Source organism: Emys orbicularis, chromosome 6 (assembly GCF_028017835.1).
Source record: "Emys orbicularis isolate rEmyOrb1 chromosome 6, rEmyOrb1.hap1, whole genome shotgun sequence".
In the NCBI taxonomy this organism is placed as follows: Eukaryota; Metazoa; Chordata; order Testudines; family Emydidae; genus Emys; species Emys orbicularis.
Window position 1 is genome coordinate 46,997,506 of NC_088688.1, and position 124,711 is coordinate 47,122,216.

General features: G+C 42.6%; 2 protein-coding genes across 2 annotated transcripts; one reads left to right on the plus strand and one right to left on the minus strand.

The window, feature by feature from the left end:
• Positions 1 to 37,635: 37,635 nt before the first annotated feature.
• Positions 37,636 to 78,176, plus strand: POC5 (POC5 centriolar protein). Its single transcript, XM_065406391.1, has 11 exons — positions 37,636 to 37,720; positions 45,207 to 45,357; positions 61,128 to 61,324; positions 62,292 to 62,468; positions 66,782 to 66,886; positions 68,221 to 68,400; positions 69,779 to 69,941; positions 73,368 to 73,486; positions 74,666 to 74,779; positions 75,819 to 75,995; positions 78,027 to 78,176. The coding sequence occupies exons 1-11, from the start codon at positions 37,637 to 37,639 to the stop codon at positions 78,174 to 78,176; spliced, it is 1,617 nt and encodes a 538-aa protein (XP_065262463.1). The 5' UTR covers position 37,636.
• A 3,798-nt stretch (positions 78,177 to 81,974) lies between these two features.
• On the minus strand, positions 81,975 to 121,154 carry ANKDD1B (ankyrin repeat and death domain containing 1B). Its single transcript, XM_065405885.1, has 15 exons — positions 121,061 to 121,154; positions 112,336 to 112,439; positions 110,531 to 110,629; positions 103,006 to 103,104; positions 102,808 to 102,912; positions 101,643 to 101,741; positions 100,133 to 100,231; positions 96,935 to 97,033; positions 94,115 to 94,117; positions 93,327 to 93,422; positions 88,851 to 88,949; positions 86,082 to 86,177; positions 83,110 to 83,308; positions 82,336 to 82,467; positions 81,975 to 82,033 (listed from the first exon to the last, which is right to left on the minus strand). Exons 1-15 carry the CDS (start codon positions 121,152 to 121,154, stop codon positions 81,975 to 81,977), a joined length of 1,482 nt encoding a protein of 493 aa, XP_065261957.1.
• Between the last annotated feature and the right edge of the window lie 3,557 nt (positions 121,155 to 124,711).

The following is a 124,711-nucleotide window of genomic DNA, read 5'->3' on the forward strand; positions in this document are numbered from 1 at the left end:
ACTATACATCACAGATACACTCTTTCCCCTGAGGAGACCTGTGCTGATCTTCCTCTTAAGTCTGTTAATGTCACTAATTTCTTTATTTCTACACAGAGGAATACTATTTGACTCAATAACTCATCAGTCTGAGGATGGCTTTAAGCTAGGTTTCCTACTACAATCAGCATTACTAGCCTTTAGCCTTTTGACATTAACTGTTACGTACAGTGTGACAAAGACTGGAGAAATCAGATATTGAGAGGTTTATAATGATTACAGGCATGTAATCAGGCACTCACCTCTGACACGTCTCTGAGTGGCAAGGTACAGTATCGCAGTCTTTTTCTTGCATGTGGTGCCTTCTGTAGGCTTCCGGCCAACTTTGGTGGGTCTTCAGTGGCTTGGGCCTCCGGCCAACTCACGAAGTCCAAATGAACCCATTCTGGGGTATTAGACTGTTTATTTACTAGATTCTTTATCTGCCCTCCCAAGGGTCTTCAGCCTCAGTCCTGGGTCCTTTAAATTCAGCCCTTTGTTCAAGCTCCCAGGTAAGCTTTTGGGGTTGTGAGAGCGCAAAAGGAGTGAAAGAGCTGCCTGTAGGAGACTTGATGCCTGGAGCAAGCTTGCTAAATGACCTAACCAGAGACACCTGGTGTGGGAAGGGAACCGCAAGCAGCTGGTTCCTTATAAGAAAGCTGAAGCAGTTGTTTGAGGAAGCTGACTCTGGAAAGTCTCCAGGGGAGTCAGCTGTGAGCATGACAGATGCAAGCTGAACCCTGAGGCAAGTTACCCCCTAAGAACTCATAAATAGGGAAAATGACTTGATGAAGGAACCTTTTTGCTTACCCTGGCTCTGAGGTAAGAGCCGTGCCTTAGGACAGATTTGGGGACTCTGAATTTTGCTTTTATATTATTGTCTGAGTAAACCTATATCCCTATAAGGGTGGCAATTGGACAAGCGTGTGGAGTCTCTGTAAAAGAGCCCGGAACAGGGAGAATAAGGGACAGGGCAGAGGCACTTTGGCCCTAAGAGGATACATGGGCACTTTGGCCCTAAGAGGATACATGGGTGCAGCCCACTCAGCCACAGGATTTATGCAACTTTATCTGTGGCTAGTAAACAAACCTAGGGTTACCCAATAGTCTAGCTTCCAATGCAGGGGCTCTATAAAACAGCACTTCTCAATTTGGTTAGTTGCTGCTTCTTCCCTGGGCCTCTTCCTATATTGTCCCTTCATCTTCACCCTTATTTCAGAGTTAAGGTTCTTAGGTCATCTCTTTTCCCCGAAAATCCTGCTATGCAAAATGCAGGCAGAAACCAAACTCCAGCTATCCCTCAAGCTCCTTTGGCCAGAGAGGCACACTTTTTTTTTTTTTTTTAAATATGTCCTAAACTTGAGGATAAAGGTATATTTAATAGTAATGATAGAAGAAGTGAAGTAACTATAGTTACAGTGATAACCAGTCATTATGGCCTGAATTTTAATTTATATTTACTAAACAAGCACAAAAGTGGGTTGTGCAACACATGTAAAGTCCAAGAAACAGTTGAGTATTTGCTATAGCAATGCAGGGAGAATTACACAGATAGAAAGATTCTTTATGAAGAAATGAGATGCCTCAAAGTGAAAGAATAGTCTGAAAGGACTGGTGAGAGTTCTGGGAAAGTGAGGTAGCATTAAAAAAGCATTTCTTCACTCTTTTAAGGATATTTGACTGAGTGAGAGGATATAGATTTTTACTAATGCAAAAACTGCTGTAAATGGCAGTCACAGCTTCACATGCTGTGTTACTAAAGAAATTCTCCAGCCTCCATTTTTGTCTGCCTGATCTCTTTTCTGAACAAGGAGGAACTACTCCATCCTAAGATGGGAGCTGCTGATCTTAAGCATGCTCAGTCCTGAGATAGGGTGAAAAGTTTAGTCAATTGGTAGAAAACCCAGAATTTCCAAGATGGTGACTTGGCAAAAGGCCAACTGTGTGTGTAGGAGTCAGCAGAATCACTCTGAGGTAAACAACAGCAGTGAGCATGTGAAAAGTTAATAGCTACTGAGCATGTGCAGTACAGGGTAAGAGAGAGGTTAGCTGGCTGATTAGTCACAGTGCACTCATGGGGGACATGGATCAGCGTTCATGTCACACTCCCCATCAGTTCCTGGGCCGGGGAAGCTCACGATCCAACCAGCAAACCAAATTCAGTGATGAATCATGGTCACGTTGCGTATATGCTAAGAAGAACCACACTCATACCTGTTACAACTTGTTCTAAAGATCAGATCTGTCAGTCATAGCTCTGAGGTAAAGGTTGATATTGAACATGTGCAAATGAAGTAATTGCTTACATGAATGGGAAGGTACATTAGGAGAGAGATAGAGTGCAGCATAAAAGGCCAGCTGTCAGCAGGCTGAATTGGATTTGGAGAGAGAGAGCCATATGGAAAGGATGGATGAAGCGGAGCTGCTGCAGAGAGAAACAAAGAAGACGACCAGAGCGGAGCAAGGCTGACTGATCAGAGCAAAGCTGAGTGATCAGAGCTGAGAAGCGGTGGCAGGCAGCAATTATAATGTAAAGGAATACCAACAGATATATAAAATAAGCCTACTATTTTTAATTCTAGTATAGCGTAAGTACATTGTAGAATAGTACACCTCTACCTCGATATAACGCTGTCCTCGGGAGCCAAAAAATCTTACCGTGTTATAGGTGAAACTGCATTATATCGAACTTGCTTTGATCCGCTGGAGTGCGCAGCCCCGCCCCCCCGGAGCACTGCTTTACCGCGTTATATCCGAATTCATGTTATATCGGGTCGCGTTATATCGGGTAGAGGTGTATATAGGATTAGCCTGTGTGTGCTTATAAAACTGCATAAAATCCTGTTAATTGCAATTTACCTATGTAAACTTCAAAGCACTTAAAGAACTGCTGTCAGCGATTTGTTGCAAACTGGCCAGTTGTAACAAAGCACTTCACTTAGAACCATTTAGCATATATGCTATTGTAGCTTGAATGCTCTTTAAACTTGCAATAAGGGATTTGTGTAAGGGATTTTGTGCCTTATTTAGGATTTTTAGAATATACTGTACTAGGGATCATTAGTTACATTAATAAAAAGATACTTTGTTTTAGTATAAAAAGAATACTGCCTGTGTCAATTACTTTCAGAAGGTTATATCTATATCCTTTGTTTTCCTTAACAACCGGAAACTTATACCTCAGTAAGGACAGATTAAGGAAGCAACAGGCAGGTCATTTTAGGGGCACCCAAAAATCCATTTTTAGGGTAACAGCTGAGGCTGCTGTGCCACAAAACAACAGGAAAGAAAGATCTCTTTAGCTTCCAAGATTGCTGCTCCAGTGAGGCTTCTCTAGGCTGGTCTGGAGAACCACCTTTGCTGCTCTTTTCCTCCCACCTCGCTGCTTCCTGGGGCAGCAACACCTCCAGCAGGAGCCATGAAGACCTGGTACTGTTGGGATGGATATATATATACAACAGTGATTCATATATTCATGTAAAAAGCAACAGAGGGTCCTGTGGCACCTTTAAGACTAACAGAAGTATTGGGAGCATAAGCTTTCGTGGGTAAGAACCTCACTTCTTCAGATGCAAGTATATCATATATTCATGTAATATGTTATAGGTTATTGAGGCCTAGTATGAATGACACGTGCTTGACATGAATACGTGCGTTGCATGTTGGCAACCGAAGCAAGAATTTAAGATTAAGAACTATTAGAACTATTTGTGCAAAAACAATTCTATGTTTTGGGAAAAATATGGAAAATTAGCAGAAAAGGAAACAACACCAGCTGGACTGATATAAAATTGTATAAGAATTGGGGGAAATGGCACTCCTTGAATTATGGCAGCCCGCCCAGGATTATTTCTTTGGAATTGTGTGGGTAGAAAGCTTAGTAAACAAAGGCAAAGAACCGATGACGCGACAGAATGGACTATAAATGGTTGCCTATGATTTTTGCAAATTGGAGTTGTTTATTGATTTAGAGCCACCCCGTGTGGCTTTAGATATGGTTTTTGCCAGCTCCCTGTATCTTATGATTTTATGATCAGAAGAAATCTTGAGTGGCCATCGGGACCAGTCTGACCTTTGGACCTTGATATAGTATGTTTGGGGTGTTAATGCGGAGTGAGTAAAGTTTGTTTCGTAATCAATAAAAAGCATTTAAAGTATTGTATACCAATACTGTGTTCGGTATCTGCCTGCTCCCCATCCCGTAGGAAAACCTCTATTGCAGATCTAACAGTACGTCCGTCACAAGGTGGTGTCACAGAATTACACTCTTTTTGTTCTCTCAGAAAATAATTCCCAGTTTTGCCTAATACTTGCACAATTCATTTGTAAATGCAGATGCTAAACAATTGTTCAATATCAAGTTCTTCTTTTTCAAACACCTTTATCCGTTTGTTAATGTTTTGAAGAGGTAGACTCTTTTTATTTTGAATAAAGTCACACATTTTTAAAGCGTAATGATCTCTGTCTAAAATCTCAAATTGCTTTTTAAAATAATGTAGAACTTTCATTGCTTATGTAACTTCATTGCAAACACAAGCTCCATACTTATTAAAAATGGACAATTTCACTCTGCATTTTCTGCTAGCACACTGGAGATGTCATTAGCACACAGTTGCATCTTTCAGTGGATAGACTATCAATAAGTAATCTAGGCAGTAAATAAAAATCCACAGAGAAAATCTAGTTGCTAGTTAATTTAGAGGCTTGAACTGAAAACAGAATAGAAACACGAGAGCGAGTTTTTAGCCATAAATAACCATGTAATTTTCAGGTTTCTTAAGACTAGATGTTAAAGCTCTATAATCAATGAGGGGTGAGAGAGGAAAAGGTTCCAGAGAGTGAGGGCCACAGTTCTGCAGTCCAAAAACAAAATGCCATTTAGGAAGCGATTGTAATTACAGCTGCTACTGAGAACTGATAATACTTACTAAGGAAGCTGTTTCCACAAGTGAAAAAGCCATCCTAAAGTGACAAGTGAAAGGAGCTCCCTTTATGGAGGAAAAACTGTGCATAGTTCTAGGGCAGAAGCTTTTCCACGAATGACTGTGAAGACCTACTTAGCACTGGAATTCCATAACAGCAGGCTCTGGAAGGGATATCAAAAGAACTCATCCCTTTAAACTGTATTTTATCAATTTATTCTTGCCAGAGAAATCATGATCAAGACAGAACTGAGAAATGCTACTCTTGGATCAGGTAGGATTGTTGTGACATGGGGGAAAAATATATCTACATTTAACTTTCTGGGACTTTTATTTCATTACAAACACCCCTAGGGGAAATCCTTACATTTGAACAAGGCTCTGCATTCATAGTCTAAAAGAAATGTTTTTATAACTTTGCCTGGGGAAAAAATATTTGTTTTGACTTAATTGCGAACAATCATTAATTATGTAAGAGGTAAAGGGAGCTGGGGGAGAACATTCATGCCTATCTCCAGATGGACGATATGTTTATGCATGCTTCAAAGGGAATTCTCACATGTTAACGTTGCACTGGGCTTTTGTGAATATGTGCTGAGAGAGGAGAATTTAAGACTATCATAGGAGTTTAAAATTGTAATCTTTATAGTTAATTAATAGAACAGATAGAAATAGTTCACCTTCAACTGAATGCTAGCTTTCATATTTTATTTCCTTCTTCCTGTATCTTAGCAGACACTTACTTTAGAATTAGAAATATTCACTACATTTATTTTCACAGCTTTTAAGAGTCCATTCAAAGTAAAAGCACATGGAATGCTTACAGTTCTCCTCCCTGCCTCTTTCCTTTGCCACTATCATAGCAAACAGATGCACTTTTCCTTATTCCTCCTTTTCCTGGGCCATACTAGGTTGTTGTTGCCGTGGCAGTTAGCAGTATGGCTGGTCCTGCTACTCAACCCAGCATATAAAAATAAGCAAGCATAAATGTATAGCTGGTCTCTTCTGTGTTAAATAAATCTGGTGTGAAACATACTAGTAGTTATGAAATTGTTCAGAGTCCTGAAAAATGGAAGCAGAGAACTAAATGTAAGTTGTTGCAGTGCTGGTGTTGGTGCCATTGACTGAGGATGCGCTCCAATTAATAAAAGGGAAACTGCTAAAAAATGAATGACGGCAAGTAAATGTTTTTGTGTTTGGTATAACTCTATTTAGTGCTTGCTAGAAGCTGAACATGGTGAAGAAACTGGACCAGGGAGTGAAATATTTGTATGAATAAGGAATACAGGTAACTCCTGCAGAGTTGAAGGGGACATGTCCCTCCAATATTTTACTATTTTGTTCATGTTCTTCTCAGTATGACTGTAGGACTGACACATTCTAACTGCTCTACTATCTTTTAAAATATGATTGCATTACTACAGTAAGGCCAGTTCTTAAGTGTCATAACAAGAGATTGAGCTGATGCATATTAAAAAAATCAAAATACATGTGCTGATAATAGGTGTGTTTTCAAATTGTGTTGCTAATCGGCTAGTGTCACATCCTGAGAGAAGAAAACTTTGCCAAGACTCTTCAACTAGTAGCTTGCACGATCAAGAAATAATCAAAGCCAGTTCTTTTCCTAGGAATTCTCACAACAGCAGCTTCCAAGTGTGTTGGTTAATCCAGAAATTGTTTAAAACAACCCAATACAAATATGCCTCCCACTCCATTATTAGTGATTCTATTAATTTTATTCCAATCAATGTCAAGACAATTGAAATTCTGCCATAATCAATGTTGTTGTGCTCTATACATCTTATCTACATAAACACACCTTTATCTTCCTCTTTCCTCTCCTGTCTTGTAGGTCTATAACAATTTCCTATAATCACTTTATTCTATTTTATTTTAAATAAAACTCTTCCCTTCCCCCCCCCCCCCTCCCCGGTCATCAGATTACATATATTATTCCTCTTTTCAGCTATGTCTCATAATAATGTCCTTCCTAAATTTGGCTCATTTACCAGTTAGTTTGTTTGTTTTTTTTGACTTTTTAAATAGTTCAAAAGCTTTCTATTTAAACACCTACAATTCCATTTTTGTTTTTTATATTCATTGCATGTACAGCACAGTACAAGTTATTTACATTCTTTAATAAAAGATCTTCCCTCTCAGCTTTACATTTCTCTGTGCTTTTCTGTTAGGTCCATAACACATTGGATCCTGCTCAGCCTGGCATAAGCAGACACAGCCCCCATTTAATTTAATTGGAATTGTGCCGGCTTAGTCCAGAAATAAATTTGGCCTATTCATATCAATGTTTTCACAAGTGGCTGTTGATTTGGGGCACCCAGACTGAGAAAGATTGGGCTTGATTAACCAGAAGCCCTGAGGACCCCTAACTCCAGTTGAAGTCAAGAGAAGTTAAGCTCAAAATGGCTCCAGCTTCACCTGCCAAAACAGAATGAGCTGAAGAAGAGCTCTGTGTAAGCTTGAAAGCTTGCCTCTCTCATCAACAGCAATTGGCCCAGTAAGAGATATTACCTCACCTATCTTGTCACCCCAAAACAGAGGCATACAAAATCAATGGCTGCTTTTGAAAATTTGCCTGCAGGTCATTTTTATATAAACTCCAGCAACTCTTTTATTCACAGCCAGAAATCTGGTCATTAGTCTTACAGAGAAAAGGAGCTTCTCTGTATAAATGGGTAGAATTCTTCCATTAATTAGGTGGCAGCAAGTTTTTAAGAAAAGAATTACAATACTTTATAAAAGTAATATTTTTTGTTTAATATTTTAGATGTTATAAATGTTCACTATTATAACACAGAAGGTCATCTCATTAAATGATTTTTTTACTTTGAGATAATCTTAAAAGAGGGCAGGATTTAATCAGTCTTAACCCATATTTCCACCATATCAGTTCCTAGGGACCACTTGACTTCATTTGAAGAGCTTTGGAAAGAAAGAAAGGATGTCAAAGCTGAGAATCTAACATGTTCATCACCATACCAGTAATAAAGAAGACTTTCCCCCCTATCAGTAGCTGATAAAATTGTAAGAAATCTTGGGGAAAACCAAATAAATTTAGTATTGGTAAAACACACTAGTTTCACCCCCCCCCCCTTTTTTTTTTGACACAGGTGAAAAAAGTTCTCTCTAACCCAAATTCTAGAAATGTCTACAGATCCAAAATACATCATAAACACTGTGCTTCGAGAATTTGCAGCCCAGGAGAGAGGGCACTAAGTTAGCTGTAAAGCATCCTCTTGATCCTGGGGTGTTCCCATCCTCTCCCCAAAGGGAGAAGCACATGCAGTGGCGTGCCTTGTTTTGGCAGGGTGTGTCTTTTTCTTTTCAACATCATTATACCTGTTGCAATGTGTTTTACCACACGTATTAGAGAAGGCAAGGCCAAAGAAATGCACCTTGCACTTGGACCAGAAAGTGGTGAGGTTTATGATGGTCCTTAGTTCTACAGTCTTGGACCGTCTCTGGAGAAAATTCTGTCTCCTGCACAGATGAGATTTATTTTTATTGTTGAGAGTTCCATTTTGCCAGAGGAGCAGAGTTGTTGACCATGGTCTTTGTCCTAGAGTTTTAAATGGTCTTTAAAGTCTCCTGGGCCCAGGCCAGTGAGCATTTTGAAGATAAGGACTGAGACCTGGAACTTGATTAGAGGGGACTGGGCTAGATGACCTCTTGAGGTCCCTTCCAGTTCTATGATTCTATGGGAAGCCAGTGTAGAGAGTGGAAGACAGGTTTGATATGTTCCCAGTAGCCTGCATTCCTGAGGAGATGTGCTGCAGCATTCTGTACTAGATGGAGTTTTCTAACTGCTGAAGGCTTCATGCCCAAGTATATTTCATTGCTGTAATCCAGTGAAGAGGTGACAAAGGCAAGTATAACTGAGACCAGGTCTTCATCCACCAGCAAGGGACAGAGATTCCTAGCTAACTGGAGATAGTAGAAAGAGTTACTTGTGGATGCTGCTATATAAGAGCTCAGTGTCAGCAGGGAATTATAGAATCATAGGGTTAGACGGGCCCGCAAGGGCCTGAACTGACCAATTGTGGGTTTGTATCTTCAACCAATGGGGAGACACTGGCTGCAAGCTCTTCAAAATACTTCCCTCTGCCCACAAGCATCACCTCTGTCTTGCTTGGGTTCAGCTTCAGCCAGCTGTTCTTCATCCAAACACTGGGCCACCTTGGTGGTAGTAGTGGGGTCATATATGGCGTGGTCATATGTGGTGAAGGATAGGTAAAACTGTGTTTTATCTGCATATTGCTGGCACTTGAGTCTGTGTTGTCTGACCAGTTCACCTAGTCATAGAATCATAGAATATCAGGGTTGGAAGGGACCTCAGAAGGTCATCTAGTCCAACCCCCTGCTCAAAGCAGGACCAATCCCCAACTAAATCATCCCAGCCAGGGCTTTGTCAAGCCTGACCTGAGTGGTTGCATGTAGATGTTGAAAAGGACCAGAGAGGAACTGATCCTTGTGGGACTTTACAAGTGAGAGTTATAGAGGTGGAGGTTCAGTTTCCCATCACTACTTATTGGGAATGTCCATCTAAGAAGGACTCAGCCATTTTATTGGATTGCCCTGGACTCCTGCCACCTCTTTCAGGCAAAACAGCAGAATCTCATGGTCAACAGTGCTGAATGCTACAGAGAGGTCTGGCAGCGTAAGAACGGATGTCTGTCCTTTATCCACTGACATGAAAAGATAATCCATCAGTGCCATTAAAGTGGAATTGAAAAATTCCATGTCCTGGGCTGAATTCAGATTGTGTTGTCTAGAATGTTGTATCTTCAGTTAGATGATCTTGTTATTGGCCTTTTCTTAGCTTTTCTATGAACTGGGCAGTGATTGGCTAGGACTGAAGTATCCAGGGTGGGTTTCTTCAGTGTTGGTCAGTCTTTTGCATGGTTGGAGGGGGAAGGGAAAAGTTCCTCTCTGAATGAGATGTTGGCTATTTTGGTTAGGAGTGGCACTAGTTGTTCATGACTCTCTTTCACAAGCATGGGTCAGATTCAGTAGTCTTGGGTGTACTGCAGCCTCAAACCCAGTCCCTAAACTGGGGCTTGTGAAGGTATCCTGGAAAAGTAGTCTTACAGCTGTATGCCACAGTGCCTGAGCTGCGGAAATCATTCCCTGTCTAGATACAAAGCTTTTAGGGCCCTTTTAAACCACTGCAGCCCTTTTATGAAGAGCAAAGAAGCCAGAGAGGTGCATGTGGGGGAAAGGACAGGCAGCAAAGAATGTATCCACAGAGGTGTGTGGAATGCCCCTGCTTATCCTACATAGTTTTGCTCTGCAGTGGTCATCAGCTTCTCATTGTAAAGAGTACAGCGGGTAGGTCAAGGGTTATGGTGGGTCAGTCCATACACAGTGTATTTCCACTAGGCCAAAACCCAAGAGGGATGGGAGCAGTTGCAAGAACTGTTCCTCCTGCATATACATCTATTAGGAGGCCATGACCCATCTGTAATAATACCATGGTTAGTTGGGTCTGGGGGTTTCATCCCTGAACTCGGCAACATTTTCTGTGTAGAGCAAAATTGTTGTAACTGGGGTTTGCTAACATTACCAGGATTTGCCCCCAATTACTTATTCCTGGAAATTGAAAAGACAGAGAGCATTCTTTGCCTGTTTGACCCTAGTGCAGACTTCAGCAAGAAATGTCTTTTGCCACTACCATCAATAAAACCCAGACTAAAACTGTCTCTCCTCCTATGCTGTGTAGATTACAGTAACTCCTATGTACTGGAAGAATTTGTTTTCAAATGCAGCTTCATGACCGAGCAGCATGTTGTGTTGCCACCTGGTGTAGATGTGGTGTAAAAAAACCTCTTTCACTTCTATGTGAGCAAAGCCTGCATAATTGCAAAGACAAATCTCTCAGAAAAAGAAAAATATCTCAGCAATGTGACCAGCCTGCTGACTCATGCAGTGGACTGAAGTTAGTTTTGGTGGAAAAGACTGTACTCCAACTTGTGATCTAATCCCCACAGCTAGAGGATTTGACAAGGGGAAAAGTTAGGGTGGCAGGCAAGGGAATTACAGCACTCAAACTAAAATGAAAAATGTACAGATCTACAGTTGTCAATCACTAACACTATGATCCTGCCACAAACATTGAGTGTCACACAATTGCTCATATAAATGGGATACAGTTAGAGGAAGGATGAGACTGTTTGTTTTAAATTAATCATTTCTGTTTTTCTTTTCTTACACATCAGTTTCCAAACAGATCTACACTTTATAATGGAGATTCTATTCAAAGGTTCTACCTAGTATTCCTTTGCACAAAGAAACTCTTAAAAGCAATAATATAAGTAGTATGAATATAATTAAAGCAGATGAATAATGACAGAAACTATTGTTATTTCTAAAGGGTTTTTTATTGGTGAACAGAAAGTTAATATAATTGAAGTTTAACAGTTTAATTGTTGCCAACAGTTCTTTGTAGAGTCCAGCAAGTAAGACTTTTCTGCCTTTAAGACTACTGCAAACAAGAATTACAAAATAAAAATGGTCTGGTTTTGAATAACAGATTTCAGAAGAAACTGCAGTCTTTTCTGAAAGATGTTGATATTGTGCATTTTATGGTCATTCAATACTATATAGTTATAGTAGAATTCTTTAACTCCTGAAAGAAAATGTCACCATAAATATGTTGCACATATGCATATTACCACCGAGGTCTCAGGAAATGTTGATCTTTTTGATCTCATATCAGAAGTGATTTAATTGATCGTCTGTTCTTTATAGTTTTTTAAACTATAAAGAATCTTTACCACAGAAATACTCAAGTGGTTGTTTAGCAAAATTCTTGATGGATGATGTTTTGACTACACTGAAGACTATTTCCTGCAGTAGGAATATGTCAGTGAATTGGGATTGTGTGACATGGCACTATTTGTAGCACCCTAGTTACTGAAGTTGCTGCAGCATGAAGAAAGCTGCAGGCTTGGCTATGAGCAATTATATGCTTTCTGCAGTGGGGGGACCGAGCACCTGCATGGTAATCACTGGGCTAAAATTGTATTTGTGAGGATACAAGTGGAAGGAACAGAAAGTAAGGGGGAGCTCAGAGGATGAAACTGGGCTGAGGAGTGAAAGGCTATAGGGACACCATCGCTTGCTGTAAACCTGCAGTACACTGTGTTACATTGCAAGGAAGGAATAAATACACACATGGTGAAAAGGTGGTGTGTGTCTATGACTGAGAGTCCACACAAACTGGCCAGGCAGTGCAGTTCACCAGGTAGTGACAGAGACACCCTATGACACATGGGGGCTTGTCCAGGAGCATTAACCTTCTCTGCTGAGAGGAGACTCTAAGGGGACCTGCGTAAGGGCAAGAGATGCAGGCACAATGAACGAGATGCTGCACTGGGTAGTGGAACAACAAAAGGAGATGAAGACCCAGCAGGTGGAGAGGCAAGCATTTCTGGGTTAGCAGGCAGCGCAGCAACGAACGTTACAGGAGTTCATCAAGGAACAGGCCCAGATGCAGCAATGTCTCCTGCAGAGGCTGGTGAGTTCCAGTGAGAGGACTGGAAATTGAACAGTAAACCTGGGGAAACACAAAATGTCCCTGGGGGGATGACCAATGTCTTTTAACTAACCTTTTAACAGGTGGTTACTAGCACCGGATGGGACAAGGGTGTGTGGGCACTTCAGCTAGCCCCTTATCCGGCTGGTGAGGCTCAGGTGGCCTATATGGCCCTGAGCGAGCACCAGGCCAAAAATTGATACCCTGTCAGAAAAATCCTGCCAAAAATTCAGGGCAGCCAGTTGAAACGGCAGGATATGTCCTAGGGTCTTTGCACAAAAATTGTCAGATTGGACCCCTCAGTGGTTGCGGCTGGATAGACAGGACATTGAGGCTCTAATGGACTCCATTATTCTGGAACAGTTTACACAGGGCCTCCCTGAGACTACAAGGGTCAGGGTTCAGAGGCACCAGCCAGATTTGTTAGAGGCAGTAAAATTAACAGAGGTGTATGTGGAGATGGACTTTCCATGGAAAGAGCTCTGTCCCCCTGTGACCAAGGATGGGGGAAATAAGGTTGAAGAAACTCATGTAGGGAAGCACAGGAAGGCAATGCAAGGGGTAAACAAGGGGCCCCAGCTGCCTGTGCAGTAGTTTGCTACTAGTGCAGGGCAGAGGGCACATAAAGAGAAACTTCACTTTCATGGACTGCAGGATCGCAGAATTCTATGGGTGGACAGGTGTAAAAGGGCAACCTGGGATAAGGATGATTCCTGTCACAGCAGGCTGAAGAAGAGCAGCAGCATGTTCCCTTGTATAGAGCACCCTGGTTAAGTCACAGTGGTGACAGGAGGGGGTGACAATAACTATTTATTGTATGCGGGGAGGGGGGGAGAGAAGAGCACTTATCCAGTGGCAATTATCCACTTGGAAGTAGAAGGGAAGTTTAGATGGCAGCAAGTAGGGACAGTGAAGTCATTGCCTTACTCAGTAATACTAGGAACTGACTGGACTCCATTCCCCTTATGTGTAGACTATGGAGGAAGAGAACCCAACTGGTGGATCCATGTAAAAAGCTCACAAGTGTAGACTCTCCAGTGAGTCCTCCAGGTCTAGTGTGTGATAACCATAGACATACGGTAACAAGCTCACAAAGATGCAACACACGGGAAGACTTGGGGAGGAAGAGGAGGAAAGCATGAGAAGGGGGCAGTGAAGCAGGGAGTGCTAGATCAGGGACACCTAGAGAAGGAGGGCAGAGGCTTCGCCAACTCCCAGGAGGTACAAGCCCTGGACAGGCACGGGATACCGAACACACTGGAGAGGGAAGGGTTCTGACAAAGAAGCCTTGGTGGGCAAACCTACCCTACTAGTCCCCAACTAGGGGCAAGATAAGTCGGGAAGAGAGGGATCCCAAGATTCTAGCTCTAGAGGGACAATTCATGGGGGTTGATATGAGCCTGGAGCCAAGTAAACTAGAGGAAAGATGGTTGGGATGTGATTGGTATGATCAATGGGCAGAGATGGAACTGTGGGGGAAACCTCCACCCTCTAATTGTACTTTTGTGGGTGGAAGGCAGGAGACCTTCACAAGTGTTCCATGGAGGCTAGCTACAAAGGGAACGGGATCCCCCAGTAGAATCCCAACCCTGTAAAGACGGTCGGGCACAGGCAGCAAAGAAGATCTCTTCTGGAGGCAAGGGAAGACCTCGGGTGAAATAAGCACAGGAGGGCTGTGACAGGGCACTGTTAGAAGCACCCTGGTCATTGATGTTCCTGAAGCATGAAGAAGGCTGCAGGCTCAGCTATGAGTAATTAAACTTTTCTGTTGGGGGTATACTTATGGTGAGCTCTTCATAAAACAATTTTAAAGTAATGACTCCTGAGGTATGAAGCACTTTTTCCCTAGGATACAGAGACTCTGTTTACGACCATAGCAATCAATGTGTGTTAATTCACTACAGGAGGGTATCACAGTTACAGGGTTAAATGCACCTCTCTTTCCCCTCTGGTCTCTGAGTTCACCCCCTCAGGCCTTGTCCCCTTACCTCTTCTGGGGTGGAATCATCTGATTCTTCCCCTTTTAGTCCAAGTCCTGGTCTATGGTACCCTGTGTATCTACCATGCTTACCTAACAAGTCTGATTGGGTTCGGAACCTGCAATTCTCCCCTGTGGGAATCTGACTAGTGATGAACCAAGTGACCAGACAGCTGTCTTAAACCCAAGTATTGTTTTATCTTAACAGTAGGAATAAAGCATAACACACGAGAAAAAGGATTTTAAATCAGCGAAAGGTCTACACACATCTCTTACCTAGAGTCCTGCCATCCTTTAGTAGCATCCCTAATGGGCCCTTACTTTCCCAGTCACCCCTATCCTCTGGGGTCAGGGTGTCAGTCTATATCACTGTCTCTCTCTCTGCTTGAAGATGTATGTCACTTTAAATCTAGTTGAGATCTTTCTTCTCTTGTTCTCCTTGGACCTCACCTTGACAGTCTAATCTAGTGAGCTCATCAGGGGGTCAAAGGTAAAACACCAAAGCCAATGGCTATTGTATTGTCTCTAAGAGTTAGTAGTCAGCTATCTCAAGCCATTGTTCTGCTTCCTGATTATTTTTCCAACAGCCTGCTATTAAACCAAAACATTCATATGTAAACATCCCAGTATTTAGCCCAGTATTGTCATACAGTAAAACATTCCAATAACCAGGTCAAATACAGTATTCATAAATTACAGAGCAGCCTCTCTTGCACCACGGAGGACTCACTTATTAGTTCCCAAATTCAAGGGAAACTTATTGAGTATTATAAGAACTAGTGTGTGTAACATAGTTCAGGCCAAGCTTGACAAGCATGAAAATTTCATGCAGATGAGACTAAGTTCACTTTATCTTTTGAATCCTTCAATAAATGTTTTGAAGAACAAGGGTGTTTTTGTTGTAGGTGATATTAAAATGATTAAATCTGTGCAAAAAACACAAACAAAAACACAGAGAGAAAAATAAGAGCTATAGTTAACTTTTCCTACATGGTTCAGTCTGTACAGATGATACTTTTTCTGGCTTCAAACCACTACTGTGACTCTTGTTTGACTAGAAAAGCAAATGAGTATAAGTAGCTGGAAAGGCCTAGAATAATTATCTTTCCTCGGTGGAAATATCTGTACATACTGCACTGCAATAGAAGCTAACAGTGAAGATGATTAGTATTTTTGATGCACAGTAGGAATCAAAAAGTTTCAATAGATTTCATCAGTCGACAAAACCCAAAGTGTGGGAAGAGAATAATTATTGTCATTTCCCCACTCTCTAGGCATCTACAATTATCCTTTTCATTGTAGTAATCAGCTTCATACCCTTTGATCTCCTTTGCCTTTTATCCACCTAATTACAAAGGACTGGTAAACGTTTGCACAATAAAGATTGGTTTGAGTAATCATTGCGAACCCCCCACAATTTTCAAATGCTTGCATCTCCTCAACCAAAGGCAGTATCAGGTTGAAAAACTGACACACATATTTTCTTAAAGGCCAAATATTGCTCTGACTGGTGAGAATCATATTACAATGTATTATTATTATTTATTTATTATGGACCATATGTTTACTAACTGTTCTGTGGGGGCATACACTGTTGCTTTATTAACGAAGGAGCAATGTGCACTCTAAACTAGCTTACAAAAACAACAAGGAGTCTGGTGGCACCTTAAAGACTAACAGATTTATTTGGGCATAAGCTTTTGTGGGTAAAAACCTCACTTCTTCAGATGCATAGAGTGAAAGTTACAGATGCAGGCATTATATACTGACACATGGAGAGCAGGGAGTTACTTCGCAAGTGGAGAACCAGTGTTGACAGGGCCAATTCAATCAGGGGGGATGTAGTCCACTCCCAATAATAGATGAGGAGGTGTCAATTCCAGGAGAGGAAAAGCTGCTTCTGTAATGAGCCAGCCACTCCCAGTCCCTATTCAAGCCCAGATTAATGGTGTTAAATTTGCAAATGAATTTTAGTTCTGCTGTTTCTCTTTGAAGTCTATTTCTGAAGTTTTTTTGTTCAATGATAGTGACTTTTAAATCTGTAATAGAATGACCAGGGAGACTGAAGTGTTCACTTACTGGCTTATGTATGTTACCATTCCTGATGTCCGATTTGTGTCCATTTATTCTTTTGCGGAGGGACTGTCCGGTTTGGCCAATGTACATGGCAGAGGGGCATTGCTGGCACATGATGGCATATATAACATTAGTGGATGTGCAGGTGAATGAGCCCTTGATGGTGTGGCTGATGTGGTTGGGTCCTCTGATGGTGTCGCCAGAGTAGATATGGGGACAGAGTAGGCAACGAGGTTTGCTACAGGGATTGGTTCCTGGGTTGGTGTTTCTGTGGTGTGGTGTGTAGTTGCTGGTGAGTATTTGCTTCAGGTTGGGGGGTTGTCTGTAAGCGAGGACTGGCCTGCCTCCCAAGGTCTGTGAGAGTGAGGGATCATTTTCCAGGATAGGTTGTAGATCGTGGATAATGCGCTGGAGAGGTTTTAGCTGGGGGCTGTATGTGATGGCCAGGGGTGTTCTGTTATTGTCCTTGTTGGGCCTGTCCTGTAGTAGGTGATTTCTGGGTACCCGTCTTGCTCTGTCAATCTGTTTCCTCACTTCCCCAGGTGGGTATTGTAGTTTTACGAATGCTGGATAAAGATCTTGTAGGTGTTTGTCTCTGTCTGAGGGGTTGGAGCAAATTCGGTTGTATCTTAGGGCTTGGCTGTAGACAATGGATCGTGTGATGTGTCTTGGATGGAAGCTACAGGCATGTAGGTACGTATAGCGGTCAGTAGGTTTCCGGTATAGGGTGGTGTTTATGTGACCATCACTAAACTAGCTTGTGCTGCACTACACAGCATATACAATAGCTGTTTGGGAGCTTGACCATGTTTCTAGTCAGAAGTGTGTGCCCCATAGGTATTCTGGCCTGAGGCAAGATAGCTTGACCCCCTCTTAACATTCAAATACTAAACAGGTATCCTACCCTGCAGTGAAGGCACTGTTGAGAGAGTGGATGGTGAAAAGCCTTTTATTTCCTTTGCCCTCAACTGTTCCCATGCAGTACAGGCTGTATTTGCCCCTATATAACATAACTTCACATCTTGGTTACTTTTTAGGAATATCAGAAAACATTTGAAAGATATTTTCTTTTTACTCCTGTTCTTTCTTTTTAGAGTTTCACAATGTACATGTACCTCTTATGTGGAAACACTAATCAATCCTTTAATTGATGCATTCCGCTCAAGTGGAATGCGTGCTGAAGCAGTCTTTTAAATGCCCACATGGCATTGCAACATTTCTTTCACAGAAATTTGCCAATTGGGTAGAACTAGAAGTATATTTTACCCCATATTAGTGGCATGATGAGGTAGAAATGAAGCCATTATAAGGGACCAGGGCATAAGTGGTCTGGCCTAGAGATCACAGCTGGACTGAAGTCCACAAGTGAGGAACAGTAGCCAGTGAGCAGAGGTCAGAGGAATCACTAGAGCCAGTTTCAATAAGAAAAAGAGTTGAATCATAGAACTGTAAGGTTGGGACCACAAGGATGATCTAGTTGAATCTAAACCAGTGGTCACCAACCAGTCAATTGCGATCGACTGGTCCATCCTAGAGGATCTCCCAGTTGATCGTAATCTACAGCGGCGGAGTGTGGCTGCAGCTAGGGCAGACTCCCTGCCTACCCCAGCCCCACACCACTCCCGGAAGCGGCCAGCGCAGCCCCATGGCCCCAGGGGCAGGGGTCTTCCTCCGCGTGCTGCTCCTGCTCCCATTGGCCAGGAGAGCTGCGGAGGCGGTGCTTGCAGAGGGGGCAGCGCGTGGACCCACTTACCCCCTGACCTCCCCCAAGGGGCGCATTGGCTCCTTCTGGGAGCGATGTGGGGCTGGGGTAGGCAGGGAGCCTGCCTTAGCCTCGCTGTGCCTGCCACTGACCAGGAGCCGCCAGAGGTAAGTGCTGCCCAGTGGGAGGCCGCACCCCAACCCTCATCCCTGAGGCCCCTCCCGGAGCCAGCACCCCATACTCCCTCCTACACCCCGAATCCCCTCCTGCACCCCAAGTCCCACCCTGAGCCCCTTCCCAGAGCCAGCACCCCAAACCCCTTCCTGCACCCCAGGCCCAAGTCCCCTCCTGGAGCCAGCAGTCTATATCCCCTCCTCTACCCCAACACTCTGCCCCAGCCCAGCCCAGACCCCCCTCCTGCACCCAAACTCCCTCCTCGAGCTTGCACCTCTCACCCCCTCCTGCACCCCAACCCCCTGCCCTAGGTTCAGCCCAGAGCCCCCCCCCCATCCCATCCCACACTCCGAACCCTTTGGCCCCAGCCCAGAGCCCACACCCCCTTCCGAACCTCAACCCCCTGCCCTAGCCCGGTGAAAGTGAGGATGGGATAGAGCGAGCGACAGAGAATAGGGGGGATGGAGTGAGCAGAGTGGGGCTTTGGGAAGGGGGGAAGGGGCCTTGGGGAAGGGGCAAGGTAGATCCTGGGTTCCCCTTAGTTTCAAAAAGTAATCTTGGATGTAAAAAGGTTAGAGACCACTGATCTAAACCATCCAAGAGAGATGGCTATCCAGCCTCCTTTTGAAAACCTTCAGTGAAGGAGTTTCCACAACATCCCTAGGTAGTCTGTTCCATTGTCCTACTATTCTTACAGTTAGGAAGTTTTTCCTGAGATTTGATCCAAATCTGCTATGCTGTAGTTTCAACCTATTGCCCCTTGTCCTGCCCTCTTTGGCAAAAGAGAACAACTTTTCTCCATCTATTTTATGGCAGTATGTGCTGGGCAGGAACACCTGAGCCAGCCCTCTGTCACACCAGCTCCAATTAAGGGAGGTAAATTGGAACTGCCTGGAAAAACCTGCGCCTGATTGACAAAGGGGAAACAGCTTGATTAGTCTGGGGCTATATGCAGGCCCAGAGGAAGGAAGCATTGGGGAAGCCAGAGAGTGATAGCTCTTCTTTACTGGCTGCAGAGACTGAGAAATCCCTAGGGTTGAAGCCCCCAAGCTGTATGTGGTGAGAAGGTGGTGGGATTGCATGCTGTAAATAAACTGCACTGGTGATTGCTGAGCCAGAAGGTCTCTGAGTGGTTTTTGGAATGCAGTAGAGACAGGACCAAGGGGGGCCTTACTGCACCCTGCTACACAGTAATTGAAGACCACTATCATGTCTCCTTTACTCTCTTTTCCAAACTAAACACACCCAGTTCCTTCAGCCTTTCTTTGCTCATATAGCTTGCATTCCATTCCGTTGATCATCTTTGTCACTTGCCTCTGTATCCTTTCCAGTTTCACTACATCCTTTCTGTACATTGGTGACCAAAATAATTAGACACAGTACTCCAGCTGAGGCCTAACTAGAACTGAGTAGAGTGGTACTATCATCTCCTGTGACTTGCACACTATGCTGTTAATGCAACCTAAAATTTCATTTGTTTTTGTTTGTTTGTTTGTTTGTTTTCTGCAAAAACAGTGCGTTGTTGACTCATGTTGAGGTTGTGATCCACCACAACTCCCCAGATCCTTCTTAGCAGTACTGCTGCCAAGCCAGTTATCCCTCATTCTGTATTTGTGCATTTATTTTTTCTTCCCTAAGTGTATCATCTTATATTTGTCTTTGTTTAATTTCATTGTTGTCTGTAGCCTAGTTCTCCAATTTATCAAGATCCTTTTGAATTTTAGCTTTAGACTAAAAAGTGATAGCAACCTATCTCCCCCAACTCAGCTTTGTGTCATCTGCAAATTTGATCAGTATGCTTTCTATTCCTATATCCTGGCCATTAATAAAGGTGTTAAATAACACTGAACCCAAAGCAGATCCCTGTGAAACCCCACATGAGACCTCCCTCCAATCTGACATCATTCCATTAATAGCTACTTTTTGTTTGTGGTTGTTTAACCAATTACGTATCCATTTAATGGTAGTCCTGCCAAGTCCACATTTCTCCAGTTTAACTGTGTCAAAAGCCTTGCTGAAGTCCAGGTATATTAGGTCCACTGCATTCCCCCATCCACCAAACCAGTTACCCTATCAAAGAAGGAACTCAAGCTTGTTTGGCATGATTTGTTCTTAGTAAATCCATGCTAGTTGCTAGTGATTGCTTGCAAATATCTGGAGGATGAAGGGGTAATGTTTTATATATTGCTCCAGTAGCTTCCCAGGTATCGAGGTCAGGCTGACTAGTCTTTAGTTCCTTGGCTCCTTTTTCCCCTTTTCAAAGATGGGCACTACATTAGCCCCTCTCCAGTCTTCTGGGACCTCATGTCATGCATGAGTTTGCAAATATAATTGCCAGTGGCTCTGAGATTTCTTCAGCTAATTCCTTTAGCACCCTGGGGGGAATAGCATTGGGCTCTGCTGACTTGAATTCATTGAATTTAGTCAGAAGATCTCCAACGTGTTCTTTACTTATCTTGATCTGCATCCCATCCCCTTTATTGTGTATGGTACTTCACTAGTTGTCCGGTCACATATTATTTTTTATGAGAAGACTGATAAGAAGGCAGAGCTGTTCAATGCCTATCATCTTCCATTACCAGCTCATCTTCTCCATTGTGCAGAGCACCATCCCTGAGCTTTCTTTTTTGTCTGACATATTTGTAGAACCTCTTCTTGTTGTTTTGCCAGATGTAACTCATTCTTTGCTTTGGCTTTCCTGTTTTTGTCCCTATATGCTCGTGCTATTCCTATGTATACTTCCTCAGTGACATGCCCCTCCTTCCATTTCCTATATGTATCTCTTTTGGTTTTTAGATAGCTAAAAAGCTCCTTGTACAGCCACATTTGCCTCCTGTGGCTCCTCTTATCTTTCTTTTGCATTGAAATAGCTTGATGTTGAGCCTATAGTATTTCATTTTTTAGGAACTGCCAGCTGCCTTTGACTCCTTTTCTTCCTAATTTGTCTTTCCATGGGCCCTTCCCTACTATTTCTCTGAGTTGGTTGAAATCCACCTTTCTGAAGTGAAGTGTCCTTGTTTTGCTGTTCTTGTGTCCTCCTTTCTTTTGGATCTTGAATTCTATCAGATCATGATCACTTCCTCCCAAGTTCCCGACCACCTTCGCATTCGCAACCAATTCATCCCTGTTGGTCAACACCAGATCCAAAATGGATGACCCCCCTAGTCATTTCCTCAACTTTCTAAATCAGAAAGTTGTCCCCTACACACACTAAGAATTTGCAGGACATATTATGTTGTGCTGTAATAGTCTTCCAACAGATATCAGGGAAATTAAAACCCCCCATTAATACTAGCTCATGTGTGTTAGCTAATCTTGTTACCTGCTTGTAGAATGCCTCATCCACTTCCTCTTCTTGATTTGGTGATCTGTAATAGACTCCCACCATAACATCACTACTATTCTTTTCCCTTTTTATCCTCTCCCAGAAACTCTCCGTTTGTCTTCCGCTCACTTCCTCTTGGACCTCGGAGCAAGTATATACATTCATGACAAACAATTCCACACCTCCTCCTTTTTTCCCATACCTATCCTTCCGGAACAAGCTATATCCCTCATTGCTGGTACTCCAATCATGGGAGTTGTCCCACCAAGTCCCTAATGTATATGAAAAAATGACAATTGGCCATGACTTCCAATTCATCCTGCTTGTTCCCCATACTCATTGCATTGGTATACGGGCATTGAATACATTTTGCAGCCTGCCCTGTTACTTTTCTTCTTGCCTCTTTAATGCCATTGTGGTTTCCAGTCCCTTCTCCAGAATTTAGCCCCTTCCCCTTGTCTTCATGACTTGAGCCTAGATGCACATTTGCTGAATTTTTGTCACCATCCCCAATAAGATCTAGTTTAAACCTTTCTTTAACAGATTAGCCAGATTAGTCCAAAGATGCTCTTCCCAGGATTTGATAGATGGAGCCCATCCCAATACAGTAATCCTCTTTCCCGGAACATCAGCTTGTTGGTGGAGAAGCCAAAGCTCTCTAACCGACACCATCTGTGTAGCCATTTACTTCCACAATTCAATGCCCAGGCCTTTTCCTTCAACAGGGAGGTTTGACTACAACATCATTTGCACCCCAAACTCTTTTACCCTTCTTCCCAGAGCCATGTAGTCTGCAGTGATTCACTCAAGGTCATTTTTGGCAGAATTGTTGGTGCCCATGTGGATAAGTAGGAAGGGGTAGCGGTCCAAGGGTTTGATAAGTCTCAGCAGACTCTTTGTCACATCCTGAATTTTAGCTCCAAGCAAGCAGCACATTTCTTGGGATTCCCAGTCCAGACAGCAGATGGATGACTGCCCCTTAGAAGAGAGGCCCCAACCACCGCTCTTCTCCTCTTGGTCATAGAACCCTCATCCCTAGCGCAATGTATCCCATTGCCTTCCAGTTGACAGGCTCTCCTTCTGATCCTTTCCCTCAGATGATTCTTTCAAGGCATTACAAGCAGTAGTACCAAAAATGTTATACTTATAAGAAGCACACGGGATCTTTATAGGGGAGAAGGCAGCACGCTGCATTTATTGAGAATACAATAGTTAGCATATGCTTTTTAATTACACACACACACACACACACACACACACACACAGTCCCGCCAGTTGATGTTTATAGTTACCAGTCCAGAGTCTGGATTAATCTAGTGGCCAGCCACATTGGTCGCAAAGGGGACATTGCAATTGAGACATTGAAAACCATCTATATCATAGGCTGCAATTCCCACCCTCTCTCAGAAAGGAAAGGATGCCAATTTATATGCCTCATACCCTTGGACATGGATTGGCACCAGGGGCAGCTGTTGAGACCTATCTGGAAAAAGGTCCTCTGTGTTGGCTTCAGGAAGAACAAATCCAGAAGGATCTGAGGAACTGGTGGTCTAGCTTGCAGGATGGCCTGTTTGTACGGAGGTGTTTTGTTGCAAGCCAGACTTTTGACCCACCTAAGGTGCCAAGGGGGTTAGCACAATTGTCTTGGTGCGCACACACAGATCACAAGAGTTAACATAATCCTGGACTTCAGCTTGTATACAGGACCACCAGAAGAAATGGGAAGCATGTTGAAAGTCTTAAGGAGGCCAAAGTGGTCTGCCAGTGGAGTGTCATGGCAGAGATGGAGCTCTTCTAGTTGGGAGTGGAACATATATGCACCCATAGAGGTAGGTGATCGCATCCTGCGTAGACCATTGCATTTTGGTTCTGGCTCTCGTTTGTTCAGGCTGTTCCATCACCTCCTAGGCTAAAGGGTTGCCCTGCAAAGCGGATCGGATTAGATCAAGCAGGTCTTGGAGAACTGTGGCACTAAGGAAGCTGAGTTTCAGGAGACAGAGTGGTTCTTGTTTAAGCTCCTCTCCCTCTTGGTGGTAGTCCCCTTTTCAGGATAGAGTGCTAGCTTTCCCAATCCTGATTCCTGGGTGATAAGTGATAACAAAATCGAACATAGAGAAGAATAATGCCCACCTGAGCTGTCTTTGATTCAAAGCTCGAGCCTTCTGCAGATATTCAAGTTTCTTATAATCAGAAAAGATTTGCACTGGAGGTGATGGTGCCACTCTTCAAAGACTGGTTTAATTCAAGTAGTTCTTTATCTAATATCTCTAATAATTCTGTTCAGCAGGGGTGAGTTTTTGGGAGTAGTAGGTGCAGGGATGCAACATGTGCTGTGGACCATGCCTCAGAGAAAATGGCCCCCGATGGCTACATCGGAGGCATCAGCTTCCATTATGAATGCCTGGGCCAGCTCCAAGTGTGCTAGAATAGGAGCAGTGGTGAAAGCAGTCTTGAGCTGTTTGACAGCTTCACATGTCCAAACAAATTTGACGTCGTTGTGGAGGAGATTGGTCATGGGGGCTATTTACACTGAGAAGCCTGGAAGGAACAGTCAGTAAAAATCCTCTTTTCAGGGAGATGGGGTCTCAGGCTTGAGAGTGACTTCTTCTGGCTAGCCACCGTGATCTGGAGTTCCACAGCAGGTGCTGCTTGGGGATCTATTTTGATGCCCTCTGGGGAAAGGATGTAATCCAAGAATTCTGTGGTGTACTGGTCAAAGGAACATTTTTCCAATTACATTTTTCCAATTTCACAAACAGGCCATGCTTCCATAGTCTTTCCAGGATAGAATGAACATGGTAACAATTCTGCTGAGGATTATCTGAAAAACACAGGTATGTTATTGATATAGATGACTACATACTGTCCAGGATGTCTCTAAATACATTGTTCACAAAACGTTGAAAGACTGCAGGAGCATTGGTCAGCCTGACTGGCATTACAACATTTTCAAAGTGCCGATAGCAGGTTTGAAAGTCTGTCTTCCATTCATCTCCTGCCCTGATGCACACTACGCTGTAAGTGCCCCAGAGATCCAGTTTCATGAAAATTCTGGCAGACTGTACATGATAGAGTACAGGCTTTGGGGTGGGGCCGGGCATGAGGGGCTTGGGGGGTAGGGGGGTTGGGGATCAGGCTTACCTCGGTCGGCTCCCGGTCAGCAGCACAGCGGGGGGGGGGGGGGTGTTAAGGCAGGCTTGCTGCCTGTCCTGACTCTGCGCTGTGCCCCAGCAGCGGCCAGCAGGACAGGTCCGGCTCCTAGGTGGAGGCGCAGCAGGCGGCTCTGCGCACTTCTCTCTCCTGCAGGCACCGTGCCCGCAGCTCCCATTGGTTCCGACCAATGGGAGTGCGGAGCCGCTGCTCGGGGCGGGGGCAGCGCGTGGAGCCCCATGGCCTCCCTAGGAACCGGACCTGCTGGCCACTTCCAGGGCACAGCAGATAGCCAGGACAGCTAGGGACTAGCCCACTTTAACTCCGCAGCACCACCAACCGGACTTTTAACAGCCCGGTCGACAGTGCTGATCGGAGCCGCCAGGGTCCCTATTTGACCTGGTGTTCTGGTCGAAAACCGGATATTTGGTCACCCTAGTTGGGGTTAGAGATCAGAGGTTGTACCAGGCTAGATTCAGGCTGGGATCAGAGGCCAGAGATCAGGAGAGGAGGTGAGGTCTGGAGTCACAGTAGGCCCAGAGTCTGTGGTGTGGCCCAGGAAGTTGTCTGGGCAACCCCACAGAGTTAAACAGGGTGGCTGACCAATCAGAGGGCTGCAGGGTACTGTCACTCTGGCTCCCTGGGGCAGTACTTCCTGCAAAGCCTATTCTCTACAGTGTGCCCTTGGTGTGGCTCTGCATAGCCTCCTGGTGGCACTGTGGGAATGGCAGCTGTCCCAGGCTCTGCAGACCTGCATTCTAGTTCCTTGCATCCTTACAATCATCAAGTTGTTTCATATTAGGCTAAATAATGTATCTGAGAGGGAAATGATTGAGAAATAGTTCATTGTGACATAAGAAAAGGAATATAACTAGTATTTGCAACAAAATTAACTATTGTATAAAATTGTCATTAAATACAATACTAAAATATATAGAATTTTCTCAACCTTATGTAATCTAAAATGGAAATACCTGTGTGAGATTCTCAAGAGTTTAATCAAGCTCTGATTCCTAAAACAGTTTGCAGGACAATAAGAATGTGTAGAAAACAGTAAGATAACAATTGAGCACCCAATAGATCAGAGGTGGGCAAACTACGGCCCGCGGGCCACATACAGCCCGCAGGACCCTCCTGCCCGGCCCCTGAGCTCCCGGCCGGGGAGGCTAGCCCCCGGCCACTCCCCCCACTGTCCCCTCCCTCCCCCACAGCCTCAGCTCTCTCCGCTGCCGGCGCAATGCTCTGGGTGGTAGGGCTGTGAGCTTCTGGGGCAGCGCAGCTGCAGAGCCTGGCCTGACCCGATGCTCTGTGCTGCGCGGTGGCATGGCTGGCTCCAGCCGAGAGGTGCGGCTGTAGCGCTGCCAGCCACCGGTGCTCCAGGCAGCGTGGTAAGGGGTCAGGGAGCAGGGGGGGTTGGATAGAGGGCAGGGGAGTTTGGGGAGGTGGGCAAGGGGCGGGGGTGTGGATAGGGGTTGGGGCGGTCAGAGAGTGGGGAACAGGGGGGTTGAATGGGGGCAGGGGTCCCAGGGGGCCCATCAGAAATGAGAGGAGGGGTTGGATGGGGGAGCGGGGGGCAGTCAGGGGCAGGGGTTCCAGAGGCAGTCAGGGGACAGGGAGAAGGGGTGGTTGGATGGGACAGGGGTCCTCGGGGGGCAGTCAGGAAGGAGTGGGGGGATTGGATGGGGTGGCGGGGGGCAGTCAGGGGCAGGGGTTCCAGGGGCCATCAGGGGACAGGGAGAAGGGATGGTTGGATGAGGCAGGAGTCCCCGGGGGGCAGTCAGGAAGGAGGGGTGGTTGGATGGGGTGGCAGGGGGCAGTCAGGGGACAGGGAGAAGGGATGGTTGGATGGGGCAGAAGTCCTGGAGGGGCAGTCAGGAAGGAGAGGGGGGATTGGATGGGGTGGTGGGGGGCCATCAGGGGACAGGGAGAAGGGATGGTTGGATGGGGCGGCGGGGGGCAGTTAAACAGACCCTTAGCCCGAGGCCTGAGTCAGCTGGCATAGGCCAGCAGTGGGTGTCTAATTGCAGTGTAGACATACCCTATATTATCATGGACTCTTTAGTATTGGGAAGATACTGAACATTCTAAATTACTTACCACTTGGTATGACAATACTAATATTCATTTAAAGAATGAGAGATTATAGAGTAAGTAGAACAAGGATAAGTTAGAATTAAAGGTTTTAGAGGGGAGAAAAGAAAGATACATAAAGAAAAGTGAAAAATTGGGAGATAATCTAAGTATCTAAAAAAATCTCTGTGTTAATAAAACATATTACCTAACATATGTAATCACCACAATAACCACTTTGTTTATATTTATGCCTTTTCCCCCTTATCCCTTAGTCAGCTATTTGTTTCAAATTCTGAAGCCTACGTGGTAAGATCTGTGTCTTTATGTTTGGAAGTCAATGGAACACGTTGTAGGCACTATACATAACAAATTAATACTATAAATATAGATGAAAATAGGAGAGACAAGAGAAAAGGAAGGAAGAAGAAATATATCTAATATTTCATGATGAACAACCTCATTGGAAAATATCTGATAAAATGTGTAACAAAGAAAAAGATAATTGGTGCATCATATAACCTCTCCAGCCCATTAACTTTAGCAAACTATACCGGTGGATATTTTAAAATATTAATTGCAAACTTGCTCTAGCTCCTCATTCTGGTTTTCTAAAGTTTCAGCTCTAGAATCTCATCCATCCCAGAGAGTATATATTTTTTCCATTCATAAATCTTACCTATCACTTGTGCAAACCTCACACAATGAAAATAGTTGTCAGAGAAAATTAGTTTGCGACTACTGTTTATACATTTCTCTGCAAGGAAAAACCCCTTACAGAAAACCTTTTACACTCTTCAGCTGCCCTACCTAACATTTCAGAGCAAAACCAATTAATATTTAAACTAAATTTAACTAATACTACAACAGAGTCCCTGAATCTCTTTAGTCAGCATTCTATTGATGACATGGCAAATGAATGTACATAGTCTCAATAACCTTGAATGTGCCTTGGTAAGAAAAGATCCCATCCCCACTGACAAGCTAAAAGAAGAGTTCCTAGAAAGGAAATTTTCCAAGAGTTAGTTCTCATGAGACACACTAATTCTTTGCTATCTGAGATGTTGGCTAAAATAATGTGCCAGATCAGTGGGTCAGATCAAGCTCTGTGTGGCACAGGACCTGAGGTTGGTGGAAGCAAAGGGGCATGTAACCCCACATTTACACTCTCCAGATCCTGAGCTGACCTTAGGGTTTCTCTTACTTGCACCCAGATGCAATGGCCTCTAAGAAGATACTCTGGCAGCCAAGGAACACTGCAGAAAGGACTTGACGGGGGAAATCTTTATGGGGAGAAGACTTTATTTTGAGGATGAGGCAGAGGTGAAAGTAACCCGGTACGTCCCGGTATGGCGTACCGGCAAGAGCCTGTGCGCCATATCGGCGCGGATCGGCTTCCCCTGGCAGCAATTTAAAGGGCCTGGGGCTCTCGGCAGCGGCTGGAGCCCTGGGCCCTTTAAATTGTTGCCAGAGCCCTGCTGCCGGAGCCCTGGGGAAGTGGCGGGGCTCAGGCGGCGATATAAAGGGCCCGGTGCGCCTGCCGCAGCTACCGCCCCGGGCCCTTTAAATCGTCCCCGGAGCCCTGGGGTAGCAGTGGCAGAGCTCCAGCAGCTATTTAAAGGATTCAGGGCTGCGGCAGCCACTACAGCCCCGGCCCTTAAAATAGCCGCCAGAAACCCGCCGCCGCCTCCCCAGGACTCCGGCAGCAGAGCTCTGGGGCTGATTTAAAGGGACCGGGGCTGATTTAAAGGGTCCGGGGTTCCGGTAGCCGCTACTGCCCCGGGCCCTTTAAAATCAGCCCCAGAGCCTGCCGGAGCCCTGGGGTAGTGGCGGCGGGGCTCCGGCGGCGATTTAAAGGGCCGGGGGCTTGGCCACCACTACAGCCCCGGGCCCTTTAACTTGCCACCGGAGCACCATCGCTGCTACCCCAGGGCTCCAGCAGCAGGGCTCCGAGGACGATTTAAAGGGCCCAGGGTGGTAGCGGCTACTGGAGCCCCGGGCCCTTTAAATCACCGCCCGAGACCCTGGCTGCTGCTGCTACCTCGGGGCTCCGGCAGCGCGGCCCGGGTGGTGATTTAAAGGGCTCAGGGCTCCCACTGCTGCTACCCTCTGGGGCCCTTTAAATCGCCACCCAAGCCCTGCTGCTGGAGCCCTGGGGTAGCGGCAGCAGGGCTCTGGTGGTGATTTAAAGGGCCAGGGGCTCCTGGCTGCCGCTACTGCAGTGGAGCCCCAGGCCCTTTAAAGCTCCACCAGAGGCCGGGGCCCCCTCTGATGGTGATTTAAAGTGCCCGGGGCTCCGCTGTGGTAGTAGCACCTGGAACCCCGGGCCCTTTAAATCATCCCCGGGGCTCCTAGCCGCCTCTGCAGCTGGTAGCTCCGGGGGTGATTTAAAGGGCCTGGGGCTTCCAGCTGCTGCTACCACAGCCCCAGCCTCAGGCCCTTTAAATCCTGATTTAAAGTGCCCGGGTATTTAAAGGCCCCGCCTCTTCTAGTAGAGGCCCCACCCCTCCTAAGGACTCCGGAGTACTGGTAAATCCTTTAAGTTACTTTCACCCCTGGGATGGGGACTGACTATTGCTGGGGATGAAGTTTTGTGGTGGTTTGGCTGCTTTTATTTTGATTAAGTGTATTTTAGTGGGTGTTAAAAGCATCTAGAAGTAACAGAGAGGTTTTAAAATATATTTATAAATATCTAAAATAAAATACAGTATATTATATTTTTGTGAATATTTGCTCTACGTTTATACATTTAGATGCTATGTTTCTTCAGTCATCAGGCTAGTGTCAGGCTAAATGTCATGTCTATTTCATAAGTTATCAGGGCTAGACTGTTGGACATGTGTCTGTTGTACACCAGATGGTGTAGCTGTCACCAGCATAACTGGAGGCTATAATTTAGTGTGGAGCAGTTTTACACCCCACCACCTGTTCTACAAAAAGCATAATTTAAATGGTATCAGGACAAACAAAGAGACTAATGGGCAAAGGGACTCTCTATATTCCCTATTATATGCAAGTACAGCCTTAAAATCTTGACTTTCTATTAATTATAGCCCCAGGACTTACTGCTATTGGCCACTCAATGGTCACAGGCAATGGAGTGTTTTTGCTCCAAATGCCAAAGATGTAGCTTTTGCCCAACATACTGAGCTACACTGACAATGGTAACCTACATAAGCCAGTAAGTGAACACTTCAATCTCCCTGGTCATTCTATTACAGATTTAAAAGTCACTATCATTGAACAAAAAAACTTCAGAAACAGACTTCAAAGAGAAACAGCAGAACTAAAATTCATTTGCAAATTTAACACCATTAATCTGGGTTTGAATAGGGACTGGGAGTGGCTGGCTCATTACAGAAGCAGCTTTTCCTCTCCTGGAATTGACACCTCCTCATCTATTATTGGGAGTGGACTACATCCCCCCTGATTGAATTGGCCCTGTCAACACTGGTTCTCCACTTGCGAAGTAACTCCCTGCTCTCCATGTGTCAGTATATAATGTCTGCATCTGTAACTTTCACTCTATGCATCTGAAGAAGTGAGGTTTTTACCCACGAAAGCTTATGCCCAAATAAATCTGCTAGTCTTTAAGGTGCCACCAGACTCCTTGTTGTTTTTGTAGATACAGACTAACACGGCTACCCCCTGATACTTGACACCATGCAAGGCACTAAATTTAGCCGTATGGAGTGGAAATTCATCAACCTCAACAAAAAACTTGCACAGATACAGACAGACATCATCTTCCTCTCCAAATGCAAACAGATGGGCATCATACCAAATGGACTGAAGGTAAAAAATCCATTGCAATCAACATACTACACTGACTATGGTGAGAGACTGTGCCACACACTCTCAAAGAAACTGAGGAACCACCTGATCAGCATCCTGTACAGCAGACAGGAGAAGATCAGTTCTGAGAGCTCATTCTTGGAGACTCTCATACAATACCAACCTTCCACACAAACTTCCACATGGCTGGACTTTACAAAAATGAGACAAGCCATTTACAATGCACACTTCACTTCTCTACAGAGGAAAAAGGACAGTAAGCTATCTAAATTCCTACCTGCCACAGGGGGCTACAACAGTGGTACCCTCAACTCATCTAACAACACTGTCAATCTTTCCAACCACACACTTAGCCCAGCAGAAGAGTCTGTCCTATCTCGGGGACTCTCTTTCTGTCCCACCATCCTCACGAACACGATACAGTTCTGCAGTGATCTGGAAGCCTACTTTAGTCGTCTCCGACTCAAGGAATATTTTCAACGCACCACTGAACAGTGCACTGACCCACAGGAACCCTCCTACCAACACTACAAGAAGAAGAACTCTGCGTGGACTCCTCCTGATGGTCGAAATGACAGACTGGACCTCTACATAGAGTGCTTCCTCAGACGTGCACCGGCTGAAATTGTGGACAAACAACATCACTTGTCCCATAACCTCAGCCGTACAGAACGCAATGCCATCCACAGCCTCAGAAACAACTCTGACATTATCATCAAAGGGGCTGACAACGGAGGTGCTGTAGTCATAATGAACAGGTCGGATTATGAACAGGAGGCTGCCAGGCAACTCTCCAAGACCACATTCTACAGGCCACTATCCTCTGATCCCACTGAGGAATACCAAAAGAAACTACACCATCTGCTCAAGAAATTCCCAGCTACAGTACGGGAACAAATCTACATGGACACACCCCCAGAGCCCCAACCAGGGGTATTCTATCTGCTACCCAAGAGCCATAAACCCGGAAACCCTGGACGCCCCATCATCTCAGGCATTGGCACTCTTACAGCAGGATTATCTGGCTATTTGGACTCTCTCCTCAAACCCTACGCTACCAGCACTCCCAGCTATCTTCGAGACACCACCGACTTCCTAAGGAAACTACAATGCATTGGTGTTCTTCCTGAAAACACCATCCTGGCCACCATGGATGTAGAAGCACTTTACACCAATATTCCACATGAGGATGGACTACAAGCTGTCAGGAACAGAATCCCTGATGAGGCCACAGCACGCCTGGTGGCTGAGCTTTGTGACTTTGTCCTCACCGACAACCATTTCAGATTTGGGGACAACTTATACCTTCAAGTCAGTGGCACTGCTATGGGTACCCGCATGGCCCCACAGTATGCCAACATTTTTATGGCTGACTTAGAACAACACTTCCTCAGCTCTCGTCCCCTAATGCCCCTCCTCCACTTGCGCTACATTGATGACATCTTCATCATATGGACCCATGGAAAGGAGGCCCTTGAAGAATTCCACCTGGACTTCAACAATTTCCACCCCACCATCAACCTCAGCCTGGACCAGTCCACACAAGAGATCCACTTCCTGGACACTACAAATAAGTGATGGTCACATAAACACCACCCTATACCAGAAACCTACTGACCGCTATACATACCTACATGCCTCCAGCTTCCATCCAAGACACATCACACGATCCATTGTCTACAATCAAGCCCTAAGATACAACTGAATGTGTCTACAGTCAAGCCCTAAGATACAACCGAATGTGCTCCAACCCCTCAGACAGAGACAAACACCTACAAAATCTTTATCAAGCATTTGTAAAACTACAATACCCACCTGGGGAAGTGAGGAAACAGATTGACAGAGCAAGACGGGTACCCAGAAATCACCTACTACAGGACAGGCCCAACAAGGACAATAACAGAACACCACTGGCCATCACATACAGCCCCCAGCTAAAACCTCTCCAGCGCATTATCCACGATCTACAACCTATCCTGTTAAATGATCCCTCACTCTCACAGACCTTGGGAGGCAGGCCAGTCCTCGCTTACAGACAACCCCCCAACCTGAAGCAAATACTCACCAGCAACTACACACCACACCACAGAAACACCAACCCAGGAACCAATCGCTGTAGCAAACCTCGTTGCCTACTCTGTCCCCATATCTACTCTGGCGACACCATCAGAGGACCCAACCACATCAGCCACACCATCAAGGGCTCATTCACCTGCACATCCACTAATGTTATATATGCCATCATGTGCCAGCAATGCCCCTCTGCCATGTACATTGGCCAAACCGGACAGTCCCTCCGCAAAAGAATAAATGGACACAAATCGGACATCAGGAATGGTAACATACATAAGCCAGTAAGTGAATACTTCAATCTCCCTGGTCATTCTATTACAGATTTAAAAGTCACTATCATTGAACAAAAAAACTTCAGAAACAGACTTCAAAGAGAAACAGTTGAACTAAAATTCATTTGCAAATTTAACACCATTAATCTGGGCTTGAATAGGGCCTGGGAGTGGCTGGCTCATTACAGAAGCAGCTTTTCCTCTCCTGGAATTGACACCACCTCATCTATTATTGGGAGTGGACTACATCCCCCTGATTGAACTGGCCCTGTCAACACTGGTTCTCCACGTGCGAAGTAACTCCCTGCTCTCCATGTGTCAGTATATAATGCCTGCATCTGTAACTTTCACTCTATGCATCCGAAGAAGTGAGGTTTTTACCCACGAAAGCTTATGCCCAAATAAATCTGTTAGTCTTTAAGGTGCCACCAGACTCCTTGTTGTTTTTATAGAAACAGACTAACACGGCTACCCCCTGACAGTAAGAACCAGAGGGGCACCAGTCTCTCTACCCCAGCTGTCGTTTCTGAGGGTTTAAAACAACCAAGGGACACTGGGGTGACCTGTATGTGTTTTGCTGGATCAGGCCAGAGCACCAGTGCGGGCAGCCCCCTGACGGGACTGGTGGGTTTATCATGGATTTCCGCAATTGACAGGAGCGTCCCAGGCAGCCAGGGCCGTTAGGCCGGGCCCTAGCGTCAGCCACGCACAATACGTGCCTGAACCCACTGACGGCAACAGAAATCCGGCCCTGCTCACGTGACACCCTCACGCTAACTGCCCGTTCACTACCCGCCTTCCCGGCCCGGGCAGCAACGCTGGCCAATCAGCGGGCGGAAGCAGTCCTACCCACGGGGCACGCGATGCCGAACAGAGACGGGCAGAGCGCTCCACTCCCAGACGTGAGGTGCCCTGGCAGCGGCAGCTCGCCGATGGGGGAGGCAGTTACCTGTGAGCCCCGCCCCGCGTTAATTGCGCACATAGTGATTGGCTGCGCTACGAAACGGCTATCCAATGATAGGATGCTTTACAAAAGTACTCAGAACCAATCTCAGAGGCTTTGGCTTTTACCGACGGCAGTTTGAAACTGTCAAGCTCCCGAGTCTGCCGGGGCCGCACCGGGGGAGGCTGAGCCCGTAGGCGGGGGGCTGCGCAGGTATGGGGAGCTCGCGGGGGTCCTTGCAGGGGAGACTGAGTCCCTGCCAGCTTCCCTGGGGGAGAAGGGGCGGGTGCACATCATACAGTGGAGAGTCTCCATAGTTCTATTCCCGCCCCCCCCCCCCCCCGACTACTGCCCTACAGCCACGGCTCCTAATTCCCAGCCCGTCCTATAGCCACGGCCTCTCCTGTCCTTTGGGCCTCCCGCCCCATAGCCACGGTCCCTTCTGCCTCGCCCCTCCCCCTTAGACACGGCCCCAACTGCTCCTCTGCCTCCTCGAATGGCCTCTGGCCCTGTGTCTCCCTGCCCCATAACCACAGCTGCCACTGCCCCTCTGCCTTCCCCCCCCGCAACCTGGCCCCCACTGACCCATAGCTCCTACTGATCCCCTTCCATCCCCCATAATTGTAGCCCCCACTAACCATCCTGCCTCATAACCCTTGTGGCCCCCCGCTCCAATATCTACAGTCCTTGCTGAACTTCCCCACCTGCCCATTATTCACAACCTCCACTGAACCCAGCCCCATGTATGGTTATACATGAACACAATATTTGTAATTTTATCTGAACTTCTATGTCCATTTGTGACTCGGAGATTTTCATTGAAATCCTAACACTCCCCCCTGCACACCTGTGCATAGATGAGTCTCCCCCTGGATTCCACACTCCTATCACTCCTTCAGTTTTGTCAAATCCCCCACATTATTATCTATGACCTTATACAGTTAGCTTTGTGGGTAGCACTTGCAATTATTAGCAGTACCCTCAACATGACTACTTGTGGAGTTATCCATGGCCCTCACTGAACATGTGACCTTCCACCCCATATTTCAATACAGTAATAATCCCCTTCCCCGGTGGGAGTCATTAACCTGTTTTCTCAGTTTTTTGTTCCCGTCTTCCCCATTCCCCAGAGACTTTTGAAGACTCAATTGCTCCTCCCAATCTGCACATCTCAGCAGTATTATTGTTCAGTCTGACCTTGCTCTCACTAGTGCCCTTTGTAGCAGTTGTTCACCCACCATTGGAGCAACTCTACTGGTGGTACTAATGGTGGAAGCTGTAGAGTGACCGTTACTTGGAAAGTCCAAATACAAAACTTAATAGTATAGATATCACCTGTGTTTGCAAACTCAGGTGAGGTAAGGGGGGCGGGGGGAAGATGAGGTGAACCCTGGCTTATATAGAGAGAGGACAGATTTTCTTTTCTAACCTACAGAAAGATGCCCCTGCTAAGAGCTGTGTCAATACCAGGTTATTTGCAACATACTATGCTTACCAAAGAAAAGTAAACATTGAACTGATCTCAGATCCTCACTTAAAGTCAAGTGCTTTGCCCACTGAAATCAAAACAAATAAGTTACACTCTACCCTAATTGGACCTTGATTTCTGAAAATAGTGATCTCAATGCAGTAAGCCAGTCTTCCTGTTTTGTTTTAGTGTGGGTTTCTGTTGTGAAATCTATTCTTCTGGATATAAACTGAGAGAATTCCAAAATTTAAGACATACTGGATTTTTTTTCCTTTCAAATAAAGACCCAAACCTGAAACCGACAAATCTTGCAATTGTTTTAGTTGCACAACAAAATGCACAGTGAAGAAATATGAAGTGTTTTAGCAAATACTTGAAATTTCACTCTGTGTGGGTGTATATAATATTAACAGCTATTATATAGCTTATGGCACATTAGGCACTAGCATTAATTGGAGACTCAGCAGTCCTGTCTCTTTGAGTTTGGACCAGAAACAATCACAGCCTTTAAATTGCCTTTGAAGCATTTTTAAAATGTCAATTTCTCTGTTCTGAGAGTAACTTTCCCTTCCCCAAGTCATGGATAATTCAAAGGCAGGACATGCTGCATCTCCTGTCTTTGAAATATCTACAACAGTCACCCTGAGCACTGAGAAACCAAAAGTGTGAATTTCAGCAAGGGATTAAGCATCCTAGGGCGTCCAATCTCTCTAACAGATTTTAAATGAGTTAAAACAAATTCAAAAGCATAGTTGGGAAAGTAGCTTAAAGCTTTTCTTTATCTTTTTACATGACTGTATTGATCTTGGAGGCTATTGTAGCTAACTTGTTCTGATGTCTGTGTGTGCTATCCTCCACAAATATGAGTTTGGGCCCTGACAGCATGCCTGCACATCACTGAATTTAGTGGAGCTCTGTGTGAGTGCAAGGGTGTGCCCATCTAGAGTCAGTTGCAGGATTGGGGCCTGGAATTATTAACTAAGTTGTGCTCCCATTTTTAAATCCATTTTATAAAGTGAACTATTGTAGCATTGCTCTCTGCAATGTGTAAAGCCCTGACAACATTTACATCAAATGACTGGATTTATGGGTTTATTGGCTGTGTAAAAGTTCAGTCTGGTGAAATCTTTGCATACATGATTTCTGCCTACATAGTTTTCTTCCGCACACCAGAAAATTAGGAAAGTTACTTAAATTCTGCAAGTATTGAAAGTAAAAAACTATACTAGAGGCAAAAAGTTTATGTAGTGCAAGAACGTCCTCTTTTGTTGTTTTTTTGTTTTTTGTCCCCCCCCTTCCTCCACACACACACACACACAACCCCAAATAAACCCTGAAACTATTTAAGTGATACTGGATGATCAATTAGCCTGAGTAATGGAGTCTTCCCACTCTTAATGTGCAAACACAACTTCCATCCACATTACTACACATAACTAGGGGAATAAGACACTACCTATTGCTTGTCATTTTGAAAACCAGAATGGATATACAGATACTTAAAGATGGTTACTTTCTGCCAATTTAATGATAAAATTTAAAGGAATACTGGCAAATTAAAAATTATACTTCTATCAGAAAATATCTATTTCAGTTTTCTTTTCGTACTTTATTTCACTTGTATAGAAAGCCAGTTTCTTCTGTTGTCTGTGTAAGTCTTTTTATACACAATCCTTTCCCCTGCCTATAAAACAACTTGCATGAATGTACTCTAGACAAAACTTTCCTGTTCTCTTTTGCTCAGACACAGCTAATATCTGTTCCTCACCTTCACACCAGATAACCATACCACCCTGTCATACACTCTCTAATCAGTCCTCCTAGCTCACAAATTCATACTTGACTCAATCATCATTTGTTTATTCACCCATTCTCTTCCGCATACCCTAAAATTAATCAGTTTTCTTCTGTGCCCCACAAAATCTACTGCCTTCCAGCAGGGACGTCAGCACCTTTCTTCCTGTTGGGCCTCAAATCCTTTGACTGCTCCACGTCCCAGGTCCCTATATAGGGTCTATCCTACCCAACTCCCTTGTTTAGGGAAGCGCCACAATCATTTGTTGTAACTAGAAAATGAAGTCCAGCTTCTGCTATTTTATAGAATTGTCTTTGTGCAGAATGTCATCAGATGAGGAGAAAAGCTCAAGTCCAGTTTTGCCAAAAGACTCAGATCGAGGCAGTTCTGTCTCTTCAGATCTTCAGGTAGGACAGAAGCAACTGCATTTGAACCTCTTTTACGGCATTTTATTTGACAAAGTGTAACTGTGAAGAAATGCTGTGGATAACTTTTTTCATCTTTTTTAATTTTTATTTATTTTAGGCATACAAAAGAGAAATAAAAATGTTAATGGAAGGAAGCAAAATAGAGAATACAAGCAAAATTTGAGTTTTTAATAAGCAAATAGCCACATTGCTAATTTTTGCTTAGTAAAGATTCAAACTTGATGTAACTGCACACAAAAAAATTAATATATGGAGCATGTGTCTTGACTAAGCTTAAGAGACAGCACATTAATCCCAAAAGTAGAAAAGTGCTGCTTTCTTACAGCTGTTCTTACAGGTGTGAATTACCAAATTAAAACAATAAAATTGTTAAGGATAGAAAGCCTTTTGACTCTAGTGGCTAACCAATATTCAAGATCTTGAATGTTGTTTACATTAGGAGGAAAAAACGATGCTAGTAGTTTCTTTGGTGCAATCCTGTTTATTTACAAAGATGTACATAGTCCCGTTTCCTTGAACACAATAGGAATCAAACAGAAGGCAGTTTCTTTGCTCGATATTCCAAGCCTCTTTTTCCAGCCAGCGCTCTACCCAGAAAGTTCTCTTTGCTTTTTTTCCCCCCAGTGTCATGATGCAAGTACTTCTCTGGCTGTCCTTACCTTTCTGCTGCCTTATCCTTCTTTGATATTTATCTGTGTCTGCCCAGCTCCCATGCCCCCCAAAATACCCAGTTTTCTGCATTTGCATTCTTCCCCCAGTGAAGCCTCTCTGCCCCCATAGCTTAGTTCGTGACTAGCCTTGCCTCTGGCATGTCTTTTGGATGGTTGTTCTTATTATTTCAGCTATATGCTTTCCTGGGTCTGAGGCGGCTGGAGCACTATTTCCTCCCTTAGCCTCTCTGGCACACTTCCTGTGCACTTTCTGCTACCCCTTCATGGAAATGGAGTCCTGCATCCCACTTGCCTCAGGCCCCAAAGACCAGCACTGACCCATACGATATCCTAGTAACTCAAATATACCCTTTCCCAGAACTCTGCCCAAATCGTTGAGTCTTCCAGTTTCCTTCTTCAACAGGCCAAATGGTAGGTGTGGCATGTAACAGACACTTTGCTCAATATTCTAACACCATTGCACTCTGGTTAACAAATAATGAACAAGAGCACATATCATTTAGAAAACAGCTAACATCCTAAATGAGATGCTGCTCACTAGCTCATCCTTCCCTTGGGAGTCTTTGGGGTCCATCTGTGTTCAGGAAGGCAGGGTTCTCCATACCTTATTAGGCTCCTACATGCAAATCTTTTCAGCCTGAGCTGGTGAAAAATGATTGAAGAGTTACGGGATCAGCTCCTGTCTTTTTATAACCTTCTAGCCCCTCTGTCATGTGACCTCCTGGCCAGTGCCAACTGTTGATCCTGTTGCTAAGAGGATCTCTCCCTTGACAAACTAGTTCTCCAGGTTGAGAGCCTGTCTTTTGGTAGAGCAATTACATTTGAGTGGTCAAATACTTGAGTCAGTGGCCCTATTTTGTTAGCCCTTTGCCACCTACTTTTTGAATTGTAGGCCAACGTGGAGGCAAAAGTGCACAGAGAAGCTGCTATATTCAAAATGTAGTTTGCAGCTTGTTAAAGCTATAGAGAGAGTTAAAAAATCACACAACTAATAAGCTGTGCAAAAAATCTCAAATCATCATAGGTTTTACCCATGGCTGAGGATGGATCAACATTATTTGGAAAGCTTAGAAGAGAATGGTTTGAGCTCTCACCTGGATTTGCAGTATCGCCAGTCTTTTTCATCCACAAGAATTATTTTCATTAAAGAAAATGTATGTTTTGAATGGGTTACGTTTTTTGTTTTTTGTATTCTTAATCTTTCGATCTTTTCAGCACCTATAACATGAGCCCAATACTAACAAAGATTCAACTTTCTCCTTTATTTAGTATAGAGATATTTTCAAAACATGTACCTTCAACCACAAAATAAATTACAATCCCTCTCTTTTTCCTGCTGTACCTTCTGTGGGACAGGAATGCATGAGGATGCATCACAGCTGACCAGGGTGAAATTGTGGCACATTGAAGTCTAGCAGAACTGCCGTTAATGTCTGTTGGGTCAGGATTTCACTCCAGAGGTCTACGGTCTAAAGATGTCAGCCCATTCAGGTGTTACTATACTTCCTCCCCCCACTTTTTTTGTGACTGCTCATTGATATGGTATCTGGGAGGAAGCATGTACACCCTCTCAGAATAGAAAAGGAGGTTGAAAATGACTGGCTTTTGGGAGATTTCAGTACCCACCCAAAACCAGAACTATTTTATGTCTATTCTAATTGGCACATGGTTTCATCCCCTCTAACCTTTCCTTCTTTGTTCACACAAAGATTTTACAATACAAGTGTCCTATCAGAAACCTTAAGTTCCAGAAACCGTATATCCGAACTTGTCTTTAATTGTCCCAAACAATGGATCTTCTATCACATCCCTTGAGAATCTATTCTACAGTCAGCTACATCTCAGTACAGGGGAGTTGAGTCTGATAATGAAAGGACATTTTCTTTTTCTTAATGTAATCCCATTATTTCTAGTTATATATCTGTGTATTGCTCCATCTCCAGAGTTAACATTTTCAAATATTTGTAGACTTAAATTCCTGCTTGGCTGAGTCTGTATTGTTCTGAAACCTTAAAACAGGTCAGCTAGAGAGCTCCCCTGGCTTTACAGTTGATACAGTGTGCTATTGAAGATGTTTGTAAAGCAATTTAAAGGTGAAAGGTGCTGTTTAAGTTTTAAACATTAGTAAATGCAATCTAATGGCACCTCATTCCCCGATCAGAAATCGGACTACAATATAAGCTTGGTCCTTAATGTAGCTCTTGCTTCTTAAAGCCACTAGAAACCACAATTGTTTTATGGAGTTTGAACAGATATTTTCTCTTATAGGAATGTAGCCAAAATAGGCTAATTTTGTCGACAAAATAAAGTTTTGCCAGTTGGTAGAGAGGCATCCTAGCTTTCAGTCACTCAGTGGAACAAGTGTGTAATGTTGAAGCCCCTTTCTCAGGTTGAGCTGATATGGTTTCTACCTGTCGGGCATCTATACATTTGTCCCTTTGAACTATAGATTTAGAAGGGATTCATCTTTGCAAGGCATGTGCTTCTTCCCCAACTATAGTATATATATGGCTATGCCTCTTGTTGAATCCACCATCAGAAAGCCTATCAGCAAGGACAATTCATCCATATTTCCAACACTTAAGTCAGAGGATAAGTCAAAGGCATTGCCATATAACAAGCTCTGAAAATAGACAGGATTGTGTTTGCATTAAATTGTTACTGAATATCAGGCAGGTCCTGAGGTCAACATGCAGATCATAATCATCCTTACGGTTGGTTCAAAGTCTAGTCTAGTGTGACATAGTCACTATGGGTCAGATTTACAGATACACTTAACATCTATATACTGATGCTGCTTTTCTTAGAACTACTAGAGTCTGATTATTTTTTTAATCTTGAAATCCTAGAATCCTAGAAACAGGACTGGAAGGGATCTGGATAGGTCATCTAGTTCAGTCCTCTGCATTGAGGCGGAACTAAGTATTATCTAGCCCATCCCTGACAGGTGTTTGTCTAACCTGCTCTTAAACATCTCCACTGATGGAGATCCACAGTCTCTCTAGGTAATTTGTTCCAGTGCTTAAGTACCCTGACAGGAAGATTTTCCTACTATCTAACCTAAATATCCTTTGCTGCAATTTAAATCCACTACTTCTTGTCCTGTCCTCAATGGATAAGGAGAATAGTTTATCACTCTTCTCTTTATAACAGCTTTTTACATACTTGAAGACTGTTACCATGTACCCCCTCAGTCTTCTCTTTTCCAGATTACACAAACCCATTTTTTTCTATCTTTTAGGTCATGGTTTCTAGACCTATAATCATTTTTGTTGCTCTCCTCTGGTTTTTCTCCAATTTGTCCAAATCTTTCCTGAAGTGTAGTGCCCAGAACTAGACACACTAGTCCAGTTGAAGCCTTATCAGTGCTGAGTAGAATGGAAGAATTAATGTTTGCCTTACAACACTCCTGCTAATACATCCCAGAATGATGTTTGCTTTTTTTTGAAACAGTATTACATTGTTGACTCATATTTAGTTTGTGACACTATAATCCCCAGATCCTTTTCTACAGTACGCCTTCCTAGGCAGTCATTTCTCATTTTGTATTTGTGCAATGGATTATTCCTTCCTGAGTGTAGTACTTTGCATTTGTCCGTATTGAATTTCATCTTATTTATTTCAGACCACTTCTCCAGTTTGTAAAGATCATTTTGAATTCTAATCCTGTCCTCCAAAGTGCTTGCACTCGCTCCCAGCTTGGTTTTGTCTACAAATTTTATAAGTGTACTCTTTACATGCAGATATTTAATAGAACCAAGCCCTGGACAGATCCCTGCAGGACCCCACTTGATATGCCCTTCCAGCTTGTCAGTGAAGCACGGATAACGATTTTGAGTTTGGTTTTCCAACCAGTTATGCACCCACCTTATAGTAGGTTTGTCTAGGCTATATTTCCCTAATTTGCTTATGAGAAGGTCATGTGAAACAGTATCAAAGCCTCACTAAAGTTGAGATATATCACATCTACTGCTTCCCTCCATCCACAGGGCTTCTTACCCTGTCAAATAAGGCTATTAGATTGATTTGACTTGATTTGTTCTTGATGACTCCATGCTGACTGTTACTTATCACCTTATGGCTAGGTGCTTACAAGTTGATTGTTTAATTATTTGCTCAAATTTCTTTCTGGGTACCGAAGTTAAGATGATGGGTTGATAATTCCCTGGGTTGTTTATATTCCCCTTTGTTTAATAGATAGGTACTATATTTGCCCTTTTTCAGTCCTCTAGTATCTCTCCTATCCTCCATGAGTTCTCAAAGATAATCGCTAATGGCTCAGATCTCTTCAGCCAGTTTCTTAAGTATTCTAGGATGTATTCCATGAGGCTCTGTTGACTTGAAAACATCTAGCTTGTCTAAGTAATTCTTAACTTGTTCTTTCCCTATTTTAGCCTTAGATCATAGAATCATAGAATATCAAGGTTGGAAGGGACCCCAGGAGGCCATCCAGTCCAACCCCCTGACCAAAGCAGATTCCCAACTAAATCATCCCAGCCAGGGCTTTGTCAAGCCAGGCCTTAAAAACCTCCAAGGAAGGAGATTCCACCACCTCCCTAGGTAAAGCATTCCAGTGCTTCACCACCCTCCTAGTGAAATAGTGTTTCCTAATATCCAACCTAGACCTCCCCCACTGCAACTTGAGACCATTGCTCCTTGTTCTGTCATCTGCCACCACTGAGAACAGCCGAGCTCCATCCTCTTTGGATCCTACCCATTTACACTGATGTTCACTACATTTGTCATCCGATCACGTTAACCTTTTTGGTAAAAGCTGGGGGGGGGGAGGGGGGAGGGAGTCATTTAATATTCAGCTATTGCTGAGTTTTCTGTTATAGATGGGAAAAACCTCATAGAATAATGGGCCTATTGTGTTCTCAGATATATTAATGTTTTAATATTGCAAACCTAGGCTAAATAATCCCAACCTGTCTGACCTCCAGCTTCCGGCACTTTACCTCTAGAAGCCAATTTTATGCTCCAGTGGGATTTTTTTAGTTGATGTGCAGCACTGAAATAGCTTTGGAGTGATATTTAGCGGAAGGGGGGGATAATGTTTTGTATCCATGTGAACATTAAACCATTTGGGCTTTTTTTTTTTTTTTTAATACTTCACATTTGTTGGCCACCTCTGCACTTCAGTGACAGGGTTGGGGTTTTTTTGTTTTGATTTTTTGAATAGGATAGAGGCTTCTCCTTTTGGTTAATCACTTAAAATGTTCATAGTCCACATTAAATCTCATAGTTTGCTCTTTGCTTGTTTCAATTTAAAAAATAATACAAACTTCCTTTCTGTCAGCATTGCCCTGTAACTTTCTATGGCAAAGTTCCATGCCATAAATTTGGTGACTGTTTTAGATACATGAGCGATACTTCTGTGATATTACATGTTGGATCAGTTTGGATATACTGTCATATGTGTTCTTGCAAGTAATTAATGGGGTCTTACTGAGAGAAATGAGAACTTCAGAGGACTGTCTATATACTCTACTTTTCCCTTGGGTTTGGTATGAATATTTTGAGTGCTTGGGATGTACATATTAAGCAGCATGACAGTGAGGAGAAGAAGAGGGTGGCCAAACCATGTGACTGGAAATGAAAACATCTATGTTGCATCTGTGTGTCTTGCTACCTTCTTGCTGTCTGATTTTGAGCAGATGCATTAACCTTGGTCAAATAATTAATCCTTGCCCAACTCACCATGCAGGGTTGCTATGAAACTTGATTTATCATTTGTATTGTGTAGTGCCTTGATATTCTAAAACAGAAGGGACAGTAGGAGTAAATAGTGATGTTGTTAGTTCACTAACAGCTTTGAGCTGTTGGTTGGGCTTTCATTTCCTTGACATCTTACTGTACTCCAGTCACAGCAAATTTCAAGAGAATCCAATTTAGCGTTTCATTGTTAGAGGACTCAGAAAGCTCAACCTTTAAACAGGAGTTGTGATGCGACCTCAACTACAGTGGTGTTGCAGGGTTGCTATAATACATAGCAGATTTCTGAACACAGTTTCACTAGAGGTGCTTGCATACTATGTAAAGTGATACAACCCATTTCCGGTATGCTACAATAACACACTTTGAAAATTATACAATCCAAGTTCTGGAGTTTATGATGGTGGTGGGAAGCTAGATTGGTCTTTGTTTTTCTAATAAGGTATAAATGTAACATGCAACAAAATTTAAATATTTTAAAGTAGGTGAGAATATTCAAATCAAATTTAGACGGGAAGATATTAAACAACCAAATCTCATATTTGTAATTCCTCCCAAATATATACTCATTGTACAAACATTGAAACCTGATTTACTCCTCATTGGCACCTCTGTGATAGGAATAAAACTATATTTCTTCATATACAATAAGAATGATGCGCAAAAGCAGTAGTAGGCCATCTGATAACTTACTGTAAGTGATTTGAAGAAATATTTGTCCAACTCTTATGCTGTTTTTTAAAGGAATTTAGAGTGCTTCCTATAAGATCTGTAATTTTAGTTCAGCTAGCAAAGAATTATTTAGAATGTGTACTGTGTGGCCGTTATAATGCATTAACTAGAATACAGTATGGGCTTTCTAAAATAGGAAATAAAAGGGAGCTAAATCATTAACTCTGCCTATTAAATTGAAGGGAAACAGCTGAGCCATGAAAACATAAGTAAAATTATTATTCTGCCATGTGATACAAAACTCTCATTTAAAAGCTAACATATCCATTTTCATTCCTTTCTTCCTGTGTTTGCGTTTAAAAACGATGACAGTAGCTGTATAATTATTTATCATCCTGTTGTGACAGGATGAATATGAAGAGCTGCTTCGTTATGCCGTAGTGACTCCAAAGTTTGAACCGTGTGTCCTGAGGCAGTCTGAGCCTGCTGCAGAACTGACAGCACATGACAGATTTTCAAGTTTAATGGATGAAGTCATCAATCACCCTAAGACTCCAGGTAGTGTGTGGGGAGTGGTGGTGGTGTGGGGAAATGTGTTTATATGTTTGAGTATAAAGAGAATTTTCATAACATAAATAGATACTCAGATAAAAGTATCTGGTGATTGCATAATTTGAACTGCACTGTCTGATATAATATGCAAACTTGGTTACTTTAAGAAAGCACACTCTATTAAGATGTGGTCCGCATTAACAACAAGTATTTTCAATTTTTTTTCAAATACATACTATGAGATTATATGTTCCTCTCTTAAGAAGTGAAGATACTAGCAAATGACACCAAAATAAAATAGACTCCTTTACACTTACATCCATGAGAATATATGATTTTCTCTGATGGCCAATGACCAAGTATTGCCACTTGGTAATACCCTTCCACTGATGTCTTTGAACTGACAACTTTAAACCTAAGAAACCAGTGCTATGTGTTACTTCAAAGTACCTTGGATCATTTTCCCTTTCATCTTATTAATAACATATACTGTACTAACTTTTCCTAAGAACATAGCTTTTCATGTTAGAGAGCTGTTGTGAGAGTAGTTTGAGGAAGAATAATAAGCATCATAAGATAAAGCAAAGCATTTTGTGTCTTGTCTAATGTGAAAAGATGCTCCAACATGGAGAGCATTTATTAAGATGCATTTTTTATCAATAGGAATCTGCTGGGTGTACACAATGGTTTAATTTTTAAAATGGCTTTTTTGTTTAATTTTTTTAAATTTTCAAGTAGTAACAATTTAACAGTTCATTGGATGTTCCAGGCCATGTTTTCAGGGCAGCAGTAGCAGCTGTGTCCCTTGTACTTCCCCTTCCACAGAGGTTTGGCCAGTTGATCTGTGTAGTGAAAGCCACATTCATAGAATATTAGGGTTGGAAGGGACCTCAGGAGGTCATCTAGTCCAACCCCCTGCTCAAAGTAGGACCAATCCCCAACTATATTTTTTTGCCCCAGATCCCTAAATGGCCCCCTTAAGGATTGAACTCACAACCCTGGGTTTAGCAGGCCAATGCTCAAACCACTGAGCTATCCCTACCCCCTACATTCATGCACTCTGGCCAGCAATACCCTTGCTCCTACTCTCCCCCTCCCTTCCAAACACACAGATGCCACTTGAAGAAATGCTTGTTCGTTTAGAAGAGGAGCCGAGTCATCTTCTGAGCTGAGCCATTAGTGCATCATCTCCAAAACTTCTCCCCAGTGCAGCACAACCACAGTGGATTCTCTGAACATAAGAACCTCTGTGGGAAGGGGTAGAAGGCAGGTTTTTACCCTGATAAGAGCACAAGAGTGGCAGGTGATACTGAAATGCAGACACACAAGGAATTTGAGAACAATTAATGCTGTCATGGAAAGGTTCAAATGCAGTCTCTGTAGTTCTGTGCTTATGAAGCTTATGTGCATGAGCATGAAGTGACCTCTCTGGGATGAGAAGAGGTGATGAGAATGTTTGTGGTTACATCTACACTACAGCTGGAATCGACGCTCTGAGACCGATCCACCGGCGGTTGATTTAGCGGGTCTACTGAAGACGCGCCAAATTGACAGTAGATCACTCTTCAGTTGACCCCCCCCTTGGTAATTTGACCTAAGGTATGTCGACTCCAGCTACGTTATTCATGTAGCTGGAGTTGCGTAGCATAGGTCGACTTACCACAGTAGTGTAGACATAGCCTGTGTCCTGTATGGGAAGTGTGTCAGTGCTGTGTAATAAACAGTAACATGCCCAGTGCCGACAGTCGGAGCCAAAGAAGTCACAGATCTCTTAAAAATCACAGAATACATGACCTCTGTGACTAATTCGTATCCTTAGTCATAGAGTTCCACGTTGTCCTCCAACTTCTTCTAAAGTGAGAGCAGATACATGTGGGAATAGAATCCACTATGGTACAAATTATTTGAATTCAAAAGAATTTTTCTCTGGGCTTCAAGTCTCCCAGCACAATGAATGCGGATGGTGGGGGAAACATTAATTACAATTGGTTAGTTTTATGTATCTTTCAGTTTCTCCTTCTGTAAAATGGGGGTAATGAGACTCATCCCCATTGGAAAGCATTTTGATATCTATGGATAAAAAGCACTAAGTAAGAGCTAGGTGGTATTAACATGATGTTGTGGGTCAATAGGATTCAAACACAATTGTAAAACTCTAGAATTCTAGGACAGTTCTAGAACAAGTTGCTGGAAACCCCCGAGTTGCTGAGCTTGTGAAGGTAAATGGGAAAAGTCCCAATTTTGTACCAGTTTGGAACAATATTACATAGCAAATCCCAGTCCAAAAAATACTGCTGTTGTTGACTAGAGATTTCAATTCCAACTACATTGAAATCAGTCTCCATGAATACAGTTTTCTGGCTCATCGTATGATTTTCTTCAGAACTGAACAAATGTAGTGCTCGATGCTGACATCCTATTCAAGTTCAGTACCTTGCTCTCAACAGGATTGTTTATGGAGTATGATAATACTTGGTATAAGTAAAGGTAACAGAATCAGGGCCCATAGACAGCAGTTTGTTTGATGATTGCTCCTACTTTCTTGCAGAGTGTACTATAGGAAGATCAACAGGCTATCTGTCTGAAAAGAATACTGAGAATCTTTAAAGCTACCGTATACACCACAAATACGCATTTATTTTCAGTCAGGCAAAACAGACTGGTTACACTGGTATTTCTAGTATAAAACAGCCAAAACCTTGTGAATGACCAGCTTAATAACCAAATAAGAAACTGAGAGATGTTTTCTCCCTGCAAGTTATCCTTGTAAAAATGTTCATTAGTTAAAAATAATCTTACACCCAAGGTCAGTGCTCAGGATTCTGTGCTTCTCTTGTCACGATTTATGACCTGACTAAATTTTTTTTTTTCTACTGTGCTCATCAACTCTGTATCTGAGTGCTTAACAGTGTAGAATTGAATTGGAAGCTCTGCTTTAGTTTGAGTGGGTATTCTTGCTGTCTAAACATAGAACCTGAGCTACTAAATTGTCAGGTAAGAAAGGAAAAACTGACTTTAGACTAAATATTTCCAGATAAACAATGTTTTCTTTCATGGTTCAATTAAAACTGACAAATTGAAAAGGGAACTAAAGAAACTTTAGGTTCTTTAGAGAAAAAAAGATTCACCTTTACTTCTCTTCAGTCCTCATTGGTAGTGAACTAACTTTTTTGTGTGTCATTTTAAAAACTTTGAGTTCATAATTTGATAGTAATTTGTTCTGAACTTAAAATGGAAACATTTTTCTAGGTGAGCTATATGCAAAATGTAGCCTCTCAGTTATGCTCCATTTAATTTATCCTGGATCATTTAATACCTCTAAAGATGTATAGTTTATCTGTTGCAATGATTTAGGCTCATTTGGTGAGTAGCAGTTCACCCATCACCCCCACCCAATTAAAAGATCTTCAATTTCTGTACTTTCTATGGTTAAATGATTCCTTAAGGGGATGATTTATCTTTATGCTTGGGTATGGAATTCCTCCACCTCAGCAGACTTAAGCATAACTCTTACTAGACTCAACTTTCCACTATTAGAGTCTGCTGGGGACTATTCCTTATACCATCTCTAAAGTTTTGTTTGTGGTTATTTCAACTGATAGATTTCACTTATTTTTGGTGCTTGTTGATCCTCCTTTCATAGGTCTTTTAAAAAAAAAAAAAAAAAAACCCACAAGCATAAGCTGACATTACATCCTTCCCCTGGAAAGCCTTCTGATTTATTAACCTGACAATCTTTCTATTCCCATGCAGTTTATGTGGAGAAGCAAGACTATATAGATTCCAAGGCCAGAAGGAACCATTAGGATCATGTAGTCTGACTCCATATAACAGGCCATAGAACTTTCCTAAAACAATTTCTAGAACGACTCTTAGAAAAACATCCAATTTTGATTTAAAAATTCAGTGATGGAGAATCCACCAAGACCCTTGGTAAATTGTTCCAAGTTAATTACTCACACCATCAAAAATGTATGCCTTATTTCCCGTCTGAATTTGTGTAGGTTCAACTTCTAGCCATTGATTGTGTTATAAAATTTCTCAGCTAGCTTGAAGAACTCATTAAATATTTGTTCCCCAGGGAGGTACTTATAGGCTAATCAAGTCACTCCTTAACCATCTCTTTGTTAGACTCAAGGAGCTCAATCTATTTAGCTTATCACTATAAGGCATGTTTTCTAATCCTTTAATCTTTCTCGTGGGTCTTTTCTGAATCCTCTCCAGTTTTTCAACATCCTTCTTGAATTTTTGACACCGGAACTAGAAACAATATTCCAGCAGCAGTCACACCAGTGCCAAATATAGAGGTAAAAATAACCTCATTCCTTCCCGAAATTCCCCTGTTTATGCATCCAAGGATCGCATCAGCCCTTCTGGCCACAGCATCACAGTGAGCACTCATGTTTAGCTGCTTATCCTCCATTACCCCAAATCTTTTTCAGGGTCACTGCTTCCCAAAATAGAGTCCTCCATCCTGTAAGTATGGCCTACGTTCTTTGTTCCTAGATGTACAGGTTTACATTTCACCATGTTATAAAACACATTGTTTGCTTGATAAAAATGTTAAATAGGGTAGAACCAAGAACAGATCTCTGCTGGACCATATTGGAAATAGACCCGCTCAATGATGGTTCCCCATTTACAATTACATTGAGACAAATCACTTAGCCAGTTTTAATCCATTAAAGGTGCCCACACGTTCATTATATATTGTTCTAGTTTTTTTAAATCAAAATGTCATGCAGTACCAAGTCAAATGCCTTACAGAAGTCTAAGTATATTATATGAAAACTATTACTTCTATCAGCCAAACTGGTCATCTCATCCCAAAAAAATCAAGTTAGTTTGACAGGATCGGTTTTCCATGAACCTGTGACAATTTGCATTAATTACATTATCCTCCTTTAGTTCTGTATTAATCGAGTCTGGTATCAGCTGCTCCATTATCTTGTCCAGAATCTATGTCAGACTGACAGGCCTATAATTACCTGGGTCATCCTGTTAACCTTTTAAAAAATTCACACAACATTATCTTTCTTCCAGTCTTCTGGAACTTCCCCAGTGCTCCAAGGCTTTCTGAAAATCAAATTAACAGTCTGAGCTCCTCAGCCAGCTCTCTAAAAACTCTTGAATGCAAGTTATCCAGACCGGCTGATTTTAAAATGTCTAACTCTACTAGCATCTGTTTACCATCCTGCAGATATACTAGTGGAATGGGAAGAGTATTATCATCACCATATGGTGAGAATATATAATCTGTGTTTTCCCCCAAAAATATAGGACATATTTATTAAACCCTTCTGACTTTTCTGCATTATTATTTTTTATAATTCTACCATTTCCATATAGTAATGGACCAATACCATTGTTGGGGTTCTTTTTGTTCCGAATATATTTCAAAAAGTCCTTTTGTCCTTATCTGCTAGGCTTCCTTTTTCAATTTTCTACAATTCCTAACTTCTGATTTATATTCATCACTATCAACTTCCTCTTTCTTTCATGTTTTTTTTATATATATATTATATAATATTTTACAGCTGCCTTCACTTCCCCTCTGAACCAGGTTGGTTTTTTTTAAATGAGTACAGCCTTCTCCCTTTTTGGGGGGGAGGGGGAGGCACACATCTAATAGTGTTAAGTGATTCCCACTTACTCACATTTTTTTCGGATTTAAATTCTTCTTCACAGAGGATTTGGCTCATAATTGTTTTCAGCTTTGTGAAATTGGCTATATTAAAGCAACAAGTGTATATATACTGGTATATTACTGGTCTGGGCTTTATTCTGCTTGCATATTATAAATATGATCAAGTTATGATCACTTGTACCTAAGCTACTATTAATTTTTAGTTCTCGATCAGTTTTTGTTTATCATAAGCTAAGAGACTTAAGACATATTTCAATACCTTGAATAGGGCCAAACACTTCTGGAAATTATCCTACTTGTTCGTAGCCTTTGTCTATATATTAGGGATTTTCAGATGTTCTCCCACTGTTGATTTAGCACCAGTGCAACTCTACCAGTGCTAGGAATGCTAGTGGTGTGTAGCCCAGTCAGAGGGTTTTACTCAGTATCATCTTAATCCAGTTCTGAAAATGCCCGTGCCTGGTTTACCCTAGAGAGCTTATCATTCTGAGCACCAGTGGCGTTTCAGAAGACTAAAGGTGAACTAGCAAGGGGGATCTTCAACAAAAATTCTTGCGCTGCTCTGCTCCCATTTGGTCTTTATCTATTGCTGTGTTATGACAGTAAAATTCTCAAGACAGGGTTCTATAACTTTTTTTTAACTGCCTGCAAAGGGGGGAAGTGTACACCTATGCTGTATATAATATTAAATGGCTGGAGTTCTCAGTATTCTTGTTTACCCAACTTCCCCTCATTTTTGGAGGGTTTTTTTTCCCCCCACTAGATTTTGAACTTGAGGGCAGTTGGAATTGTAGCTCTTACATATCGTACAGAACACAGCCTTGTTTGAGGGGTAAGTGTGCAGGTGGCTCCATTGGTTACTATTTTTTCCAAATAGTTCCAGGACTTTTGGAAGCATGCATTTCAAGTCTATGAGTGTGGCTCTGTAGAGGTGATATACTGTTGATGTAGAATTTCAATTGTAGTAACCTTTGTTTAAAATAGTTTTTACAATAATAATAGTTTCCAGTCAAATAGGAAAACTACTCAGAATAAAACATGCTGTGCTGTTAAATCCAGAGTTCAGAGGCTTTGGAATTGTTTCCTGTTCTGTGTGATCAGTATAGTTAATTGGATCTGAAAACCTGAGAGACTGGAACAAGACATTTCTTGTAGCACAGGTGTACAGGGGTGACTCCTCTCCAAACAGTTGAGATGAGAGTTCTCTTTAGGCTATCAGTCCACAATACTGACCCATTATATTCCACATTTGCAGTTTACTTAAAAAAATTCTCTCCCTGAATGTTATTTTTAAAAGTTGATTAATGTGCTTAGAATGTAAACAGGGCACCCCAGTGGGCCTGAACTCCCAGATCATAAGAGAATTTGATGGACCTATCAAAATCACCCCCCCCTCCCCAAACACACCTTCCTCCTCAAGTATTTTCTCTCCCACTCTTCCCCCCCCCGCCCCAAAATCAATGCATTCTTTCACCAGGAAATGCTTGCAGCATCTCATGATGGTCACCAAAGGAGAGGGGGAAATGTTTATGCTGCCACCTTTTTTTTCCTTCTTCTTTTTCTTTCCCCCCTCCAAGTTTTTCTACCACGTGTCAAGGAAGCCTGAAAGATGTGTGGTACACCTCTTCCTCGATATAACGCGGTCCTCGGGAGCCAAAAAAAAATCTTACCGCGTTATAGGGGAAACCGTGTTTTATTGAACTTGCTTTGATCCACCGGAGTGCACAGCCCTCCCCCCCCCAAGCACTGCTTTACCACGTTATATCCGAATTGGTGTTATAGGGGTCGCGTTATATCGGGGTAGAGGTGTATTTATAAAGGTTTTCTCTTTTTGCTCTTTTATATTTAGATATACCATGTTTATCAAGTCTCATCTTCTCTGTTTCTTGAAGCTCTTTCAACCTTGAGTTAAAGGAATGGAGGTGTTTTGATAATTGAGAGCTTCTCCCCTGTGTTAGTTTTGTTTATTTAATTCAAATATCCAACAGAGTTTTAATCAGGCTGACTAAAAATTGCTCAGGCTTCAGTATCTTGTGGTGATCTCTCTACTTCTCCTGTTTTCCATAGAATTCTCCAGCAAAAATAGGGAAATAGTACCTGATATGTTTGATACAAAACAAAAACTAAAAAAATATTCCTTTCCTCTACACCTCCCCCCCCCCACTAATACTATTATAAGTATACATTAAGAGAGAGATAAAATTGCATTGATAAGTGATTAGAAAACAGTGTTTAAGTTAGTGTTAAAGTCTATGACTCTATGTGGAACGTTAAGGTCAGAAGGGACCATTATGATCATCTAGTCGGACCTCCTGCACAACGCAGGCCACAGAATCTCACCCCCCCACTCCTGTATCAAACCCCTAACCTATGTCTGAGCTATTGAAGTCTTCAAATAATGGTTTAAAGATTTCAAGGTGCAGAGTATCCTCCAGCAAGTGACTCTTGCCCAAGCAATTTTCCCCCTACATTCGTAGGTACATGTGTTATGTATTTTAGCAGTGCATCATATTACTCTGTATTCCAGCCAGAGGAGACACATGGGGGAAAGAGGGGACATGCAGGGTCATGTTCCCCCCGCACTCGGATTTGCTGCTTTGTTTGTGCTGAGCTCACACAGAGTGAGCATGTGCAGTAATACTGCTGAAGCCAGCTGCCCTCACTCTGCGCCCCCCCCCCCCAATCTGCAGGCATGGGTTGTCTCTGATGCTAGATGCTCCATTAAAGTATTTCACATTAAAAATAGATCATGTAAAACAGTCTTGTACTACAGATCAAAGTATAACCACACAGAGTAATAGTGAAAGCACATATATGCCATTTAAATGTATATTTAAGTAAATTTTGTAGTTAATTACCTTTTACTCTGAATGACTGACTGCTGCTTATTGGAAAGAAACTGTATAACACATCTTTGACTAAATTATTAAAAAACATACCATAGAAAACCATTTTTTAAATTATCTACATTGGATTACTCAATGCAGTAGCATATGTGTATGAGAATGGAAAAAATGGGATGAGACTACACCTGTAAATACAGGTCTGGAAAAATCTGTATAATCTGATAAATGAAATCCGTTAACCAAAGACTACCATAATGCTTATACACAAAGGAGGTAGAAATATAGTTGAGACCTGAAAATCAAAGTCCTCTGCTTGTGGCTGTCATTAAAGATCACATAATCTTTTCACAAGAGTTAACCCTGTCGCTGGCCAAATTCCAGACTATGAAACTATATTCCTCTTGCATTTTTACTGGATGATAGTATTTCTCATTTCCTGATGATGTCTGATGATAAACAGTTACCCTGTTTCACCCAAAGGTGGTTGTGTTTCAGTGGTGGATTAGGTGGGCTCTTGTATTTAGCATTGTGTATCAAATTCCAAGCATTTTGGAATCCTTTGGCCTAAAAGCTTCTACATAAATGCAATTATCATTCAACACAAACAGCTTCCAAGATAGGGTTGTGTAAACCTGAAAGGGGGTCAATTTTTATGAATTTGCCAACATGCCAGTTAGATTTTACAGCTGAAATCTAACAAACTAGATTTGCCAATTGGATAAGTGTTGTGACCAATGTAGAATGGAATCTAATATAATAACTCCTTTTTATTGAGCCCAGGGAGCATTACTTAATAATTTCAATGCTGGGTTCTCTTCAAATCAACTTTCAACTTCAACAATATTTCTCAAATCAGGACACTTGATTCATTAAGAATAACCAAACAACATTTTTTTTTAAATTCACCCACTACCACATTAATATACAACCAGCAGTTCACCAATTAAGTGTAGACACAGCCAATGTTCTAGGTACCTACTGAATAAACTGATAGTCTTGCAAGCAATTGTCAATTACTAGGCTTGAGGATCAACAGTTACACCAAGAAACAATATAAATTGCCAAGATTTCTTATTACATTTACTTACGAACATCAGTTCTTTAGTAGCTAAGACATGTATCACCTTTCCAGTATTTCTCCAAGAAGGAAGAAGGTACTTGTCTCTAAGGAACTTTTGAGTGTTTGGTCCCTGCTTTTTGAATGGATTGGTGCAACAGGGACAAGGTTAGAGTATCAAAAGAAATTGCATGAAGATTATGGTGCAGATCTCTTGAGGCCAATTTTCTTGGACTTAAAGGAGTAAAATGGTTACTTAAGATCCCAATAGAGAGTGTAGACTTAAGATAACCTAAAGAACAGAAGAGGAATCTTTGACATGAAATCTCACCACTTTTCCTCTTAACCTGGTCCAGGTGTCTGTTGCAATGGGGATTCTACAGCTTCCTTGTGGGTTCAGTCAACTCTGGAGTCTCACCTGCTGACCTTCTTTTTTATATATACACACACACCCTGATTTCAGAGCTCACTGGAGGTGGCCACCCTTTGATTTCTATTGGTCACATGCCAATTGAGTGCTCAGGTTTCAGCTGTTTCTCTGTTGTTTCCATCAGTATCCAGTAGATGGCATTGATGTATATCAAATTTCTTCAATCATTTTCTTATCAGAGACTGATTCATTTCAAGGACTGTACTTCAGTATTGATCCACATTATTGGATTTCCCCCCTCCCTTTTAGCACTTTTTAATAATCGAAAATTATATCTTGGTTTATATCTTTCAACATTCCTTCTTCCTTGTACCATACAATTCCTATTACTTCTAGAGTGCCCTAATTATTTACAATGAAAACCAACAAAATCCCTTATCTTCCAGATTTGATGGATGTACTTCATACATTCTTTGTACATAAGCACTTCCTGTTGTTTAGGGTTTGCAACAAAACAAGAGACGTTATCCACATATAGAGGGATGTAGATCTGACTCATAAGGCAAGCAAATGTGGAGCTCCTAATTTGGGGTGAAACATTTTGACAAGGCAAAACAGATTTCCATGGTATATTTGATTTACAGTGCAAACAAATTTGGGGTGAAAACTTGTGGTTTGCCTTATTTGACCTTTTCTCTCTCAGCAAGAGATTTGTAGTTTGGTTAACTTGCAGCTTCCACACCCATCTCTCGATCTACTCAGTGTGCAATGGGCCACTTCACACACACAAAAGCAAAAAACTACCGGGCAAGGATAGTTTTCTTGGAGTTTTCTTCTTCGCAACCTAGCTAGAAGAGGTTTTATCCATATGCAAATTGAGAGATTCTTGCCTTGGTTATTAACAATACTCATTTAGCCATTTTAGTTTCTATTATTGAGGAATGGAACTCTCAACCTTGGCTGATCTTTGGTCCGTAGACCAAGTGTCTTACATGATATGAACAGGTTTTTTTTTTGTTTTTGTTTTTTAGTGCCTTTACTTCCTAGGTGGATCCTATTTTGGGATAAACAGAGGTGGACAGATTTCCTAACGTTGAGGGCCAGGAGAAATTAAGTCATTAACTAATCAAGGCATATCTGTTTACTCTACCCCTTACAGTGATGAGGATACTATGTATTCGTATAAAACAGTTGATTTCATTACCTCTGTTTTGATTACAAGGATAGAAGGTATAGTTTTTTTAGGATTGAGCAGGTAGTGGAATTATTCTCAAATAACTTCCCATAGGCATTCTCCTACTGCAAGTATAATATTCTTCCATATGTTTCCTGCATAGGTAACCACTTGTGTATTTGGCATGACTTGCTGTCCCTATTAAATCTCAAGCATTACGGGGAATGTAAATTATTGGTAATGATTAAAAGATTGATTTTATAGGGGTCTGTTACTTTCTATTCCTATTCTGCAATTTAAGTTTCTATCTCTAGTGTTCATAGCATGGCATGGCAAAAGCAAAGGTGTGTGCAGAAGTAGTATTGGGTAATCATTGTCTTGGGAAAGGTGGAATAGGAGGACGACAGCATAGTGAAAAGGAAGGTAAATGGGGACAGGTTGTTTGCAATGACGATTAAATAAAAATCAAAACTAAGAACCTATAATACTACTAAAATGTAGGAATACACCAGTTGTCCATCTAGCCTAATATCCTGTCTCTGACCATTACGTATATGAAATGCTTCAGAGTAATGTGAAAACAGAATAAAAGGCATCTGGCAAGCTATGCAAAAACATATAATGGAATATGTACATCTCCCTAAACCAACTTGGTGATTTAGTTTATGCCTTGGAATGTGAGAGGCTTTTTAATTCTTAATTTCAGATGTTAATCTGAGTTTAAATGTTTTCTTTTATTGATTTTTACTAAATTATTTACCTTTATTGCCAGCAATGAGTTCAAACAAATTCAGTATCAAGGTACTTTTCCCCCCCACACACACACTTTACATTTGTTGCATACTGACTTCTTTAGCTGTTTTTGTTTAAGCAAGAGTGCCAGAGATTGTTCTTTATCCCATTTGTTTTATATATTGAATTTCTGCCAAAACTTTGGCATCTTAAGTTTCAAATATTTTAAATCTCTCCTTGTATGAGGGTGGGAGTCAGTCATACCTCTTTTTATCGTAGGTTTTTTCCAGATTTTACCTATTTGAGTCTGCATAACTGAGAGTAGGTAACCAACACTAATACTAATATTTAGCATGTTAGTTTTTCAGAGTCTTGTACAGAGAAAATAATCCTCAAAAACCAGCCCCATTAGGTAGGTAAGTAATATTATCCCCATTTTAACACATGACAATAGAGTGACTGAGCCAGATCCTGACCTCCATTTACACACACGTAAATTGGGAGTGAGTCTGTGGACTACAACAAGTTAGACTTGCACTTTTGTGTAAGTGAAATTGGAATTTGGTCCAGAGAGACTAACAGCTCGATTTTTTTTTTTTTAGGCTGAAGGTGGTATATAGTGCCATCTCAAGAGGAGCCTGGGAAGGAATTGTGACTGACTCTTGAGTCACAATTCCTTCCTGGCGGCCCTTCTGGCTTGGAGGTTGGGAGGGAGATAATGTCAGCTCTGCCCGCCTGCTTGAAAGGAAATATCAGTCCAGGGAAGGCATTTTTGCTGACCCCACTCACTCTCAGTGCCCCAACTTATTTCCCTGAACGACCATAATGTAGAGTCACAATCTAGTCCCAAAAGACTGCCAGCCAACTTGCCTTGGGTAGGCTGGAACATACATTTTCTGGCTCTGTATGCTCAGTCTATCAGATGCTGCTGCTGTTCAAATGAACACAGAATTCAAGGCTAATATTAATTATATACAGTAGAACTTCAGTTACAAACACCTTGGGAATGGAAGTTGTTCGTAACTCTGAAATGTTCATAACTCTGAACAAAACGTTATGGTTGTTCTTCAAAAGTTTACAACTGAACATTGACTTAATACAGCTTTGAAACATTACTGTGCAGAATTAAAATGCTTGCTTCCCTTTTAGTAGTTTACATTTAACAGTACTGTACTTGTTTTTTGGGGTTTTTTTCTGTCTCTGTTGCTGCCTGATTGCATACTTCTGGTTCCAAATGAGGCATGTGGTTGACTGGTTAGTTTGTAACTCTGGTGTTCGTAACTCTGAGGTTCTTCTGTAATTCTTTTTTCTATTCCCTTAATAGAGCCTGGCTGTCTTATTTGCTTCCCCCCCCACTGCAGTTGCATCTTAAATGGATCATTACATTGATAATAGTGACTGTGTGTTCTCCTCCCCATGAAATATTTCTGCTCAGTGTACGTTACCTTTTACTTGTCCGTGCTGACTTTCTATAGGTCCTTTCAGAGTTAGCAAAAACTCTTCCAGGACACTAAATATTTTGAATCCAAATGATATTCCCCAGCCAGATTGTAATTATAACATCTCAACTTTTAAATTACATGACAACGTCCTTTATATATTAAGTTTCAAAAACCAACATTATCTTGCAATTTTCTCTACACACACACACACACACACACACACACACACACACACACACACACACACACACACATTCTCAGAAAGGTTGAATACTAAAATAAAACACAAATGTGTGAGACTTCTCCTTTCCCTGTGTACAAGAAAAGAGACGTTCTATCCAGGGCTGCTTTTTAATACCTTTTTAAAAATTAGAATTTGTTCTTGTCGGTGCTCCACCGTTGCTACACTGATGCCTCCCCTTGGTCACTCTGGGGATTAGCACTTGAGGTAGACACCCTCTGGTCTGCAGCTCCTCTTTTGTTCCAGGATCCTCAGTGTCTCCTTTGTGACTTAACCCTCCAGCTAGGTACCTCAGCATTCCCCCTTCCAGGGTACAGTCCATCAGCAGTTCTAGGCAGTTTTCCCATTCACTGCCTCAGGTCTATGCTATGCAGTGTCCGGTAGGGAAACCCAGGCCTGCCCTCTTCTCCGGGTTCCAATCCAGGGACCCTCAGCTCAGTGGTTCTGGGCTTCCTCTTTCTGCCCTCCCTGCTCCTTCCCTGGACTGATTCCTACACTCTGGTTCCCCATCTCTTCCCTCCTCCCCTCCCCAGGGAGTGACTGTTGCCTGATTTCCTTAGCAGCCCAGTCTGTAGCCTGCTACCTGTCTTTATAGGCCTTCCCTGTTCCTACACAGGTGAGCATCTCTCTAATTAACTGCCTCCAGTCTAAAGCTCCCCTCTTTGCAGTCAATTAGCTGATTGGGCCCACCTGGCCCTATTCTATTCTTGCAGGGCTAGTGTGGGGATCTCCCCCATCACAGTTCTAAATATAACACTAACAGCAGAAATTTTCCAATGGATATGCTTTCCAATTGCTCTTAAAAATATTGTTCATCTTCATATTGTCAACTTGGGGGACTTGTTGCATATTTTAGTTGTTCTTTGTGTATAAGCATATTTGCCTTTCCTGAATTAAGTAAAGTCCAGTCCTACTTCATCTTCAGTCTGTCTCCAATAGTTTCTTGGCATGTATTTATCTGTATTGCAGTGGCACCTAGTAGCCCCAACTCTCAGTTAGGACCTATTGTGTTAAAGCACGGTACAAACACATAGTAAGATACTGCCTGCCCCAAAGAGTTAAAAATCATAATAGGCGATCAAGTCAAAGGGTGTCGGAAAGGTAGCATTATTTCTTCCATTTACAGCTGGGGAATTGAGGCACAGAGAATCCAGTGTAATGTTTCATTTATTTATGGAGTGCTGTTTATGGTGATACCGGGGTGAGGAGGGCCATATACATACCTGAATGTATAAATAAAGGTACACTGTACATTGCAAACAAACAAGACATGCTCCCCACCCTGAGGAGCTTATGGTCTAATGTAGATACAGTAGAACCCTATTTATTTGACCCTCATTATCCAGCTCTACACGGAAAACCAGTGCACACAGGTCCAGAAGGGGTGTGTGTGTGTGTGGGGGGGGGGGGTGTCTCTCCTATGGCGCTGCAGCTTTGCGCTTTCCCATTCTCTGGTTTATCCCGATTGTATATCCGATCTGGCCCCGGTCCCAATTAGATCGCATAAATGGGGTTCTGCTGTATTATGAAACCTGGGGAAACAATTCAGAAAATGGTGAGGGGGTAACGTTTAAATGGACTCCACTTGACATGATTTCCTGAAAGAAGTCTTTCAAGTAGAGGGATGCTTTCTGCTTCCTTGTAAAGCTAGTTTCTCAACACTAGAAAATTCACTTGGTCCTTAAACAGTGCTATGTTTTGGCACAAATGACCTTGAAAGTTTCTGGTTTTAAAGGGAACAATACTTTGACGTGGGAAGCATAGTTCATTCTTTCTGAGAGTAAAACTTATCAGCCAACTGCTGTTTTACAGATGTTCATCCCTTAGGATATGTCTACACTGCAGCTGGGAGTGTGCTTCCCGGCTCGAGCGGACCTAGCATGCTAAAAGTAGCAGTGTAGCAAGGGGTTAGCTTGGTGTCTGAGCACGTACCTAGGATGTCCGAGCAAGAGTGTGTACTCCGGGGGGGAGAGGGCTTGACCAAAGCTACCACTTTTGCTGCCCCCTGCTACGCTGCTATTTTCGGCGCTGGTCTGAGCAGAGTTAGTATGTCTGTCTGCCTGTGCTGGGAAGCATGCTCCCAGATGCAGTGTGGAAATACCCTTGGAAGCATACTTAGAGGCATACTTTTGGGTTTACGTGCATAGAGAAGGAAGACTTCTGGTGACATAGGCCTTTTGTATACCCAACTTCTGACTTGCCTCCTGAATATACAACAGCTAAACCCTTCAAAGAATCAACTTTTAACCTTTTTGTTTTATTTTTAGTTTTTACACCGGTAAAGGGACCTTCTCAGGCAGACATGGAAGGACTTTGCCCTGTTCGTTCGGGAGAGACTTCTTCACAAGGGTCCTCATCTGGTCCAAGAGAGATTGATGAGACTATAGTGACTGAGTTAAGTGTTTCAGATGAAAAAGTGACCCAGATAGAAAGCATACTTGATCTCTGGAGTGGAAGTCTTAAGGTATTAAATTTGTGCTAAATGTAATATCCTTATATTGAGCAGATGACTATTGTGACATTGTATTTTCTCCTGTGCTTCTACCAATCTAACTACATTGGGAAATTGATGTAACTTATGTTGCTTGATAGCTAAACAGTTGAAAACCTACTGGACTGGCACAGAGATGGACTAATAATCTGCTTGCCTTTGACTAGTGAACACTAAATACTCCAAGAATCAGTTCTGTTCATGCAGTGGCGACTATAAGTGTGTCTGTATCTGTGGTCCCAGAAAGCTCCTTAAATTTCAAGCTCTGTGAATGTGCACAGGCAGGATCAAAACTGCCTATCAAAAACAGATCAGATGGGAATTGGTGGAGCAATAGTTGTATTCTTCCAGCTCCCACCTGCAAGCAAGCTCCTCCCACTTGACACCAGAATGAGACTCCAGTCACAGTAGAATGGGTCATATTTTGAACATCTGCACATTCATGTTCTGTTGGATTTCTCAGGAGCGGCTCCTTTTCAGTGGAATTTGTAACATCAGTGGGCTCTGCTGGACTCCTTTGAGTTTGGCTCTGAGTGGAGCTGGATGCCCTGTAGCAGTGGCTTCCTCTTAGTGGTGCTCAGTTACCCAACCCCCAGGCTTTGCTCCTCTCCTCTCCCTTGTTGGCTCCACTGGCTAGATTAAAATGGTACAGGTACTTTTCCAAGTGTCACTGGTTGTGGCACCAAAATGAAATATTGTTAGTAGATTGATCATGGTTTGATTCTCCTCCTCCTCTCTTACATGCTTTTATTAGCAGTCTAATAATGAAATGTATTTAAGTTATCATAATTAGATGTCTCAGTGTGTCTGGTAACTGGACAAAGTTGGTACATGCAAGGTTCAGTGTAAATTTTGATGTCTGATTAGCTGCCATACATTCTAGGATTAAAAGACTTGGAGAGGATAATTTTCCTAGTTTCATTAGTGCTACCCTTTTCAGACAAATGTTCTGACTGAACTCAGAAAATGGAAAATGACTTTTATTGAACATCACAAGCTGGAAATGAGACAAGAGAAAGAGAAACATGCTGCACATGTGAGACAGCTGAACAATCAGATGGAGAACCTGAGAGAGCTGCTAAATACTTATGAAATCTCCATTGGCAGAAAGGATGAGGTAACAGTTTTCTTATTCTGTTCTGTCTTCTATTTTTAGAACTCTCTGAGATTGAATTTTTTTCTCTCTTAATTGTACTTTCGCAACAGGTAATGTAATGTATACGCTCTAAACTAACTTACTTGCTTAGTCAGAAAAGAAGCATCAGAGTATTTCAAGCCACTCAGGATGAACTTCAGCAATTGTAGAATCAAACTACATTATCAGTAAACCACATAATTACTGTGCATTCTCTAATACTAATAGGGAAATTTTACTGTTTTGTCCCTAATTTATGGTTTCTCTTTCATGAAATTCACACTGTTTTGGATTAGTAATTACAGATCACTTCCACCTACCTCATCCCTTAAAACAAAATTGGTTTAAAGGCTTTAATTAAATTTGTTGTGTAGATTGGATGGGTTTCCACATAATCTTTCAAATGGGAAGAAATCTCTTACATATTTAGGGAGAACTTTTTATTTTAGCATAATCTGATATAAAATGAGCACTATGGTTCTGTGCTCTTAGAGTAATATTTTCCTTGCAGCACCTACACCAATTGTCTTGAATTCAACTAGTATTACACAAATAGGTATAAAAGAGTAGGAATTGTGGGAACCTTGCAATCATAAGCCACTTTAATCCCCTCTTCTACATAATAGCGTTTAAAACCTTCACTTGAGAACTCTTCAGCTGAATTTTGAATTTTAACAGTTTATTTTGAAAATACTGTTCAAGCTATATTCATAAACACCCATTGAAAGACATTACATAGAAAGAGTAAAAGTACACTCCACCTATTCACTGGACATACACAGTCCAGTTATGCAAACCATGTACATTCAATTGCTGCAACTGCATACAAATCCTGTATTTGCCAGTGGAATTCCACTTGCAGTCAGGCCCACAATCCTTCCAATGTATTCCATTTTGATATATTTAGTTCCAGATGGAGTAATTAAGTGCAAAAATTATACTTGTATAGCACTAATATGAATGTATTGTAATTGCTGGTGATGAATTTACAATATTAACACCTCTACCCCCTACAAGACAAAACTCTTCCTCACCAAATCACGTCTATCACTATCCTTTATGGAGCTAATTGTGTAATGACAATGGCATATTTTGATTTAGCTGTAGATGAATGTTCTTCTGCTTCCTCACTTCAGTGCATGATTTGGTGGATTGAATTCTAAAATAGTGGTCCATAGGCCTTTTTAGAGATTGACCTAAATTGTTCACTTGCTTTAACCTTTCTCCTAACAAGATTGACAAAGTCTTAGACTTCAAGTAGTAATCACCTACCAATTTCATAAATAAAAATTGTTCATAATTTAGGTTTTTGCTCTAGTCTTAGAAATCTTACAAAGATCTATCACTGACTTTCTATCTTAATAGCAAGAAGTATTTAATGTTTTTCATTTACATCAGCTACCTTAAACTTGTACAGTTTTAAGAAGTTGGTAGTGGCTATATGTGCCACTGTAAACACAACAGACAAAAATATTGCCAACATGAAAATCAAATAGCCTGTAAACTACTAAATAAAACATATGCAAAAATGGTTTTGTTTTCTAATTGACTTGTAAACACTTCATGAAGATTGCCTTGTAATGTTAATCAGTTCAGCATTTACACTGAAACGGCAAAAAGTTATAAATAGCCATGACACCCAGGCAGAACAAAGCAGTTTAACCAAAGTAGATTTCACAAAATACAACATTAGCAATTCATAATGTTTAAAAACTAAAGAAGGATCAGCCTTACTTAAGATATTTCAAATAGGCTTTTACTATTGCTGCCTTTAGTATTTTTGAGCTAAACTTAACTTGCCTCAAACGGTATAATTTTCTTAAATATTATTTTCTGCAAACTACAACCACTACAGCATGAGTTAAATTCTGCATGGAGGTATAGGAATACTGCACTTGTCTCTAGGTAACTGCTTTGATTACAAAGCAATTCTGGTCCATTACTTCTATGATAAATGTACATTAATGGAATGAATCAGAAATGTAGGACCGGAAGGAACCTTGAGAGGTCATCAAGTCCAGACCATCCCTGACAGGGTTTGTGTATTCTTAAAATCCTCCAGTGATGGGAATTCCTCAGTCTCCCTTGGAAACCTGTCCCAGTACTTGACTAGCCTTACAGATTAGAAAGATTTTCCGTATCTTTCTTAGTATGGCACCCAAAATTGGACACAATACTCCAGGTGAGGCCTTACCATTGTCAGGTGGAGCGGAACAACCACCTCCCATGTCTTACATTTGATGCTCCTGTTAATAAACTCCAGACTATTTTCTTTTTTCACAACTGCATCACATTTTTGGCTCATTTAATTTATGATCCACTAACACCTCAAATCTTTTTCTGCCTAACCAGTTATCCCCCATTTTGTAATTGTGCATTTTATTTTTCCTTCCTAAGTGTAGTACTTTGTATGTCTTTACTGAATTTCATCTTGTTGGTTTCCAACTTATCAAGGTCATTTTGAATTCTAATCCTCTCCTCCAAAGTGGTACTTATGTAGCAAATTATTAATAGCACAGTGTTTCCCAAGTGGTGGGTACCGCTGTATTATTTAGATGAAATAAATGGGCCAAAGGTGTTAACATAACAGTTACTGTCCAGCATTAAATAGTGTTAACAAGGTCTGGGTTTTGGTATATAGAGACCTCTACCTGCTTAGTACCTTTTAATCTTTATTATAGATACAGAAAAGAAGGAAAAACAATTAAAGCTTTTGAAATGTGAAGTATTAAGTGAGGCTTTCAATTAACAGTTGTTGTTCCCTTTCCCTTTAGCTGGAGAGAGTTTTAGAAGGAAAACCCCCTTTGTTTGACTGTTTCTTAAATGGTATCAAAGATGGAAACAATGGTCCTTTTGGGGAAAAGAGAAGAAGTTAGTTGAGATGGGCTGGAGCTGTTGCTGTTAAAGTCTGATCCCATTTCATCTCAGGTGGTGGTTGGGATTAAGATGGAGCTGGTAGAGGTGGCGATGTCATTTGGATCTCTCTCTCTGGCTTGTTCTGGTTAGGACATCCCTCAAGACTAGGATGACTAAGACCCATGGTCTGAGGAGATGGTGCGGGGTAGCAGCCATGATGGTGAAGCTTGCTTAAGTAGCCTCTATCTATCTGTTCTTCCATTTTTCCTCCAACTCTTTCCTTTAAGGATCCAAAAAGAGAGTGAGGGATGGAATAGCCCATTCCCTCATTATTTTGTCCACCACTTAGGCCTAATATTTGACACCCCAATTTTGGTTCATTACTTTCCAGTTCCACATCTTTTGTTTTTAACCAAGCATGATTTCAGCATAGTCCATGAATCATATCAACTTGGCCTTTTTATTTGGACTAACTTGGGGTTTTTTTTGTCTGGTTCTATTGCACCTGTTTATAATATTCATGATAGAAAGTAGGTCAGGGTGCTTTCAATAAACATTTGTTGTTGTAGGCTATTGTAACATCTTATGAACTTTCAGATCTTCTTATAATTAAGCTCACAATTAGGGTAAATTTATCAGCCCAATTATTAAACCGTTCCAAGATGGGTCATGCGGTCTGGTGCGGAGGCCTGGGGCCATGGAAAGCAATCCCACCTTGCACTCTCACCCCACAGTGGCAGCTTCTGTCATGTGGGACTTGGCCGGGCTCCCCACTCTGAGCGTTACGACCTGGTGCATGTGGTCGCAGCACTAATGAGGTTTGGCCCTGAATTTGGACCCTGAGTGGATTGCAAAACAAAAAAAAGATAAAATGCAGTTGGTGTGTCACCTAAGTACAAATTTTGGGAACCACTGAGTTACTACATATATTTACACCTTTAGTATATCTTTTCTAATACTAATTTCCATAATTCTTCTGTGAGGTAGGCAAGTATATTATCCCTATGCCAAACTTTCAATAATACAAATCATTTATTGTTTCTGATTTGCTGAGTTGTGTTGTTTTTGTGAGTAATTAAAAGTTTGTATATTCTTCTAAGTCTTTGCTTCCTCTTAATTCAGTGATGCCACAGTGTAGCATTCATGACATAAGTTTGCAGAAGTAGTAGAAAATAACAGTTTAATTCTGATAAGTTACACAGTGTAAAACCTTCCTTGAGTGTAGCAATGTCATCGAATGATGAAGTCGAGTTAATTTTAGTCCTGATTTGAACTTTAAATTATTGTTCTTCTTTTAAGGAAAAGACACAGTAAAAAGCTTGTTAGAAGTATTTCATTAAAAATGATAAATAACCCATCCAGGTAGCAAACTTCCATTCATTTCCCAAAGAGCATAAAAATATCTGTCTAAACCTTCTGTTTAATAAATATTTTGGCAGGTAATCACTAACTTGTCCCATGCGATAGACAAGCAAAAGGAGAGGATAGAGCTAATGAAAAAATTTACACGGTGGCGAATTCAGCACGTGGAGGCCAGACAAGAGGTATGTGTGGAAAACAGAAGATGTGATAGTAGATAAGCCTCTGAACTGAAAAGGGTTAGAGTTACTGCAGCTCTTGTTAGAATCAAAAGAAATGACAACTTTTCTATTTTGATGTATGTGACAAAATATTGAATAAGTTCAAGAGCATCAATTCAAAAGAGAACATTACACTGTACTTACAGAAATAATTATGGTAGGGCAAGTGAATCAAAATTATGCTCTTTTTTATCACTAATTAGAAGGATATGCTGATAGCTGATCAGTGTCAATTACCACCTATATTAGTAAGGATGATATCTTCCCAATGTCTGCAGCAGCATGAATAAAAGTGTTCATTCTAAAATCCTGTCACAGAAGCCATTGCTTTTATGTGAAATGTGAAAAATACATTACTTATCACCATTTGATTTTGGTGCTGGTTTTGCAATTAAGGTCTGTGGTGTTGTCCTCCCCTCCCCTATATTTTGTGTCTCCACACTTCTTCCTCAGCCCTAAAACATCTGTCAGCCGCATTCACACAGATCTTGGAAGTTCTGATAGTCAGCTAACTAAACCTACTAACCAATTACTGATGTGAAAGATTAAGGGCCCCACTGTCCAGGATCAATTCCCAAACCCCTCTTACCCCAGGCTGTCAGTAAGGACTTTCTGGGCTCCATTTTTCATTAGGGTTTTGGATGGTGTCTGAGAAGTCTGAAGCTCCTCATCACACAAAACCCCTCTGGCTGCTGGAAGGGAGGAGCATTTTCTCTCTCCTCCCTTCCCATCTAGAGTTTGCTGGTAGCTGTGAGGCTGGTGTGGACATCTTTTGGCTACTCAGCCCTTCTTCAGCTTGTTCCTTTTGTTTTAATCTCACTGATGGACTGGATAAGTGGATCTACTGTTACCATTTTAGAAAATATTTTGAGTGTCGGATACTTGAAAATATAATTTGATTTTTTTTTAAAAAGGTACAAATCTTTTAAGCATTTAAAGGGTGCTGTGTGTGTGTGTATGCATTTTATTTATATATAAAATTAAAATAAATAAAAACTCTATTTTAAAAATATCTGGTATATGTGACTCTCCAGCTACCATTGTGACTGCAAATGCTATGCGGTTCCTGCAATAACTCCATACAAGTACCTTGCACTTCTAAAGTGGCAGCAGTATGTGTGGTGGTGTGTCAGCTAAAGTATATTTAAACAGAAAGTATAAACTACAATATTTCATATAATCTGTTATGCTGTAATCCATTTAATGTTACAAAACAATTGACTATATTCTCTTTAATGATCATAGTGCTCATTAAAGAAATAGGAAACATATAATTTGGTAATATTTTACTATTTAAGGCATATGCAAATAGACTGGCGGACAGACAGTTCCAGATAGCTTTGATGAAGAGGGTTTGGGCAGCTTGGCGCTCTCTTAGTGAAGCAAGATGGAAAGAGAAAGTAGCAAAAGCCTGTCAGTTAAGGGCTGAGGAAGTCTGTGTTCAGCTTTCCAAGGATTATGAAGCTAAAATTGCGGAGGTAAGGGTTTTTTTTTTTTTTTTTAAGTGCCTCTTACTAAACAAACTTTTAAATAAATGCATTGCTTTTCTTCAGAGTGCCAGGAAACCTTTCCCAATTGCAGGACTGGGAATCAGGAGATCTGGGTTATGTAGGTAGCTCTGCTATAGATTCCAACTTTCTAGGCCTGAGTCACCTGTCACTTAAGCTAGTTGTATACCAATATAAGTGAAGTTACTCAACACTTTTATGCCAGAGAGCGAAAATAAGAACCTATGTTTGAAATTAGATGAGTCACTTAACTTTTATCTGTTGGCTCCTTTTGTCTGCCCGCAAAAAGGGGATGACACACACCTACTTAACAGTGGTATTTGTAAGTCTTAATTCATTAATGTTTGTAAAGTCTTTCGGAGCCTCTCATGGAAGGTCCTGTAGAAATGCAAGATTATGATTGTGAATGAGCCAGTCTATCATACTGTATAAACAGAAATCTTTGTATAATAACTGCTTTTCTGTTAAAAGTTGATAAAAGCTGATATTTTCCCTACAACTCTCAACTTCATCCTAATGAAGATGTGTGAAAATTTAAGCTAAGGTAGCCATCACACATCAGACCACTATGATATTACTTTTCAAGATTGTTACAATTTAAAGGAATTAAAAAGCACAGTCAGAGGACTTGTGCTCCTAAGACACTTAGGTGCTTTTGAAAATCCTGCCCGAAAACACAGTTAATTTTGAAAATGTAATTTAAGGAAAAATATCAGAATCCCTTGCTTTGTGAATGTATAACTTAATCTGTCCTTAACCAACACAGACCTCGTGTTTGTTGGTTAAGGACAGATTAAGTTACAACCATTTGTAAAAATGATAGATGTATTTGTGGATGCAGTTAAGGAAGTTCATGGAAGTATGGCCTTTCATGTTAACAAGAACAACAGCTGGAGTTACATTACAGGAGCAAAGATAAAATTATAAGATACAGTTAGAGTGATCTCTAGGTAGGGTCAGGAAGAAGTGTTTGCTGTGTTTTCCCCCTGCCACACCACAATATTGTATAGCACAGTTAAATGATTACAAGGATTTGACCTGGAAGTTCCTGGTTTTAATCCTGGTTGGGACAGAATACTGGACTGCACAGACTGTTAGTCTGTTTGGGTATGGTAGCGCCTGTGGTTTCCATCCTTGCCATGTATGCACTCTAGTCTGAGGTATTCAAAGAATTGTGTTTGAAAGATCTATATTTAATCTTATTTCTAAAACAACAAAGACATGGAGGGAAAATATTACACTGAGAAATTAGTAAAGTGGCTTTTTAAAGCTGAATGAATAATATGGTGGTTTTGTGTATTCACAGGTGTATCAAAATAATTCTTTGTTTTTTATCTCTTTACTGTAGTTAAATGTTGCTCTGGAAGAGGCAAAAGCTGATATCCTGAGACTGCATAGTGAAAGGGAACAGTATGAAGGCACCATGAAAAAAGCCTTTATGCGTGGTGTGTGCGCACTGAATCTAGAAGCAATGACCATGTTTCAGGGCAAAGAAAGTAGGACAGACCATGGTTAGTATTAAAAGTAAAGTAAAAATATATCACTGCATGGCCTTGCTTGCAGTGCCATTTGGATTAGTTTACTCTTTATTTTTAATTTGGGGATTTAAATAGGAGTATGACAACACCAAACTTATCATGGGATCAGCTTTGCTACATGCTTAAAAAATGCACTGAATATGTAAATAAGCTGTCTACTGGAGAGGTTTAAGTAACAAATACCCCTGTGGCTGGCTGATTCTTCAGCAAAATATTGCAGGCTTTGAAAAGACAGCAAGTCTGTAGTGATCATTTGGGGGATATATGCTCTCCAGCCAGCTCTTTCCCCCCTTCTAATCTTACTCATTTGTGCTTCAGGGTGCTAAAGTCTTAGACATGTAGTGTCACTTATAGAAGCTAATAATTATTAATTTTTATTTTTGATCATCCAAAAGTGTGCTAGGTACCTTCGTCGAAATTAGCAAAGTCCATGCACCAAACAGTTTATACAGTAGTCTAAATGGAGATGTGATGCAATAAATTAGGAAAAGAAGAAAAGAGCAGGGTGGTAGAATATGATTTCTGCCTCATATACCACCTGATCTTAGGTGTATGTAGTGCATAGTAATACCCACTATACTAGGTTTTCAGAATCTCAGGGAACTAATTAGAGATTACCGTGTAGTGGGTGGTCTATATTGGTACAAAAATAGTCTATACTTTTGTTCGATTTTTTTTTCTTTATTTTTAAAGCACAGTTTAAGTAACTGATTACTCCGAATGAATACTAATTGGAACCGCAGACATTTAAGTCTTTTTAAAATATTCTTAGCTGGGTTATATTTTAACAAAGTTGTTTTTTTGCAGTTGCGGAACTTGAGAATAAAAGTTTAAGGGCCATGCTAGGTACTTCAACTTTTATCTTTGTTCCAGAACAGTAGAAAGGGACTATCTCTTGAACACTTACTTGACTATAACACTTCTCTTCTCCTTCTATTCAGCAAGCAATTTTTTTACCTATTGGAGCATCGCCTTTCCACCACTGACTGTCTTCATTACCTTCACAGCTGTAAACAGAATTCTTGTAATAGGGTTTAACTTGGGATCCCAACTTGGACTGCTGCTTCTGCGGCAACAGAACCAAGAAAATGTTGGGGCTATTCATACTCAAACTGTGTGTATTAATTAGTTAGCAACAGAGTAGTGGATTTAATTAAAAAAACAAAAAAACTAAATATGTGAAGCTAGAGAACATTCCCTGCTAAAATAAGGGCTTGCCTACATGGTACAGCAATGTGCACTTTGGGGGGGAAGGAGGGGGAGATTAATTTTTAAAGTGCACTAACGTGTTGTCCACTAATTGGTCCGTGTAGACCTTGCTGGTGCACACTAAAAGTTCCTTAGTGGGGTTTAATGTAGTACTAAAAAAAATGCTACTACATTAAAACGCATTAATGAACTTTTAGTGCACACCAGCAGGGTCTTAGTGTTTGTTTTTAACGTAGCAGCATTTTTAAAATTATTATTAATTATTATTATTATTATTATTATTATTTTAGTACTACGTTAAAGCGCACTGGGAAACCTTTGGTGTGCACCAGCAGAATCTACAGGGACCAATCAGTGACAGTTGTGTAGACAAGCCCTAGGTTTAGAATTTGGAGCCTTAAACTACTTCACATTCTTTTAAATATCTGAGATAATAGTAGAGCATCTCTAATCCACAATTCCCCAAAAGGAAAGAAAAAAATTACTTGCTCTCACTTCCCAGCATTAATGCTTCATGCTCTTACACTTGAATGTACTCTTTATTTACTATTCTCATGATTAAAACCAAATTAATTGTCACAAATGACGAAACTAAACTTCTGTGATGCATTAACATTTGTTTGTTTACTTCTTGTTTTACAAAATTTTGTAGTTCAGTGGGTCTTTGAGTCATTAGTGAGAGGGTATTTACAAATTTACATACCTGTGAGATAGAAAGAGAGAGAATTTCTCTAAAGCTATAGCAGGAGGCCAAGCAGGAAAGGGCTGGAGAAGGTTCTAGGCAGAAGTTCTGTAGTGAAGCAGGGAGTGGCAGAATAGCATTAGGGATCACCATACTCCTTTAGGAGGGCAGACTAGATGAAAACCGTGTCCCTTCTGGCTTTATAATCTATGAATTTGAAAGCTTCAAAGACGGTAAGCCAAAAATCAGTGATCAGTTATTTATGCACAACTCCCGTTTGAAGACAAGTATCAGCTGTGGAAATGACTTTTAAAATGTTTAATTTAAACTCCTCCTCTTCCCCTTGCCATGGATATATGGCACTCAGGTCTGCTGGAGATAAGTCTAAGAATCATCCAAGTTTTATACTTTCGCTCTATATATTTGAAGAAAAAGAAACCAAAGCATCTGAACTCGTGCATGTCATTACAAAAAACACTTCTTAGATTATTTTTGTAACTAGTATACACTCGTCCTATGGTCATACATTGGCCCTTTCATATCTTAAACTAAAAGCAAAAAGTAATCCTTGTATATTTTCATTCCTTCTTCTGACATCAGTAGTGATTATTGTATTAACAGAAATGTCCTGCTTATTGACTTGTTTTTCCTAGAAAAATATATATTTAAACTAACGCATCATAAAAGCAAATATTATGAATACATAAGCAGAAGATTAAAGTAGTAATGTTAGGTTGTTTCAAAACTTGGAGTGATGGAAATTTAACTGCCACATGGAGTCACTGTTGTCTATGGAATGATCAAAATCTCTATCCTAGCACTACCAATAGTGAGAGTTTCAGTTTTGTGAATCTGCTTTTAGAGAGGGCAAGGAAGTCAATAAATAAAAAACATATTCCTGCTTGCTGTATTAAAGAAACTGTGTGTTCTGAAAGAAAAGAACAAAACCTGTTTGGAAAAGGTACTGGACTCAGTTCTCCCTGACCTCTGCTTTGTGCAGTGTTGGGAGCTGGTTATGGCTCCCTGAATCTGTAGCAGGCCAATTCTCATGTGAGTTAGTTACTTACCCTACTGATGCAGTGTCCCTAAGTGATCTTACACCAGTGCAACAGGGCTCCAACATGCCACCTCCTTTCGTTGCCATGCTCCCTACACCAAAGTTGGGGTGGGATACGTAATATAGGAGCCCCTCTGCCTAGGGAATTCTCCATTGGCAAGTCATGTCCAGAATCCTACCTATTTGCATCACCTGACCAGCACCAAGAGGTTGGGGTGTAACAGAGGATCTGGCCTATGGTATTTGCAAGCTTCTGAGAGAGGGATTTAAATACAGGAGAGCTACATAAAACCCTATGTAATAGACTGATCCTTTTAATAAGATTATACACAAATCCCAAAGGAACAGAAAGGTTTTACTGTGACTCATCTTCTCTCCTTAAGGCTTGCTAGTGTTCATTGGGTTTACCAGGTTCTGTGCTGATTGCTTTAATCTGTGTTTCTAATAATAGATCCAGTAAATAGGAGAGAAGATCCTGGAACTAATGCCACTGGAAGGCTCCCTCCTTCCCAATTTGATCCTCCGTCACCACCACCTCCAACAGCAGCCACTGTTCCACAAGAGGAAATTGTAAGTATTATAGCAGGAATAGAATTAAAAAATGTGGTATTAGAAAAAGTTCATTCATTAAGCTATTTAGGCATCAGGTTTTTTTCATTGAACAAACTGAATAACTCATGCATTGAGAGAACTTTCAGTAATATTTTTGCACTTGGATAATTTACAAATAGCTTCTTTTTAAAATGTCAGAACTCGGTTACTTTGGAGACATAAATACTTCGATATAGCAGGATGTACTATAGTATAAAACACCATATGCACGTAGTTGTTGGGTTATGGTTGCCATGTTGTGGGTTTTTTTTTTTTTCCCAGAAAGTTCTAATTTTGTAAGTAGAAAATTTGCAAGCTAGTTACTTAGGACAAAGAAGGTCACAATCTTAAGCAGAATCTGCTTTTCAAGGTACCTTTGTGGAAAACAGTTGCTGAGACTTGTTTGGAAAAAATATCTGAACTTGATTTAGTTTGAGAAAATAGAATTTTACATTAACTGAAAGGCCAATTTTCAGAAATGTATTTTTACAAGGGACAGTGCCAACTTGGAATCTAGTCACTTTCAAAACCTGAGTTAAAAATAGTTTCAGGTACTACATCTGTCCTTAGATCCCACTGAGAATTTGTGGTGATTACAATTAAATATTTCCATTTTATTAAAGACCCGCCCAAGCAGGGGAAATAGTGAAATGGACTACACACAAAATAACCAAACTGAAAAAATGTCAACATTTTTTCCTTCTGATCTTTGTTACAGAATCTTGGATATTACTCAGATCTCTATAGGTACCCAACTTTCTGACAACGTGGTGGTTTTTAAGTTGACTGTAAAAAGCAACAGAGGGTCCTGTGGCACCTTTAAGACTAACAGAAGTATTGGGAGCATAAGCTTTCTTCAGACTTGCATCTGAAGAAGTGAGGTTCTTACCCACGAAAGCTTATGCTCCCAATACTTCTGTTAGTCTTAAAGGTGCCTCTGTTGCTTTTTACAGATTCAGACTAACACGGCCACCCCTCTGATACTTTAAGTTGACTGTGACTCTATTTAGCTTTGAGTATAGAATCTGTAAAGAATAAAATTCAGCAGCTAATTGAAGTGTCAGACTAATCAAATAATAAAACTGCATTTTCATAAAGAATTAAGTATGATCCAAACTACAGTTCATTCCTCTATAAAACGCTTTGATTTATTTACAGTTTTCATCCCATCTGGGCCACGCAAGTACTTCTCAGACCAGATTAGAATCAAATTCTCCAGTAATAGTCGCTAGTGCAGCTGTAGGATCTGGCATTACATCAGCTCAAAAACTGGTAACAAACTAGAATTAATTGATTTAATATTTGAAATCATTGTAGCTATTAAAGTCTGTCTTGGATCCTTTCTTACTGTGAGAATTTGGGGTAACATACAGAAGTATGAAGTAGAGGCGTTTGTCCAAGAGTTTAAGTAAAGGCCTGGAGAGAAACTTGAAAATGCATCAGTTCATTTTAAATGGATTATTTGTTATATATTAAATGAAGTTAAAAATGGGGAAGGCTTTTAGGAAAAGGAATGAGTGGTGTTAGGAAATAAAATGGGGATGATATGAGAGGAGAAGTTTGTGCAAAATTGTATACAGCACATCATGAGCTATTAACATTTCAACAGCTGAAAGGTTGGGTTGGGTTTTTTAAACAATCTGCCTCGCTTTTAGCTTACTAGTTGAAATCTGTTCCTCGTTCCCTCCTCTGCTCTTGCATTTAACCTACTCCTTTTTGTTTCTCTTCCTCCTCCATCTTCTTTTTTGCTAAGCTCATACCTATCTGGCAGTTTGCTGTCAGTACTTCTCTGGGGAAGGATGGAAGATTGAAAAATTGCAGTGCCTCAGTTTCATTATGTGTAACCTTTTTTGTGCCTGGTATATTATTGATTCAAGGACCCTGCTGGACTGATGTGGGTACCTACAGCTGTCACTAGTTTGCAGCCAGAAAGCAAAGCTACAATTGTTCCACACTGCTAGATTTGTCAAAATAGCTGACAGAGGGCCCTTTCATGATCGAGGTTTGCTGTGCTTCAGCACAATATTAATTAACCACATCACAGTACTTACTGTTATCATGATAAATGTAGTATTGCCTTTATTTAGAATGGGAAATAACATGGTAAATGTAACTGCAGGTAATAAATAAATACACAATTTTTAATTGTGCCCACTGTATGGAATCTTTCTATACCATTATGGACTCTAGTTTACCTACAGTACCCATAAGTTCTATTCATATGTGTAGCTAATAAAGCAAAGCAGTTGCCTGGTTGCATTGTACATACTGTGTGTAGGCATCTCTACTAATGTGTCTTGTTTATTTGTAGCCTATGGCAAGAGTAGTGACATCTGCTCAGCAGAAGGCAGGAAGAACAATCACTGCTCGAATCACAGGCCGATCTGATTTGGGACAAAAGAACAGAATTTGTAGTAGTTTAGCTGTAATGGGAGTCTCACCACCCATGAGTTCAGTCATTGTAGAAAAGCATCATCCAGTCACTCAAGTAAGTCCAACTGATATTAAGGTAATAACTGTCTTGTTACACCATGTCTACTAGTAGTTTGAGACCCCTCCCTGATGAGCTTTTATCTTTCTGTTTTAACAGGTACGTGTGAGCGCTATTAGAGTAAATAAGCAGTATTTTTTTTCTGTTGGGTGTGTGTTCTAGCAACAAAGATTCATGTCAAAATGATGAGGGCTGGAAATGAATAATCCCACTTAAACTCTACCCCTATTTGCCCCTTCCGATTGTAATAATTTTTCTGATAGGTTTTGAAGCTTTTGTTGGTTCATTGTACATCTACTGCTGCCAGTGCCCTCTGCACAACTGAGGTTAAATAGCTTTTTGGAAGCAATACTTCCTGAGTCATTGTGGAGCTAGAACTTGTGTATGAACTTGATTTAATGAGTGAGAAATGTGGCTGGGCCAAAAGCAGTAGTGACAGGATGGACTGACAAGCTTAGAGCATGTATCACTTTTTTTAATGTCATGCCCCTAACCAAACAACTGTGTGGATGGCAACAAAGCCGCCCCGCTTTTTGCTGTACTTGATTCTTACTACCTCCTTCCCCACCACGCACACATCCCTTTCCTATGCAGTATGTTGCAGTGATGGTGAATTGAATGACTATAGTAATAGAATATTGGATAGCCAATATACACCAAGGAAAAAGGGTTTTGAGCAGTGGCTTTATTAGCATAAAAAGATCAATCGAAGTCATTTGTCCAGCGTAATAGGCTGACCACCATCAGAGCAAGAGCCTTTGATCACTTGGATGTATATGAAGGAGAAATCTGGCTGAAGATGTTAGCTTTAACTTGTGAAGTCCTAAGTGGTTTGGGTCTGGTTACATGAAAGATCACCTGCCTCCTGGGGTGATGTACTTGAGCTTCCTTGATATAAGCAGCTGTGGTTGCCAACAAAACACTTCCTCAACTCTGCATTGGTTTTGCAGCTCCTTTGGCCCACCAGAGCCTGGATTTAACCTTCTAGCATGTGGCAAGACCTTTTCCATGGGCTTTTGGGAAAGATACAAGTTATTAAGCAGTGGTGGTCTATGCCGTGGGGCTCCAGAGGTGTGCTGTTAGCTTTATTTTTCTGAAGGCGAGGACTGGATGCAGAGTGTATGACTAGACAGACACTTGAACTATTAGACTAATTTTTGTAGATGTGTTAAATATGAGCTGGCTGGAGCTTGGAAAAGGAATTTTAAGAGGCAGGGGAAGAGAGCAAATTTGGAAGGCATGTGCACCCTCTGTTCAGTCTCAAACTAGAAAAGGAAACAACTAGCCCCCTTGAAGCTCTCTGAACCAGGGGATGTTTCAGGCCTCTGTCCCATATACCTTACCACTTGTCATGTACATTTGGCAATAAATACATAACGCAGCATCAGCTGTAGTGAAGTGCTTTGCTGATTGAATTAATCTTTGGCAATGGAAAGATTCTGGCTGGAGAGTCATTAGTGTGATTAAAAAGAGAATGACCATAGTTACTGCAACAGGGAGGCCATCTGCCTGGTAGCAAAACAGCCTTAAGCCTTGTGAGGAAACTCCTGTGATGGAAATGCAATTGTCTTCTTACCTAAGGGTAACTGACATCTCAATATTTCCTTAGGAGGAAGCCATCTTGATTTATTCCGAAACTATCCTAACTTTAAAGGAATGTTGCAGTAACTAAATAGGACCACAACAGAATAACTTAACCAAGGGTCTTGAATTAAACAGGCTGATCTTTTTCTAAGCTAATTACAGAAGCTTAGCACTGTTGTCTGCACTGTTTATTAAAAGCTCCCATCTACACAAATAAGAGAACTTTTTTTTTATTTTGAAAAGAGTTAAAGCATAGATGGTGATGAATGGCCAAGAGCTAAGAGAAAGTGAGGTCAGTGACCCGTATTACTCTCTATCCATCACTGGTTGTTTCTTCTCAGTTTTAGGTTCAGGTTCACTGCATTCCAGCTAACTTAATAGGGAATTCAGTTTCTAGGAGTATTTTTTTAAATGTTCATAGATGTATCTTGTTTTATTTTTCAGCAAACTATATCCCAAGCCACTGCTGCTAAATACCCTCGAACTGTGCACCATGCTTCTAGTGTCACCAGTATGAGACCTCCTGGACACGGTGGACGAACACCTCATAGCCAGTCTCATACTAACATTCAGTCAATAAAAGTTGTGGACTAAGGAATATTTTGAAATGCTTGAATTTTTCCTTCCAGGTGGAGAGTTTTACCAAGTTGCAGAGTAAAGCTCTTCCCAATGTTTCCAGACTGATGTAGCAAGGCTCAAGGATACATCATGTTTTTACCTTTTAAAAATCAAATTGTAGACCTACTCAAATGTTGTGAGGGGGGGGAAAAATAGCAATTTGACTTTACAATGTAGTTCTCTGTAAGTGCAAGCTATGTCTATTTGAGAGAACCTATTTTATTACATGTATACTTTATTTAAGGAAGCTGTTGAATACGGTTTTTAATAAAGGATCAAAATAGATGTTTGTCCAGGGTCTTATATAAAATGTTAATTACAAGTAGATTTAAGTTTAAAAAAAAAAAACAATTAGATTCAGTCACATAATGAAAGACTTAAGATTCTTTGTAGTACCGTAACATTTGAAATTAGGTGGACGGATTAATGCTAGGGAAAGAGTATGAAGGTAACTTTTTAGCAAACAGAGATCCAAGATCTTACAAGGAAAAAAATTATTCAACATAGTAGCCTCCTAGCTGTTTCCATAATCAGTATTGGGGTTCTTTCCATTTTTAAGACCAAGTCAAGCATCTTCTGCAGAACCAAATGTAAGTAGTTGTTTAAAATAGCCAAATGGCACTCACAACAAATGTTCAGTGCTCTCATTATAGAGAGAGGCTACCATCACGTATCACAGTAAAATATTCATTCCCAAATAACAAAGCTGCTTTTTTTAGAAAAAGGAACAGTTCAGTTGCATCCACTAGTTGTTTTCGATTTACAGCAAGAGTGAGTAATCAGTATATAGTGTTACGTGTCCTTTTGTTGGATAAATTTATTCCTAACATGAGGCACCTGCCCATGTTTTATTGAAGTTGTATCTTGTATTGTCCTGTATAATCAAAAAAAGTTTTTAAGAATAAACCCCCACCCAAATCATGTCATTAAACAAGACAAAGCCAGTCAAAACAGGAAAGTGTTCTCTCTTTGCAATTTACTTTAAAATGAGTTAAATCTCAAATTAGGCTGGATGCTGGCCTATTTCTGGAGAAGGTGTTGATTATTTATCCACATAATCCTCACTTATGAAATACAAGTGATTTGCTTTCTAGCTGACAGGAACTACATTCAGTATCAAGCACAAATTGGTTTAAGTGCAGTTCCAATATGGAATTAGTGTAAGTCGCATACAAAAACATTGTAGCATGTTCTCTCATTTGGCAGGATAGTCACAAATTACTGAGAATGACCACTACAATTACATGAACGTTAATTTTAATTTATTTTTTTTATGGCAGTGTAATTTCTCTCAAAGGTGAAATGTCAGAAAAAGGCAGAGTATGGAACTAACCAAATTAATAACTCAGGTATAGAAGTTTGTGTTGTACCACTAATAACCTGTAAATCAAGCTCTGAAAAACTTCATAGGTGGTGAGCTACATTTTGCAAATACAGTAGAACCTCAGAGTTATGAACTGACCACTCAACCACACACCTCATTTGGAACCGGCAGTAGAGAATCAGGCAAGAACAGAGACGGGGGGGAAAAAAGCAAGTACAGTACTATGTTAAATGTGTAAACTACTAAAAAAATAAAGGGAAAGCAGTATTTTTCTTCTGCACAGTAAAGTTTCAAAGCTCTATTAAGTCAATTTTAATTGTAAACTTTTGAAAGAACAACCAGAATGTTTTGTTCAGAATTGCAAACATTTCAGAGTTACCTTGGGAATGGAGGTTGTTTGTGTTTAGAACCTCAGAGTTGCATTGTAAGATCTTTTCTGGAAAGAGTATTTACAAATGACTTTCCATCTGGAACAGGCCTGCACAACACGCGGCCCGCGGGCCGCATGCGGCCCGCGTGGGCCCACTGTGCGGCCCGCGGGCAAGCGGTGAGGGGCGGTTTCCGGGTTCACCCCCTGCCCGGGGGGCCCGACCTCACAGCCCCGCGCGCCGCGCTCTGACTGCCCTGACAGTCAGAAGCGCGGCTGCCGGGTTCGCCCCCTGCCCCGCGCTTCTGACTGTCAGGGCAGTCAGAGCGCGGCGCGCGGGGCTGAGGTCGCCCCCCCCCCCGCCGGCAGGGGGCGAACCCGGCAGCCGCGCTTCTGACTGTCAGGACAGTCAGAGCCCGGCGCGCGGGGCTGTGAGGTCGGGCCCCCCGGGCAGGGGGTGAACTCGGAAACTGCCCCCCACCGCGGGCTGTGAGGTCGGCCCCCCCCCCCGCACACGCGTCGCCATCTCCCGCGCCTCCTGCCTGGCGTCCAGTGTCACTTCCGGGGCTGCTGAGGCAGGAAGCGCTGGCTGGGCACGAGGCAGACCTGGTAAGTCCGAGCGAGGGGGGAGGCATCCGGCCTGGGCTCTAGCCGCAGCTCACGGTGCCTGGGGTCAGGGGGATGTCCGGGTCAGGGGGATGTCCAGCTCAGAGGGGCTGGGCTCAGAGCTAGGGGTCAGGGCTGCGGGGGGATGGGGTCGGGGGGTGCTTAGCTCAGAGGGGCTGGGCTCGGAGCTAGGGGTCAGGGCCGGGGGGGGGCTGGGGTCAGGGGGTGTCCGGCTCAGAGGGGCTGTGCTCGGAGCTGGGGGTCAGGGCTGCTGGGGGATGGGGTCGGGGGCTGCTCAGCTCACAGGGGCTGTGCTCGGAGCTGGGGGTCAGGGCTGGGGGGGGATGCCCAGCTCAGAGAGCCTTACCATGCTGCTAACCCCCGTCTCCCCCGTCTCCCAGAGCCTCAGCGCGCCGCGTCCAGGAGCGGCCCTGGACAGCGCTGCAGCGGCCTGGCTCCAGCGGGACGTGAGCTCCCGCTGCTCGGCTGCAGCTCGCAGCCCCGCTCTCTTACCACACGGCTCTGAGCGGGAGGAGCTCAGGCCTCTCTGGAGCAGCGCCGCTGCAGCGCTGTCCAGGGCTGCTCCTGGACGCGGCGCTAGGATGACCAGACGTCCCGATTTTATCGGGACTGTCCTGATATTTGCTTGTTTGTCCCGCGTTCTGAACGATGTTCGGTTGGGACACTGGACAAACAAACAATTTTGCCCTCTGCTCCGGCGCACAGGCGGAGCCCGGAGGGGCTCTCAACCCCCCCCGCCCCACTCCGCCTCCTCCTTCCCCCATTGGATCCCTCCCCAAATCCCTGCCCCCAGCCCCGCCCCCTCACTGCCCCATTGGATCCCGAGCCGGGCCTGGGGAGGAGATGCCCCTGTGCAGCGCGGCGGCAGCTCCAGCCCTGCAGCCCACGGGGCAGCACGGTGCGTCCGGGGGCAGCGCGGAGCGGGCAGGGCCCGGGTGGGCGGCGCGGCCCGGGGGTGTGGGCCACCCATCAGAGACACGCGGCGGAGAGGGGCTGCCGGGGCGAGACTTGTCCCAGGCGGGGCGGCCGGCGTACAGGGGCGAGGAGCCGGTCAGGGTCCCCCAAACCGATAAACTTCCCCGCCGCTGCCAGGGAGTCCCGCACCTCTCCCGCTCGGCTGCGCTCCAGCGGGCCGGGGGGCCAGAGGCTCCGCGGGGAAGGCAGCTAATGCCCCCGGACCCTCCAACGGCTGGATGAGCTAATTCCCGAGAAGACCAGCAGGAGGCGCCGCCGGGGTGAGTCCTGCTTGCTTACACGGGGGCTGGGCGGCGCTGGGGGGGGGGAGATGGGGTTCGGCGGGGCTGGGTGGCGCGGGGGGGGGGGCGTTTCAGTACGTCCGGGGGGTTTCGGCCCTCGGCTATTTTCTTTGGAGTAATATGGCCCTCGCCGCTTTACGAGTTGTGCAGGCCTGATCTGGAACATAGTCCATAGCCTATGACAGCTTCTGTTAAAAAGTTCATGAAACTGCACATTTCCTCGAATCCATCTCAGTGCTCGTTTCAGCTCTGATTTTCTCTGTAAAGAAAGAAGGAAAAATGCTCTTACTAAACAGGCATTGCTCCTTCCCAGGTCTACAGTTAGACCGTTTTGCCCATGTCAGGCATGCCACTACAATTGGAACTGGTGTGTTTGTAAAATAAGTCTGTCCATCCCCCCACCTCCAAAGCCCAAAGTAATTTTAATGGTTTCTTCTGCCCAGTCAAGCCAAAAATCCCCATAACTACAGATCTAGTAAGGAGCCTTGTTCTTTTACAGGACTGCACTTATGGAGCATCTCCCCCACATAGCTTTGTCTTGCATATTAAACAATAGCTTACCAGCTACTTGTTGAAATCCTACATGCACCAGATCTTCATATATATGTTTGACTGGATTCTGGTGAGCCAGCAATATACCATGTAACCAGATGAGCAACATTCGGTGTCCATGTTCCTTATAGCTTTTTTTCCCTATGCAATATACAACATACATGTCTGTGTCATATGCTTGGAGTAAAATACCCTGATGTCCCAGCTGCTTTTGTGAAAGCTCCCAGGTTGTACGGCATTCCTCCAACTCTACTCATGCACTCATTTCCTTTGTGACCTATAAGCAAGATTGGAACTAAGACTTCCAAAGGTGAAAGACTAGTTTTCACTCTAAAGCAAATGGAAAAATCAAGGTTAATGGTTCTTAAAATAAATTTATTCCTTTAACTTGTTTTAATGTATGGAAATACACCATGGTGTACTAGCAAAGAATGCAGTATGTGCTGCCGAAATTGTGAACTGTCAACGCTATATGGTTCTTTCCTAAAAAATATGGAGATATTGCCAACATTCCCTGAAGATTCTGAAGCAGGTGCATGAGTGAGGTCTCACAGAATGTGTTAACATGAAATTTATTTAATTCACAATTAAAGTTAATTTAAAAAAATCAGATAAAATATCATGAATTTGATTTGAGTGAAATGTCCCTATTTGACCAAGGAAATCATGTGTAGCTGTGAACCCATGTCAAAAACCAGGTCAGAGTTGACTATAACTCCCAGCAGCCATGTCTTCACCTAAGCTATTTATATACTATTGTACCTGATCAGTGTATTTCATTACCTGTCCACTGTTCTTCAATAGCTTTCATTTGCTCCTCTGTAAACTTCCAGAACAGGGCCAGCTTTTTCCATTCTTGGGGTTTTAACTGATTGTAAGCCAGATTCCAGAGGCAGGAACGGATTTGCTTAGTCTGTGCACTGTGATCCTGTTTGAAGGATAGAATAAAATCTGGTGCATCAACTTGGTTTTCTAGATGTTCCTAGAAAGAAAACAAAGGTGTTAAATAAGCTGCACAAATTTTAACTACAGGTTCAGAAACAATAGTGAACATTTGTACTTGGCTACTCTGGCAGTTAAACTACGTTCAGCTGTGTACTTTGACATCCATGGTCAGCAACAGGTAATTTTCTTAGTATAGACAAAATAAAGAGTAGCCTGTTATCATAGTTTGGCTAGCAGAGCTCTGGGGGGTGGCAGATCCCTTTTCCTCACTGCTTAGGGCAACTGCTACTAATCTCAAAACACGGCTGAGCAAAATTAACTGTAGAGCGGACAGGACCTAAGGCCTGTTGTTGTATGAGTTAAAATGTAATATATTAAGATACTTGTAAAATTAAATGCTACTTTCACCAGCAATCTTGTTATAGATTTACTATTAATATGCTTTTCTAGGTGGGCGCTGTCTATGCTACAAAAATGATAATTTTTAAACATAATTGTGACTAAGCCACATAAGATGTTTTCTCTTGCCTCTGTGGACAGAAAAACAAGTTTAAGCCATGTTTTATGGTCTGTCTACATTAGGCTTTTTTGTCAAGTTTCCCACCATTGCTACCACTGGCTCAACTTCCTTAGTGAGGGCACTAGTGTAGACAATGCGCTGGTTGCTGGCAAGTTAACCATAGCAACGTGTAGACTGTCTCTCAGAGTTAGATGACATGGTTAGAAGTAGAACACAGTGGACCCTTGGAGCCCTTACTGCATTGAGGCTCTTACTAATGGAGCACCACCAGCGGGAAATCTTGGAAGGGTGGGGGGGAAAATAAGGGAGTTTTGTCATTGACATCAAAGGGCCAGAATTGAACTTCTATTGCAGACATCCAATAAGGCCCCAGTTCAGCAAAGCATCTAAGCCTGTGAATTCAATGGGACTAAAGTATGTGCTTAACTCTGCTCATAATGGAGTGGGATGAATATTTTAAACCCCAGAACAGTGTGCCAGGAGAATAAAATATTAGCTGTCTAAAGCATCCAAAGTATGGCTTAGGGTTGTAGGACATTTTAATTTACTAAAAGTGCTACTCTAAAATTATGGTTCAAAAAATAGTTAAAATATTGTAACACCACCACTTGTTTATTTCCTAGCAGCTTATGTTCCATACTAGTAATATTTTTGCTACTCCAACGCCCTTGCCCATCTGTACTGAGATACTTGGCTACAGCTAATGTGGTAGAAGCACTATGGTTTTATTTCCTAACATCTGTTCAACTGTTTCACAGAAACACCTGCTTAAACATCTTTTTTTTTCCTCAGACAGTTAAGTAAATGTATCGAAAGGAGTATTCTTTAGTGCTATCTCAGTTGTCATATTTTCTCCAGGAATGAATAGCTTGACCTCCAATTCCCTTTTAAGCTGAAAGGAATAATAATGTACCTGACAACGATTCCAGCTGAACCAAACCCAATCAGACACACAGAAGCTGTGTAGTCCGTGGACTTGTTATCCCCAAGAACTCTGCTTTACCTGCACTTGTTCCCTGCAGCATTAATTATCAGGAAGTATGAAGGAATGAGAAGTAATTTATTTGTGTAATAGCTTAGCAATGATAGGCAGAGGTAAAGCAGAGAAAAGATTGCAGAGTTACACCCTGAAGTGTAACAAGGAGGCAGGCACCTGAATTTCTTTCTCAGTCTATTTATATTTCCAAGGAACTAGTAAGAACCAGCAAACATTGTCAAAAGGCAGGTGGTTCCATTGTCTGATCAGGTGTGTTTATTGGAAGTAGTGAAATAAGTCCACTTCCTGATACTTATCTGAGGGTGGGCCTCTCAGCAAGAGGAAATGTCTCACTGGAAGCTGGATGCCAAGAAAGGGAGGCGGGTCAGGTGAGAATGCAGAGAGAGGCACATTAACTGAACTGAAGCTTAGAGCTAGTCTACACTTACATTTTATAGCGCTCTAACTTGCTGGCTCAGGGGTGTGAAAAATCACCCCCCCCGAGTGCAGCAAGTCTGAGCGCTTTAAAGCGCTAGTGTAGACAGGCTGCGAGTGCTGGGAGCCACGCTCCCAGCTCAGAGCTAATCCCCTCGTGGAGGTGGATTACCAGGAGCGCTGGGAGAGCTCTCTCCTAGCGCTCATGCACGACCACTTCAAAGCACTGCCGTGGGAGCATTCCTGCAGCAGCGCTTTGAAGTTAGGGGGGAGGGATAGCTCAGTGGTTTGAGCATTGGCCTGCTAAACCCAGGGTTATGAGTTCAATCCTTGAGGGGGCCACTTAGGGATCTGGGGCAAAATTGGTACTTGGTCCTGCTAGTGAAGGCAGGGGGCTGGACTCGATGACCTTTCAAGGTCCCTTCCAGTTCTAGGAGATAGGATATCTCCATTAATTTAATTTAATTTAAAAGTTTCCAGTGTAGACATACCCCTAGTTAATGCTTTTGGCTGGTTGGTTTTTTTTTTTTTTAATAGGTGGGGCTTGATTTTCAGAGGAGCAGCCTGGATCTGGAACATCCTGGCTCCTGGGACTTCGTGGCCACAATCTGAAGTTTGGTTAATATTGTCACCTCTGCAATTTTTTCCATGTGGCAGAGAAGGGACGGGATGTGCCCAAGGCCTCATGTCAGGGGCAAAACCTGGAGTAGAACTCTGCACTCTCCAATCCTGCACTCACTCTTCTGAATTTTGTAAACGGTGGGTGACACTTGGTGATGGGCAAGAAGGGAACCAGCTGAGGCAGAAGGGGCTTTAAATCTGGTTAGAATCTGCTTCTTCAGCTACTGTCCCCTTTGGAAAGACAGAGCTGTTTCATACCTGTTTCAAGGTGTAATGCCTTTCTGCTTTAATAATCATATCAACAATGAGGGCATGGTTGCTCCTGGATGCGACAGCCAGCGCAGTTTTTCCTTGCTGAAAACAGAGACAGTGAGTTACAGCATGTGCCCAGGTGACGGGCAGAATAGCAGGAATCTAGAGTCTGTTTACTGAGCCCTGACATTTGCAAAGAAAATGTTTCAATATAATTTTATGTCTCCAGAGTAACAGTAAGTAAATCTCCTCGCTGCTCTGGATGAACTGGAGCCCTTTAGTTCAGTGCATTCCAGATGCCTGCAAATGGACCAGTAGAGCATTTCAGATATTTGTGTTTGCTAAGGTAGGGATGAGAAGCCCCTAGCATAAGAACAAGCTTATGTCCTGGACCCTGGTATATTGCTGCCGCTCACCTCTCATTCTCTATTATGTACTCTAGCCTGTAAAGGACATGGGCTGTTTGATGATGGGGGTGGAGCAATTTCTTGGCAGGTTGAAGCCTACATACCTGACTAGAAGGTGGTGCTCAATGTCTGGTACAGCCACCAAAACACACAAGAACCACTGCTTTCATTCCAGCCACAGAGCACTGTTTAATCTATCTGAATACATCTCTGCTACTAACAGTTCAAAGCCCATGTAAATGCTTCTGTGACTTTACTGGTTTATCTCTGTAATCCTTTTATGTCGTTGGATTTGCACTGAGCTCAGCTGCCCTACATATAAGTATTCTAGATGTTTTCCACCTATTAAGGTGTAAGTGATCTTTCACATTAGGACTGAAAGAAATCAGCCTCTAATTAGAGGGCTCAGAAATTAAATTACAAAGCACTTTTACACTCCAGCTATTATAAAGTTCGCTAATATATACCTTCTGAATTCTAGCTCCCAGCGCCATTCAAGATCATTATAATTAGCCCATTTGGGAGCCCAGGAATTTACATTTCACAAAATCCTCATCAGATAGAGAACATTCTACATAAGAGAAAAGACAAAGAGCCTTAAGAACTTCCTGGAACTCACATCTGCCTGGTCGCTCCCCATTCACAGGAGAGCAATCCTGCCTTCTCTAATATATATGTTCATACCATTAGGACACCTGTTACTATATTCAAGAAGTTACTTGACATCCTGACAAATGGGGGGTTCTTTCCTGGCCACTGAAGAGGCCAATAACCAAGGTAGAATTTTAATGAATCTGGAGAAAGAAACAGGTTCAAACGGAACATCCTCTGTGCACAAAGAAGCAACAGCACGCATCTAGGACCATCCCATCACCTCCTTTCTAGCCAGAAAAACTGAAGACTCAAGATGCGGGAGGGGAGAGAGGCCTGGCAACAACACAAGGTCAATCCAAGCAGGCTGCCTTTTCCCTAACATAGGGATGGGAGTACCCCTAACCCACTCACCCCATTCCAAACCAATCCAGTCCCCAAACCCCCATATCTGCCAATGTCCCCAACCACTTAACCTGTCCAGCCTACAGACAGGGAAGCTTCTAGCCCAAGAACTAACAGGAATGCAGCTGGGGAGAGCATTTGTGATGCTCCTTCTACACTACTCTGCAGCTCACAGCCAAGAAGCACTTCTAGTCTGGGTGTAACCTGGCACAGAAGGATAAGGGTATTTCATGCTGAAGTGGGCATGAAATATTTATTTTCATTGTTCGCCTTCTCACCTCTACCTTTAAAGCACTGTGATCTCTCAGGTGGCGAAGGGCTTGTCTGCAATGGGCCAGGGATTGTGTTACGCAAACAGGGTTTAATCTTGGTTTAAGCCTGATATGGGAACCACAATTCTTGGCTCAGGGTAGACAGACCACAGGCTGATCGAACGTGAAGACTACATCTCATACCAGTATCTTACCGCAGCCTCACAGAACACATCAGCCACGTAATCCTCCCTCTGAGTCATGGGTCTCTTCTCACATGGGGAACAAGTAGCTTTTGTAGAATCAATATTGGCTTTTTATTTTTCTGCCAAGCTACATCAGTTTCAAACTCAGTCAGGGCAGCTTTACGTAAGGAAATAACTTGTATTGTCAACAATTTGGTTTATTCTTAATTTTTTAAAAAGCTACTAAAGAGCTACATTTGCTTGCCAGACACTTCAGGGCCCTACAGCCATCAGTGTATCCAGCTCAATCACCAAATTAAGAACAGGGCAAGAAAACACTTGATGCTTTTTGCTTACTATGGTATTTCTCCATAGACTGTTTGTTTTGGTGCTTATACAAATCATTACAAATTATGGCTCTGTTTTTCCAAAGCAGTCTCTAATGAAGACATGGCTTGGGGCACCAGAGCAGTGTAAGCAGGAACAACTCCACTGAAATTAATTAGAAAAGCACATGCCTCTATTGGCAGTGAACCTGGCTCCAGACATGTAGCTATTACATCTGCAAACTGTTATTCTGTCCTGTTAGTCTTATGTTTTTTCCATCAGTGCTCTTTGATAGCAAGGTCTGTAACACAAACCCCATAACAGAGTAAGCCTTTGCTGCATGTTTCTCAGTGGATTTAGTTTTGAAGTGCATTGGATTTCGTCACATTTGGCCTCACAACTAGCTATTCACTGAAACATTCAGATCTCTGTGAGTTGTTGCCCCATGACAGTATTAAAGGGAAACTCTCTTCATAACAGCTACATTCTAGTCATGCTCGTTTTATGAAGAATGTTTGGAAACAGTGACCTCCATATCTTCAGCGAGAGGGGCATCAAAGCAATGATCACATAACCGCGTCATGACGTGAATAATGCAGTACTGTATACCTTGTCGGCAATCTTGAGATCACAGCCTGCCTTTAGCAGCAGTTCCACTAGTTCCACATTGCCAAGATCAGCTGCCAGGTGGAGAGGGGTTTGTTGCTTCTGCAGGGATTAAAACAAAAAAGTGAAATAAACCAGTGTCCCTTTAGAAATAAAACACACACGATTAAAATCCAAAGGTTTATGATGAGAGCATGCACTTCACTGGAAAACCCTGAACAGAATGAAGGCATGTAACAGCTGAATGATCAAACTGTCAATTTTCTTTCAAACAAACGAGCGTGACTGAGTCTCTAAAGCAATGCATGTCACATATGCAGAAATTTTTTGCATACATGACTTGTGTTTACATAGATGAGAACTGGCAAAACAAGAAATTTTAGGCTTTTCTCCATTAGAAATGTCTGTTTCAAAGTAGCAGCAAGCCCAGCTATAGATCATGATTACTACCCATGTTACCCTTTCTTTGCCTGTTTAATTGACCAGCTTCATGGAGGGTACATTTTGAGAGAGAGAGAATTACAAGCAGATTAGCAGGACTTTATACTTTGTTTACTGACTGTTTAGATGGAATGAGAATCCAGCTTGCATAAGTTAAGTACCATCGAACAGTAAATATGAGTGAAATTCACCCTGCGAGGAAGCTTTGTTCAAGGCCCTGCATGCTACTTAAGCCGTGTAGTGAAGCTATACAGAGGGAAAGCAGTGGGACAGTCTTGGTGGAATTCTCATATATTCATTGATTTTAAGGCCAGAAGGGACCGTTATGGTCATCCAGTCTGACCTCCTGTATAACACAGGACACGGAATTTCACCAAGCGATTCTTGTATTGAGCCCATAACTTCTGTTTGAGCTAGAGTATATATTTTAGAATGACATCCAGTCTTGATTCAAAGGGATGGAGAATCCACTGTCTCCCTAAGTAAGTTAGCATACACTATGGAGAGAAGTCTCCAAACCAGCCCTGGCATTGAAATTGGTGTTGGAGGAAAGCCAGAGGAAGAGCCACAGAATCTGTAATCATGCAGGTCCAGTGGCCTTCAAACTGTGAGCAAAGGCATACAGGCTGGAGCAGTGGCCCCACGGATGCTACACTTCAGCTTCATTCCCTGAACCTGAAGATGGGAATCTTGTTGTCGTCCCATCCCCCCCAATGCTCTTCACCCACATAAAGCCTAATTACTTGGCCTTTCTGGAGCATTACATTCTAAACAAAAATTTAACTCAGTATACACTGGAATTCAGTTCTAGTAATCACTCCACTAACAATCAAACTGAATTTCCCACTTTCTTTTCATGATGAACCATTTGCCCTTTGCTTATATCAGATTGAAAGGCAATTCTTTGATTTTCTTTGTTATTTGGAAGTATAGGAAAGTATTTAACACCTCTATCAGTGCCACTTCACTGCAGATAAGGTATGTTATTTATGGGCGTGCCATATAAGAATCAATATATTCTGATACCGACCTTTGGATTGAAACATCTCATTTTGTCCACAGGGTCCTTGTAAGTTGAATATTTTTTGATTCTATGCTCCTGTCTAATTTATGAAGTCTATGGGTCTGTTTAGAGTGATTTTTATGTCTTTATATATCCATTATAAATCTAGCATAAAAGATTGTTAAGATTGCATGGCTAAACGCTCACGAATCAGGAAATGCCAGAGTTACGTTTCCATATGCAACCTTAACTCTGCCTTCTTGTGCTTATGCACCATGATACAGTCTTTGATTTCATGATCACTTACTCTTCTTCATAAAATGTCACAACTTTTTCTACAATCTTAAAAATACAAGTATAGTTTCTCTTACTAGCATGTATTTATCGGAGTGTGCCAGAGACAATAAAAGTAATTTATATATAAAAGATGGGCCAGAAAAGTTTGCAGAAGTGTTTATCTCTTGTATTACTTGAGAAATAGCATGGATCATGTACAGTAACTCCTCACTTAACGTTGTAGTTATGTTCCTGAAAAATGCAACTTTAAGTGAAACGATGTTAAACTAATCCAATTTTCCCCTAAGATTTAATGTCAATGCGGGGGGTTAGGTTCCAAGAAAAAATTTTGGGAGCAGACAAAAGGCATTATATACTGTACAGTACAGTACTGTGCTGTGGTGGGGAGGTGGCCCCTGGCTTACCCCACACAGGCACAGCCTTTGCTGCAGACAACGATGCAGGCAAGGACGCTAGGAAGCACCTTGCGCAGCAGCAGCTTCCCCCAAGAAGAACACGTGCTGACTTTGCTGGGGAAAGCTCCAGGCCTGCCTCTTCCCGTCCCCACTCCACTCCAGGCCCGCTTCTTCCCACCCCCACTCCACCTCCTCCCCAGAGCACACTGTGTCTCCGCTCCTTCCCCTTCCTCCCAGCGCTTCCCTGCCGCCAAACAGCTGTTTGGCAGCACTTAGGACTTTCTGGGAGGGAGGGGGAGGAGCAGAGACATGGCGCTTCCCCCCGCTCCTCCTCCTCCCACCAGTGGCGGATTTAGAGTTAGTGGGGCCCTGTGCTCAGCTTCATTTTTGGGCCCCCCCGTGGGGGGAGCATTCTCTCTTATCTCCCCCCACCCCTGTTTTTCATTCTTTTTTTCCTCCTGGGGCTCAGGGTTGGGGGTGTGGGGTCTGGGAGGGAGTTAGGGTGCAGGAGGGCGCTCAGGGTGGGGGTGTGGGGTCTGGGAGGGAGTTAGGGTGCAGGAGGGCGCTCAGGGTGGGGGTGTGGGGTCTGGGAGGGAATTAGGGTGCGGAAGGGCGCTCACAGTGGGGGTGCGGGAGGAGGCTCAGGGCTGGGGCAGGCAGGAGGTGCAGAGCACTTACCTGGGGCAGCTCCTGTTTGGTGCAGGGGGTGTTCAGGTGGCTCTGCGCAGCGCGGCACCGCCCCCATGGCCGCGATTCTGGGAGCTGCCCCCTCACCCCTGGCAGGCAGGGCCACCCAGAACGCAGGGCCTTTAGGGGCCGCTTCTCTCCGGCCGGCTTTGAAGGGGAGCTTAAACATCTTTGCTTTTCCTCAGACAGTTAAGTAAATGTATCGAAAGGAGTATTCTTTAGTGCTATCTCAGTTGTCATATTTTCTCCAGGAATGAATAGCTTGACCTCTAATTCCCTTTTAAACTGAAAGGAATAATAATGTACCTGGCTGCGCGGCTGCCCCTGCTCCTCCTGAGTCCTCCGGCCCGTGTTCGCAGGGCCACATTCCGAAAGGGGCTTTAGAACTACAGGCCAGGGCCCCGGGGCCCCCTTATCCCAGGGCCCTGCAGCCCCTAAAGCCCCTCCTTTCCGGATGGCCCTGCCTGCAGGGGGGGAGGGCAGCTTCCCCACTCGCTCGCTCGCACCCTCCCTTCCTCCCAGAAAGTCCTAAACGCCACCAAACAGCTGTTTGGCGGCAGGGGAAGCGCTGGGAGGGAGGGAGGAAGGGAGGGGGAGGAGGCAGAGAAGAGGAACTTGTGCAGTGCTCCCTTGTAAAGTCAGCCAAACAACATTCTAAGGGAGCATTGCACAACTTTAAATGAGCATGTTCCCTAATGGAGCAGCGACTTAACTTCGAAACAACGTTAAGCTGGAGGACGTTAAGTGAGGAGTTACTGTAGTTAAACTGTATATTATTTTTAATGTTTAGATTTAAAAATATGCAAAATGCTGCCTCTCTCAGGTTCCAGGTGATTTGTAACAATATTACAAATACAATCCAAGAGCTACAGCAGAGAAAAAGCAGCAGATCCCACAAAACCCAGTTCTTCTTCAGAAAACAACATATGCACAAGGAGGCAGAGCAACCTCAAGTCTGGTATTTTCTGACTCCTGAATGCCTAATTGGGCAATTTTAATTTTCTCTTGATGTAGTTGTTTTGATGGAATTCCTTCATTGCTTTTTTTGTTGTTGTTTTTTGTCCAGGACAAATAAACACCTAATCTGGAACTATCTGACTGGGTCTCCACAAGGTTCCCATTAACCAAGAGAAGGGCTCCTGTGCAGATCAAAACTTTATGCATCACATCAAATTTTCAACTGTGTGAGTTAACTGGAGCTTGACTGAGGCTGGGATCCTACAAGCCTCTGCCTCATTTAGCATGCACCTTAGAAGATCACTTTGAAAGGAAAAAAAAAGGGGGGGGGGGATTTAGAGTTTTTTCTTGAGGAAATAAAATGTTCTTCCAGTTAACTGACATACTGCAGCGGGTTTGTCTTTAGGCTCAAGAAGAGCGATACGCTTTAGCAATGTATTAAATATAAAATATAATATTCAACAGAAATTAATGAAAGCATTTTCTGAATATATATCACATTGCTATCCAACTCTAAAACAATATCAGCAGAATGTGTGGAATGAATAATACACTCATGAATAAGTCGGAGGCAACTGCCTTTTCTTCCCCCTTTTTGTACTTTGACCTCTTAAAGAGATATGTAAAATAAACACACACTTGTATTTAAAGTGAAGAAAATACAATCTCTTCTTTCAGTCTCTGATTCAGTTTGCTTACCTGATTCAAGGCATTTATATCATAATTAGCATCCAAGAAGCTAATTACTATAGGAAGGTGATTATTGAGGACAGCCAAATGGAGAGGGGAATTCTGCTGTAGAGAGAAACAAATGAACAGTAAGACTAGTACAATTTCGATAACAATAGAATTCAGATAATACAAGAGAGTCCCATTAAAACCTGCTGCTCAGATTTGAAACGCATGCCATGATCCAGTAACATTTTTCCCTGATAGTTCTTCAAAATGCAGAAGTACAATCTGCTCTCTCAGCCCTAGAAGAAAGTCAGATTCACTAAAGAGCTTTTAGTTGCTAATAAACCTATATTTGTGAATTACTTTTTCAGTCAAAACATATCTCGTTGGCAGCCAATTGCTTTACACCAGTGGGTACGTGTACCCCTGGGGGTACACAGAGGTCTACCAGGGCAGGGGTTCTCAAACTTTTTCTTTCCAAGGCCCCCTCAACATACTATAGAAATTCCACATCCCGTCTGTGCCACAAGAACTGTTTTTCTGTGTATAAAAGCCAGGGCCAGCGTTAGGGGATAGCAATTGCCTGGGGCCCCACGCCACAGGGGGCACTGTGAAGCTAAGTTGCTCAGGCTTCGGCTTCAGCCCCAGCCCCAGGCGGTGGGACTTCGGCTTTCTGCCCTGGGCCCCAGCAAGTCTAATGCTGGCCCTACTTGGCGGATGCCCTGAAACCTGCTTGCGGCCCCCAGGCCACGGTTGAGAACCACTGTTCCAGGGGGTATGCGTTCATCTACATATTTGCCTAGTTTTACAACAGGCTGCATAAAAAGCACTAGCTAGGTCAGTACAAACTAAAATTTCATACAATGATTGGATTATATTGCTCTGTATACAATACACTGAAATGTAAGTACAATATTTATATTCTATTGAGTTATTTTATAATTATATGGTAAAAATGAAAAAGGACGCAATTTTTCAGTAACAGAGTGCTGTGACACTTGTATTTTTAAGTCTGATTTCGAAAGCAAGAAGTTTTAAAGTAAGGTGAAACTTGGGGTATGCAAGAGAAATCAGACTCCTGAAAGGGGTACAGTAGTCTGGAATGGTTAAGAACCACTGCTTTACACAAAGTGGTGCTGTGCATGGGAAGGGCCCATGCAAAAGAAAACTACTTGAATTCTGCCTCAGGGATTACGTATTCCCTGTTATATAGTTAAAAACAAAAACAAAAAAACACACCTTTTTTTCTAAATAATTATTGTTTTCCCCATATTTAATTAAGCTGTGATTTAGGGATACCTCCTCACCCTTGTAATACTAAAAAGTCCTTTTAGGGTTGCCAAGAAAGAAATTAAGCAGCTATTCAAAATCATCTGCACTTAGAGCTGAGTGACTATATTGTGTTAGAGAAGGTATCTGACACATTTGGGCCCTGGTCCCCACCAGGATGCAGGCCACCACAGAGGTGCAGGGTTCTGGGGTAGATCTAGTCACAGGGCTCAGTTCCTAGCCCCTTCCCACTTACAAATGACCCAAAAGCAGCTTACAAAGAACAAACAGAATGAGAAAAAATGTAATTATTCACTGCATAATGTCTATGAATAATTCTTGGTCTGTAGTTTGTCTGCAAGCAGTTCATAATAAGTATTTCATATTAAAGAAGAGCTGATATATTTTGCTTGAATACATAGGTCACATGGTATTATTTCTGTTTGCCCCAGCAACATGATTTGAGGTTGCACCCATTCAATCAAATTGAATGAACTGTGCATAGCTGTGTATCAGGTTTCTGGGAAAATACATCTCTACCCCGATATAATGCGACCCGATATAACACGAATTCAGATATAACGCGGTAAAGCAGCGCTCCGGGGGGGCGGGGCTGCGCACTCCAGTGGATCAAAGCAAGTTCGATATAACGCGGTTTCACCTATAACACGGTAAGATTTTTTGGCTCCCGAGGACAGCGTTATATCGGGGTAGAGGTGTACTCAAGAATACACATTCAAAATCCACTTTCCAGGAATATTCTCTAACATTCACTTAAATATTGCTGCTTCGGTGAGCACTCTTGCCAGTGAACTTGTTTGCTACAATATCTGTGGAAAGTGAATGCAGCTGGAAGTGAGTTCAGTTTTTATTATTCAAGTGATTATTAGTGGAAAAAATTATGAGGCGTTTGCCCAACTCTAGTCACCATGGAACCATGAGACTGATCAGATCAGTTTGTATGTTGAACCTGTAAACCAGGAAGGTTTCTTGTTAAATATCTTTTAGAAAAATCAGCACCAGTTCCAGTTCATTACTCTCTTTATAAACAATACCCATTTCTTCAAGGCTGTAGAAAAATAAAGCTCTTACCCAGCTTTTTACTGAAAACATTTCAAAGAAAAAACCACTGATATTAACATTTGATAAGTTACTGCAGCCATAGAAAGGCAACGGAAATAAGCGGTGCTACTATGGCTGACTGGTTTTTAAACTAATAAAATAAACTGTTTCAAAGACTTTAATATTATTTATATAATTTCACCTCCTCCACACAGTGATAAACAAAGAAACAGCAAATGGTCAGTAGGCAGCATAATTGTAACCGGGTCAGTCCCACGATATTAGAGAGACAAGGTGGATGAGACAATATTTTTTATTGGACCAACTCCTGTTGGCCTGTGATACACAGGTGGTCAGGCTAGGTCAGGGGTGGGCAAATTTTTTGGCCCACGGGCCACATCTGTGTATGGAAATTGTATGGCGAGCCATGAATGCTCATGAAATTGGGGGTAGGGGTGCGAAGAGGGTGAGGGCTCTGGGGGTGGGGCCAGAAATTAGGAGTTCAGGGTGAGGGAAGGGGAAGAGGGTTGGGGTGCAGGGTGTGTGTGTGTGTGTGTGTGTGTGTGTGAGGGCTCCAGCTGGGGGTGCAGGCTCCGGGGGGGGGGCTGGAAATGAGGGGTTGGGGGTGCAGGAGGGTGCTCTGGGCTGGGACCGAGGGGCTCAGAGGGCAGGAGGGGGATCAGGGCTAGGGCAGAGGGTTGGAGCGCAGGAGGGGGATCAGGGCTAGGGCAGAGTGTTGGAGCGCAGGAGGGGGTCAGGGGTGCAGGCTCCGGGCGGCACTTACCTCAATCAGCTTCCAGAAGCAGCGGCATGTCCCCCGTCAGGCTCCTATGCATAGGGGCAGCCGGGGGCTCCGCATGCTGCCCCATCCTCAGGTGCCACCCCTGCAGCTCCCATTGGCCGCATTTTCTGGCCAATGGGAGCTGTGGGGGCAGCACTTGGGGCAGGGGCAGCGTGCAGAGCCCCCTGACTGCCCTACGCATAGGAGCCAGAGGGGGGACATGTCGCTGCTTCCAGGAGCTGTGCGGAGCCACGATACGGAGATGGGCAAGCCCAGACTCTGCTCCCCGGCAGGAGCTTGAGGGCCAGATTAAAACATCTGAAGGGCCGGATGTGGCCCCCGGGCCATAGTTTGCCCACCCCTGGGCTAGGTGATCTGACGGTCCCTTCTGGCCTTAAACTCTATGACTCTAACAGTAATAGGTAAACAACCACAAATCTCAGAAAAGGCAGTCAAGAAAGATGAAACACGCTTGACAACAATGGAAGTAACACTAAAACAGTAACTGTAATAGACTCACCTCAGGTTTAGGAACCAGATCGATATTTTTACTGATAAGAAACGTGACCAAGGATGTATGTCCATTCTGTGTTGAAATGTGCAAAACATTACTATTGTGCTGAAAGAAACACATTGGGAAAGGGAAAAAGACTTTTTACCACTGGAAAGAATTCAGAGAATTTAGAAAAACTGTTCTTTTAAAACATCTATTGAAACAGATGAAGCTTCAGTTTAAATTTGTGTTACTGTCAAAACTAGTCCCCCTTTAGTTAAATGATGAAGTAGGATATAAATTCACACAACATTTTTATGACTGTCAAAGGTACTATAAATCATTACTAGACTACAACACAGGTAGTTGGCAAAATACATATCCAGCAATGCTAATAATTTACTACTCCTTTTTAATCTACCATAAAAAAGAGAAAAATCAGTTTGATCAGCCACCCTGTGCCACTGAAAATTAGGATTTCAATTTATCTCCCAATCCTGTCGCTTGGTATGACCTTTAACAAGTAATTACATTCACATTTACACACTTTGAAAATCACTGAAAAACTTTCCTTTAATACTTCTGCTAAAGGCAGCAAAGATTAATTTTCCTGAGGATCAAAACTAGTCATTTGTGCTGCAGACGAGACTTCACCCTGCTGATGAATTATCAAATACTGTAATTATTAATGGTTTCCAAGTCAAAACATATCAGAAATTCTTTCATATTTTAATATGAGCAACAGTCACTGTCCTGCTTGTTATCAGCACATGCTTCTGTTCTCAATTTGCTAGGGACCAAAAGGTTCACCTTAAATTCCTACAGCATGTGAGCCATAAAACAAATCAAACTTGGACCTAAGTCCAGGAACCAAATGTGGAAAACAGGCTTATTATTAGCTTAGTTATATATCCTGCCAAAAATGCAGATTTTTCAATTACTTCTCTTTGTCACATTTCCAAGCCATATGTTGTATTATTGCACATACATTAAATAAAAAAGCTCCAACACAATACTACGTAAAATAAATCTATTTTTCTTTTTCTTTTTCCATATAGTTTTTTAAATATTAAAAGTTCTCCATATTCTTGAGTAATGCCCTTATTAAACAATCAGAGGGGTAGCCATGTTAGTCTGGATCTGTAAAAAGCGATCTGTGGCACCTTATAGACTAACAGACATATTGGAGCATAAGCTTTCGTGGGTGAATACCCACTTCATCAGACGCATCATGCATTATTAAACAATGTAAGTCACATTTGCCTTCAATACACAGAGAACAGACAGGATGTGGATCTTTGTAGAGTCTATGATGTCCCGATAATATGCCAGAGGGAATATTAACTCCGTACTTTATTTGAAATGTTGATGTCACTTCCTGCTTCCAGTAACAGCTCAGCACATTTTTCATGACCTCCTTCAACAGCCAAATAAAATGGTGTTTCTCCATTCTGGCCCAACACAATGGAAGAGAAAAATGTTTGTTCAAATTCAAACTGTTCAATTGTAAAGCTGACTTATTACACCATGATATTTGGTACAGACAGTATGCAAGCTTAGCCAGACTGATACAGTGTAAAGGGAAAATAAGATTTGGTCACAAATGTCAATACAGTAAAAGCTTTGTTATCCGGCATGTTGGGGCAATGGGGGTGCCAGTAAGTCAAAAATTCTGGTTAACAAAGAGGGAGGGAGTTTGGGTGCAGGAGAGGGCTTGGGGCAGGGGGTTGCGGTGCGGGAGGTCGTGCAGGGTGCCGGATCCGGACAGCGCTCACCTCAGGTGGCTCCCCACAAGCGACAACATGTCCCTAATGCTCCTAGGTGGAGGCGTGGCCAGGTGGATCAGCGCGCTGCCTCTGCCCGCAGGCGCTGCCTCCGCAGCTCCCATTGGCTGCGGTTCCTTGGCAATGGGAGCTGCGGAGCCAGCGCTCGGAACAGGACGGGGTGGAAGTAGCTCACGGAGCCTCCCTGGCCGTTTCTCCACCTAGGAGCAGCAGGGACATGTCGCCGCTTCCGGGGAGCCACATGGAGCCAGGTAGAGAGCCTGCTGGCCCCGCACCAACCAAACCCTATTGAAGATCAGAAATATTGGTTTATAGAGCTTTTCAGTTGGTAAAGTTCCGGATAACACAGCTTTTACTGTAATCTGAATTTTTCAATATTAGCATTCAGATACAATGATGATTAACAACAAACATTTCTAACACAAACAAGCTACTATTTAACATTTTAATGAGTTCTTGTGTTTAAAAAAAACAGCCCATGCTAACACAGAGTTACAACAGCTTGCAATGACCGATTCCTAGAGTAAAACATTACCATTACTGTGTGAACCATCAAGCACAGATCACGAATGCAGAAACTATTCCAAATCACCACATTCACTGCAGTATTAAAAATTTCTAACTCTACTGCACTTGAACTCTGGGTGATTTTTTTGTTGTTGTTTTAGTAAATTTAGTGTTTATGAAAGGCACCACCCTGACAACGGTGGAGGCAGAAGTTCTCTATCCATCCATAGAAAAGAGCAGGTAAATACAACCCAGGCAGCAGCACTCCATTCACACTACTCTGCCAACGGAATTCAGCCTTGGGCTACGCTTCAAAGTTAGGTTGACATAGATATGTTGGTCAGGGGTGTGGGAACCACCCCCCCCCCGGCCAACCTAGCTATGTCGACCTAATCCCAAGTGTAGATGCAGCTCTGCTGCTAGAAGAATGCTTCCATCAACCTACCTACTGTGATTTGGGGAGGTGGTATTCCACATCAGAAGGGACCACTTCTAGGGGTGAAGTCTCTGTGTCTGTTTAATCTATGACCTCTCCGCTGAGACTACAACATGGAGTTCAAGCTGTTAGAGAGATTTTTGTGATGCACATTCCATCAGGAATTGGACTGATCCAACCAATTCATTTCAGATGCACCACAGATCAGCCAACAGATAGCGTCTTTCAGACACTACTGACGAGAGCTGGATTCCAATCAGTGACCTGGAGAAAGACTATAGCTTACTAGTCATTCCTCTTCAACAATAGAGCTCTAGGTCTAAAGGGACCTTGGTGAATTCAAGCTTTGTGCTGATTAGCTTGACCACCCCAGAAATGAGATTATTTTTACAGATATTTGTAGGTTCTGGGTATTTTTTTTAATACTTTGTTTTCACTTTGTCTTGCACACCTTTTACCTTTATTCTTTATCTCCCTCAGCAGCTTCTGTGTCCTTACCTGATTGAGTTCATTTATTTCTTCCCATTGATTTAACAGAACTTCCAGCACCTCACAGTGACCATTTTTAGCAGCTAGATGCACTGCTGTGTTTCCCTCCTGTAAATGAAAACAGCCAGAAACATACTGTAAAGCCCAAATTAAGTAGAACGTGCTGCAATTAATAAAAACAACCACCTATGGACTGTGTACAAGTACTTTAATACAAGGTCCTATGGTCTCTTCCTCCAGCATGCACAGAAGGGATGCAAACCTAGTGAAACCACCTCCTCATGCAACAGAGAGAAAAGAAGCAGCTTTATAGAATGTTCTGACGTAGCCCTAATTCTAAGGAAGTCCTTCCATGTGTACACAGAGGAAGCCATGCTAACAAGGGGGAAAGGAGCTCTGAGGATTTAATGGATGTCTCAATATCTCTTCAATTTCCCTCCAGTTCTCAGGACTTCCATTGATGTAAAGGCCTGAAATTCCTACCTATTCTGCAAGGGTACAAAACCACAGTCTGTGCATGAACAATTCAGTAGAAAATCCATGAAGTAAATCTTGGAACTTCCAGTGAGTTTTTTCCATAGGTTTCTCCATGGAAGGGGACTGGGCCTAGCTCACAGTCCCTTGAAAAACAATATAAAGATTAAGGGCCAAAACCTGATCTTGTGAAAGTAGGCATAGCTCCATTGAAGACACTGTAGTCATCTTCCCCCTACTGACACCATCCCCTACTATATAAAATTTAAAAAAGGAAAACAACTAAAAGCAGCTCACAGAATTAACATGGCATTGGCCACCCATCACCTTGCTTGCCCGGCTTGCATATTATATACAGCCTTCTCCTTCCCCACCATTATGGTATTTTCTGTTCGGAATGTAAGCTAATGGATGCTTATCTATCCAAAGTACTCATAGAGCCCCCATTTCCATAGTATCTGAGGTAGGGGAGTGTTGTTACCCCGTTTTACAGATGGGCAACTGAGGTACAAGGAGACTAAGAGCCAGATATTTAAAGTTGTTTGGGCACCTAAAAAATGCAGAAAGTCACCCAGTGAGGTTTCCAAAAGTTACATCAACGGGAGTTATGCTCCTAGACACCTCTCTGCAACATTAGGTACCTAAATGTCTTGAAAATCTGACCCTTTGGGACCTGCCCAAGGTCACACAGGAAGTCTGCAGCAGAGCAGGGAACTGAACCCAAGTTTCCTGAGTTCTAGGCTATGCACTAGACCATCCTTCCTCTCCAAGCATTAGAAAGCTTAACTTCAGATTGCATCACGTCTCCTATTAATACGCATACAAAACCTTATTGGCAATAATCAAAGACAGCTCCACTATTCTCTCTGGATTACTGAAAATGGCTGTGCTTGTCTGTCTACATTTTGTATACCACATCCAGTACCATGGTATCCGAACACTGTGTATGAGTGTATGACCTTCAGTTACACAAGTAATTACATTGGGGTCAGTTATGACTCTTAAGCACCCTTTATCTGGATTTGTATGAAAAGGGGAGGCTTACCTTGTCTTTTTCAGAGGTGAACAGCTTGAGAGAAATCAGACTGTATATCATTTCAACATGGCCTTTTTCAGCTGCCAGAAGAAATGCCCTTTTACCTTTCTAATAGGAAACAGTCATCAGAAAGGTTTTGTTATTAAAAATATAAAGTCACTCTGTTGCAGAAATTTCACCAATTATTAGAAGAGCCATGTCATATGTAGGTGCACATATATTGTGAATAAATATTTACATGTCATGTGCACAGGTAAACAAAAAACTGGAGTCTAGATCCACCCATGACAGGGGGAAAAGAAGTAAAATTTCTTCAGTGTAAAATCTGGATTAAATAATTTAAAAAAAAGAAAATCTAAACTGACCAGAAATCATGAAATAACAACACTAGAAACAGAAGCTGTTCTTCAAATATTTAATATTTAGTCATTTCATCTTCCTGAGATGCAAATATTGGTTGGAAAGTTTATTTCACTAATGTTTGTAAATCATTTTTGAGCTCCTCAGAAAGAGGCACTCTAAAAGTCCAAAAAAGTATTATTTTTGTTATATGCTGTATGTGACCAGAATTTTGAAAACAAAGCCAGCTCTAGATAACTCTGAAATCAAGAGGGGTGGGGAAGGTGGAGAGGGAATTAGAGCATTTTTATTCATTTTAACCCGCCATAGTATTTACAACTGTGTTTTAGCAAACTCTCCTGAAACAATACTGTGGGAATTGTCTTTCCAGATCAGGCCATCTAGCCAGCCACCAATGGGATAGCTAGATGCTTCAGAGAGAGATGCATGAAACTCCACAACAGACAATTATGGAATAACCTGCCCAAAGATACCTCAGTGCAAACTGAGAGTGCTTAGAACCTTGCACAGTCAGATTATTATGGCCCACTGGTTTCAAAGGAAGATGTGGGAGCTCAGCACCCGACATGATCAGATCCTAGATGACTACATTCCCGTGTGCAAAGATAAAAATACACCACTTGGCTAGGTAAGCCCTCAGTGTGGGATCCTGACACAGCAAGGCAAAGGGCTAATCGGAAAAAGCTCAGGTCCGTCCCTGACACTCCAGAAAATCCAAGGAGTCTCTGTGAGATGCAGGTCATATTGTACTTCACCTCACAATATGAAGGAAACAAGCCCCTATATTTTGTAGGTAACTAGACACATACTGTACCTCATCTGGCTTGTTTAGGTCCTTCAGCTGAAGTTCCTGGAGAAGATAATCCACTATGTCAACGTTATTGTTCAGAGCTGCAAAGTGCAGGACATTCATTCCCTCCTAAGGAAAACACAAGCCTGTTCTGTAAGATTATATTACATTCTTCTCAAGATGAATATGTTTAGTGTTGGTTAAAATTTGTCATCAACAAACCTGGTCCGTAGCCTTTTGGTCAGCACCTGCTTTAACTAACATTCGCATTATATCTAGGTTTCCAGACCAAGCTGCAAGATGAATCGCCATCAACCCGTGCTTCAAATAAAATTAAAAAGGCAGAAATTACCATTAAAATACCCCAGACTACCATTCAAATTGCACTATATGATCTTATATGATTAATGTGCTGAGCTGACTCTGTGACACTGGCCCTGTTAACACTATTCCCAGACACTGAAGGACTAACTGTGGATAATATAGCCATAATTTTTCCAGATGAATAAAAGTTACCTCTTTTAATTTTCATTCCTTTGTCCTGCGTTTCTTCATCTCTGATAAACCTCTTTGGGCTCTCTCTCTCTCTCTCTTTGTGCTTCCTCCTCCTCCCTCACTCCCACCAAAGGAATACACATCAGGAGCTTCTAATCTCTCTTTCCTGGTACCATTCGCATAGGTATTCTGTCTTTTGTTTTCCTTGGGTCCCCAATCTCTCTTCCTTTATTAGCATTATTATTATTTATACCGGAGCCTCAATCATGGACCAGGATCCCATTGTTCTAGGTGCTGGACAGACACACAACAAAAAGACAGCCCCTGCCACAAAAAGTTTGTAATCTAAGTACAAGACAGGACACAACCAATGGATACAAACAGACGGGGGAGTATGGAGAAACAATAAGGAAATCACATAATGGCTATGTCCTGCCACCAAGCTTTCTCTGTTCAGTCCTACCCCTTGTTCCCTGTCACAATCCCACTCCATCTCCCCTCTGCAAAGCAAACCAGGCTACTTGTTCCTCAATCTGTGATGCTAGTTCTCTGAAGTCAGTGAGAATAGACAAAAGCAGGCTACACAAGAGGACTGTTAAAGTCCTCCAGAGCCATACAGCCAAGGAACTAAGAGATTAAACAAGCCTGTTTCAGCAGTACAGGTGAATATGACACAGGGACATATCTCCAGGACTGCATAGGGAAAAAACCATCAGAATCAAGGGGTCTGCTGTGGAGACCTCTGGACTCAGAACTTTGAACAGATGTGTGTAATGATTTGCTATTATTCTTATGCTTCCCCTGCCATAGGGATATAATCATGTTGTATGAAGGATCACTGCCAAATTGAAAATCACATTTCTATCTGAAAATGTTGTACCTGCCTTTGTTACAGTCGATACTTAAAAAGGCTAGTGTAGAAGTTAGAGAAAAGTAATTATTTTACTCTATTTTTTCCCAGCTTGTCAACTTTGTATATTTGTGTATAGTTAGTTTCACTGTATTGTTGATGGTACACCTTCTTCCCCAGAGTCTACAATAGGATGCAGAGACAATGGGTATGTCTACACTACCCGCCGGATCGGCGGGTAATGATCGATCTATCGGGGATCGATGTATCGCTTCTCGTCTAGACATGATACATCAATCCCCGAACATGCTCCCTGTCGACTCCGGAACTTCACCGGGGCGAGAGGCGGAAGCAGAGTCGACGGGAGAGCGGCGGCCGTCGATCCCGCGCCGTGAGGACGCGAAGTAAGTCAATCTAAGTCGATCTACGATATGTCGACTTCAGCTACGCTATTCTTGTAGCTGAAGTTTCGTATCTTAGATCGCCCCTCCTCCCCTCCCTCAGTGTAGACCAGGCCCATGTCTTCATATGTGTTAGTACAGCATTCAGCATAATAGGTCTTTGATTGAGACTGTAGCCTCGGGGTGCTACTGTAATATAAATATTAAACAACAATGAACAGCAGCAACAGAGTTGAAAGTGAATGTGGAACAAGCATCACCCACTGTGCACACCTAAAGAAAGGGGGTAGACGGGTGGGATTGTGACTCACAAAGACCTTTCTAAGCAAACATGGGAGCAGAAGAAAGCTTAATTTTTTTTAAAAGGAGTTTTACAAATCCCACAATTTCACACCATACTATTCAAAAGGAGCTCAGTTAGAATACAGGCTTACATAAGAACTAAGAACGGCCATACTGTGTCAGACCAAAGATCCATCTAGCCCGTATCCTGTCTTCTGACAGTGGCCAATGCCAGGTGCCCCAGAAGGAATGAACAGAACAGGGAATCATCAAGTGATTCATCCCCTATTGCCCATTCCCAACTTCTGGCAAACAGAGGCTAGAGACACCATCTCTCCTTTAAAAAAATAGTCACTTTAATCATAAAAGTCCCCATCCTTGCAACCTGTGTGCATGTGCTTGACTTCAGCAGGATTAGCTGCGTGCTCAGAGTTAAACATGTGATTAAATGTTTGCAAGATGGGGTCATTAAAGTGTGCCTTTAATCATTTCTGGAATCTACCTCTCTGAACACAGCTGTACTTTAGAGGTGGCTGGTGTAATGTCAGAAATGTTAAACTGCCTGCGGCATTATTTCCCACACCTGCAATAATACTTTCTAGATGTTGTAATTCCAGGAATAAGGCCAGAACACACTGTGTCATCTCCACAGACATAGTATTAGACATTATTTCCATAGTGGACGAGTAAGTAGAATAAAAAGGGAAAATGCTTTTAAATATATCATTTTTAACAGGTAAGCTGAAAAATGAAGAACAATATTATGTTTATTTCCAAGGTTTTATTTTTTTTTCCAACTTAAATTTTACACAAACAATGATTTTTAAGAACACCTTGGACCCTACTGTTATTTATTTGGAATGTTATTTACTTGGAATGAAGATGAAATTCATACCAGATTCAGAAACAAAGTCAGAACATTTGATATATCATAGAATTTCTTATTAATTGCAAGCTACAACTGACTGTCAAAGAGTGCATGAGTTAGCTGCAAGTGCATTACATTATATGGATTTTAAATTTCCATCTGTAAAGTTCAATTAATAACGATGGGGAAAATATTTCCATAGGGTTTTTGGTGGAGGGAGAACTAGGGGATTACCAACATTTACTAATTAAATTAATTAAAAACTAATCCTTCCAAGCTTAATTATAATCAGAATAAGACGCTGAGGGGCATGTTTAATGAGGCCACTAGCATACACCTTTGTAATTCCACAGCTTTATGATGCACCCAAAAAATGTTAATGATCCCATAAATTTTTTAAAATTATTTTATTGCTTAAATATACTTTAAACAAAGCTCAGAGAGAGATATTGGGAAACAGTTTACCGCTGACGATAGCTTAATACAGTTTAAATACAAGTTATACAAATACAGAAGATACACACTTGGAATTAATATACATTACAATTATATATATTAGGGATTACCTCCAAGAACTCATGTGTGACATGTGAGGTCCCAGAAGACTGGAAAAGAACAAACATAGTACCTATCTTTAAAAAGGGGAACAAAGAGGACCTGGGAAATCATAGACCAGTCAGCCTAACCCCAACACCTGGGAAGATACTGGAACCAATTATTAAACAATCAGTCTGTAAACACCTAGAGGATTATAGGATTAAGCAAGGACAAATCATGCCAAACCAACCTAATTTCCTTCTTTGTCAGGTTTGGCCTAGTGAATGGCAGACAGAGTTGTAGATGTGGTATATCTGATTTACTAAGGCTTTTGACACAGTCCCACGTGACATTCTCATAAACAAACTAGGGAAATGTGATTCAGGTGAAATCACTATAAGGTAGGTGCACAACTGGTTGAAAGACTATTCTCAATGAGTACTTATGAATGGCTCACTGTCAAACTGGGAGAATACATCTAGTTGGGTCCTGCAATCGTATATCCTGGGTCCAGTATTATCCACATAACCCTATTACCCTAGGTCATAGCTAGCTCGAGTACAGCTGCAGCAGCAAGGGTGGTGGCACGGTCTAGCCTCCCAAGTACAATCCTGCCCAGGACCCAGGGTACACCCTTCAGCGGCTAGTCCGGGCCACTGCAGCTACCCTGCAATTGTTACTCAAGCTAGCTGTGATCTAGCTAGTTCAAAGCTGACTTAGGCACATCTACATGTGCTGCAATCACACTTCATAATTGTAGTGTAGGCAGACCCTTAGTCATTGGTATGGAGGACTATTGTCCAAAGCCAGCTGTCCACCACCTATAAAATTGATCTGTTAAGGTTATTATATTATAGCTGTAGTCATTTTAGAACTTTTCATATTAATCATACACATGGGTTTCAGCTTGTCAGACAAAAAAGGTACAATCACATGGCTAATTCGCTATGAACATTTTGGGTTCAGAATGATAAGACTTACTTAATTGTCTTTCCTGATGGTATAAATATTTAAGTTTCTAAATGGCAACTCTGTTCAGTTTCTCATCCCTGCTTGCAAGTGATTCACAATAAGGAAATCTCTGAGCTGTAATAGAAGTCGAAGTCTATGGGATATACAAAAGTTAACTCAGTTGCAGACCCTGGCAGCAGTGGACAATATTGCTCAGGTGATTTCATCTCTATCTTTCAAAAAGATCCCTGCAGATGATCTAGGTTAATTGCTCCACCATGCTAGAGTCTCTGCAGGATTCTATTCTGTCGCACTTCTTCTGTACTGTACATATGCAAACTGGGGAGAGGGGGAAGACAGTTTGGAAGGCGCAGATATCAGTATGCAGAGGACACTGAGCACCATGTCTCTCTCTCACTGAACCCAAAGGGTACAGTATCTTTGTTTTTCCAGTACCTGGCCAAGGTAGGGGGCTTGGAGTAGAGCGAAATGGCCAAAACTCAAACCAGGCAGGACGGAAGCGATATTAGTTGATTGGAGGAAAGCATCTGAAGGGCACGACAGGGATAGCGTCTGCCTCCTTGACTGAGGTGGTGTTTATCCAAGCTTTTGTCAAAGAGGTACACAACTTAGCAGTCCTTCTGAAGCCTCATTTGCCTTGGAGTCCCAAGTGGTCTTGGTGGCCCAAGTGACTTTCCATCAACATCTTACACCGTTTCTCTTGAATGTGGACCTTGTAACAGTTATTCGTGCCTTTTGACCTCCATTGGAATATTGTATAACACTGCACATGGGGCTACTCTTTAAAGACCACTCAGAAGCCATAGCTGGAGCACAGTGCGATATTAGCGATGAGAAGCACCAAAGATTGCGCTGGCTCTTTGTTCACTTCTGAGTGTTGCTATTGTTCTTTATATACAGCTTTAATTAAATATAGCTGCTTTCACATGCCCCTAGTGACTAAAGCTATGAGGATAGTTGTGATAAATCTACTGTGTAGACTGCACATACATTTTTAATCTAGGACTCTAGAAACCCAATCCTGCCTCAGTTGAAATCAAGGCCAAAACGCCCATAGACTTCAATGGAGCAGAACGCTCTGCAGAACAAAAAGCAGTTGTATTGCCAATGTCTGCAACAGTAACAGAAACCCCAGGTGAAATGGGGCTAGTGAAAAGTTAAGAGTGACGTCTTGGCACTTTTTCCTGATCAAACTAAACACTCCATTCTTCCCCTCGCTACCTCAATCTGGATTCCCATTTGCAACACAGAGCCAGGATTTGTGTGATGTAACACGGTAACCCATATGCCAGGCAACCTCCTTTCTCCCTTTGGGACACTTCACTGCCTTCAAACTAAAGTGTTCTAGAACGCCTAACTTTTGGAACATACCCTGCTATGGCATTTTTTGAAGCCTATGAATATCACATACTGTGGAAGAGGTGGGTCACACAAAGAAGCATTCACATATTTCACAGATAATTATTTTCCTCCTAGCTCACAACCAGCTGTAATGAGTAGCCTCCTCCCAGGTGCCTCATTGTGGCCTTAGGGCAGCCTTACAAGTAGCCCCTTGCCTCATTTTCCCTTTTGGGTTCTCACTAATTCCAAAGCAGCACACACTCAAGTCCATAACATAATTTATTAACCAAACATAATACACAAGTCTCCAAGAATAGTCCATATCAACCCAGTGCAAGTAGGCGTTAAAAATCATATATCCTCCTGGCCATTCACATAACACGTACCACTTTCCAGTGCCCTCTGCCTCACCCAGACTCTTTGTCAGTCCTCCTCTGTCCCTCTATCGACACAGCCACCCCGACCCTCCTTCTGGGGTACAACCCCACTCTTCCCAGTGGGAACTTCCACAGCCTCTTTATTGGGAGCCTCTCATTGTTCCTCTGGGCCCCAGCTCTCCAGCAAGGAGATACCAGTGGGTCATTTCCTCTACTTCTCTCCCTTCCTTCAGCCCTCTTTGGCCCTTGGCTCCAGCCCTCTGTCTTAGAGCCAGCAGGATGTCACTCTGCTGTTCTCCTGCCTTTAGCGCTCTCCAGCCCTGGCTCTCTGGCTTGGGAACACCAGCCAGCAATCCCCTTGCGGATCTCCTGCCTTCATCCTCTCTCATGGAGAACCTTCTTTCTCTGGTAGCTCTCATCTCCTGACTGATTCTGTCCGCTCTGATGCACTGGATCTCACCAGACCTCTTAGAGTATCCTAGATGCTGCCCCACCCTCTTAAGTGGCCCAACTGGGAGCATCAGGACAGGAACAGGGTCGCTGAGCCCCGTTCCTCTTAATGGCCCAGCCTCTCTGTTACTCTCGCCCATAATCAGGATTTGCACTCTACGTTCTTTTTAGCGATGGTTTAGTTTTAGTTTAGGGGGGAAAAAGTATAAAACAGGAGAAGTCTTGCATGAAAAGGGTATAAATATTTCTAGAATTTAAACAAAAACATCTCTAATATAATGTTTTAAGAACTCCAAAACCGCTCTGTTGGGCCCTTAAACAGGAATGAGAAATTCTAGAAGACAGGACAGAGACAGGGGCTTAAAATGTCGGTTTCATTTTTTAAAAATTACAACATCCAATTATTCATAGAAATATTGTCATGAATTACAAGTCATAACTTGTAACCCAGCTGTTTGGATGTATACATTTCCCTTCAGTGTTTGTAAGTCAAACATTGCAGCACTGTGTTAGTGTATGGGGAGACAGTGAAACAAACCGAAACAAAATTGAAGATGGCTAATCTATTTTCACCATATCCAAGCAGAATGAAGTACAAAAGTAAACAAACAGATATCTGGTGAAAAGTGAATTGCATTTTAAAAACTCTTTCCATTTGAAATCTGTTCATTCTTAGTAACCCATAAGGAATTTTGCTTCATTACTATATGGGCTGGATCTCCCACTGTGCTGCAGCCACTCTGCCTCATACTGCCGGCCAAAGTGGCTCTAAAACTGACAGTCTAGCCACCCACCCCAGTGCAGGGAGTCCTTTGATGGCATAGAGACAGCATAGTGGCTACTATACTACTCCCCTCTCAGCTGCCAGATTTGGAGGGGGGGGGGGGTCCTGGAGGAAAGGGGACGTGGCCAGTGGTTATCTGTTCTCCAGTGATCCCTGGTTGCTTTGTCAGCCCGTTGGGGCTATTGGTGGTGTAAATTAGAGCAGTCTAACAGCTGCTCTAATTTACACAAGGATCCAAACTGGTACACACCCACCCCAGGATTGGCATTAAATCACCTTTATACACACACACACACACACACACACACACACCCTGTGCTGTACTGTTGCAACTGTAGCAGCCAAGGGTTCAGACCATGTGTTTTGATCTGACAGTATTGGTTTGCTTACCTTATCTGCAACATCCACTCTAGCTTTGTGATGGAGAAGAAAATCCACAGTAGATATATGATTTCCTGCAACAGCAAAATGGAGAGCTGTGCGCTGCAGCTGAAATAAAACAAGCTTGGGTGGATAGGTATGTAATACAGTTATTTTTATTACACAAATTATCAGGATTTCTGAATCCTCTGATCAAAGCTCCCCAACACACATTCATTTGCACACTCTCTAGCCAAAATTTGCCATTATCTGTATTTCTGTTCCCTTGTATCTAAATTAAATATTGTGTTTAATGAAATCTAGTAGAACCAGAGTACAATAGGTATTTATGTGCCATTCTAATCCCTTCCCTGAAACTCACTAACGTGTCATAAACAGGGCTTAAGTAAACACACATTGCTTAGAGAGAGGAGATATGCTGTGCAGAAAACATTCATTTTCACAATTTCTATTTTACTGTTTGATTTTAAAAGCAAAGATTTAGGTGATATCTATACTATGAGTGCTATGCAATAGCTGTAGACCAGGCCTAAGATTTACATAATTCGATTTGTTTCTTGGTGATATCCTGGTTGCTACATATTTGTTTTTGATTTTATCTCTCTAATGCATGACTCGAATGCTCCTCTTACTTGGTATTAGTCACCATTTCAGTTTGGTCTGTTGTTTATGCAAATGAAGGTTTCCATCCTCCAACCCTCAATAAATAACTTTACACATGCAAATAATCTGAAGGAGTTCAATGGGTCTACCCATATGAAATAAGCGTGGTCTGCACTTAAAAATGAGATCAACCTAGTTACATCGCTCAGGGCTGTCAAAAATTTCATGCCCGGAGTACCATTAATAGCAGTATGTATTCATGGAAACAATATTCTTATTCAAAATAATGTAATTTTAAAAGGATCCTTTTTCTCTTTCTTTTCTGAAGGAGGACTCAGGAATCCAGCTGCAGGTACTCTTACTTCCCCAGTTCCAAACCAAGCACGTGGAAAAGGTGGCACATTTTTTTCAGAACTTGTGATTAAGTATTAGGACGTGCTAAGTCAGACAGTTTACACCTAAAAGTTTGATGCAGGCTGGCGACCATTTGTACCAACCCCCTGGATGGGCTGCCCAAGGGGAGTGAACTGCCGTGGACAGGCACTACAGGGGGACACTCTTTGTTATTGCAGGATGCCCTGGACTAACATCCTTCTCCATGAAATGCTGCAACACTTTGTGTAGAATTTTCTAGTCCAAATTTAGATCTACACCAAAAGGCTACAACTCTTGTTGATATCAATGGAGTTCCATCTGCTTGCACCAGGTCTGAATTCTGACCTCACCTTGTAGCCACAGAATACAAGTGCAGTCATGTTTCAGCACACATTGAACAACACAACTCTTTATGTGCATTTTAATCTGCAAAGCATTTCACAAGAACCAAAAATGCCTGTGAGGTTAAGTATACCCATTTTGCAGATGGGGATATTGAGGCAGAGGTTAAACTAATTGCCCAAGGTCACAGAGTATCAAGATTATAACTCAGAAGTTCCTGGCCCCACTCTTATACACTGATCACTAGACCTGTGAATTACTGATCACCCTGCACTCTTGTTAAGTGCAAGTGGAGGGCACTCTTCACTTCACAAGATTTGGGCACTCAACTGGACACCTGAAATACTACTTGTTCAGAGAATTTTCTACAAGGGTATCTTTATCCTCCTCCTCTTGCAATCAAATACACTAATACTTTTGAGATTTCACTTAGTGACCATACACAAGGCATATTTCTGGCAATTAAAATGTCATACACAGTATTTTATACTCACTGTATTTACAGCATTAATGTTAACATTCTTCCTAAGTAACTTCTCCATGGTTTCCAAATTGTTCATTTTAGCAGCATGCTGAAATTCTCTCTCATGTGGTAACACTGTAAAAAATGTGACAAAGTAGTTTATGGTATTTAAGAAATAGTCATAAAAAACTTAAATTATAACTCTACTTTGTTCAACATCTTCATTAATGATCTGGATGATGGGATGGATTGCACCCTCAGCAAATTTGCAGATGACACTAAGATGGGGGGAGAGGTAGATAAGTGGAGGATAGGGATAGGGTCCAGAGTGACCTAGACAAATTGAAGGATTGGGCCAAAAGAAATCTAATGAGGTTCAACAAGGACAAGTGCAGAGCCCTGCACTTAGGATGGAAGAATCCCATGTATTGCTACAGGCTGGGGACCGACTGGCTAAGCAACAGTTCTGCAGAAAAGGACCTGGGGATTACAGTGGATGAGAAGCTGGAACAGTGTGCCCTTGTTGCCAAGAAGGCTAACAGCATTTTGGGCTGCTTTAGTAGAAGCATTGCCAGCACATTGAGGGAAGTGATTATTCCCCTCTATTTGGCACTCGTGAGGCCACATCTGGGGTATTGCGTCCAGTTTTGGGCCCCCCACTACAGAGAGTCCAGCAGAGGGCAACGAAAATGATTAGGGGGCTGGAGCACATGACTTATGAGGAGGGGCTGAGGGAACTGGGCTTATTTAGTCTGCAGAAAAGAAGAGTGGGCGGGGGGGGATTTGATAGCAGCCTTCAACTACCTGAAGGGGGGTTCCAAAGGCATGGAGCTAGGCTGTTCTCAGTGGTGGCAGATGACAGAACAAGAAGCAATAGTCTCAAGTTGCAGTGGGGGAAGTCTAGTTTAGATATTAGGAAAAACTATTTCACTAGGAGGGAGGTGAAGCACTGGAATGGGTTACCTAGGGACGTGGTGGAATCTCCATCCTTAGAGGTTTTTAAGGCTCAGCTTAACAAAGCCCTGGCTGGGATGATTTAGTTGGGGTTGGTCCTGCTTTGAACAGGGTGTTGGACTAGATGACCTCCTGAGGTCTCTTCCAACCCTAATCTTCTATGATTCTACTCCCCTTACTTCCTGTTGTGATATGCACATCTTGTTTCAATATTCTATGTGAATTATTTGCTTTTTATCATGGAATTGTTGTTACAACATTACATTCCCCCCGCCCTCAGGCATCTGGTTGATCTCTCTAGTTCCAGTTCTTTAAGAACAAATAGAAATAGAATTTTCACAGCACAAAAATATCATTAATTGCACTTCCCAGCATTTATATAGTTCCCGTCACCCAAATGGGTCCCAGGGTGCTTTACAAATGTAACAACCAACAGTACAAAATTACAGGAACTATTTCACTCATTCTTTTAAATACAGCCACCTCAGGAGTGAAATGCAGCACTTGTTTGAGAGACAAGGTGCATGAGGTAATATCTTTTATTGGACCAACTTCTACTGGTGAGAGAGACAGGCTTTTGTAAGTTCAAATGCTTGTCTCTCTCACCAGCAGAAGTTGGTTCAATAAAAATATTACCTCACTCATCTTGTCTCTCTAATACCCTGGGACTGACACAGCTCCAACAGCATTGCATACAGCAGCTATTTAACAGAACACACCACCAATCTCCATAACACTGTCGGGCAGGAACTGATGCATGCATATATCCAAGTAAAACTGATAGAGGAGTTTAGGTAGAAAGAAGGTGATTACCTACATTGTAATTTGACTGGGACACCTGAGAGAATACAGTATTCCGATTCTCGGAAAATTCATGAGATTTACTAGAGCTTAAGAGCTTGGTTTTATGCCTCACCCAAAAAGAGAGCACCTCTAGCAGCAAAGAAACCTGGGGAAGCTAGGCTTTTTTGGATACAGTATTAACAAAACCACTAGGCACCCACTTGGTCGGCTGTGACAAAACTATTAATGTTTAATAAACTCAGAAAAGAGATTTCAAAGAGTGAGCATTAAACATCAGTCTAGCTAAAATAGAAGTCTAAGGCCATGTCTACACTTACAAGCTTACAGTGGCACAGCTGTACCGATACAGCTGTTCCACTGTAAGGTCTCCCATGTAACCATATTATGCTGACAGGAGAGAGCTCCCCTGTCGATATAATAAAACCAGCTCAACAAGCAGTGGTAGCTATGTCAGCGGGAACGCGTCTCTCACCAACATAGCACTGTGCACACAAGCACTTCTGTCGGCAAAACTTATGTTGCTCAGGGGGTATTTATTTCACCCCCCTGAGTGACAAAAGTTTTGCCGACAGAAGTGCTAGTGTAGATATGACTATAGACTCCTATAGACTTCTCTGTCAGCACACCTCTTTCCTAGCACAATAGATACAGATAACTAACCTTTAGCTGTTAGGCTAAATATCATAGAGACCAGATATCTAACAGGGGCACCAGTTTGGAACTGTCGCAGAGAGGACAGTGTTACCTACTGAACCACCAGCACCACTTTCTGCAGCAACTACTCGTTTCCTAGAGATCTTCTATCCAAGCCCTGACCCACTGCATTCTTGCTTAGCTTGAGGTCTAGTGAGATCACAGCTTGAGATAGAATGATTTCAGGTTACATTCAGGGAAAGCAGCACCCACTTAACTGTATCTTATCTTTTATCCCAGAATTATCTTTCTGGGAATAATCCACAGCCACAGTGGACAAAACAGACGTTCAGCTGGACAGTTCCAAAGTAATGCATTTATTATAGGCTTTTCTATGGCAATGTCACAGCAGTATCTAAGTACCACACAATGAATGTATTTTTCCACACAATATCCCTATGAGGCAAAGAAATATCATCTAACAGATGGGGACAAAGACCAAGAAAATCAGCAAGATGCAAACAAAAGTGCATTTCTGCATTAAATACAAAAGACAACAGCCTAACAAGTTATCCAGCCATGCTTCACCAAAGCAGTGATATCCCAAGAGCTATTATATTACTGTAATGTGGAAGTTCCCCTCCACGCTAAGGGCATGTCTACACCTACAGTGCTGCAGCAGCACAGCTGTACCAATGCAGCTGTTCCGCTGCAGTGCATCTGGTGAAGGCATAATAAAACCACCTCCGCGAATGGCAGAAGCTATGTCAGCAGGAGAAGCCCTCCTGCCAACGATGCGCTGTGCACACAAGTGCTTATGTCGGTATAACTTATATTGCTCAGGGGGCTGGTTTATTCACACCTCTGAGCGATATACATTATACCGACATAACCTGTAGGGTAGACATAGTCTAATTCTCCCTCTCACCTGGAGTCCTGAAGTCTGAATTTCTCAGTGTCACATTAATGAATTTTCAAGAGATCTTAATGTAAAAAAACATTCCACTCTGTTCACACTGTGCCTGGGATAAAGAGGAGTAAGACTGATGGCAGAAACAGTACAGGAAGCAATAACCTGCACAGAAACAAGAAAAAATCTTGTTTGGAAGGCCAAGCCTACAAATCCCTATGCTTCTTCTTCCATTGCCACATTTAACCATTATTTCAGCACTAATGGACCTGATCCTCCTTTACCTACATTGCTGCAAACAAGTAATAATTCTATTGAAATCAAGAGTTGAAAGAAAGGTCCTTTGGTATGCTCACTGTGTGGAACAAGGCAAGGATACGTGGTATGGGTTTTTAACCAGGCCGCAACTTTGTCAAAGTACATCCAAGGTTCTCATCAGGGGACAGCCCAGAGCAGTCACTCACTCCCCTTTGATCATTTGCCAATTCTTGGAGGCTTCCACTGCAGGGGGAGCCAATCATCACACAAGGAGGGTCTCTGTGAGCTCCACTTGCCTGCTAGCTCCCTCCCACTTTTGGGGGAAGACGCAAGAAGGGAGCTCAACCCCCAGCCAGCATCGCTGCCAAGTGCCTTGGCAGGGCGGTCCACCAAGATAATGCCCCGGCTCCTGGTTTGCATTTGCCCCCAGTGAGTTAGACACGATGCCTCCATCTCATAAGAAGATGCCCTTGGGATGCCTACAGCGTTACCTTTTTGGATCCTAAGCTTAAATCAGCCAGTTCCTGCACTGGGCACCTGCCAAAAGTTGGAACAACTAAATGACTCCCATGCAGGTCCAAGCTGTGACCTTTGGGAGGGGGAGAATTCCAGCCTTCTGGCTGTCCAACATCCAACCCCTAGGTTTCACTGGGAGGAAGGCAAACAAAAACAAAAACCCCAACCAGCTTCACTCAATCTGGTGGTATGGGGAAAAATTCCTTCCTAGCCCCGAAGTGGCAACCAGCACAGCCCACAATGACCTAGGTAGCGGAGGAAGGGTGGTGGACTACTGGAAACCAACAAACAGGAAGTGGCTCTGAGCACTTGGTTTTATTAAGTCCAAATCTCCTGGCTCCAAATCATTGGCCAAATCACAGGAAACTGCAGCCTATCCTGAAGTTCTGTTGGAGGTGGAAATCTCACATCCTGTCCTTTTGCCCTCTTCCATTGCAGGAGCCACCAAAACACATCCCTCGCTAAGCTTGAGGTCCGCGTTGCTTCAGCATTCTCTCTTGGAATGGTTTAGAGCAGGGGTAGTCAATTATTTTGTGTCAAGGTCCAAATTTCTTAGTCAACGTATAGTCAACCCAGGAAGTTTTTGGAAAGTGTAGGGGACAATTTCCTGGTGCAAGTGCTGGAGGAACCAACTAGGGGCAGAGCTTTTCTTGACCTGCTGCTCACAAACAGGGAAGAATTAGTAGGGGAAGCAAAAGTGGATGGGAACCTGGGAGGCAGTGACCATGAGATGGTCGAGTTCAGGATCCTGACACAAGGAAGAAAGGAGAGCAGCAGAAAACGGACCCTGGACTTCAGAAAAGCATACTTTGACTCCCTCAGGGAACAGATGGGCAGGATCCCCTGGGAGAATAACATGAAGGGCAAAGGGGTCCAGGAGAGCTGGCTGTATTTTAAAGAATCCTTATTGCGGTTGCAGCAACAAACCATCCCGGTGTGTAGAAAGAATAGTAAATATGGCAGGCGACCAGCTTGGCTAAACAGTGAAATCCTTGCTGATCTTAAACGCAAAAAAGAAGCTTACAAGAAGTGGAAGATTGGACAAATGACCAGGGAGGAGTATAAAAATATTGCTCAGGCATGCAGGAGTGAAATCAGGAAGGCCAAATCACACTTGGAGTTGCAGCTAGCAAGAGATGTTAAGAGTAACAAGAAGGGTTTCTCAGGTATGTTAGCAACAAGAAGAAAGTCAAGGAAAGTGTGGGCCCCTTACTGAATGGGGAAGGCAACCTAGTGACCGAGGATGTGGAAAAAGCTAATGTACTCAATGATTTTTTTGCCTCTGTCTTCACAAACAAGGTCAGCTCCCAGACTGCTGCACTGGGCAGCACAATATGGGGAGAAGGTGACCAGCCCTCTGTGGAGAAAGAAGTGGTTCGGGACTATTTAGAAAAACTGGTCGTGCACAAGTCCATGGGGCCGGATGCGCTGCATCCGAGGGTGCTAAAGGAGTTGGCGGATTGCAGAGCCATTAGCCATTATTTTTGAAAACTCATGGCGATTGGGGGAGGTCCCGGATGACTGGAAAAAGGCTAATGTAGTGCCCATCTTTAAAAAAGGGAAGGAGGAGGATCCGGGGAACTACAGGCCAGTCAGCCTCACCTCAGTCCCTGGAAAAATCATGGAGCAGGTCCTCAAGGAATCAATTATGAAACACTTAGAGGAGAGGAAAGTGATCAGGTACAGTCAGCATGGATTCACCAAGGGGAAGTCGTGCCTGACTAACCTAATTGCCTTCTATGAGGAGATAACTGACTCTGTGGATGAGGGGAAAGCAGTGGATGTGTTATTCCTTGACTTTAGCAAAGCTTTTGATACTGTCTCCCACAGTATTCTTGCTGCCAAGTTAAAGAAGTATGGGCTGGATGAATGGACTGTAAGGTGGATAGAAAGCTGGCTAGATCGTCGGGCTCAACGGGTAGTGATCAATGGCTCCATGTCTAGTTGGCAGCCAGTTTCAAGCGGAGTGCCCCAAGGGTCGGTCCTGGGGCTGGTTTTGTTTAATATCTTTATTAATGATCTGGAGGATGGTGTGGACTGCACTCTCAGCAAGTTTGACGATGACACTAAACTCGGAGGCGTGGTAGATACACTAGAGGGTAGGGATCGGATACAGAGGGACCTAGACAAATTAGAGGATTGGGCCAAAAGAAACCTGATGAGGTTCAACAAGGACAAGTGCAGAGTCCTGCACCTAGGACGGAAGAATCCTATGCACTGCTACAGACTAGGGACCGGGTGGCTAGGTAGCAGTTCTGCAGAAAAGGACCTAGGGGTCACAGTGGACGAGAAGCTGGATATGAGTCAACAGTGTGCTCTTGTTGCCAAGAAGGCTAACGGCATTTTGGGCTGTATAAGTAGGGGCATTGCCAGCAGATCGAGGGACGTGATCATTCCCCTTTATTCGACATTGGTGAGGCCTCATCTGGAGTACTGTGTCCAGTTTTGGGCCCCACACTACAAGAAGGATGTGGAAAAATTGGAAAGAGTCCAGCGGAGGGCAACAAAAATGATTAGGGGTCTGGAGCGCATGACTTATGAGGAGAGGCTGAGGGAACTGGGATTGTTTAGTCTCCAGAAGAGAAGAATGAGGGGGGATTTGATAGCAGCCTTCAACTACCTGAAGGGGGGTTCCAAAGAGGATGGAGCTAGGCTGTTCTCAATGGTGGCAGATGACAGAACAAGGAGCAATGGTCTCAAGTTGCAGTGGGGGAGGTCTAGGTTGGATATTAGGAAACACTATTTCACTAGGAGGGTGGTGAAGCACTGGAATGCGTTACCTAGGGAGGTGGTGGAGTCTCCTTCCTTGGAGGTTTTTAAGGCCCGGCTTGACAAAGCCCTGGCTGGGATGATTTAGTTGGGAATTGGTCCTGCTTTGAGCAGGGGGTTGGACTAGATGACCTCCTGAGGTCCCTTCCAACCCTGATATTCTATGATTCTATGATTCAAGGTCCGGACTCCAGAGAAAATAATAATAAGAAGAAACCAATAAAAATGATAAGTAAATAAAGATTTCAGGGTCTGTTCAAAAGTGTCTGGCGGTCCGGATTTGGCCTATGGTCCACCTATTGACTACCCTGGTTTAGAGTTTGAATAATGAATCTTTCCATGCTTGTCTCACTTTTCGTTTCCTGCCATGTTATCCACAAAGATAAAATCTCTCATTACCCTGCAGGAAATACAATATATTTTGCAGGCTAAACAGAGAGTTTAGCTGGTTGAATAGTGGAGGAAGAGGGTTCCAAGAAGCTATGCTTTTTCATTTACTCAATTTTTTGGTTAAATTTTTCATTTTAGAATTTTAATTTTTTCAGGTTTTTGTCTTTTCCTCCAAACCCTCTCCACTTTTTTTCCTATTTGGCATTGAACTTCGGGAAAGGAGAGAAAAAATGAAAAAGACATTTTAAAATTAACATTTCCAATGTCTAAAAAAGGGCCATTTTCCTATTAAAAAATTATTCACTTGACAAATTTCTGCCAGCTCTTATAGTGATATTACTTGACTTATCAACTATACCTTATTCTATAGCACCTTTTCCCACCTAACCTCAAAAGCGCTCTCTGTATGGGCTGCAGACAGGAAGTAGGATACTACACCCCTGGAGACTGCAAAAGTTTTACCATTGACTTCAATGGGGCCAGACATTCACCCAACGTCCTTTCATAGTTGATTTGGGCCCTGATTCTGCAAAATGTATGTACATGCTTCAAGCATGTGAGCAGTCCCACTGAAATCAGTGGGATTTCTTATGCGTTTCAAGTTAAGCGTGTGCACAAGTGTTTGCAGGTCCAGGGACTTGGATTGTAGATGGGCCAAAACCAGCACCCCTGATTCTCATTATACCAGACTTGTAAAGACTGAGGGGCTCTGATAGATACTTGATGTACATTATTTTTAATGTACATAAAATTGTACATAGTTTGATTACTTCCTTCTCTGCCACCTTTGGTATGTTCCTTGCTTTGGGGCAAAAAGGAAAACAAAACAAAAATGGACCTAATAACCTGACCACTTCACTTGCATGTTGTATCTTGTTCCCCCACCCTTTGTCTGCTCCTCCTCTAGTTCAGAAGGTAAGCTCTCTGGGGCAAGGTGTGTGTCATACACTCAAAGCCTCCTGATTAGATGCTACTATACCTATAACACAAATTAATAATAATCCCCCCCCAAAAAAAAATGTTGGGAGGGGAGGGAATTCAGACTTGTAGCCAAACTTTATAGCTCCCCTCCAATTTCCACAGTGGCCCAACCCAGAACTGCAGAGCCAAACACCCCAGGCCCTTGGGAAAGTCTGGATCTTAACTGTGCAGCTTGAGCCCGGTCTAAAGCGGATCAGGGAGGGAACACAAAGAAACCGGCTCGACTTCGGTCAGCTTGCTCCGGTTTCTCTCAATCCAGGCTCAGGAAAACACCTCCTGCAACGGATCTGACGGGGATTGTAAAACGTGTCCCACTCCCCAAGAGATGCAAACGGCCCGGTGCAGAGCCGAGGGACAGCCTCTGCCCAGTCTAGCTGTCTAAAAGCAGTTCTTTCCTCCTCCTGCAGCGGGGCTGCTCTCTCTCAGCTCTCCCGCCTCACGCCCGCCCCCGTTGCCCTTCTGTGGTCTGCCCGCGTCGCGATCCCCGCTGCCCCGACCCGCTGTGGCCGCGCAGCGCCGAGCCCCAGCCACGCGCACTCACGCGTCTCGTAGTCGGCTGCGGGTGCCTCCGCCGCCGGCTGCGTTCCATCCTGTCTGGGGCTCAGCGCGCCCAGGAAATCGCTCAGCGCCTTCATAGTGCGGCCCCAAGTCCTCTCCTTTGCCCTTCAGGGAAGCAGCCGCCTCCAGGCAGGGCTCTGGGGCTAGCTACTCAACAGGGTGCGAGGAGGGAGGTGCCAGCTGGCAGCAGCGCCCTGTGTGCGCAGGAGAAGCATTTGACTTTGACTTTGTTTTAAGTGCATAGAAAAACCGGTTGGTTAGGGTTGTAGGTTGTGATGATGCGGGCTATAACCGAGAGGCAGTCAGAAGAAAAGGGCCACCCTGCCCTCCCAGGAGTACTAGTCAGGGCCGGCTCCAGGCACCAGCCCACCAAGCTTGTGCTTGGGGCGGCACCTGGAGGGGGGCGGCGCGGCGCTCCGGCCGCCGGGGAGAGCGGGGCCACGGCCGGGCTTGCCGCCCTCCCCCTGGCGCCCTCCCCCCAGCCGCCGGGGGAGAGCAGCGAGCCCCGGCCGGGGAGAGCCGCCCTGCCCCCTGCACTCTGGCCGCCGGGGGGAGAGCCGAGCCCCGGCCGGGGAGAGCCGCCCTCCTCCCAGGGCTCCGGCCGCCCTCCCCCCCGGGGGGGCGGCCGGAGGCTTTTTTGCCTGGGGCGGCAAAAAAGCCAGAGCCGGCCCTGGTACTAGTACTAGTGAGCTGCCTAAACCTTGCCAGGCACCATCGAAGTACAACTCCCATCACCCACCTCTCACTCACCAGCTTTACTGCCTCCTTGACAAAAGGAAAAAGATTAAAATCACCTTAAAATAAGGCAAGCAGAAGCAGGAAATAACCCAACACTTGATAATGCCCAGGCAACAGAGTCCATCTAATTGCTGCTCACTGTACAAAGTATGGTGGTGTCACTTTTATCTGGACCTCCCCATATTAGTCTCTTTTCATACATTTAGACTGCAAACTGGAGCCAGCACAGACTTTTACGGTACAGCTACAGGAATGCAAATAAATCAATAATGTACATTCAATGTCTAATACAATGGGTCCTGAGGGTATGTCTACACTGCAATAAAACACCCACAGCTGGCCCACGTTGGCTGACTCAGGCTCACAAGGCAGTAAAATTGCAGTGTAGCTATTCCACCTGGGCTCCAGCCTGAGCAGCAACACACTGCAATTTTATAGTCCCACCATCTGAATACGCTGATCGGTGGGGCACACATATTTTATTGCACTGAAGACATACCTTAAGTGCTACCGCAGTACAAATATGTAATAACTGTGTGTGAAAATACCGGCTTTGCACACGCAAATTGCTGTGCTTCTACAAAGTCAAGACGTGGCAGTACCACCAAACTAGGTCTACTCCCCACTCCTACTTTGATCTACTTTAGCCACTCTTCATATATTATTCTAGAGGTGAATACCCTTTTGTTATAGAATATAGAAATTTTCTTTTAATGTGACCTTTTAAAAACATGAATATAGCATTCTGTAAAATTAATATTGTTAACTTGATATTGGAAAAACTACCTCGAGCTGTGCAAAAATATAATTCATCTATCTTGTGTGGTTGAAGGCACTTACGATTAAATATTTTTGCCTCTGGCTATTGAATTAAGTGCTAACATTTCAAAAGCTTAATTGTCTTTTTATTTAAAACAATATTAACAGGAATTTACATAGCATGTTTCATCTCTGACTCTCACAGTGGTTTACAAATTAAGTAGAGTGGGGTATAGAATCCAGAAGTCTTGGCTACTAGTCTCATGTTCTAATCACTATGCAATGCACGATTTTACATTTTTTTTCCGGTCAGCTGGTTTAAATCTTTCCAATACAGTCATGCTGAAGTGCATACATAATCTTTAAATACGATAAACCTAGGCCTAATTATGAGAGGCAACAGCATCAACATACACATCAGAGATAATTAAAAAATGAATCAGTGTGAAAGTAAACATGTAAAGAGGAGAATGCATGGCTTACCATGTCACAGCTGAATCACAGAGATTCTGCTTTCAGTTGCTTAACATTCCTATGAGTCAGGTGTTCCAGAATAATTTCTTTTGAGTAGGAGACTTATCTTTGTATTGTACCTGGCACTGGTAATTTAATATAGATCTTAGTATTCCTTTTCCACAGTAAAACCCAAAGAAGAGTAACTACTTAAACAATAAGGTTTACCTTGTGAAATTGGCACCACTGAGGGTAGGGATTTGCAGCTTCATAAAGAATCAGGGGTAGAGTTGAGTATAGAATCCAGGAGTGCTGGCTACTAGTCCAAGGTTCTAATCAGTACCTACAGCACCAGTTTACAATTCCTCTCTGTCATCTGAATTAATGATTCCATTACAGCCATGTCATAAGTGCTCAAACTTTGAAGATGATAAAACTAGAGCACCAAATGAGGTGAACTTGCCATGGAATTCACCAGGCTGGTGACCATTTCAGAAGGCTTCAGCATCTTCCAGAAGACTGAGTGAGTAGCTGCCAACAGTACCAGGGCAAAGGGGTAGCTATAAATCTCCCTCATTCTGTGCCCCTAGACTAGAGCCAGGACTTTGCAGCTCATAGCCCCAGAAGCCCCTCCTCTCTCAGAAGCACCAAGGTCTATCTATGAGAGTTGAAGGCATTAGTTTATATTACAAAAATTGTGGCCAAGCTAGTAATATTAGGCAGAGTGGTGGTTGAGGATAGGCTATTAAAAAGAAAAGGGAACAAACACAAACAAATAATAGAAAGCTAAGTGAATCTTGGGTCGCTTTTCACAGGGATTAGGGGACGGGGCAAATGTTGCAGGAGTACAGATTATTAGATTTGGATAGGGAAATAAAAACATTTAAGTGTACATGATTCAGAACCATCAAATCATGCACACACTATTAGCCTGTGTAACGACAGGGCCTTGTTATCCTGGTTATTGATATCCTTCTCTTCCTCCTCACCCCGTCTCCTATTATTTGTTATGCCCATTTGTTGTGTCTTGTCTTTAATCAGAGTACAAGTTCCTTGGAGCAGGACAAATCTCAACAAAGGTGTTTAAACAGAGTTTAGCACAAAGGAGCATGATCCTAACTGGTGCTGCAGTAATATAAATAGTGATGTGAAGTGGGGGCATGGCTGTGAGATCCCTCAGAACACACGCATGCAAGAGGAAATCTGTTCCCAGCCCCAAGGCATCTTTATTGAGCCCCCTCTGGGCTGCTCCCCAGACCTCTCTCCTGGCAGCATGACTCTTGACAGACATCCCCTACATTTGCCTCCTTTGGGATAGAAGACAGAGAGAAGGATTTCAGTTGATTTGTAAATACAGCAATAATTTCAATGTATGAGTCTGCCAGTAGTTCAGGAGTGGAACTGCTGCCCAGACTCAGCCCCTGCTGTCCACACCTTTGGAGCTACCATCAATTAGAGTGGCTTTTGGAACTGGGGAAAAAAGCAAAATAGTGGTTGGAATATCACCCCAATTTTGGAAGAATCAATTGCTTTCCAAATCTCCAATCCGATCAGGTATGTGGGTGGGTGCAGAAGGAAGGTGACTGACTGGACCCCTAGCATATTCAGGAATCCAACTACAGCAGAACCCTGTTTATTCGATCGAATTGGGATCTGGGCCAGATCGGATAGTCAAATTTGGATA

Excerpts from the sequence above, each read along its gene's own strand:
- POC5 (XM_065406391.1), top strand. The coding sequence starts at position 37,637 with ATGTCATCAGATGAGGAGAAAAGCTCAAGTCCAGTTTTGCCAAAAGAC. Across the intron at positions 45,358-61,127 it reads CAATCACCCTAAGACTCCAG|TTTTTACACCGGTAAAGGGA; the intron begins GTAGTGTGTGGG and ends TTTTATTTTTAG. Across the intron at positions 68,401-69,778 it reads ATGAAGCTAAAATTGCGGAG|TTAAATGTTGCTCTGGAAGA; the intron begins GTAAGGGTTTTT and ends TCTTTACTGTAG.
- ANKDD1B (XM_065405885.1), bottom strand. The coding sequence starts at position 121,154 with ATGAAGGCGCTGAGCGATTTCCTGGGCGCGCTGAGCCCCAGACAGGAT. Across the intron at positions 112,440-121,060 it reads CGCAGCCGACTACGAGACGC|TGTTACCACATGAGAGAGAA; the intron begins GTGAGTGCGCGT and ends CATTTTTTACAG. Across the intron at positions 97,034-100,132 it reads AAATAAATGAACTCAATCAG|CACAATAGTAATGTTTTGCA; the intron begins GTAAGGACACAG and ends TGTTTCTTTCAG.